Source organism: Chiroxiphia lanceolata, chromosome 11, assembly GCF_009829145.1.
Source record: "Chiroxiphia lanceolata isolate bChiLan1 chromosome 11, bChiLan1.pri, whole genome shotgun sequence".
NCBI lineage: Eukaryota > Metazoa > Chordata > Aves > Passeriformes > Pipridae > Chiroxiphia > Chiroxiphia lanceolata.
This window is the reverse complement of record NC_045647.1, coordinates 18777003-18921181: the sequence shown is the minus strand read 5'-3', so window position 1 is coordinate 18921181 and position 144179 is coordinate 18777003. Positions and strand designations below refer to the sequence as shown.

Genomic DNA, 144179 nt, shown 5'->3' with positions numbered 1-144179 from the left:
GCACTGCAAAATGAGAATACACTGCTCATTGTCATGGTAATATGCAACAAAATGCTAAATTATCTTCAAAAGACGACATATGAAAAGCAGCAAAGAAATGTAAGTAGTCCTGGATATGAATTTGATATTGTGAAGCCCAGTGTCCACACTCTTTCTATTTTTAAGAGAAAATTTACCTCCAAATTGCCTCTGGCTCCAAAGAAGTTGTCCTAGGTCCTCCTTCAGGAACATAGGCTCAGCTTTTACACATATATATATAAAAGGTCAATGTTTCAGGACATTATAGTCTTGGGAAAAATAAACAAAACCATTTTAAAAGGTATGTGGTGATTTTATTTCTGGTGCTTCTCCCTTGTTCAGTAAAACAAGAACTATTTCACTTTCAAGTATCAAGAACTATTTTGCCTTCAATCACCAGCTGTCTGCTCCATACTGCTCTGTTTAGTTCCTCCACTCCAAAGTAGTGGAATACATTCCCTTTTTAATAACCTGAGTGTCCCCACATCTCCTTGCAAATCCGTTACTTCACATTCAGCTGTAGAACTGCCAGTGGCTCTGTATCCAGATAATTAACCTCCAGGCAAGGAAAGGGCCTATGTTTACTATTTTTTTCCCCACACGGGCTGCTTTGAGCATAGTTTAACAGAACATACATTTAAAACCTGCTGTATATTAACTCCTGAACACCCTACAATCAATTTGGTGAATTCTGCTCGTCTTTTGAGGCGTGGCGTGTTCCGTTTGGAACACAGAGTGATATCCTTAATTTGCCGTGGCTAAAAAAGCTTTTGGAATGAGGATTAACGGGCACATTCAACAGACACCTGGGGATGATCGAGTGAGCTGCAAAAATCAGAGGAAGAATTTTCCCTGTGCCAGTCTCCTCAGCTTTTCAAAACATCTTACACTCGTGAACTCAGTGAGAGATTAAGCAGGGCCTTTATCTCCACTGACCAATAATTTCTTAGAGGTTATGTCCCTTTTCAGGTTATTGAGGGAACTGACCTCATTTAGCATCTGCTGGAATTTGCCCTGTAAAAGGGGAATTTCTGTTGGTGATACCTAGACCAGAACAATTCAAACTCAAAGAATTGCTCGACTTCTGCTGAAAGCTCAATGCAAGACTGACAGAAAGAGCAGCTCTATTTGTTAATTCACATCTGGCAGCCAGTTGCAAGTTCAGAGAAAATTTTCAGACACAAAGTTTTGTCAGGATGGAGAAAAGTCCTCCTCCTTTAAGACTCCAAGGGGAAGAAGCACATGTGCATACAAACAAAACAAGAAGCCTCCACAGAATCCTTTGTCCTCTAGACAGGCTGGAGTAAGAGACAGCCCCGGTTTTAAGAACTGTTGTTATAAGTGAATTGCATCACTTAGCAGCCCTTTTGCTGGGGGGGAAGGTCTCTTTCATTTTAGCTCAAAATAATATCTTTTGATTATGCGGAGAATATAAAGAATTTTTGCAATATTTGGATAATTCCCTCCTCCCCTACAACCTAGTATTTAATTTCTAGTCAGCTTGAGGGAAATTATACCAAAAAAGAGACCTATGTGAGTCAGATTTTTGGGTTGGATAAAAGTAAATTTTTATTTTGACCTCTGACCTTCACCGTAATTTCCATTCTAAGAACTTCAATCTTATGTTTGCAAAATTAGAACAGACTTGTGTATCTTGAAACAAGGATAAACCTTGAGTCAGAAAACCTTCACTTTTTTCATTACATTTAATATTTTAGCCAGAGTAGGCTGTCTGTACAATGAAGGGATGCAATTGTGTTTTATGCACTATAGGGTGTTTTTTCCCCCCTATTTGCAAGAGATTTTGCATGATGCTTTTAGCTAGAACAGCACTCAAAACAAGAAATACTCCTACTTTTGGAATTTACTTTGTTTCCCTTCTACACTGATGTGTGGAGGAATTACAAGTGACTGAGGGCACATCCAGAGGTGACAGAGATGACGACAAAGTGACACTGTTGAGGACAGGAGCAATGTGTAGACCCACACACTTTTATCTTTCTGCTTCACTGCATAAACTATTTTATAAAGTAAAACAACCTTTAAATAACAGACACAACATTGAGGAATAGAGTTGTAGGTCTTGATTTCCTTTATGATGTTTTGGAAGGTCTCCTAAACTACTTTCTTGAGTAAAATGTGCATCACAGATATTGATGCTTAATATTTATTTAGCACAGAAAATCTGTTCTTTTTACTGGTCTGGAAAACTTAGACTGGAATTCTGAGTTAGAGTCAGATAAGCACTTGTGCAGATGAGAAGCTGAATCAGTGACATCCACAGAGCATATGGTAAGAAAAACATTTGAAATCACTAACAGTGTTTACTTATCCACAGAAATTATTCCACCTTAATATCTGTGTAGGAATAACAACAAAGAAGAGACTTCATTCCAGCTCTGAATATGGGCATGTAAAATTATTGTGCTACTAGAGAATGGCATGTGGAGACATTAAACACTTTGGCATTGTTGATGTGGTGAAATGAACATAAGGTCCATTGTCCTTCCTCTCCAGCTTTAGCTCACACATCTGAAATTTTTCTCTGATATTTTTCTGCACTCTCCAAAATCCTTTAAAAGCAACAACATTGTTGGAATATGCCAGATAATAATAGAATCCCAACCAACAGTCAGTGAAGGGGCTGCGGGTGGGCAGGAATAGAAAAATCCCATTGTCTAATTATTAAATCTATTCACCAGCCTTGGGAAGATGTCAGAATACTTAAAAAAAATAACCATACCAACAGCAGTGCTGCAATTAGGGAGCTGCTGTAAGAATTGGAGAGTGAAGACAACAAAATGAGACTCACAGATGGTGAAAATGCCCATTTAGGCTCCCTAATGTTTTCTCCTACAGGGCTTCACACCTGCCTGGGTGGGAGCAGGAGCAGAGTGGACAGGAAGAGTCAGGAGAGAGGCCTCAGAAAGGGAATATTTCAGAGAACTTGGAGCTCAACCTATTTGAGGCAGAGCATTGCATTAGTTTTTGTGTGAGGGGAAACTGTTCCGTGGAAAATGATGAAATTTCTTTTGCGGTCCCATTGGGGGTGAGCTTTTCCCAGCAGAGAGATAAAAAATGATAAGATTCAGCAATAGCAATCAGGTTATCAGTGATCTTGTCTCCCAAGTCTTCCCAGGCTTCATGGTATACTGTGAGTTTTGCATTTTTGGGATAATTCTTAAAGCCCATCTGCTGGAGCTAAATGATTACATGGGAATCTCAGCTTCCATTAAAGACCTTAAATTAATTTCTAACCGTGTTAATCACAATTTAAAAGGTACGAAAGCATGATCTTTAAAAGCTGCACCCCCAACAAGCCAAACAGTATTTTTAAAATTATTAGCATCTAATTTCTGAGACGTAGATGTTGGGAATTAAGTTCAGGATTTTGAAATTCAAATACTGATGCTCTTTCGCTGACATTTTTTTTTTTCTATGCTTAAATTTTAATTTGAATTTTAGAATAAAAATGACTGTATTTATTTTCATTTTTTAAAGTTTTATGCCTACAAGTGCATTCAAGATACTTCAGAAAAATATGTTAAAGTATAAATCAAATTATAAGCATTCATGTATGGCAGATAACAGAGCACTTAGTCCTTAGACAGAGCTGCCATAAAAATAATACAGATGTGCTTGTGTGGGCATTTGTACTCCTGAAATATTTTTTGATACAGAAACTGAATTCAGATTCACCAGATTTTCAGAAAGGAAAAAAAAAAAAGAAGCCAGGAGAGAGTAGATAGTGACTCAAGAGAACGTTCCTTGAATATTACCCATCATTTTGAACAACATTTTCACAGTCTCCCAAAATTTTGTTTGCTATTCTTCAGAGCAAATATTTACAGAAATAAGAGAAAGATCTGCTGGGAACAGCACAAAATATTCTCAGCGTGATGCTGCAAAAGCAGTAGGAACTTCCTCAAAGCATTTTTGTATGTACCTCCAGCTAAGGACAGATTGTTTACACTGGAAACAGCATCATTTAGGATTTCAAAGAAAATTCGTCATCACAAGGCAATGCAGAAGAAATTCCCAGCTGAGCCTCCAACAAGCAGGCAAATGCCTGGATCCGTGGGCCTTTAGGAGAGGATCCTGTGCTGAATCAAAGCATAACCCAGAGATTTATTGTGGCAATCTGGGTTGTCAATTAGGGACATTTTGCAACACATACAAATAGAAGATACAGAATTTCCACATTCCTGACGACCATGGAAACGAGCCCCATGCAACAAAGAGCAGAAAATGAAGTACTCTGAGAGGACTCAAAGGCCACACAGCAGAGCAACAGTTTCTGGAGGTTTGCTGACCATGGGAAAGCTTTCAGGGCTGTTTTGTAGCTGAACTGTTGTATTTTGGGCCTGCAGTGTTTGGGATTTTGGCTGTGGCCTCTCAGCCTGCTCAAGGGTTCGGGAGAAATCCCCATTCCCATTTCTGCACTCGTGTAGGGCACATTTGGGGCTTTCATGAGGTACAGCCAAGCTGGTTGGTACCACAAGGGGAGAGCTCTTGAAGCATAACAAAGCTGACACAATGTCCAAGGTCTAAGCACAAAGCAGGACTCTTAAGTTTGAGGACACTTTTCTTTGGTGATACCATCAACATCATTCCCCTTTTAAAGCCAGAACACAAAGACATTGCAGTTTCCAATTTGGGGGGTTTTTTGCAGCCTGTTTCCCTTCCTACCTCACATACCATTTATTGCAGCTCAGAAATTCGTCCTTTGTCAGTTTTTCATGTGTGCCCTGAATAAGTTTGGTCCTCATGTTGTCTGAAGCATTTAGGCTGGAGGTATTGCCTGCTTGCTTTTCTGTGAGTCTCTGAGGGTGAGAGCTGCTCAAACTATCTAGCACAGAACATTTGGCAGAGCACATGGTCCACTGCTTTAAGGATGGTATTTTAGTGCAAAGGCTTCAGACAGCAGGCACAGTTCTGCAAACATTAAATATAAGCCCCTTGATATGACAACCAGAGTGAGCTCCTTTGCACTTCCCTCAGAGTGGCAAAGAATGTAAGGCCCATTATGACTACAATAATTTGTTGGCCTGAATTTGCTTCTTTGTGAAAATGATTCCTGTGAGGTGACACTTTCTAACTTCACTAGAAGTTGCAGCTGCTGCTATCATTATTCTGATTAGTCACCTTGAATTGCTTTGCAAAAGACAATTATCATTACAGTTTCTCCATCACGAGGAGGAAGTGGCTCCTCATGGCAGAACTGAATTAGAAAACAAACTAGAGCATGAAATAAGGGGAAGAGAAAATGGCTGTGCCAGATACTAGAGAGGAGCTGATCACACCTTCCTGGACTCAAATATTTTAAATAGAGGCTATCAGACAGAAAGGCATGAAATAGTAGGAAAATTATGCAAGTAACTACCAAGAGATGCTAATGCTAATCAAGTTAAATAATCCTGTAGCTGGTAAGAAGGATTTATTTCTCATCAAGCACCTTGGTTTTGAAGCCCCACCAAACCCTCCCACCCTGGGGTTTTTTTACCCTGTCATGTTCCTGTGGAGCTGCAGTACCACAAGCTGGTACTGTATCTGATCCCTGCATATTCTGCCCAGGTAGGAGTTTGAATATTGCCCCTATTTATTAGCTGATGTCTTTTCACTGCAGGAAAAAGGAGATGCCTGCCAAGAAGGGAAACACAACGTGATTGGTGTCTCTTGACAGGTACACAAGGCTCCACATGAAAATAACTCAACCATCACTCTACAGCAATTGTTTCCTCCCTGCTTTGTCCTCCTTGTGCTCCATATTCTCCACCAAAGCTGCAAGCCTGAACCTGCTTCTCTATTCCTTTCTTCTTCCCACTCCCACAGTTTGACTTGGAGAAAAAAAGGAAAGAGGTGTCTGGTTGGAGGAGGTTGGTGTGTGTGCTGGAATACAGAAAATGGGGAGTTCCTTTAGTGGGAAGTGAGACACAGAGAGAAGCTGAGCCATCCAAAATGTTGAGACTCTTAATTCTTGGTGGTAGAGACAACTTCCTTTGGCAAGACATCTTCCCTGGGCTGTTAAGTTCCCATAAGTGAAGACAAACAGTATCCCCAGATCTGTGTTTCATCTTTCACCTGGACTTTTCCTTGCTGGGAGAAGGCCCATGGCTTTGGTGTGTCTTTGGGTCACCACAGTGGCTGGTGAGAGCTGTGGCTGTCACATCAGGAACTACAGAGCATCTTTTTCCTGCAACAAGCTGTGCAAGACCACAACAGCCATGAAGCAGCAGTGCAGAAGTGGCACAAAGCCGTTTATTTCATCCCTTCTTTTCCATTTTCGTGGGAAAGAGCTGGAAATTTTGGCTGAAGTCAAAAGAGAACATGAGGACAGAGATTCTGTGGGTGACACTGTGGTTTGTAATTTTACTGGACACAATTTTATAACCCTTGCCTTCTTTTTCAGACATTGGCAGGGGTTTATTTCTGAGGTGGCAAGAGGTTGTAGGAGTGAGGGAGTCATAAGGATGTAACACTGGGTAACTTCCTGGGCACTTGAAAAGAAAGTCTTTGCTTTTACTTGGGTAAGAAGATATAACGCTCAGATGTGGCATTAATATATTAATAGAGAGGCAAAAATGAAAAATATCACCCCTTTTGGTGAAATTCAGTAGGCTGACAGGATTAACCAGTGTGGCTGGGGACAGAAACAACACCAGAAGTTTAGGAAATTTATTCTGTAGGCTAAAGACTTGTGACATATCCAGGTATCTCACATAAGGTAAAGTACTGGAAAAATGGAACATTGCATTTGTGCAGAAAGGGAGTAGGATATAAGAGGAGAAATTATAAAGAGTTAGAGGTGGGGTTGATTTAACAGTTACTTATTCCCTCATTAATTTAAAGTAAGAAGTATTCAAAATAAGGAGGTCTTAATGTGGAGGATGCCACCACACTGTGGCCATTCCACATGAGCTGTATAAGGACACCTGCTCAGTCAAAGAAAAAAACCCACAAAACAGAACAAAACAGAAAACTGCCCCAGCATGTCATGAAATGCTGTAATGACCAACATCAAACTGCTGCTTCACATCCAGGAGCAGAGTGAGAAACAGAACTCTAATCTCTGTGTTTTCTCAACACCTGCTCTTTGTCTGATCTTCCATCCCCAGAGGGACAAAAATAAGCATACTAACACCTCATGACTTGCCTATTGTTGTTGTAAGCATCTGATGAAGAATTTTTTCAAACACCATAAACCTGCTGGTGAAAAATTGCTCAAGTGTCTCCCGGACAAGTATTAGCACCAAGTGATGTACATCCAAATGTCAGATCCCTCCCAGAATTTTTCTTGAATTATTTCTATAATTCCTGCACAATTATCCTTCATCAGCTACTATTTCTGATTATTCCCATTCCAACTTCCCTCAGGGCACCTCCTTGGTCTGCTTTCAGCCTCTCCAACCCATGTTGACCAAGTTCCTTGGACAGACATCATCTTTCCTTTGATTAATGTTGATTTTTCTTCCACGTTGCTTGTGATTTCTCCAGCTACTTCCTTTCACTCCAGTCATCCAATTCCAATTCAAAGGAGCCAATTTAATTTCTATCTGACAGTTTAATTCCTGTCTTAGCTTCTAAATGACACCAAGCTGATGAAATTCTCCAGTTTGCAGCTAGCCTGCAGCTTTCTGATACCAAAAAAAAAAGAACCCGAACATCCTGGTCTTAAAACTTTCCATGTGGTGCCTCTGACTGTTTTTTGGGGGGAAACAGAGCCATTTTAATTATTTCTAGCTCAGTCATAGCTGTGTCAACCTGCCCTTCTTGTTGTCTTGCACAGGCAATGTTCCTGCATCTCAGTCTAATAGATGTGATTTTGTGTTGGGGTTCCAAGGCACAAAACACACCAGTGCCTCCACAGCAGGGAACTGTGACCACAGACAATCCAACATCTCAATTTTCTGCGGGTATTGTGAATAAAAAATGACATTACAAACCGCTTTCAGGTTGCAAAGTCAAGCACCAAACAAAGAGGAAGCGCTGGAATTAAACTTGCCTGAAAAACCCTAATTTGGCCCTTTTATGCACAAGTATTATGATATAGACTTTAATTACATGAACACAGACTATTTTTTCCACATCTAAATGCATAGATGAGCAAATTCTCAAGCAGTTGACTTGATTACAAGTATGCATAATATAAAAGTTCAATAGTCTATTGATATTTAGTCAGATTGCAGAAATTCCACATATTTATTGCAGCAGCTGACTATATTAGGATACTATGCCAAGAGCTGAACAAATGAAATCAGATTACTGCAAATGACAAGGAACAAATAGCCAGGAAAAAAAAAACAAAACAGTAGGGCCACAGGAAAAAACAGCGTGGTGAATACTAGGCAACTGAAGTAGGTTCAGCTGAAACAAAACAAGAATTCTAAAGCAGCCCACAAATAATGTTTAATCTTTCCTCTAGTCCCAGTAAAACAGACTAATCAGCACAGTGACCACTTCATATTGGATAACTCCAAAAACTAAACCATAAAAATGGGGTCAAAGTAGATGTTTGAAATACTCAGAAAATATTAGAGCCGACATCTTGGCCTGTAGGTCTTCTTCTGGCTGAAGAAAAAAAAAAATAGAAAAAGGTTAATTTGAAGGTTAGAACTAACCTTGTTCTGCTTTTTTTTTCCTCCCAGAGCCCAAAGCAGAGCTCATGGCCAACATGTCGCCTCTAATATCCTTTACTATCTCAACTGTGAGTTTTATATTAACCTTTTCTCTTAAATTCTGCAGTCAGGATGCTAATGTACTGTGGATTTTTTTGCAGTGTGAAGAAGCGTGGCTTGATCTTCTCTTAATCACTGGTCAACTAAACACAGAGGCTGGAAAGTGTTGATGGCAACGTTACCACTCTTTTGCACTTCACAGAGAATGAAACAGTGCAGAGCTGAGCTGGTATAAACCACCTCTGGACAGGAAAAGAGGTGAAGCAGGGAAAGGCTTTATTATTCATGCGTTTATTTTTATTTTAAATATCTGAGGGAAATACTTGGAGATACAGGAACGTTTTTGGAACAGTTACTCAGTGACAAGTGGATGAAGTTCTCTTTTGCTAGGTGCTGCATATACTGTGCTCAGAAATTATATGGAAGCCTAGTCCTCCCTCAGTTTGGGGAAAAGCTGAGACCAGACCTCAAGATCTGGCCCGGTAAATTCCATATATTGCATATATTGTATAGAGATAAGGTTGTATATAATATTGAATCTTCAATCCAATTTTAAACAAAACAGATTTTCCTTTAATATGTCCCTTTCCTCTTGCTTTTTTTTTTGGCATTGCCATTTCTCAGTTTATTCTCTCCAGCTTGGCCTATTCACCCTAGTTCCAGAAGCAACACCATTGCTGGGAGGAGTTTTAAAGCTCCAAGTTGCTCTGCCCACCAGGTTTACCCACATGAAAATCCAGGAAGGTTTCAGTAGAAGCCTGTTGTATTTTACTTAAGGTTTCTTCTGTACTGATATCTTCAGTCAGGTGAGGATTTGGAGGAGCCTTTTTTCTCATTTCACTCACAGAACTCTTCATATCCCACCTCACGCAAAACCTGACAGCCAGAGCAGAGCATTCCCACTTGAGAAGCACGTGTCACTAGTCCTTCCCTTTGACTAGAGTAGCCTTTTCCATGGCATTTTACAGTACATCCCACTGGCCTGCAGGTTTGTTTGAGCCAACACCACTCACCTCTCATGCTGTACTATTGGTAAAAATCCAAAACACAAGGCAGCATGCAAAAAACCAGCTTGTTGTCTCAGTATCTGCCTCCCTGACTCCTTTTGAAGAAACCATGAGGGATCCTCAGTCTTTATTTCAAATTACTGAGCTGGGACTTAAGGTAATTTTTCTTCTACATGAGAAATCCAGGGGGAATTTCATGTTGCAAATACTTCTCAGGGCTTACAGACGAGAGTGTACAAATATAGTCCACAGGAAAAGATGCTACAGGGCAAAGCTGTCAAGAGCAGTGTCACTCCCCTGTTAACAGCAGAGCCATGGACAGGGAATGCCAAGGGCATGGCTGGGCCTCCATGTGCTGCAAGGGGGTTTTATTTGGTGCAATTAAAGCTCTGAAAAAAGTGATGAAGGTCGGGTAACAAGCATTATATCTTCCTACCTAACAACATTCCTGTCTCGTAAAGAAATATTTCATGGCTGTCCTTGTGAAGCCTCACGGCTCTGCTCTGTTTTGAAATGTGGTGTGTTGGAAAGAACAGCATAAATCAATGCACCACCAACTGGATTCTTTCCTTATAGGTGACAAAGCAAGAGCAGAAATCATAAATTTAGCTGTGTAAGAGAAGAATCAGGTTCATGACATATACACGAGCTACATCTGCTCCATTAGCAGCCTGACATGTGGCTTCCTGTGGTTTAAAACACAATTTAATGGCCCCTGGAAGGATTCTTATTTACTTTTTTTCTGAAGGAAATGCAGTGAAGACTTTTTAAGGTTATAGAGGATGGGATGTTTGCAGGCTTTTGTAACAAACTTAGAGCTTCAATTCTGACATGTTCCTGGTAACTGAACCTTTCCTTCTGCAAAAGATGCCCAGAACTCAACGGGCAGATCTGCTGCATATGGGAGGAATCCTCTGCTCCCTTGCAAAGATCCTTGCAACCTGTGGCTTGGTGGCAGTCTCAGCAAAGACCCTTAGGACCAAGCTGGCTATGGACCTGTGTGTCACAGCCTCTTGGCAAAGCAACTCCAGAGACTCAGCAGCCCCAATTCCAAAGCATCAAGCACAGTGCAAAAAAGAAAGCCAGATGTTCATTATGGTTTCTTTCCAAAGTAAGACATGAAGTCAGAAAAAGCTAAAAGCTTCCAATTTGTTTCTTAGGCTGGTGATGTGCCTTGTGTGAGAGGGAATATCTGATGCTACAGATATTGTGACACAATGGTTCTCTGGTTCATGGGTTGCCAGGTAGGGAACAAAATGTTCATTATTCGAGCAACAGCAGAAACCAATGTGGAAGGTAATTCTCTGCAGAGGAAGAGAGAGCAGCCTGGGCCTGTTTGCTGAAGTAATGATTTCAGATTCATTGCAAAGACTTGGAGTTAAAAGCATGAAGAAGCAAGTATCTTAAGAATTCCCATGTTCTCTTACTTGTCATCTATCATTCGAATCTTCTGTCTTTTCTGTGGGTCCAAGGCCTCATCATGTGCACCCAAAGGCTGGCATACAATCTTTTCTCTATGTTGCAGCAGGAAATCTGTTTTTTTACTGTTCCAAGACAAGAGTTCATCCTAGCTGAGGATGACATTATTATGGGATTAACAGTTGCAATAAAATACAGCCCCAGCTCAAAGTCTCACTTAAGAGCACACCACAAATGAGATGTGACAAAAGAAAATATGAGACATTAAAAAGATGAAGGAAAAGCGTTATTAAACAACTCAGCTTCAACTTTACCCTCCCGTAGTTCCATTGAGAGCAGTGTGATGCTCCTGTGGAAGTGGAAGGTAAGCTGCAGTCACCACATTGTCTGCAGTACACACTTCATGAGACTGCTACAAGTTGCTGCAGTCCAGAGCTAAATCACAGTCCAACTGCCACCTAGAAATGGCTGTTTGGAATAATCTCCTTCATGAAGAACTCATCCAGCTACAAGCATACAGCACGTGCACTTTCTATTTGTGCATCAGGAGAGCATGGTGACTAATAATTTTCCTCCATAGAAATAACTTTTTGAAATATTTATTTTTGAAAGCAGCAAACTGGCCCTGTTTTCAGTACTCTTCAGATGAGGACACGTTGGCTGCACACCAACACTTCTGTAAAATGGCACTGTCTGAAGACAGAGAGAGTTGTGATTCTTTTCAAGCCTTGTATTTAGCTGCAGCACCTCTTAGATCACTCTCCTCACCCCTCTCCCACAAAACACCAATAAACCTGTTCATTAGTATTTTTTCTAAAGCACCAACTGTGATTTCTATGGGACCATATCTCAGCCCAAGGCCCTTAAAGAAAACGTCAGGGGTTGCCTAGCGACAGCACTAAGCCTGATAGGATCATCCTGCTACTGATTTTTGCATTGATATTTAGGTTCCCAAGTATGCTTTGTAATAATGAAAGACACTAATAGCCCCGTTTTCTTAATTAATGCTTTTAGTGGTTTGAAAGTCACTCCTTTCCAAAACATCTAACTATTTTGTCAGCTCTCTCTGGGAGCAACACATAGCATTGAGTTCATCAAAAGACCCCCATGCTTCAAAAAAACAGCATCTGGAGATCTTCCTGATCTTCTTAAATCTACACAAAATCACTGTTTGCAATGAAACTGTTGTTGGGTGTGACTTCTAAAGCCACAGAACCAGAAGAATTACATGCAACCTCTTCTGGTGCCTTTTGGAAAGTGTGTATCAACAACTACTACGTGTAATAGTTGTGTTCTACATTTACTAGTTAAACAAAAAACTCTTTTAGAAGGAATTATTGCAGTATCCAAAGTTAAACAAACGAGAAGTTGAACTAATTGAACAGCAAACAATGTGCTCATTTGGAGGCAGAAGGACTAAACATTTGACATTTCAGGTTGAGGAGACCCCTCCTAGGACACCTAAACTCACTGAGGATCTTTTTAATCGATACTGTTTCACAGTAACAACAGTTTTGCAATGAGTTTAAGGCATAGGAATTGTTTATTGGCTTACAAATGGCTTACCTTAAATCCAGACTGAAGGCAAGGGCAGAAATAATTTGTGTCTTTAAGAAAACAGCATATTACTCTTAGGTTAAGAAGTGGCAAATTGATATTCCACCCTGCCCCAGCCCTAATCCATTACCATCTCAAAGATATGGTATCTTTAAATGCACATAACTACTGAAAAGCCACCACAGAGGTGGGGACTCTACTCCTCTTTGTTTCTTCTGCATTGAACAGAAAAGTCATAGCTGTTGGTACAAAAGATATTTTTCTTCTATTAATATTAAAATGCCAAACATGGACAAAAATCCTGGCAGCTCTTAGCTCCCCTGGCCAGCATAATAAGAGTCAATGGGATCCAGAGCCAGGTAAGTCACAGACCTGTGAATAATCAGCAAGGTATGCAGTATATCATAGAACTGTGTCCTAATTTGTGCTGGAGCAAAGTTTTAGGACATCCACACTTCTGCATCTTCTGGTGATTGTTCAGGTAAGAGGCAGTTTCATGGCAGAGTCGGAAGCTTCATCTTTCAGAAGGTTGGAATCTGCTGAGGTGCATCTCCCACCACGTGGGTTTTTTAAGCCCCTGTAACTGTCAGCAGGTGCTTGGATACAGGGACAGATGAGGACTGAGAGATAGAGAAACAATGATAAGATGACTTTTACTTCAGCACAATGGGCCAAAAGTAAAAGTCCAGTTTTACATTCTTTGTGCTCCCCTGCCATGGGCAGTTCCTGACCCAAGACTAGGGACAGGGATAAAAAATTGCCAAGATTCTCCTCTACAAGTTGATGTCACGTTGTAGAATTTAAAGAGTATTCCATACCAAAAAGCCCCAAAGATTCAGCCCGGATTGATTTTGCAGTAACAGGGATGTAAATATTGTTTGATGAGAAGCAAAATGACATCATCAAATAATTCCACATGGGAATCAATTAGTTTCTGTGGAAAATGACTGGTCATCACCTTAAACCTGAGTTACAGACACTGAAGTCATCTGCACAGCTCTCCACACACAGATTTCAGCTTCCTCTCCTGGAATTCTGATAATCATGGCAGGTTTTCCTTTCTGGCAGGAACTGTGTTATGGGACCTTATACACCTACCTACCCTTAGGGAAGACAGGGAGTCCCCCAGGTTGTAACCTGCATCCCAAAGAAACCAACTGGCACTGTTCCCTCTATTTTCACAACAGAAGCAGCTCTCTTTAACAAATGAATTCCAAACAGAACAAGCTGTTTGACAATTATCACTTCGAACAAATATTTCCAGCCACACGCAAAACACCGTGGCAAAAAAAGCAAACTCTCAATAAACAGCAAAGAGATGATTGTTCTGAAATGACAGCTTTCAGGCTGTTTATCCCAAAGGATCCTCAGAGCTTCTGTAGTATGAAATAAATTTGCCACTGGTTAAAAATGCAAATTCTTTAAATACGTAAAACCCTAATGAAAAGGCCTGTAACATTTCCCTTTTCCTGATTCCCACTTTTCTCTTTTTGTACTCCTAGAAGAAGACGTTGATTATAATTACGGTGGAGACTAAAATGTATGCTTGATTTTGTGTTAAAAAAATTTGGAAAGTAAAATGGGCTCTTGGTGTACGTGTGTGATTGGGTGGATGTGCTCCCACACACGTATGTGTATCTGAATTGTGCCATGGCTTTTGAGGAACCCAAACTGCATTTAAAAAAATGCATAAGAGAACTAAAGCACCAAGTACGTTTCATATTCAAACGCACATAAAATCGGTAGAGAGCACACAGAAGAGAGATTCTGCTGGTGGAGATGAGAGGGAAAAGCTGCTTTAATATTCCATCCCCTCCTTGGTGCTTTCAAAATGCAGAGTGAGGCAAAACGCAGGGCCTGACTCTGCCTTTCTTGGGGAGCAACGAGGACAGTGGGATCAGTGCCCCAGCCTGTCGCTTTGTGCTCGTGGGGAGCGGGAGCTTGTGATCGTCAGTGCAGGGTCAGATGCTGTCAGGTCAGAGCACACTACACGGTGCTCAGCCTCACTGCCCTGGGGGCACAGGCTCAGCTCAGGGCTGAAGGGACAGAACTTGGACCTGCAGTGGGACCCAGTGTTTGCAGCGAAATGTTTGTCAAGTGGAACGATTTTGGACGCCTCCTTTCTTATAACCAGGATTTCCAACTGTCTTCGTTTAGCAAGATTACAGTTTAAAAATTAGAGAAACTTGGGGCGGAAGCGCGGAAAAGGAAAAAAAAAAAACCCAAACAGCTTTTTATTAACAAAATCTGAACGAACCACAAACGGTGCGATCAAAAACTTTCAGAAGAAACAAAACAAAGTCCCAATTCCCCGGGGGGGTGGAGTGGGGGAAGAAACCCGCGGCAACCCGGGACGGGGAAAGGAGGGGGGAAGGCAGGACCGTCCCGCAGCAGCCGATGGCATCACAGCCAGTAAAGGAGCAGTCCTTTCTCCCACAGGCAGTCCCCATAGCAGAATACCTCCCTCTGAGATGGGTCGGTCTCTCTCTCTCTCAGTTGTCCTCCACGAGGTGTCCCGTGGGGGAAAAAAAACCCCAACAACTTCCTCTAAGGAAAAGAAGAGGAGGCAGACAAAACTGGGCTCCCCGCTCTGTCCGGTCCACGGACCAAACCCAAAAAACCTGCTGAACAAAAAATTCCCCAGCTGTCCCTGCAGCCCCCACCCCCTCCCTGACTCCCCCCATCCCAGAAAAAATAGATCGGAGGCGGGGAGGGGGTGGAATGGAGACAGGATCCTAGGGAAAAGATTCCAACATCTCTTTTCAAACCTCTGACACCAATTTAGCATATTGCTTTTTGAAGTGAGGAAGTAATTCCGAAATCAGTAGAGAAACTAATGTTGGATCTGGGTGAAAAGAAGGCAGTTTGGACTCCTTATATATCAATCAGATTCACAGACTTTGCAGAGTTGGAAGGGACCCATCAGGATTGAGTCCAACCCCTGGCCCTGCCCAGGACACCCCAACAATCCCACTCTGTCCTTGAAAGCGTTGTCCAAACACTCCTGGAGCTCTGTCAGCCTTAGTTGTTGTGACCACTACCCTGTTCAATGCCCAACCACCCTCTGGGGGAAGAAACTTTTCCTAATATCCCACCTAAACCTCCTCTGACTCAGCTTCATGCTGTTTCCTCAAGTCCTGTCACAGGTCAAGAGGGTGAAGAGATCAGTGCCTGCCCCTCCCCTGTCCCTTGTGATGTTGTTGAAGACCCCATGCCATGGTTTGAAACTCCCAAAAAGCCAGAAAGTGAGGTCTCCCCTCAGTCTCCTCTCCTCCAGGCTGAACAGACCAAGTGCCCTCAGCCACTTGTCCTAAGTCCTTCCCCTCCAGACCCTTCACCATCCTCATGGCCCCCCTTTGGATACTCTCTAACAGCTCCATGCCCAAAAATGCACACAACACTCAAGGTGAGGCTGCCCCAGTGCAGAGCAGAGTAGGACAATCACTATCCCACCTGGAGCAGCAGGTGCTGGAATCAGGACACACAAACCACTAGGTCAGACAGACACAAGTCCAGCAGACACAGGTCTGCAGTGCATTTAGGCAAGAAGTCTGGTACTATCAGGATGTGTCAGCCTTGCTGACATATCAGACAACAAATATGTGATCCTTCCTGCTGTGTTAAATCAAATGTTATATATGAGAGATGTTGCTACATATCCTGAGGTTATACCTGCATCTACTCCAGCAGATTATGAAGATCTCTAGAGGTGCAACTACTAGAATTCCACTGCATTCATTGGTCCTTGAATCAGAGAGCAGATGACCTGAGCCCTGGTCCCATCATTCCTGCTCACTTGCAGTCCAGCTGTGTGAGTTGTAGTTCACATCTTGTTCTTCCTTGAGAAAACAAAAACATCCTTCTCACATACCAAGCTTTCCTTCTCACACTTACTCAGGTCATGTTCTCTTGGAGTGTATCTCAGCAGAGTAAATAAAACAGCTATTATTCTATTTCTCATTTTTGTGTTCAGCCCACAGGGACTGCAGTGGTGTTTGACAGGCCAGTGCTGTGGGCACACTGTGGGACAAGGGTGCCATGCAGTGGCCTGAAGGCTTTTGGGTGTCAAATTTTTCAAGATGATGATCTCCAAGCAGGGTCTGGGCTGTGTCCAGACTGCTGGAGCAGTTTCTGGAAAGAACTCTCCTACGGCCTGGGCCTGGGTCTCCTTTGGAATGGCAGCACTGGAGGAAAGCCAGCACATAATAGTGACAAGGACCAGGGCTCGTCTTTATTATTAAAACTCAATCCAGATTGCTAATTTGGTCATATGTGAGAATGGCAGATTAGAAGGAAATATTTCCTTTGAGAACCTTGTCTCAGGTTTGTCTCAAATATTTGTTGCAGGTACAGGCAATGGCCAGTTATCTCATTTACAGTGCAGAAGGTGCAGCCACACTGAACTCTCAGTGTCAATACACAGCCTGACTCTGTTCTTGTTCCTACCCTTTCCTGTAACTGTTCCCAATTCACCCAAGCAAAGGCTAACAGTGAGAGAAAATTAGTTATTATCCTTTTCATTTCATAATTAATGCTTTCTACTGCCCTCATCAGTAGGTGTCTTGTGGAATTTCCTGTACTTTGCTTTGGCCTGATCAGAGAGATACTAAATTAGATAAATTATTATAGGGCTCCAGCATGGACAACCCTCCAGTGCTACCTACAGCTGGCTTGAACTCACAACCAGTAGCTGAATGACTCCAGAATTATCCAGTACATTTTGGATGCATCTGTTCAGACTGGAATATTGTAAACAGGAGTGAGGCAGCTAAAGAAAGAGCCAGGATCTGGACATCCCTTTATTATGGAAGAGCTGAGGTTTTGTTCTGGAGTTAGCAACAAAGATCGTAGTCTACCTCTTTCTCTTTAGTGAAAAGAACACAAAAAGAACGTTGATTTGGTTTTTTTTAATAGTGAAATATCTTTCTGTCTTTCAATCTTTTTCTTAAAAATTACTATTTTTTGCAATCAAGCAAACAAACACCAGCATGACAAACAGTGGAAGAGAAGTGCACCATCACCTTCCTTTAGTTACAGCAGAGATAGAAGTACAGAAGGAACTCTTAACATTCAACTGGGCTTTAATTCAAATTCAAATTGTTCTTTATATCGAATTTAGACATTCTTCACTTTTTACAAGTTCTTCACACATGTGAACTTTGGCTTACTTGGTTGTCTAAATTTGGTTCTGAGCGTGCAGGCCACACTGACTCTGAGACTGTAATTCCAGCAACCAAACTAAAGCCTAAGTCAGGTACTGCCCAAGGACCCTCCTGGGGAAAAAAAACTGCCTCAAAATTCAAAATCACAGTCACATTTCACTGTTAGACATGACTGCATTAATGACAAAGGAGTTTGAAAAAAAGTATAAAATAATCTGAACTAAATTAGAACTTTCATTTTTATGTACCCCTTGTGTACTGGAGATGTTAGAAATTTATTTATTTATTTTTTAAAGCGATTTGTTTAGGTGAAGACTAAGAAAAGGTTCTTCAGAGGAGCAGATATTCCCATTCTCCTACTAATACTATTCCATGGATTGAAACTGGGGGAGGGAGGGGGGAATTACAATTGAAATATCTATTTCAAAGATGATGGCAATTCCAGGGATGTGATTTCCAAAGAGCTTGTTTCAGCATTGACTTCTTTGAGATTCAAAAGGGATTTAAGTGTTCCTCACGAATGGAAGTTTTTCCATGTTAGTTTTCTTATGGCAAAACATGACAGTGCAGCTTTCTGTTCTGTGAGAAAATAGATTTAATTCCTATAAATATAACATCTTTGATAGGTTGTCTCTTCTCTCCTTGGCTGTTTATTTTCAGAAACTTGTAGGAATTTAGTGTCCAAAGTCCTTTGTTCCTTTGTCTTATCTACTTGGACTTTACTGAGTGCAAAGATTACTAAGGGCATGATGAGAAAGTGAGTGTCAAACCCTCATAAGGTGCATTTCTTACAAACCTAAGCTGAAGATAAATAAGTTTTCAAGCATTCTTAGACAAACTCCTGGTTGGAGAACTTGGGAGGAAATGACTTTCCAGGCTTGCCTCTGAGCTCAGCTGGGAGCAGTGGACGGGGAGTTTCTCAGGCTCTTTCTCTTCTTCCCACATCTCATTGTTTCTGTGCTAAAATGACAGGACCAGAAATCTATTTTTATATTAGGTTGTTCTAGCTAAATACATCCATCACCTTCTGAAGATATCACGTGTGGGTGAACCTTCTCTTTTCATTCCAAACCAAGCTAAATTGTAAAAATACAATTTGCCATTGATCCAGAAAACAACTTTCTGACTCTATCTACAGAGGGATCTGGCCAAGCTGGATCAATGACGTGGGGCAAATTGTATGAAGTTCAAGAAGGTCAATTTGCAGGTCCTGCCCTTGTGTTACAACAAACTCCTGCAGTGCTCCAGGCTGGGGATGAGTAGCTGGAAAGTGCTTGGCAGAAAAGGGGGAGACCTTCTTGCTCTTTACAACTCCCTGACAGGAGGCAGGTGGGGGTCAGGCTCTTCTCTCAGGTAACAAGTGACAGGACAAGAAGAAACGGCCTCAAATTGCACCAGAGAAGGTTTAGATTAGATATTAGGAAAAATTTCTTCATGAGGAGGGAGTTCAGGCTTTGGAACTTCCAGGGAAGTGGCAGAATCACCACCTCTGGAAGTATCCAAAAGACAGGTGGATGTAGCAGTTGTTGGCATGGTTGAGTGGTGAACCTGGTGGTGCTGGGTTAAGGGTGGGACTCAGTGGTCTTTTCCAACCTTGATGGTTCCATTATTCCATCCATCGGCATGCCACTGTCAGCTGCACACAAGATACTTCCCAGGTTTTAATTTGCCTGACTTGCCCCTCCAGTTTCCAGTGTGGATTCACAGAAAAGAGACAGAGGGAATGTTGCACCTTGCTGCTACTGCTTGGAAATCTCTGCAGGGTGGATTTGTCCAAGTTATTTCTGTTGAAAACACCTAAAAACAACTTGCATGATGCCTCAAGAGTGTTATGGAATTATTGGGAGTTTTGCCTGATTAGAAGAAATAAGAAGTAAAATCTCTGAGAAAGGAGATCAGGATTTTACATAGTAATAAAGAACAGAAATTGAAGGGCTATGGATATATTCATGTGCTTAAAAATTAAGAACATACTCAGGTGTTTTGCTCAGCTGCAGATGCTTTTCCTGTAGAATAATGTTGGTTCTTATTTTCCCCGGTACAAAACTGGCCACAAAATGGCTTTATCTCACACTGTGTGTGTTACATCAGAACTCTGTTACTATCAAATAATTTATTCAGTGTTCTCACAAAAGACTTTGCCTTTCCTTTTAATACCCAAGAGCCATAAGCAATTTCTCAGTAGATGTCTAGAGAAAAAAAAAAAAGGTAATTATATGCTAGAGAATAGATTGCAGCATCCTTGGAGCAAGAAATGCTCACAGGTTGTGTACACTTCCATATCTGATGTTTGAATGGGCGTAGGAGGGGTTGGAATAGCACTCCAGGGACAGCTACTCCTACTATGCCATTAAAAAACCATTCAATTAAACCCCAGTCAGTCCTGGTTTTCGAAGGGCAGGGGGTAACAATAGGAGCATCCCTCCTGTCATAGGTGAATATGTAACTAATGCAAGTCTGAATGAATGACTGCTTAATTGGAAATTGTTTTTATGTTCATGGCATGCACAGAATGGCCTGAGTTGGAGGGGACCTAAAAATCATCTTGTTCCATCCCCTGTCATGGGCAGGGACACCTTCCACTATCCCAGGTTGCTCCAACCTGGCCTTGGACAGGCATTTCACACTCCCAGGGATGGGGCAGCCACAGCTTCTCTGGGCAACCTGTGCCAGGGCCTCCCCACCCTCCCAGGGAAGAATGACCAGCTCAGTCACTGCTGCAGGAAGATGCCACATTATAGTGGATGATGATAAGAGAAATGTGTTTTTTTATTAATATGGTCAAAAATGTTACAAATTGTAGTTGACTTAAGCTAATCAAGATCATAAACAACATTCAAAGACAATGACTTCTAGACTTACTCAGGGTTTTCTAAAGTGATCATTGTTTAACCAGGGGACAATGCTCATTTTTCTGAATAAATTTGAACAGCGTAACTACCCATCAACATGACAACTAAGAAGTCTCATATTTTGTATGACTCAAGGTCAGAGTTGAGGAGATAAGGTGCAAGCAAGCAATGAGTTCACCTTCCCATCCCTCATAATTGCCTGCTCTTCCTGGCATCTAAGACTTGCCTTCAGAGAACATACTCAACCAAACTCAAAACCTGTAATATTGATATGTATATATGTATATATATATAAGACATTTTACTTTCAGAGCAGTGGGTTTTGGCTTTCCTCACTATTAAACCATACAGAAAAGCTGTCCAGGCATCAAAAATAAGTATAAAACTTAAAACAAGATCCACTCCCCTGCCATGGGCTGGAACACCTTCCACTGGACCAGGTTACCCAGAGGTCCCTCCAGCCTGGCCCTGAACGCTTTCAGGGAAAGGCAGTGGAATTTCCCTCCCTGGAAGTGTTCAGGGCCGGGTTGGATGGGGCTTGGAGAAACCTGGTCTAGCGGAGGGGTGAAACAAGATGGTTTTAAGGTCCCTTCCAACCCAAACAACTTTGATTCTGTCATGACAACCTGTTGAATCATTGAAGATTGAGGCATCAATCTGCAGTGCAGGAGTCAGCAGTCCCCTTCAGCCAAACAATCACCCTGCTCCCAGTCCCTTGAGAGCTGAGCATCTGTTACCGAGCATCACGGCCAGTCTTCGCCAACGAAGATTTGGGAAAGGTCTCTACCCACGTTTGCTACAAGCACGCTGGTGATACAGGGCTTTGGGAATGTGGGTAAGGCCTTTGAGCCTGCACAATGGATTTTTTAGGTGAGATGCAGTATGCACTGAACCGAACCCACCCTTTAATCCTGAGGTTCATCTGCCGGGGCCGAGCGAGCTTGGATGGTGGCAGCGAGGTCCTCAGGACGTAGGTTTGTTTAGAGTGTCCTTCTCTCAGATGGGTGGCCTTACAGGGCTGAACCAGCTCCATCTGCCCGGGTTTAGAGTTGTCCTTCTCTTCTGTGTGTTCCGGGGCTCCCCCTCTCATCTGTTACTAAGCAACTGCGGAGGCAATTTGGGAGCAGGCACCACCCTCACCACTCTCTCCTTGCGAACCTGTCACAGACCCAGCTACTCCGTGCAAGTAATCCTTTCCACAAAGGCAGAAGGTTAATGTAAGAAGATTATACATTTCCAGAAATAAAACTACTTCAACACTTCTCTAATCTATAGATAGGGAAAGGTTAGTGTGTAATTTTCTCTGCAACCACTGGATACTTAATGCAACAACTGTCAAAAGCTGTTTCTAGGTCAGAGACACAGCTTGGGTAAAATATTTAAGTGAATTCATCTCTTGGTCAGCAGTAGACGCACTTGCTTTCACAACTCAGATGGACCCCTTGTCTGCATAAGGGGTTTTTCCTCTTTGAGAAGCTGCCAAAGACCTCAAAAGCCCAAAGTTATTTATATTCACACATATTATGTGAATCTCCATGTCAGAAAATGATGGATTTAATTCAAAAATTAGCTCAGTCTGCCTCAATCTTTAATGATACAACAGGTTGTCATGACAGAATCAAAGTTGTTTGGGTTGGAAGGGACCTTAAAACCATCTTCTTTCACCCCTCCACTAGACCAGGTTTCTCCAAGCCCCATCCAACCCAGCCTTGAACACTTCCAGGGATGGAAATTCCACTGCCTTTCCCTGAAAGCGTTCAGGGCCAGGCTGGAGGGACCTCTGGGTAACCTGGTCCAGTGGAAGGTGTTCCAGCCCATGGCAGGGGAGTGGATCTTGTTTTAATTTTTATATTTATTTTTTGATGCTTTGTTGCTACTTTCCTTCATCCTTGGGCTTACGTATTTTGAATTGCACCTTTTTCATCATTTCTAGCAATGATTTAGAGTTGCTATTGAAGATTATACCAACAAGTCCATTACTTTGACTGACTGGCTTGGTCCTCTTGCAAAAGGGGCAGGCCACGTGTGCTTTGTGCAATTTTTCTCATGGGAAGAGTCACTGTGCATTTTAAGTTATTCAGGAGGACCTTTCTGCTCATCGTGTCAGTTATAACTTTGGTTCTACACTTCCTTTTATTCTAGAAAAAATGTCTTTGTTTTGTTTGGCATTTTTAGATGGCATTTTTGAATCTTTCCCGAGATTCACATAAGCAGAACATTTAAACACAGAAGTTTAAACCCATTGAATATGTTACTGGATGATTTCTGAAATAAATTTAAAGCAAATTGCTTTATCATCAAAAAGCAACACGTTTCCTAGGAGTTCTAGGATTCCTCATACCAACAGCTTCTTCCTATGTGCTCAAGAGTTTGGAACATTGGGGCATTTTATTGCTGGCTTGATAGGCAGGACAATTCCCAACCTTTCTTTTCCAAGTAGAACAGCCAGATTTAAATACTCAATCTCTTCTTCCCCATATATCATCCTCTGCTTTGATAGGAAGATATTTATGTTCACTTTCCATGGAAGAAAAATATGTAATGAAATAAGCAGTGACAGTAAGGAATAGAAAAACCCCTCAAAGCATCTGCTAAACTATTTCATGAATATTAACAATAGATTAAGCAACACATCTTAATTCTCTTGAAGGCTAACCAAAGCAGACAAGTCTACTTTAACAATATGAATGTACAGCCTTGAGATATCAGTGATTTATAACAGTGCATCAGACCAGGAGAGCAGCCTCCTACACAGAAGAAAAAGTGCTGCATAGGGTATCATCTAGTGAAGAGTAGAACCAGGGAAACATCCAACAAACCAGGGACTTACATGGCTTGATTACTGTTCTGACTTTATTGCTATGAGGCTGCTCTAACTAAAACCTGAGGTAGGCAGGTAACTAAATCTTGTGCTCTTTTGGTCTGAAAGAAATAAGAATATTAAATTATTTCCTGTTTAAGGTGACCATATTTGACACTGACCCACAAAGACTCTTGCTACACAGCTCCCATCTTTTTTCCAGCCTTTATGGTCACTGTGTCTGGAATTTGGAGCTGCCTTCAACTGTGATTCCCAGCTGCAACTGGGAAGTATGGTCCTTGTGTTTCCTCCAAACAGACTGTGAGCCCAAGGGCTTTAAGTACTTCTGAGCCTTCCCAGCCCAGACAAAATGTTACTTTTGCAATCCTACTTTCACATGTAAGTTTGAAATTTATACTTTGTGTGTTTAGTGTGAGGGAAGAAGAGGTGTCTGTGGCCTACATTAAGTTGAGGTGCAGAAATTCATAAACCCCATTGCAGGGGGTGCTTGTGTGTTCTACATTTGCAATCTGGGGTCTGTCATCTGATTCTGTGTTCAGGATAATTATTACATCTCCTCCCAGCTCTCTCCAGCCAAGACTTCTGCAGGTAAGAGATCACAGTTTACTAAGAGAACTTTATGTTAAAATTTCGTATAAGATCCAACAAAATCCTAAATGTTCCTGTGATAAAAGTGGTGGTGGTTTCTACTGTGGTAACTCAAAATTTAACTGTAGGTTTTAGTGGAGACTAAAACTGGTTTTATCATCAGTAAAACTATGCCAGATTCAGAAAGAAGTGCAAATATAATAAAGAGTCAGCAAATATTCTTTAACAAAGGTTTGTTACTTCAGTCTTCAGAAATTAATCACTTTAATTTTGGAAAAGGAATCTTTCCAGCCAAAAAGCCAGTGGTACCAACTGTGATAAAATGAAAGGAAATGGAGGATTAGAAAATTTTCTTAGTTTTTTCTGCTGTCACCATGAAATCTTCTTGCTTAAATTCTTAAAGCTTGTCTAGCATGCAAATGTGTTGGGGGGATGCTAGTTCACCATCAGTATTGCTTTGAGTCTCCTGAACACATTATAAACAGTTAATGATTTCTAATTACAGTTTCTGTAGCAATTAAATTATTGGCTTCTTTTCAAGTAGTAAATTAGGATTTTTGCACCTCTTCTTCATTCTGACACACATTTGGCATATGAGTAGGTAGGTCAAATACTGCATTGTCTGTGTTTATATATAAAGAATGACTCCTGTAACAGAGCTTGGATGTATTAATGAAATGAAAGTCTTTGCTGATGCAAAGTGGTCAGTGTTAGTTGTATGTAAGGCCTGCCATAAACAGGCCATTTAATCCGAAGTCAACTGCAATTTAAAATCTCAGTGATCAAAAAAAAAAAAAAAACTTCAAATAGAGATCTTATCTGAGAAGGACTTTGACGAGCTATAAATGCTTCTTCCTATAATTAGGTTGTGAGATGAAGCCACAACCATATCACCTGACCCTCTAAGACTGTCAGAAAATAATTGACTGTTAGAACAGCTTAGCAAGGGAAGTAACACACACATCACCACTGGGGCCTTTACATCAGCTTCAAACCTCTCTAAAACATGAGAAGTTACTCAACTTAGAGCAGCAATCCCTGTATGAAATACATAGTGTGTGGTAGGCAGAGGGCAGATGTCTTTTTATGGGAAGCTACTGGAAGATTTCCTATAAGAAGGGAAGAAAACCCTCAGCTATTGCCAGGTCAGCACTCAGTCAGTTCAGAAAGCCTAAAGGAACAGCAGTAATTAAATTAATGTTACAGGGTGGTATGGGCTTCACACAGCAAGAGGAGTAAACTAAGGATCTAAATTTTACCACGATGACCAATCGAGTTTTTAGAGTTTTTCACTTAAAAAGTTATAGAAAAGGACAAAAGATGGCTGCAGTCTGCTTCCTTTTATCAAGAGGAGCAGCTCAAATTTGAAATGTTCAGTAGAATTCAAACAGTACTATGTGCTTTACCAAAACCAATATTCATGCTCTGCAATCTATGATTGCCAGCCTCTCACTGGTAAGAGCTATGTGAAACCTTGATATAAACCCACAAATAACTAGAGACTTTAATAATAAAGAAATTAAAAAAAAAAAAATCAGGCTAAATGCTTTCTCTCTGCACTGGTATCAGGAATTCAAGGACTCAGGAAAGTTCCAGTGAGTTGTTACTGTGCCCATGACTTAGGGGCTCACTGACCCCAGCACACTCCAGAGTGCATTCAGAAGCCCCTCTGAGTGAAGAGGTAATAATTGTTATCAAAGGGTGCTTACAAGAAAAATGGGGAGAGGCTTTTCAGTGGAGCCTGTTGCAATAGGACAAGGGTTAATAGCTTTAGACTTAGAGATGGTGGATTCAGACTAGACACAAGGAAGAACTTGGTTCTGATGAGGATGGTGAAACTCCAGCACTGGCTGCCCAGAGGTTATAGATGCTCCAGCCCTGGAAACAACCAAGGCCAGGTTGGATGGGGCTCTGAGCAACCTGGGGTAGCTGAAGATGTTCCTGCCCATGGCAGGGGGTTTGCACTGGGTGGCCTTTAGTGGTCCCTTCCAACCTAAACCCTTCTACGACCCCATGACTCACTGTGCACCATAAGTTCTTGGTCTGTGGATCTGACTGCACTTCTGACATCATGATGCAAATGAAATAATCAATTCTCTCAATCCAAATCATCCTAAATATGCACAAGAAATAGATAACCTTTTAACCCCATCAGACTGAGGGCAAAATCTGTAGCTTCACCCATATGCAGGAGAGATCTCACTTGCAAGCACTTCACAATCCATTGCAGATGCAAAATTAAACTTAGCCCAGAAACACTATCCCACCATTTTTGATTTAAGAACTCTGCTAGATTAGTCAGGAATATTTTCATGAAATCTCTTAAGGATATTTTCATGAAGTCACAAGAAACTTTTCATGGAAAGCCTTTCTAGACTACTCAGCCTGCAAATTTCTTTTTAGGAGTTTGGTTCATCCAGATTTCTGAGAGATACGAAACTACAGATATTTACAAAGGACAAGAGTATTGCTGGCAGAGCCAGCAAATAAATCTGAAAGCAAAAAGAAGCCTTGTTGGTAGGAAACTTGGTTCCTTTTAGCTTTGTTTGTAATCCCAGCTCAGGGGATGTTTATAGATATATATTGGAAATCTGTTTAGACAAAGCTGGGGTGGCTTTGAGCTTTTGTGTGACATGAACAGACCAGACCTGAGGAGACCAAAACTTTAGACAAGACAGCTCTTGAGTCAGCTCTTTGCATCAGTAAAGCTTCAACCAGAGCCATGTCCCACAAAGAACAACCCATATATACCCAGTAAGATTTTTGCATGTCAAGAATGCTAAAATAATGCAAGGAGCAGATCCCTTTCCTAAAAAGACTGCTAGGAAGGGCTTTCTTTGCTGCTTCAGGCAAGTAACATGGTAATGACATTCAAGACCAATAGTTTGAGCCAGCTGTGGTTTGTAACACTTGCAGTTAAAGGCACCAAAAATCAGCCAGTGTAATCAGGCTTCTAATCAGGAAAGTAACCAAAATAGCTTGCAACACACCACAACTACCTGTTTAAAATTAGGTTTTATTTTCTTTTTATTACTGTCTTAGTCAAACCCTGGTGATAAGCAGTAAAAGAAAGACAGAACCATAAAATGCCCTAGGGAGGAAGTCGCTGAAGCAAGGCCAGGTATTAATATATTTATAACTAAATGAGGCCAACATTACTTGGTAAATAAAACAGGACAACTCTGTGGTGTTGAGGTAAACAAGGATCCAGTGCAAAAAAAAAAAAAACAAAACAAAAAACAAAAGGCATCCACTGTGTCACTGCTGCCTCACAAGAGCTTATATCTACCCCAGCCCCAAACTGTCCAGCAGCATTGCTGGTATTTGACTCATTTCAGAAGAGTTTGGCAGCAGCCTTTCATCCTTCCCTGTTAAGCTGTTGAATCTCCCCACCTGGGGCTGAAGGTGATAAGACACAAAAGTCACAAACCATATTTCTGCTCTGGTTCATAGGACTGCAACACACAGGTGCTGCTCTGTTCTCCTTTCTTACCACAGTCAGCTACAAACCAAAATTTGAAACTGAGCTCCCAGTCCTTCTAAATGGGTGTAAAATGGTGTTTTTGCAGAGGCTGCCACACCAGTCCACACAGCTTCTTTAAGGGGCACCTCATGATCACAAGCTGGCAGAATCTTAGTAATGAGAAATGGCATTAAATCTCTGTGGGAATATTTTTGCAGTAACATGCATGTCTCACCTTTGATGGCAACCATTACCTGTGCTACAGGGAGATATGTGTTGGGGGATTTTCTCGGGAAAGAGAGGTCTGTGTGTCTTGCATTTTGTATAAATGAGGCTTTGGAAACCTGGAAATGTCCGAGGGCTCAATTTTTCTGCCTATTTAAATGAATGATAAAGAGACACATGGGGAAATTCAATGCCCCTTTCTGACACTTATTAAAAGGGTTGAGCTATTTAAGGATTATCAGAGAAACGTTCATTGATTTTACAGATGAGCTGGGTAATGGAATTCGGAGATTTTCATTTGTAGCCACTAAATCAACTGCAGGTCATGGATGAAACAAAAGAGTCATCCCATTGCATTGCAGGAGTGTATGTGAAGCAATCTTAGATCACTAATGCAAATCTCACCGTGACCTCATCTGGAATCACCTCTACAAAAAGAGCCCTGGACTGCAATGGTATCACAGTTCAAAAGGAACAACCACCCAGATAAGCCATACCAGGTAATAACTTGGTACATGCCAAAATCATCTATAGCAGGGAAAGATGTCTGACTCAGTCAAAAAATTATGTAATTAAAATTTTGTACAGCGCCCTGACAATCTGTTCTATTGTACAACAGGCAAAAATTACCCAGCTTGCTAGAGTACTTACATTTTTAACAGCACTTAATCAATTTCCTGGCTAACTTTATCAGATATTAGATATATTTGAGGAGAGATTTGTAAGTCTATTTTGGTTTAAGCAGTGCCTGCAGCCTCTGTGCAAACATGTGCCACTTTTTTCATAGTGGGACTAGAAGGATGGTGAAAGAGGGAGGGAGGACTAGCCCAGCCTGTGTCAAAGTGAACATGGTCAGTGTTTTATGCAGAATCAGTGGTAGAATCACAGCCACAGTGTTCAGCAGAGATGAAGATGTCACTGTGCCTCAAGTTGTACTTGGATAATTTAAAACATGCTATCCAAGTTATTCTTACAGTCTTTCATGAATGGAAATTCTCTGTTGGTGTACCTCTGTTCTTGTCTACCCTCGCTGGCATCTTGAAAGGATGCCAGAGCACACCCCCTCAATTTATAGCTTTTAATGATTTTTGACTCAAGTTCTCTGTGCAAGTTAATGCCATTAATTACTGTTTGTCCTCAGATGATTCCCTTCTCTACCAAGACATTTCATGTATGAAGCTCACAATGGCAGCATTCTTGGCTCCTGAGCTAAATTACCTTTTGGCAGGTTCCTGACCTACAGCTTCTCACCACTCTTTGAAAATACAAAGTTGAAGAGAGGGTTAGATTTTATTGACTTTTAATTGGACTTGAATATTCAATTTCCATCCTCTCCACAAACTCTCAAACATGATGAGATAGGAAAAGAGAGTTGACACCTGCCATCCTTCAATGCCCAAAACAACCCATGCAGCAAAGTAAGGTTCTAGAAAGCAAGCCTGAAACATTCAAGGTGATGGATTCAATGTCAATTTGTCATCCCTAATAATTTACTAAAACCACCAAAATGAAACCTGGGTGTTTTTTGCCTGATATAACAGTTGAGTTGTCCCCATGTTCTCCATGGGACAGCCAATGTGACCACCTCTGTATTATTTCACCCCCCTTTTGCTGAGGAACCTGCATATAACATTCTGTTCACTGGTTTACAATGGAAGTGTAAAGATTTGTACTGCTGAAGGACTTTGAGTTTTGCAAGAGTGACATCAAGTGGCACATGAAGTTTTCGTGCTTGTGGCAGAATGTAGCAGATAAATCTCTATTTGTGCACTATCAGCTGTAGAAACATTTCTTTTCATTATCAGGTCAGTAACTGGGACAGCAGAAGGAAAAGAATCAGCTGAGCTCTCCAGACTGGGGTGCTTGAAGTAGGATGCAGAAAATGATCTTTCACATATCTACATAAATGATCACCTAGTGCTGAGAAAAGTAGAACAATCCACTTGGTTGGGGAATTTGTGGGTGATTGAAATGTCTGAAAGCAGGGATCTGGTATCCACTCCTGAAAAATCCCAGCTCTTTGGCTTCAAAGACATCTTTAAGTCATCTCCTCACCAAACTCCAAACTGTACACATTTATGAAACAATCTCTTACTCTGCTGGGAACTGCAGAATTAAACCTAAAAAGACATTCTTCTGGCGGTTTTTTAATCCAGCTGTTCTGATGGAAATGGCATCAGAGCCTCAAAAACAGAGCCCTGTACACACCTTTGCTCAGTTCAGTAAATATTTCTTGTTTGAAACAAATTTTGCATCGATGTGGAGAATATGCTCCCACCCGAGTCCAGACCCTCAGTGTAAAGTGGTGATCCAAAAACAACATTAGAAGGACAGAAAGGGAGTGTGTGGCTCAGTATGAAAGCCTGGCAGAGGGGAACCCATGCTCAGATTTCACATATTGCCAGCTTTTTGGGTCTTTGTAACCAACCTTTCCCATTGAGAAGGTATTACATGAGATCACATCCTTCCCAGGATTATGGGGGTACCTCCTTTCTGCCCTGGTCTCCAAAGCCTCCCCAAAGCAGTTTATCCAGGCAGCTGCCAAAACCAAATCGAGTCCTGAACTCGGAGAGAGGGGCTGGTTTTAAGGTCACGATAGAAAATGAGCTGAAACAAATCCAATTGCACCTTGGCAGCAGCTGGAGCCTCAGTTCTGCCGTGGCAGGGGCTGAGACATCTGCTGAGCTGCTGGTGCTACCGAGGGCCAGGTCACTGAGGAGCCAATTCCTAATGCAATTTGCTTGGTGGGGAGGAAAGCAGTGCTGAGCCCGAGGCCAGAGGGGTGTGTGTCGGGCAGGGGGAAGTTTTGAGCATCAACTTTTCCACTGGAGTGGGGAGACAGAGCTTGTATCAAACAACTGGGGAGACAAAAGGCTGAAAAGTAACAGCAAAACAGGCCAATGTATCTGTCTCCCCCCTCCTCCTTCCCCACATATTGTTCTTATCACAACGCAGGGAAAAATACTGAGGGATAACAGAACTATCATAGAACTGTTTAGGTTGAAAAAGAGCCTTAAGATTGAGTCCAGCCATTAACCCAGCACTGTCCTAGTACAAGTGATAGCAGAATTTATGCTCAGTCTCTATCAATCCACAGTAGTTCTGTGTTGCATAAGGAAAAAAAAAAGATTTCTTCAACAGGTACAGGATACTGTCACACAGCTGGTGTTTTATACACTCCCCTGTCTCCTGTCCCTGCTCTGCAAGTTTAGTGGTGCTAAAGATTCAAACGTGCAACATAAACACAATTTAGAATCCAACACAAAATTTGCTTTAAAAGATCAAATGACTGAAGGAATTTTAAACATTTTTCAGAAGGAAAAGTTGCTCAGACAGACAAATCTGGTTTTGACATGTTCCCCAAAAATAGCCATGTCAGACTCAGAATCTACATCCACATAAAGAAGGTTAATGAACCAGGCAAATTGTACTGCACAGGAAACAAATGCCAAATATTGCTCTTAGCTTTTTCAGTGAGTCAGTGGCTGCTCTGGGAATGGGAGAACTAAAATAAATAGTACCACATATTTAGTGTAGTCGGAACATTCCCAAAAATGCCATGAAGCTGTCAGTCTGCATGTCAGAATGAATGTGCAGGCTTGTCAGGAGAAAGGGAGGGGGACTTTGGAGCTTTAAATACTCACCATGTTTTATAGTTTATCAGCAGTAGGGGAAGGAAGGCCACCTTAGGGTTGCAAATTAGTCTCTATTCAGAACTGCATTGGAATTAAATTTCATGTGAAGTTTGTAAGGAATACATATTCAATTATGCTTGAGAAAGAAAAATTCTAGTCAAAGGTGACAGGACCATTCAGATTATTTAAAGGTGCTCAGGGCTCCAATCCAAGGCTAGGCTTGGAGGCACTAACAATGTTTGAGGGAAGGGGGGATTGAGAAAACAGGAAAGTTTTATCTGACAGAAACTCAAAATTGCAGCTGCTTTGCAGAGTCACAAAATTCTTCGGGCAGATCCTGAGGATCCAGGCTCAGTTTTTAATCAGTTCTTTCAAAGAACTCCCATAAACTGGATCTGAAGGCCCAAAGGTCCTGTTGCACAACTGCTTTGATGAGAAACCTCCCACCACCAGTTACAGTCTCAGCTGAAGCCTCAGTGTGAATGGTTTCTTTCTTCCCTTTTTTTAAGCAACACGCTGGCCCATCTCAGGTGGCTTTTTCCCCTCTCAGACAGTTAGTCCCAGGTCTGTTCACAAAGAATACAGAGACAGGGAAAGTTTTGTTTTACATGCACTAAATGCACAATTAAATACATATCTGTACCTTGCTCCCATTTTCCTTTTCCTCCTTCTTATCACATCCACCTCATCACCTTAACAGCTGTACACACAACTGTCTGCAGGTACTAATTACACCTTCTCCTAATTTAATAGGAGGTTTACTTCAGTTAATAATTCTCTGATTCCCAGACATTCCATAAAGCAGCTCAGAGCTGCAGCTACAAATGAGGATTGGCTGACAACAGGGATGTTTTCGTTCTGTAGTGTGGATGTTCTGAGAAGTTCTTCAGAAACATTTTATAGAACTGAGACAGAATAAGAATAATGTTACGACTGAAGAAGTAGAATTTTGCCTTGAGTTTCAGTGTTCATGTAACCCAGACCTAAGCAACATATCCACATATCAATTTATGTGAGCGGCCTTGGAACGAAACTGTTTTTAGAGGGTGAACTGGTTTTTTGAGTTTGTTTTTTGTGTGTGTGGATTTTGTATCTTTTTAAATGAAAAATGATCCATCTCAGATCCACTGGTCCATAAGTTTTCCACAAGTCTTCCCAAAGCTCTGAAGGAAGAGTTATTGCATTCAGGAATACAACAACTTGAAGAAAACCCAAATTAAGTCTCCATGTGCTTTGGCTGATACAGCCTAAAATTCCCTTGTTTCAACTACTAACAAGAAAGTTGTGGCTCTACAACATCAGTGAAGTGTTGTAGACATCAACTACATGTTCTTCCTCAATGTGGCCTTGAGCAGATAAAGTTAACCAAAACGCAGATGAGAATTAGCTATGTTATGATCTGGGCCATCTCAGACACAGATAGGAGTATAAATGCTTGACAGTGATCACACTGGGAGTATTTCCTTATACATTTTCAAAAAGCCACATTACTGCCTTTTTTCTTCTAAGTCGATTTTTTGCCTGATATTTGTCTGTTCAATGCCAAATATGGCACCCTTATTTTCTTTGTTCTATTTCATACAGAAATTGCAATTTGATTCTGCTCCCAAGGCAATATCATGAAAGATTTTTTTTTCTTGAGAACACAACAAATACTGTTTAACAATTTGAATAGGGTAACAGTGCCTCTCAATCCCCAAGGAAAAGTCTTGTTGTGAAGATCTACCTTCTCTTCTCCACAGGATGTATTGCAGGTCAACAATTTTCCTTATAGCACATATTATCTCCCATTATTAAAAAAATCTATACCACTGCAGTCTCACTGGCAACTCATGGCAGCTTCAGCATGAACCTTTATAGATACTTAATAAAAAAAAAGTTTCAACGGAGAAGATCTCTCTGCGAAGAATAACTACATCCTTCACATCATAGTTCAGGCCCAAAGAAACCTCTCTTGACTCCCTGTCCCCTGGTTTGGTCACTGAGCTCTGGGGACAAACTGATTTTGTGTTGGGATGTGCTGCCACCTAATGATACAGAAAACCAAGGCTTTGGACGAGAAGCCTCAGAACTGCACAAAAAAAAGGTGCAGCTGCAGAAGGGACTTGCAAATCTCGTTGCCTGCAAAGGTGCATGTGATGAACCAGGAGAAGCTGATGATTGAAGAGCAGGTGTGCAGATGGGGTTTGTATCCAAACCCAGGAGTTCAGCAGGTTCAGATGGATTTTAACCAAAAGGTGGCCCCACTGCACCACAGGAATGCTGTGAGAAGGTGTCTTTCTGGAGCACCTGGCAGCCTGAGGCTGAGGTTGTCCCTCCCCTCAACTCTCCCACACAGAAAGAGAAAACCTTCCCCAGGGGACCCCCCTACCCCTGCACAGCACAGTGCAGACACTGGCAAAAGCATAAACTACTTCCTCCAATTTCAATTTGGAAATGGGAGTTTCAGCTGGGCAGAATCCAATTTTTAAGTCGGATTTCAGTCACCATGTCCTTCTTGATAGAAAGAAATAGAGTTTAAGCTAATTGCATGTAAATGCAGAAGGGTGGCTGCTGCAGGAAGCAGCATTCCAGTGTGCAGACAGCACTAGTTCACTGACTTGGAGGATTCCTCAGGCACTTCTATTAATCCATGAAGTTACCAGAGTAGCTTGTACTTATTTAGTAACCAATTCAGAGAAGCAGAACTGAATTTACTGTTCTCAATGCTGCATCTTCAGTCCAACTCATCTGCATATTCTTTCTCAAGAGATCTAACAGTACAGCTCCAAATAGCATTTGATATTTTCATACAAAACCCCCAAACTCTACAAAAATACAGGTAAATCAAACTCCTTCTGCTGAATATATAAAAGCCTGTGTTTACCCTACTTTTATACACCAACTCAAAGGATACCTAAGCCCATACAGGCAAGTGATAGGACCACACCAGACTAGATGTCACAGTTCCCAATAAGAACATACAAGGCTTTGTGAGCATCTGCTGAAAAAAAAAAATCCCTTAATTCCAAGAAATTTTAAACCACCTTACCGGAATAATCCAAGTAATTAGGATTTTTTAACTAGTAACAGCACTGTAATACATAGAGTAGGTTTGCAAATGAAACTGCACAGGTGGGACAGACAATACAGGAGTTTGTGCAGGCTGAGATTAGCGAGGGTGGGATTAATTGATGAAACCCCTGCTCATTCTGTTAGCCCAAACCCTGCAACAAATTTGCCAGTTCAGGTCATGGCACACAAAAGCCTCCAGCACAATCCAGAAACACATGATACACTCCAGAAGTTACAACACTGGAAAACCAGATGAGAGGGAATTCTGTCACCCACTCAACATTTCCCACGGCCTACCTGGTGTGTGCTCAAGAAAGGGAGACCACAATCACACCATCCATGATCCCAGCTTCCATAAACACACCCACAATATTTCTTCCCAAAGCGGCTCCTCCCTGCCTTCTCTTATATCACTTCCCTTTCCTTCCCCAATCATGGTCACCACATGCAGCCAATTACTTTTAATTAATCCAATTAGTTAATAGCCTCCAACACCAGCACTTTCCCATTTTACTCTGGAATAGAGGTTGCATTTGGAGTTGTGTTGAAGAGGAAGCTCATGGATATAGAGGGGGAAGGGGAAAAGTGGTACCTACAGGAGCAGTGGACCTGAAAGCTTGGTATGAGGAGGAGAAAGAGGAATTTGTGTCTAAAGAAACCAAAAAGTTTTCTGTGAAGTCTGAGTAAAAAGCTTGGCAAACAAGTAGAGACTTTTAAACAAAGCTTGGGCTGGTTTTCTGGAAATAATAGCTAAACATAAGCAATAAAAATTAAAAGCTAATATAAGTGGCACTTGTAATACATCAGCCTTTCATCCCTGCTGATGAGATATATAGAGAGAGCACATAGAGATCTGAGATCTGCTGTCCCTTGTTTGTCTTAATGGCCTGTTCTCATTCTGATTTCAGCTTGCTGGTCTGTAATTTTAATTTTGGCTTGTAATTTTAGCCTGCATTATCAACAGAGACAACAAAGCTGATTTCTCTGGAAAAGAGGAAAAACACTCAAACAAATAAAAACTCAGGGACTTGGTAAAGCTCACAATAACTCCTGGGCATATTCCCGTTGAGGTCCATATATTTGTTCTCCAAAATTAATTTTGGGGCAAGCTGAGGGTAGGGCTCTTTTGGAGACCTTCAGTGTCTGGGTGGTTGTTACACAGCCCTCAGAACAAGGCAATGCTCCACAGCAGCTGGCACAGCTCAACCCCTGCTGCTGACAAACCCAGTTGTGCTGGCTCACAGCTGGTTGAGTGCAAACACAAGCACAGCCCTGAACTACCCACAGAAACCTTTTTCCAAGGCTGGTGTCTTGGCTGTGCCCCTTTCCCTGCCTCTCCCTCGTGCGTGCGGGTGCCAGGGCTGCCTGACACGGGTGCTGAGCAGAGCACAGCACAGTCCCACGTCACTGGCTGCAGCCAAACTCGGCCTTGGCCCTGGAGGTGTCTGCCTGAATAGCTGCTGTTTGCCCTTTTGAGCATGTCATGCCTTAATTGCAGACGGTTGTGAGCCCTTTGGGAAGAGGAGAGGAATGAGTCATCTCTGTGTAGTGTGATAAATGGGTGTTTTCATTTAAATAAAAAGAGATCAGCCAGAGCTCTCTCAGTGTTACTCTTAAAATGTTTTACAATAACATCTAAGAAAAGCCGAAGTGCCTTTTCCATAGTGCTGAGAATGGAGAGGGGACTGATGGACTGGATTAACAGCCAGCTGATGGAAGTAGAAAGCACACCCTGATATTTCGTCAATAACCATTTATGGCAAGGAACTCTTGACTATCTTTATGCTTCTTGTTTAATTGAAATACCACAGTAGCCAGGACTCCCTCATTTTAAAAGCCAAGGAGCTCATCACACTGTGCAAGGACCCTCTCCATCAGCTCACAGTAATATTTTTGTGAGAAACAGGGGCCTGGCTGTGGTTTATCATGCAGTGTAACAGCACAAGAACCAGGAGTGGGCACAGTCAGAGAGGAATTAAAATCTTTGTCAAAACCCACAGCACATTTTCCTTACTATAGCAATGCTTGGCTAGTCAAGAGGAGAAACAGCCTGTAAGAAAACTTAATTTCCACTGTTGCAACTATAATATAGGGCGCCTCAGAGCAGAGTATCACAATTTCTCATCACTGTGTCATGTACTAAAGTAATATTTTTTTCCCCTGTACCCAGGCCACTGATATAAAAAAGAATCATGGACAAATTTGGGTTGGAAAGGACATTAAAGCTCATCTTACTCCAAGCCCCCTGCCATGGGCAGTGACACCTTCCACTAGCCCAGGTTGCTCCAAGCCCCATCCAACCTGGCCTTGGACACTTCCAGGGATGGGGCAGCCACAGATTCTCTGGGCAACCTGTGCCAGGGCCTCCCACCCTCACAGGGGAGAATTTTTTCTTACTATCCCATCTAATCCTGCCCTCTGGCAGTGGGAAGCCATTCCCCCCTGTCCTGTCCCTCTGTTCCTTGTCCCACGTCCCTCTCCAGCTCTCTTGGAGATCCATTAGGCACTGGAAGGGGCTCTAAGGTCCCCCTGGAGCCTTCTCTTCTCCAGGTGAACCCCCCCAGCTCTCCCAGCCTGGCTCCAGAGCAGAGGGGCTCCAGCCCTCTCATCACCTTCGTGGCCTCCTCTGGACTTGCTCCAACAGTTCCACATCCTTATGCTGGAGGTCCCAAAGCTGTACAGGGTGCTCCAGGGGTAGAGAAGAGTATAAAAGCATCATATCATAGCAGAGATCATCAGAGGGGCAGAGCATTGGCCTCTGAGCTAGGCCATGGTGGGGAGGTTATTTTAATCCAGTGTAATGTCTGGAGCAGCTGGAAGGCTCCCTCTCCCCGCAGTGTCTCCCTCCAGCTCTGGCATCTGTCTGGCCAGGCAGGGAGCTGCAGGCACTGAAACAGGAGGCTGAACATGAGCCAGAGTGTGCCCAGGTGGCCAAGAAGGCCAATGGATCCTGGCCTGGCTCAGGAACAGTGTGGCAGCAGGATCAGGGAAGTGATTCTTCCCCTGTGCTCAGCACTGGTGAGGCCACCCCTAGAGTTCTGTGTCCAGTTCTGGGCCCCTCAGCTCAGGAAGGACATTGAGGGGCTGGAGCAGGTCCAGAGGAGAGCAACGAGGCTGGGGAAGGGACTGGAGCACAAGTCCTATGAGGAGAGGCTGAGGGAGCTGGGGCTGTTGAGGCTGGAGAAGAGGAGGCTCAGGGGAGACCTCCTCACTCTCTGCAACTCCCTGACAGGAGGGGGGAGCCGGGGGGGGTTGGTCTCTTTTCCCACCCAACCATCAGCAAGACAAGAGGGCTCGGTCTTCAGCTGTGCCAGGGGAGATTTAGGTTGGAGATTAGGAAGAATTTCTTTCCAGAGAGGGTGATCAGACATTGGAATGGGCTGCCCAGGGAAGCGGTGGATTCTCCATCCCTGGAGGTGTTTAAGGTGAGACTGGATGTGGCATCAGTGCCATGGGCTGGGAACCACGGCGGGGTTGGATCAAGGGTTGGACTTGATGATCTCGGAGGTCCCTTCCAACCCAGCTGATTCTATGAGTCTATGAAAGCCAATCACAGCCTTGTCCTTTCATCTCAAGAAGTTCCTGTATCCACTCTCTGCGTGTCTTTAACTCTGCCAGTGACACAGAGGCCCCAGCAAAACCAGCCCCAGGTGGGGAGGGATAGGGTAGGGGGAGGAAAGCAGGAAAGTGGCAGCAGGTCTGTGCTTTTCCCTGGCAACAGGAATTTAAAATATTAAATTGCTGTTAAACAACAGCGACATGAAGTTGTGAGATCAGGGGACTTTGGTTTCTTTCAGCCACAGGTTTGCTGGGTGAGCAACTTAAAAAAGTTGCTAAATCCTTCCTTTTTTCTCAGTTCCCCATTTAGAATCAAGGGGTATTTTTCTGCCCTAAAAGGGTAGTTGTGATTATTTAATTTGTTAGGGGAGTGTCATACAAAGTACAGCAATATAAACTAAAATACACAGAATGAGTTTTGCCCATTTCCTTTAATTTTTGAAAACAAGAAAGTAGACGAAATCTTCTGCCCTTCAAAACCAAACAGACTCTTTCTTTGTGTAAAATGTTACATAAAACTTAGTGGTTGTTCATTTTTATTTTATTATTTTTAATAATACTGCAGATATTTCAGAAAAGGGCAGTACTGTTTCTACTGCATAAAAAAAAAACATAACAATATATCCGGGCTTTTTGCATTTCCCCCTCCCCCCCTCATGTTGTTTCAAAAAAAAAAAAAACCCAAACAAAACGCAAATCCTATTAGGAAATTTGCCCTCCCACATCCCTCCCCGCAAAAGAAAAATATTTTTTTCTTTTTTTTTTTTAAAAATCAGTAAAGTGTTAAAGAAGTCAGGTATTAAGCACACACATGTACAAGCACAGCACATCAGTAACACTGTGAAATGCTTTAGACCACACCGAGCCATCTGTATGTGTATAAAGCCAGGGGTGAAATGGTTCATAGCAGCAGAAGAGGAAGCAGGTTCCAGACAAAGTACATAGTTCCAGTGGAGATTTTGGGATGAGTACAGCACTTCAGAGAACACAGACAAGCTACAGTGCACGAGTCAGGTTTCTCTGTCCTGACTCAAAGAGCAACCTTGACTTGTGTGGGGGTTCCCTTTGTGTCCGTGGGTGGCCAGGGGAGCGGTGGGGCTGCACCTCTTGGCACATGGGGCTGGAAACGTTCCTGATGAGTCCTGATTGCTGAAGGGAATACCACAGACACCAAGGCCAAGCATAACCTAAGTTGCATCTATATTTGCACGTTCTTCAACAGTAAGAAAATATCTTCACATTTGCTCTGAGAGAGAACATGATCCACCCCAAGGCCCATAGGTGGCTTTGGGGCCGTTCTGCAACTCGGATGGGTGGAGAGAAAAACCAGGAAGGGACACTGAATCAAAAATATTTGTGACTCATTAGGGCTTCTAAAAACATAGATTTCTAGGTGTTGAAATGAGCATTTTCTCAATGCTACCATATGTAGCATTCATTTGTTTCATGGATCTCATCTGTGGTTTCAATTCTAGGAGCATTTCTTTTCCAGGATTATTTTCCCATGGGACTGTGATTTTCAGTGGTACCCTCTAGCTCTGGATGGCAAGCTGGACACTCCCTCTGAGGGAGGCCAGAAGGCACAAGATCGTAGGTCTGTGCCTGCCTAAAGGCAGGTTCCTTCCAAATGTCCTATCCTAAGCTTCTCACAATGGAGATGTGCAAAGGCAAGCAGGACTTACAGTACTTGAAGCAGAATTGTGGTAGAGAAGTTCTCTCTTGGACTCCCACCTTGCCACACGAAAACCCCCCTACAAATAAGATAAAGTAAAATTAAAGAGATCTATTAGATTTAATGATGTGACGTGAGACAGAGCAAGTTTATGAAAATTCTTTTTTAAGAGATATCAGCAAGGTCTCAAAGAAATGCTGATTTGCATGTACAGTTCTATCCATTCAATATTTAGCTTTATGACTTCTAGGGAAATGTTTCCTTGGGAGAAGGCCAGCAGCCACTTCTGTTTCTAACAACTCCAGGTATTAGTATCTGAGCTTTGGTGGTTTTGAGTTGCAGAAATGCAGCAGATTTTATGACATTTCTTCATGGTTGTCTTAGGCTGTTGCTTGCCTCTCCCCCCCAAATACTGTGCAGTGTAGGACAGTGTTCCTCCACAGGTTTCTCATAAAACCATTAAATAACAAAAACAGCACAAGAAAAATTGGCAAGAACAAATAATGATGTTTGGAATACTGTCAGAAAAAAAAGCCAACACAAAATAAGGTCTAGAGATTTTGACACTGGGGCATCTGCACACCTCATGGAACAACCACCCGGCATTACACATACAAAATCAGTTTTAAATCAGAGGGAGTCAATTCAGACAACTGATGGAATAAAAGGCCTGATATGACAAATCCAATAGTGCTCACTTTGTGACACAGAGGAGTCACAACATTCCTGTCTTAATTCCTTCATCGGCACCCTACATAAATGACCTCTTGGAAATCTTGTTAGAGGTAAGAGAACCACCACTCCAACCTTCCACCAGATAGACTCCTACTCTGAATTCAGTGCAAGCCTCAATACCATTCAGGGGAGAAGAATAAGTGCCTAATCTGAGGGGATCTAGAAAGTACCTTGAAGAGAAAACACAGAATATCCTGAGTTGGAAGGGAACAAGTCCAAATCCTGACCCTGCACAGGACACCCAAACTATCCCACCATGTGCCATGAGAAAACCTATGTAGTGCTACTCTTTGCCACTGCAGGATCCTTGATTTATATTGAGGGGAATGGGTAGACAAGTAGATTGAGAGACAGAGGCCACAGATATGCAGACCTCTAAACATGTTCTTTTTTTCCTCAGAACATCTCCAGGTCTATAAAGTAACCTTGACCTCCAACAAACACATTTCACTCCAGGGGATGGTAAGTGCCAGCCAAAAATGAAGTACTGGCCACACAGATATTAAACAAAATTAAAAAGTTTGGGGTGTTTCCTAAAGTAGTGCACATCCTCTTAGAGACCACTAGCCTACAAGAGCAGCAAAATTCAGAGCCCTTCAGAAATAAACTCTATCCAATCTCCAGAAAAACAGTGACTCAGAAGTGGGCCACACATTTTTGACCTGTTGAAGCCAATGGGAGGTGGAGGGAAGGCGACAGGAACAGCTGAGGTGCTGTCAGGGTCACAAAACTCACCCTAAAGAAGAGCCTTGTTATGGGCAGGACTCAGGATTAGCCTGGGCAGGGGCTGGATCACAGGGGACAAGGCCACTGCCCTCAGCTGGGAGCTGAGTCCTGCCCACACACAGACACAGAGATGCAACAGCAGCCACAAGTCAGCCCCATCCCCTCATCATTTCTTCTGAAACAAATAACAGGACAGTCTGGTTCCCTTTATATACATACACGAAAAGCTGAAATGGTCTGAAATGCTTACAGGTTAGAAGGCAGAGATCTATACAGCATTAACACCTGCCAGAAATCAAAGTAGAAAAGTTTTACAGCACATTATACAGGTCCCTCTAACTTCTAAAAAAGAACATTTACCGAAATCACCGTATTACAAGAAGTCATCACTAACAGACCATATAACACTATTTCTTTTTCTTTTACATCATCATTACTTATAATTTCAAAAAAATCACTTTTAAACAAGTATACAATTTTCACTTTAAAATTAACTGGTTAATAAAATTCTGTGCAAAACAAGCCAGCCTCTATAATTAAGTGAATTTATTTATTTATTTATACAAAAAAAATAAAACAACTGAAAAAAAAAAAAAGATAGTTCTTTTAGAAATGTGTCTCCTTTTCTGTGATGGTTGAAATGGTGCCATCTCCTTTCAGTTTGGCGTCGCAGTCATTTATTGCTGCAATGTAGGCTCCTCCTCCAAGCTTCCCCCGCATTTTCAGGTCTGAGCTGGGCGTAACCAACTTCCTGAATTTCTAGAAAATCGGAGAAAATGGAAATCAGTGCATTTTTCTCGGTCACAGACACTCATCTCATCGACAGATTGATCATAAAAGCCCTGTCTCTTGAATGTCTGCTGCTCTTTCCCTGTTCTAGTCACAGACTTGCACGTTGAACAATTCCGGACAAATCACTCCAGGCCAAAGGTTATAGAGAAGGAAGGCAAATCTAGAGTCAAACTGAGGTTTTCTGCTGATTTAGAGCAACATCCCCTTCCATGAAGAAACTCAACACGATGCCTGTTCAATGAGCAGGTTTCACTTCTCCTGTTGTAGTAGGACGGACACCGGAAAAAGTAACTAAACAAGAGACATCCAAGTGTCAAGCTAAGGAACAAAACAAAATATCCATATTCATCTAAGAACAAAGAAAAATATCCACGTTCATCCAAGAGCTTTCCCTTTTCTAGGAACAACGTCCACAAGCTCACAGCCTGGGGAGCAGAGATGCTGTAGGAAGTTGGCTTCCCGAGAAGCTTCCAACTGGGATTAAAAAATCCTCTTGTCATCCTTGTACATAGAAGATAATGACCTGCCTGCAGTGCTGTAGATTACACAGTTTAAAGACTGTTTATGTGAGGGTGATGCATAAAGGAAATATTTCATGTTTAGATTCATGAAAACTTCCTTTTTTGACATGCTAAGAAAACTGTATTATGGAAAACTGGGTTTTTTTTGTTTATATATCCACAGTAAAAATTTCCCAGGCAGTCTCCAAGCCATGTTTAATCAGCTAAATGGAGTCATTGCAATATGGATATAATTAGGCTTTTCTGCAATATGAGAAATCCCAAATGGCTGAATAAAATTTATGTTCTCTTTTCTTCCATTATTGCCATCTTCACTGTTTTTCTTTGGAGTTCTCACAGAAATGAAAAGCTTTTCAAGTTTAAAGGTAACACTTTTAATAATCTTAACCTCAGCCTAAACCTGGGCTGACCTGATACCAACAGTCAGTAAATTGCATTGAATGTTTCTGTTTGCCCATATTTCTCATTCAGGGAACTGTATTCAGGAAAACTGTCCAGAAAACACACGTGAGTGTTTGCTACCCAGCTCCTGGAGGAAAATCCTGGCATTAGTTACCAAAACCATGGAAAGAAGGCAGCTGAGCTGAGGGAATGGCTGGTACAAACCTTCCTGATGCATTTAGCTGACGTTACAGACATTTTAAGCTGCAAACTGAGCTGAAACAGAGCACCAAAAAGCTGTAGTTTTGGTTCATTGACCACAGGCTCAAGTCAGTGAAGGCAAAAAAAACCCAAACCCAACAGGATTTCAGAAGAAAATAGAGGAAGTTCAGATCCCTCTTTCCAGCAGTGACTGAGAGGGCTAACTCAGGCTGCCACTGTAACAGGGCTTTGCTGCTTGGATTAAATGATTCCTGGTCTCACCTACATGAGGATTCACACATTCTTTCCATTCTTTCTTCAGCATTGTTAATCTGAAAATATATCTCACCTCCATGAGAGTGCCTTCTGTCTTCCACAGCTTAATGCAGATCCACAAAGGGATACAGACCATGGAAGAGAGTGCCATCATCCACCCTATGCCATAGCCCCAGTCGGGGTATATATACACATTGTTGTATTTCAGAGGCTTGTATTTCACCAGGAAAAAGATGAAGATTCCCTGAAACAAGCAGAAACATGATTAGTGGTATTTGAGAAAACCCTGCCTGCATAACAAGATAGTAACTGAGTGTTCAGGCAAGGCCAGGCTCCCTGAGGAGGCAAAACTCTTCACTCAGAGAAAAAAACCCCACCAGCAATATCTCCTTTTATGTACAGCTTAAGCAACATATCTCAGTAGCTCCCCCAGGAACGAACAACGTTTCAAGTTTAAATCCTATTTACCTCTTGATGACAATAAGTCCTGCACTTTGATGGCAAAGAGTACCTGGGCAGGAAAGATTAGGCTTTGCCACCATGAACCAGCTGTGATTAAGTAACACAAGCTGTGTTCTCTCTAACCTGTCATGATGAAAAAGGAAAGCCCAAATTTTCAAAGTTGCCTTGCTCCACTGTGTGTCTCTGCAGTTCTGCAGGCCAACGCTTTCACCCTCCCAAAAGCTCCAAGAGATCCGTCTAAATTTGACAGGTGTCAAATCAAGCAGCTTGGACCATTTATATTTATGTAACATAAAAAAGCTACCATGCACTTTTCTCTAAAGTGGTTAAAGGAGACACTGGGATAAGGTTCATTTCAGAGCTGGTGACAATGAGTCTGAAATTGTCCTGAGTTTGCAAATGAACTGGCAGAGCCCAAGGGAACCTGGATCTCCAGGTGCTGTAGCACCTGTGGTTTTGCAGTTGCTTATCATTTGTGTATTGGAGAGCTGAAAGCTTTCAGGATCAAGTTTCTGGACAATTTGATCGTGCTGCTTTTGTGACTTTGCCCTGTTATGCAGCCACAGATCACCACAGCTGGCACCAGTACTGCCAACTTCTGCTATGGCAAGTTCCTTCCCCTTCTTCATGCACATGGGATGTGCTTTGGGCCTCTTCTACTTTTGCTAGAAGAAAAAATGTCCTGTCTCCTTTGAAAAATGTCTATTTACCCAGAGAGAGAGGAGAAAGGAGGCTGGAGGAGCAAAGGAACCAGCACAAATCTGGAGAAGCTCAAGCTATGTGCTAGTACTCAAGGTGTCCTAACCATCCAGGGGAAAACACCTCTGTTGTACTGGCAAATATTTGTTTGGGGCTCTGGGATTATTTCTTTCCCTATGAATGGGCATGCTAAGGTTTCTCACTATTCACAGAACATTTAACCATTTTTAGAGAACCTACAGAGTATTTTTTATTTGAAATATATGCTACAAATCAATAGGTACTTTTTCCTCAATCATTACCAGCAACAAAATTATAAAATCATGTACAAAACTCCCTCTTTATGTCTAAAACAAATCGTTTGGATATTCTGTACTTACTGCACAAATACCTGGAGTTAGGACCATCCAGCACCATTTAATCAATGACAGGGGTTTGTACCCAATCATATCTTCAATGTTCTCATAAAAGCGATTGCTGCCTGTACCCCCCCCCAAAAAAAAAACAAACAAGAGAAAAGCAGATGTAGAATGTAGACTAAGAGGTGGTACAGCCAGTATTTTCAAACAAGGAGGAGAAAACCACACACAGAGCTGTGAGGACTGAAGCTGCTGCCTTTCTCTGACACACCTCCCTGCCATCTGCTTCATGCTCCAGGCAGAGAGGCTGCTGCCCACACCTGTGTGTGACCAACATGAACAGCAGGAAGGAGGGGGTGAGATGTCAAACAGAAAGGGTTTCTTGTCAGGAACAGTCTGAGCATCCCCAGTCAAAGAGTATTATATACATATATTTATATGCTACAAGCTTGTATGTGAATCTCTGGATAGCTGGGCACATGTGTGATTTGCAGTTCATATGATGTTTTACCAAGTGAAATTGTCCCTCCTTTGTGTGCCAGCACTGCTTGAGGGTGTAACCATGAGCATTCTGAGCATTGTAGGCTTTTTCCCTGGACTTTGCTGGAGACAGAAGCAGCAGAGCTGAGGCCACCCACTGTGTCCCTTCTGTGTTAATGAGGATGGAGTCCACCTTCCCTGGGTTTATCTGTGAGGGCTGTAAATTGGAGGGGAACACACCCTGCAGAGACCATTCCTGAGAGAAAAAGGCTTATAGCCACCCCTACTCTCCAAGGCAGCAAAGGACTTCCACTGTGAAGGGGGAGGTCAGTCCTGACTAGGACCAAGGGGGGGAAAAAATAAACACCTATTCCACTCCCTTGTTTATTTAGAGTGGAAAAAAAAAGCCATTCCTGACTTTTGGCAGGGCATGGGAATGTGGAGCACCCCACTCCACAAGGGTACAAGGCTTCCACTTTGCTTTTACACAGATAGAAAACTTCTAGGAAAAGTGAAGATGGCAGGAATTTTCAGGCAACTCACCATACACCCAGCCTATGCAGACACATTCAAATATGGCAACAAAGAGAAGGCACATGCCACTGGCTGCATAGGAGTCAAACAGCTGAAAGACATACATCCCACCCTGGAAGACAAAAAGAGGAAAGGGAAAAAAATATTGTGTTGGCACCAGTGGGAATATTTCATAGCAAATATGCTTAGGTTCCACAGTCAATCTGTGGGTTCCCTGGCAACCTTCCTGCTCAAGTTGGTTACTTCTTGAACAAAAAATATTAATTTCTCAGTGATTTCTTATTGTGAAAGCTTTTGGGGTTTTTTGGGGTTTTTTTGGGGTTTTTTTGTTTGTTTTTTTTTTTGATTTGTGGGGTTTTTTTGTTTGTTTGTTTGTTTTGTTTTGTTTTGTTTGTTTTTTTTACTGTGCACTTGCTTTAGGGTAGTAAGTCTGGAGTGGAGAGAACTACATTTGTCTTGTTTCTAAATGCTCTCCCACCTCCCTGCTTTTAATTTCCTTTGTTACTGCGTGGAGCTGCAGACATCCACTGGTGCTGCACATGAAGATGCAGGGGCTTGGTTCTGTGTCTGACCTGACTATTAAAATTATATGAATTATATTGCACTACTTTCTGTGAGAGATACTTCATCTTTTATAGCATATAAATTCTATATTGAAATAATGAGGAGGAGATTCACAAAGAGCATTTCCACAGAAAGGAATTCTAAGACTTCCCTCCACGGAGAGCTGTGTAAAGGAAACAGGGGCTTGAGATCAGCCCTTCAGTTTGAATGTACTGCTATTTGGGGAGCTCGTGGGATCCACTGCATCTTGGGCAATTTTCTGCGAGTGAAGAAAACTGATTCTCTACTGCAAAGTGCTCATGGTGAAGCTCAGCAAACATCTGAGCAAACTGCAAACTTAGAGATCAACCACCTAAGACAGTACAATATAAGGATAACAACTCCACAAAACTCTTCCAATAATATTTCTGTCAGTTTGGAGAACTTGCATTTTCTTTATTCTTCATGTTTATATTTCTTTTAACCTGTATATCTCATTAATATGTCTTTCAGTGCTGTGCTCAACACTTGCATTGTGGGAGGGATTTATTTCAAGATTTCCCATTTTACATAGTAAAGACAATTTATCCTAATGAGAGTAAGAAGGATAACAGGTAAATATAAAGTACATAAGCATTTAAAGCTTCTCTTCAATTGCATTTGCTTCATGCAGAGCATCATACAGGGATATCTGATTAGTCTGGCAAGACCTGTCACTAAAATAACATTTCATTTTGTCCTAGTCTCCACTTTCTCCCCCATCTTTGTTTTCCTTTCCCTAAAAGTGCATCTAACCCAAATATATTTTGTTTAGTTCATTTATTCTCTTAGTTGTAAGGACTTGTGTACCGAGGACAGCAGACTAACGTGCTTAAAATCACCAAACATCTCTTTTGGGTGAAATGTGCTCATTTTCAGTAACAAAGCAGTCGGAAAAGCACATGGTCAGAGGCCTGTGGATCTCTGTGGAGGGAATTTCAGTGTCCCTGGATGAGCTGGGCGCTGCAATCAGTGCACAACAGAGGCACGTGGTGGCCCCGCATGGTCAGTGCAGTCAGGCTGCCTCGGGCACTGCATCCCGCAGCTCCTCAGGCACGGACGGAACTTGGATTGCCAGGAAACTAAACAGGAGCCAGAGTGTGCCCAGGTGGCCAAGAAGGCCAATGGATCCTGGCCTGGATCAGGAACAGTGTGGCGAACAGGTCCAGGGAAGTGATTCTTCCCCTGGACTCAGCGCTGGTGAGGCCACCCCTGGAGTGCTGTGTCCAGCTCTGGGCCCTCAGCTCAGGAAGGACATTGAGGGGTTGGAGCAGGTCCAGGGAAGAGCAGCGAGGCTGGGGAAGGGACTGGAGCACAAGTGCTAGGAGGAGAGGCTGAGGGAGCTGGGGGGGCTCAGCCTGGAGAGGAGGAGGCTCAGGGGAGACCTCCTCACTCTCTACAACTCCCTGACAGGAGGGGGGAGCCAGCTGGGGGTTGGTCTCTTTTCCCACCCAACCATCAGCAAGACAAGAGGGCTCGGTCTTCAGCTGTGCCAGGGGAGGTTTAGGTTGGAGATTAGAAAGAATTTCTTTGCAGAGAGGGTGCTCAGCCATTGGAATGGGCTGCCCAGGGAAGTGGTGGATTCTCCATCCCTGGAGGTGTTTAAAGTGAGACTGGATGTGGCATCAGTGCCATGGGCTGGGAACCACAGCGGGGTTGGATCAAGGGTTGGACTTGATGATCTCGGAGGTCCCTTCCAACCCAGCTGATTCTATGAGTCTATGATTCTATGGTCCTTTGCCCTGCTGGATACAGGAGGGCCTTAGTGGCCCAGCCAGGAGAAACATGGGCAAAGGAGAGTGTGGATCCCCTCTCCTTCCTGTCCTGGGAGGGGAAAGTGAGGGAGGTGGAGTCTGTTGATAAAAACAAGTGGTGACCTCCTAACAAGTGCCAGAGAATCTCTCCCCACCTGGCTTGCAAACACAGCGTTGGCAGACGCTGTGAATTGATGGGATCGACTGACACCCTTGGAATTCTCGGTTTAGAACATCCCAAAGCAAGCACCCTGGTCCATTTGGGAAAAAAAATTCCTTTTTCCCCCCCCCTACTCTTACCAAAACAATTTCAGCTCAGAGATGTGCTGCATTGATTGACCTGGCCTAGTGATAGAAAAACGGAAGATGTTTTTATTTTCTCTTTTCACTTTACTTCAACTCCATTATTGATCTTTTCATCCCAAATGTAGTTGTTTCTGCACAAAGTAAGTCAGCAGAAACCGTGGCCAGTGTATTTGGTTGGCTGGTGCAAAGCAGATGGAATTTCCTATGTATTTTTAATTAAAATATTTCCCAAGCTCAACTGGAAAACTGAGGAGACCTTTTACATTTCAGATGTTACACAGCAGCTGAGAACAGTCTCTCCAGGATTTTGTAGGGGTTTTTTTCTGACAGGGAAATTTGTCTGTCGTGATTACAAACAGAACCCCATTTCCTGCTCTCTGCAACAACGCACCTCTTACCTCAGTTAGCATTATTAGGCCAAGGAAATATGACACAATGGAGAGGCCAAGGATGAGCAGTTCTCTCCTGTAGCCCCTTCGAAACACCTTTGGGTACATGTCCACCACAGCTGTCACGATGCTTTCCACACACACGAACTGCAACAAAGGGCAGGAAAGCACAAATGAAATCTGTGTCTCCTCTGCTGCTGAGGTTTGGATTTGCTACCAAAGCCTTCAAATATCCTTCTCTGTTCTCATCATAGGGAGCAGATTATCCCTGAGGACGCTCAATAGGTAGAAGCTCAAACACGGAAGAGAAACTTTTCAGAATAAAAACTCCAAAGTTATGGATTTTCAGTCCACCATCGAATCCAAACAGTTGAATACACTAGTGTTACCTCAGAATGCAATTGCCCTGTAGCAGATGGCTTAAATAAAAATTAAATCTTCCAAATGTGGCTTAAATAGTGTCATAGATTTACTTACTCTAAAACAGCAAGTGAATCAGCCCCTTGCTGTCTGTGGTTAGAATTGTGCCAGAAGGTGGAAAGTACTGAACTGTTTGTTTGGGTTTTTTTTGAGGGAACTTTGGGTGCAGAATTATTGTTTAGTTGTTTTTGTGTTCTTTTGTTGTTCTGCCAATACACATATATCCTTTAATAAAGGGCTCTTATCTTTTCTATCTCCCTACTGGAGCCTCTTAATTTTGGATTTACAATTTCTTAGAGGGAGGAGCTTGGTCTTCCTCATAACTCATCCTCCTTAGCAAAACACTTCAGTCTCATTAAACTGAGACAAATAGGGATTAAATCATGTGCAAACCACTCGTGGGGTTGCAACGCCGTGTCACTCTAAGCATCCTGCAACTTTGCCACTCCAAGGAGTGACACAGAGTGCCATGCACCTTCCAGCACTGCTAAAGGAACAGATTTTTGGAGAAGTTCTCTCCATTCACCAGAAGAAAGAAGTTCCACAAAGCTGTTGAGTGCCCAATCACTTCTAATAAAGAGGGCAGGAACACTCTCACTGTCTTTAAACAGCAGCAGAAAGCAGGAGGCCTGAGCTTCTGAGCCAGGGCTTTGGAGCAAGCAAAGTAGGAACCAAAACTAATGCCCAAAAGTAGACAATATAAAGCCTGTTTCATTGGAACAGTCAAGAGCAGAATTCAGGAATTGCTCAATTAAAAAAAAAAAAAAAAAGACTTTTAAAAAGCTGTGAGATCAGGAAAAAGAGCAGTTACTAAAACATTAAGTTTAGTGATTGGAAATGTCAGGCAAAATAAGAACTGGTGAGCTTTATTCTGCAGTATATAATGATAAACTCTCTGAACCAAATCATACTAAGAGCTGAGCTGCATGCTGAAAATTCCAGCCACTTTACATTTTTCTTCAAGCAGCTTTTGCATTTTTTATGGTCACACGGGAAGGACAAATTCTATGCTGCCCCTTTGTTTCAGGATATGACTACACATTTCTTGCTATGGTATCTTGAAGTAAAAATAAACCATAGAAAATTACATTATCACTATCTGATATTCAGTTTCAAAATGCATTGCAAAATGCTTTAAAAACGGGGAAAGAAGACACACTGCTATTTTACTGAACTGTGAATTTAATTACCCCTGTTTAAATTCAAACTGATTTCCATGTTAATAATGAAAGCTGGAGAGAAGCTGAACCAGCCTTCATAGTTAATCATGAAGAAATCTCCAGCATCACATAACTGAGATTTAAAATAGGAACTTGAATTAAAGCTCTCAAGTGAAGAGTTAAGTTAGTGTTGGGTTTTAAATCAGGTTAGATGATGTTTACACCCCGGGTGCTGATACCCACATTCCAGGGAATCTGCAAGACCATTTAAATAGCATTTTTTTCATACCTGACTATCTAATCCAAGGAATATGAGCATCATGAAGAACAGAGCTGCCCACAGTGGAGAAAGAGGCATCATAGTAACAGCTTTAGGGTAAGCTATAAATGCAAGTCCTGGTCCTGAAAAAGAAAAGAAAGGAAGGTTTATTCTTGTGTGTGGGTCTGGCTGGGCTGGAGTTCAGTTCCTCCAGAGCAGCCTGTGCAGGGCTGAGGGCAGCACAGCTTTACTGACACCAACACTGTGGCTATTGCTGACCAGGCTTTCCACAGCACCACTTATTAAACTGTTGTGCCTGAATGCACCAGTTTTCCCCCATTTTCTCTCCCTGTTCCCTTCCCCATCCCACTGGGGAGGGTGAGGGAGTGAACAGCAATGTGGATGCTCAGCTGCTGCTGAGGGTCAACCCACCACAACTCAATTCTTATTTTATGGTAGATGAGAGGGGATAAATACAAGACTGAGAACCTTGACAAACTTTTTATCTCTCAGAGTCTGAACATTGGGTGATGAGTCAAATTAGTGAGGAAGACTCTGCCTGTATCCTGCACAGATGTTTGAACGTGAACTTCTGTTAAGACTTCACAGTGCTTTGTGTTCTCCTTTTTTGGGTGGATGTGCAGCAGTACCAACCTCCCCAGATAAATAGCCTGTGGTCCTGTGATTGCCTTACAGAACTTATTAACATATCCTGGAATCTGTATTTTTTCCTAACACAGGACTACATCTGACAACTTGTGCAGGAACACAGTCAGTGGGAGGAGCTGAATTTTGGGAGCCATGCCTGGTGCAAGGCAAATATCTACAGGCTGTTTCCTGTTCTGCTCTGTGCTTTTGAGTGCTGCTGGTGGTGTGTAACATCAATTCCTGGGCTGCACATTTCCAGAAATCTTCAAAATAGAACATTTTTATAACAGCACTGTGAACTTCTCAGATCTGCTAAGATATTATCTCACCTGGTTCATCTTCACCTGTTCTTATTTTTATGTACCTCTGCTCATTTTTCAGCTGCTTTCAATGAAGTCAGCCAGCCTTTAAAGCAGGGTACCAAGGCAGTATCACAGGCTGATAAAGGAGCACCTTGATGCTCCTGCTGCAATAACTTCACTCAAGTCCTCTTAACGCACTACTGCTTTTTCATTTAACACGATAGTCACAAACTCCTATAAATTCCAGAGTTACTGCTGTCTTTTAACCTTTTTTTTTCTGTACAGTTTCTAAAACACTATAAGCCAGTTGTCTTGAGCGCTTCAGTAAAAGAGAAATATTTTCCACGAGAGTATTAGTGAAGTTCTAATTGTTCTGCAGTTTGCCTGCTAATTTGGTCTAACTCCATGAGAGTCATTTCTTCTCCTCAACAGCTCAGCATTACATTGTTTTTCTTTTTGGGTAGCACCCTCTTCTTTTTCTTCTGCTGAATTTTAACTGATGTCTAAAGATGTTACACCCACAAATATGTTAAAGAGCACTTGACTTCCACTGGATGTCCAAGTCCAATAATGAATGTAGATGGTTGATTTCCCATAAAGCTGGACCTTTGACCTCTTCTGGACTCAAAACTAAAACTTTTATGCTTAATAAACAGAGTGTCTCAGTGCATGTTCCTCAGAGACAAGCTTACTGACATCAGCAGAGGGTGTTGGCAATCTAACTGCTGGAAATCTGTATTTGTATTGTATACATCAAGCAAGACCTCAGAGTACTTGCAAAGACTTATCCTAAAAGCTGTTTTCTCACTACCTTAATAGCCACAGCTTTTTTTCCTTATATATCCTTTCTAACTTTTTGTTTTCAGAAGGAAAAAAATATCTGTGGATTTCAGTCTGTCTCATTGGAAGAAAACAGAATGCAGATGAGGATGAGGATGTAACACTCAGAACTGAGCAATGTATCGCTGCTAAATAATCAGCTGGAGTGGGTTTGTTTAACAGTGGCTCTTTGACTTTATCAATTTGGTACTATAATATTTTTTCACATTAATATTTTTCACACATAAATATCTGACCAAAAGAATAGTTAAGAAGTCTTCTTACAGCAATTATTCTAATGAGTCATGTTATTCACAAGCCATGGCACAGACTAAGAACTTTGACTACAATCTCTGAGCATTTTTTGTTAACTCAGAAAACTGGTTTTGGAACTTACCTGACTCTGCAACTTCTGCAATGGGCACGCCTTGTTCATAAGCCATAAATCCAAGAACTGAAAAGATAGCAAAACCAGCAACAAAACTTGTGCCACTGTTCAAGCAGCAGAGCATGATGCAGTCTCTGAAAATATAAATAAAAAACACTGCTGTTGATCTCCAGAGCAGGGGTTTCCCTTCCAACACTGAGCCACAGGACTAACAGAACACCAGGCTGCAGGAATGAACAGTAGATTGCTCATTAAGAGTAAGCTCCCAGCTCATACTGTGATTGGGAGCACCCAGCCAGGAATAAACACGTCAGGAGGATACCATCATAAAACCCTGGCTGTGTTTTAACTGATGGAATGGCAAACCTGTTTGATCTTTTCCAACAGAATCTTTAGAAAATATGTAAAACTATTGCAAGAATGACGTTAAGAACTCCAGAGTAGTTGCAATAATATATTCCAGAGGACATGAATTCATTTATAAACTATATAAAAGTGGTATCATTTTCTTCCTGGGGGAAAAAAAAAAAAACCCCTATGGTCAGATCTTAGCTCCTTCTATTTCAGTTATATTGGCAATATATATCCATACAAAATACAACTCCAGTATGGTTTATAACCTTTTTTTAAGAAGCTGTGGGTATGAAAAGAATTGTAGATAGTCCAGTAAATCTTTGCATGCCTGAAAAAGTGCCCAACAAAGGCCAAGACTGTGTAGGGACCTCTCAGACAAACATATCCTACCTATCAAACTGTGACAATGACAAGGCCAAGGTGAAGAAGTATTTCTTTCCCCCGAATGGAAACGTCGCAGAAGTAAATCACTTTAAAAAAAGGGAAGATATTCCTGCAGGAAAGGGTGACTTTCCCCAGAGTTCAGTGAAATATCGTTGTTCATCCTGCCCTCAGATGCCTCTCCAGGCATGAGGGACGATGGGGCAAGAATGATTTATCATGACAGTCAGTCTGTTAAGACTATTTGCCATGAGAGAAAGCTGTGCACTTGAGAAAGCAATGATCCAACCCAGATGTCTGAAAGTAAGTTAGGATCCTAAACCACTGAAACACAAGACAAGCCTGTAGCTGTCTCAAGCCTATCCCTCAGTCTGGTTTATTCTCATCCTACCATGGCTCTGAAGCAAGTTTTTGCACAAGCTATCAGTTGGAAGAAAGGACTCTATAAAATTCACAGCTTCAATAATGGTTCACATCTTTGTCACAGATTTGTTGGGACTTTTTGAGAATCAGAGGCAATTCATACTTTAAATTCTTGGCATATACTCCTGCAAAACTCCTTTGCTTCTCTCTCTGTTTTGTGGCTGGTTTCGTATTTTTATCCTGTAACTTCATCTCATGAGTTTATGAAGTGAGGTGACCAGTTCCAGCTTCTTGTTCCTTCACTGACAAGCCCACACTGCCCCACATCTCTCCAAAGCTCTTCCTGATACCAGCTCAGACTCAGCTGAGCATCAGACACACACATTCCAGCTGGCAGGGGAACAGCCTGACATTCCTGTGCTGCAAAGTGAGAGATCAGCTCAACCATGGCCAAAGGGCCATGAGGGGCTTTGGCTCTCTCTCATCACTTTAGCTACAGTCAATTTGAGAAGGTTTTATGTTTTCATAACCATTTCATAGTAAAAAAAAAAAAAAATTATTTGTCACATCATCTACAAATTACTAAAATATGCCAGGAATGAAAAATTTGTGTATTAATACTCAGACATGGAACACTCCTGTAATGTTCACACATTTCTTGCTTGAACTTGCTCTAACCCTGTTTATTGTCAAGGGTAAATAGGTTCCTTAAAATACTTTCTGAAAATAATCAGAATTCTAACCTGTTATTTATTTGCTTTTCATATGAAATTGCATCCTGCAGTTATTCCCAGCCAGGTCAGTTATAGGCTTTGGATGTTTTAAAGCTAAGTAGCAACCAAACAGAATCTAAAAGGAAGGAACCAGGAGCACAGAGTCCTTTGTGCTTTACAGAGAAATAAAACAAAGCAAAAACACCACCTTCCTGACCTTCTCAGTGTATTTCAGCTCTGAGTTAAGCTCTGGAGGGATTCTCACTGCAACCTCTCTCACCTCAGAAACTGGTGAGTTCAGTGCTGAGAAATTAAAACTCAATGTGATGAAAACCTGTCGATAAGAGGGGTCAGAAAGACGAATTTTTTTAAACTTCTGGGGGGAAAAAGAGATACTGCTTCAGTGGGATGGAGCTGGCTGTTCACCAGCCATATGATGCTTCCACTTGGCACAGCCTGCTTTCTGCAGATAAGATTTATTTTAGATAATTCCCAGGCTTCAAATGCAGTCCAAACAACAAGATTTTTTTTTTTTTTTTTTTTTTTTTTGCTGCTGAATGATGGCACAGGACATTTGAGACTGCTGATTCCAAAGGCTGGAGGTGGAGACACATCACTCCTGTGCACTTTCAGAGCCCCTGTCTGTGTCTGCTGCTCACTCCTGAAGGAAGGGCCAAATGGTTGGAGCTGGACTATCCCACTGAACAAGAGGATCACAGCCATTCCTCCACTCACAGGGAAGTCCTAAAAACCACAGCACCTTGGCCCAAAATATCCAGGGGGTAGGTACAGATTTCTCCAAGAGAATGGGCAAAAGGCAACCTAAGGGGATTTTCATCACCTCCAGTACCTGTTCTTGTCGTGTAACAGACTACAGCTGAATCATTTTCATCCCCCAGTGAAGAAGTCACAGACCAAATGCAGGTTCTCTGGGAACCCACCAGTGTTTCCACTCCTATAATCTCCAATTTTAATTTCCATCCTTCTTTTGTCTTTGCAGGAATTCTACTAACCCCTCAACTCTTTGGTTTTTTTTCCCTGTAGACAGATGGGTGTAACCTGCAGTTTAGTCCTTTTTTGCTACTTTGAGAAGGAAACCTGAGAGGGGGAGCCTGGATTGTTGGTTGTGAAACAAACAAACTTTAAAACACTAATGCCCAAGAACCACTGGAATTTTTTATGAGCACCCTTGGTAGAAAGGCATCAGAGCCTGCATGAAGGCCAAACTGATTTCAAACGAAAGGAGAACTTCAAATTTTTATGAAAACGTCACATTCTTCCAAATTAAATTCTTGCCAATCACCTGAATAATTCAAGCCATGCATCACTTCTCCTCTCCCTGCCTGACAGGCAGGACACTGCTGAAAATTCCTGCTGCCTCCCTTAAGGAGCTCCTGTGAGCACACGGAGCCCTTTGAGTCGCTCCGGTCCCTTCCTCGCCTTTATGGATCCACTCAGGACAAATTCACATTCCTCTTTTCCTCCTAGACTTGAAGCTTTGATAAAGGACACGCTTTAAAGCTCTGTCCATGTGTTGGGAGTGTGTGAAATCCCTCGTTCACCTCCGGCTCCACGGTGGGAACGCGGCCGCTGATCCCTGACACGAAGCAGGAACAGAAACATTTCCCTCTTCTGTCTGCTGAGGTGGTCTGAAGTGAAACCAGCCCTTAAGAAGCTCTGAATGGATTAGTGTCATGGTTTGAGCCTCAAAACCGATTTTTCAAACCCCCACAAATCTGCTGAAACGTTGAGAGACATTTTCAGGCAGGCGGCAAACTCAGCACGGGGAAATTATATCAAAATTTATTACTAACAGAATAAAAACTATGGAAACTAAAGAGCATTCTGAGCTTGATAAAAATTAGAGGAAACATCAGTACACCTTTCTCTTATTTATGAGGGGAAAACACTACCTGGTGATGGCACTGCCACTAATTTCATCCTTTAGCAAGAGTTACTTTTAATATAAACTGCGGTAAATCCAGGGAGGATCTGTATTTATGTGTTACAATAAAAACTAATTTCCTATTCAAAGATGAGGATTGACTTGCTCACAATTCATTTACAATGGTAATGAATTAAATCAGGTTTGACTCTTTAATTCACAAGACCCTCGTGCAGCTTAGATTTCTTTTTTTGCACTAAAATACCTCCTGTCATTATTTTCCACAGCAACTTTCCCCTGGGAAAAAAATGTAGGAAAACAAAGGGCAAAAAAATCAATACTATGATCAGACAATGAACTGTAGGGATTGCAGGAGGAAAACCCATATCTTGATTTTGATTTTTTTTTAGTAGTAATTAGAATATAAATTTAATTCTGCTTTTCACAGCGTAGCTGTTTTGTATGTCTTGCCCTGCTCAACTCAGCTGTGCTCTGCACTTAACTGCTGTCCTACTCCTTCCCTCAGATTTCTTAAGAATCCTATGTCAGGACACATTAAAAATCTATTTCTCATTTGGGAAATATTTTGGGAGAGGAAGTTGTGAAGCTTGGATTCAGTAACAGGTGTTCCATTGCAGCATCTTGCTCAGGAGTTTAGAGGAGACCTGGAGCTGTGCTTTACAATCCTGGGCTGTAGGGGTCAGAGGGAAGGAAGGAAAATTACATCAGCTCTGCTCACACAGCAAAACTCCTGCTTTTTGTAATGAGCCACAGAAGAAAACCTAGGAGAAAGATCACTGAGGTAGTGACACAATAGTTTCTAGACGGCTGCAACTAGAAAGAAATAAAAATAAGATTAAATAAGAGAGAAAAGGAGTGGTGCTTTCGTTAAAGCATCACTTGTGTTAATTAGGGAAAAACATTCATTACCAGCTGCTCTGTAGGGGCATCGTTATTGTTTATCAGCTCTGAGGGTTGTAGGGGATTTACTCCACTTTCTGCAGCAAAACATTTGGAATTCGGCTGTCGAAGCCAAAGCAAAGAGTAACTTTGTCGCTGCTAAGTTACTTTGCATGTTAAGATGTTAAAATGCCTTTAACTGTGGCTGGATGGCTTTGCAGGCGTTCAGCTGGTGGATACATCCCTGTCTCTGTGGTTCCCAGGATTCCAATCCCCTTCCAACCCCCCCCCCCTGTGTCTGAACAGTCCTATAGGTCAGTGTTTCTCTGACAGAGGAGCAAACATGGAAAGAAGGAGGCATTTCCTAAACTCTCCAAGTAACACTCTAACTTAGAATTTAAATACTTACACTTCCAGGGCTTTAAGGGGTGGTGTGTCTGGGGTTCTTTTGCTTTTGGACTGTATTATTTCTTTTACAGAAAAGTGAAATTTTAATTCTCCGTCTGGAGACCATAATGGACTCAATACAAAGTGTCCTTTACTACCTGGTGGGAATTGTAGGAAAATTAATTCAATAATCACTGATGCCAGAAGAAAAAAGCATTGCTGGTATTCCTGCCCATGCCAGTGACACGAAATGAGGACTTTGTGAGAGTCATATCCTTTTGACATTGATTCAGGAAAGATTAAAACCTACTGAAGTCATCAGCAATTCCCCCACTGATTTCTACAGAGAAAAGCCATGAAATGCTGCCCATTCCCTCTGCTCTGGGCCTGCAGACTCTGGGGTAAAGTGACACTCAGAGTACAGACCCAACTTAGGTGAGTTTTAATAACAGTTTTTGAGGGGGATTTTTTTTTAAAGCAGATCAAATAACACACCCACGTGCAGTTATGCACATCTGGAATTCTGTATTTTCCCGTGCAGTTGTGTATCCCGATGTTCACCGAGGGGCTCGTGGCTGCATAAGGGTCAGATATGATCAAAAGGGATGAAAACACCAAATTCTGGGGAGGTTTTCCTCCAAGGCAGTTATAAGGAACATTATAGATCTCTGTTCTACAAAATGCTTATGAATATTCACGTAAAGAGCCAATGGAAAATGGAAGCAATTCTGAGTGAAGCTGGGTGTGTGGACACTTCCATCACTGAAAACAAATGCAGAACAAGAGCGTGGAAGGAATTACCTGTAGCAGTTGTTGTTGTAGTTGTTGTAGCTTCCCAGGGCTGTCAGGCACCCCAAGCAAATGGCATAAGAGAAAAATATCTGTGTGCCAGCATCCACCCACACCTGGGGACAGAAAACATGAAGTGCTTAAAAAGGTTGAGCAGAAATCACCTGTATGCATTTATTGGCTGTGAATTTGCAGAGGCAACTCTGCAGGTTAAGAGAGACTGGGAAACCTTTTACAGATCACAACCTTGAAAAAACAATTATTATTTAAGTGAAATTCCCCTCTCCTTCTCAGGGGTATAAAGCTCAGCTGGTCTTTACAGGTTCAACCTAATTGAAGAAGAAAGTGAGGCAGAATTTCTGGAGAAGAACCTCAACCACTATAAATTCTTTAATGGCTTTATTAGCATTATAATATGTTAGTTATTGCAACATAATAAAATCATCTCCATTTATCTCATTCCCATTTGATAAGTATTTACTCAAATTAAAAAATCTAGAGTGAATAAATATTCTAAAGACAAAATATTCTGTTTATAGATAACTTATTAATTAAGCTGGGTAAAGAGAAGGGGTAACTTATCCAGGGAAAGGAGGTTTTTAGCAATACTTAGTGGTTCCAATTAGGCATGAAACCATGGTTCTAGTCACTGTACAATTAACAAATAAAAGTTCTGAAGAGTTTAACAAGTCCGTAGCTTTATCATATCATCATGGTAACATTTATATCCTAAAGTGTTGCAGACACTTAATCCTAAATCAGAGGAAAGCAAAAGGAAGCCTTGGCTGACACAGACTCTTCTCCTCACAGCAATCTCAGAACATTAATAGGCAATTTTTTTTTACTTTAAAAGCAGTTTGTTGCATTTGACCAGCCTGGGTGTGTTCTCATTGGAGGTGAATGTACCCTTTGAACTCCTGGTTTGGCCATGAGAATGATGTGTAGAACCCACATCTACACTATTATTTCCAGTCCAATAAGTTCCTACTCCTGGTTATTCCTGGGATAAATGATCTCTGTAAGATTTTTTTGTTAAAGCAGACCAACCAAAGTGCTTTCCAGAGAAGTACCAAGACCCTGACTGATAACCAGAGGCAATGACTGTGCAGCAGGACAAGAGGGAATACAAGGCACACAGGTAATGACTTTGTGATTAATAACAGCAATCAGATACTCGTAAATATATGAAGGAGATGTGTTTGTTTTACATGTGATCAAGTGAGACCTTGGTCTCTGGAGCTGTTGAGTGTTTCTGTTTAGAAATAACATTAAGATCACATTTGATTTACATCAGTGGCTTAAATGGTTCCATTCCTGTCATACTGAATAAGACACAGCTGGGTTACATCCCAGAGTTTCACCACTCGGTAAGGAAAAACTGCACAGAGAAAGGCTTTTGACAGACAGGCTCTTTAACAAGATTGGAAGCTCCCAAAAAGCTGTGAGTAGCAGAGGTCAACTGAAAATGCACGGTCTTGTGAGGCACAGACAAAAGCTGGGGAACTGGATCAGCACGAGGATCGTTCCCTTTCCGTTCTTCCACACTGCGCTGGTGCAGGGCATTGTGAGGCACTCTGATGAGCAACAGCCTTTCCTGTTGGCATCCACCAGCCCCACACAAGTCTGATTATTCCTTGGACAGCAAGTCCTAGTGGAAAAGGGGGCAAAGGAGAACTGTGTTCTGAAGGGAGAAGCTGCAGAGCTGCCGGAGAAGAGGAGCAAGGAGCACGTCCCTCTGGAGGCCCTGTGCACCCAGACAGAAAACCAGATAAAATGCTGGCCAGAGGTAATAACTATTTCCTCCAAAGAAAACAAGTCTGCTCTAAACACCATGACATCTGAGAGTGATTCAGCCTAAAAAGTGGAAAATACTTTATGAGAAACTGTTCTGCAAGCAAATGTTCACATATTCTAAAGAAGTTCAATTAGATTGAAGAGCTATATCATTGCACTATATCACATTATACCACACAGTCATACTCTTGCAGTAGAAATTCCATCAGAACTTATGGCTGATGTTTAAACAGGAAGGAGAAAGTAATTTTATTTACTGTATGGAATAATAGAATCAGCACAGCTTCTTTTGGGTTGTATACTCGTAGGACCAGTAACATTTAATTTGTGATCACCATTAATACTTCAGTTTCAGGTTTCTGAAATGGCAAAAACTGATCAACAAAGTAGGAAATAGGGAAATAAATTTAGAAGCCACAGGAAGATCTTAAGTAGCTGGAAAAATACAAGAGCTGGAATAACTCTGGTGTATTTTTGCCACAAGCCCAGACATGCCAACACTTCAAAGCCATGTGGTTGATATTTCAGATCAGTTCTTCATATCTTTGCCCCAACAGCTGATGGGCATTTGACATTTAGCATCAGTCTGCAGTACTCAGCTGTGGCTGGAGAACCTGGCAAGGTACACAAATTGTGTATCAGTCTGGGTCACACCACTCTTAGTCATTCCCAAAGTGCTCCTCAGGGGAAGCTGTTCTCGTTAAAACTTGTGGTGGATACAGATGGGCTCTTGTAGACACCACTCCCAAATCCAGGTGCCATCCATCTCCTTTATGGCCACAAACCCATTATCGATATTTTTCCAGAGAATGCTGAATCTGCACTGTCTGGCTTAGCCTAGAAGTTGTTACATTTTCCAAATAAATGGAATGAACATAGCACAACTCTGCAGAACAATGACGTTCTGAGGGACAGAGACAAAGAGAACATTGCCAGCAAGCTGCAAATCCAGAGCAGCAGCTGGTGACAGGATGGGACAAAAGGAGAACACAGGTCTGAAAGGAGACATGGCAGGAGCAAATTCCAGAGAACATCCTGTTCCTGCTTTATGAACTTGGTAGCTTGAAAATCCTTTGCTTAGTGACAATTAAGTCAATTCAACAGTGTGCATTTATAAATTTGAGGACTTAAAGTGTTTTATAGTTTCTATCCCTACTTTAAAAGGTGGAACTAAGCCTTTTTTTTTTTTCATCTCATATAAAGGTTTTCAAGCCAAAAGAGGATTAAAATTAAACCACTAAACCTTTATTACACCCTAATATTTAAAAAATCCCAATGCCAAAGGACAGAATCTGTGCTCACATTTTTGCACCCCCACACAACAGCACAGTCACTCCTCCCATTCCTGGAATGGGAATCATTCCTGCTGGCTCAGGGCTGTTCACCAAGCCCAAGCTCTGTTCTCAAAGGGAGAAAGTGATATAACCAAGCCTCAGCTTTATGGTACTGCTGCTTTCTCCAGGTGGGAAGGAGGCCTGGCAGTGAGAGACTGTGAGCACCTCCACTTCCCATTTTCTGAGTGGGAAGGGAACAGCAGAGCTGTGTCCTGATCCCCACTCTGGGGCTTTCCCACACTTCATGAACAGCTTTCCTGACTCACACCATGAGCTCACACTCAGCAGTCTCAGCAGGATAACCCCTGTTGGTACAAACAATCCCACAGGACAGAACAAGCAGGAATATTTTTTACTAAAAAATCAAAGTTGGCAAAATTCAGCTGGCAAATGAAATCAGCCCAGGTAACCTTAATTTGGCCTTCTTGTGTGCAGGTCTAGGACACAGTCTTTGTTAACAGGAATATTCTTCTCTCTGCCCAGGGAGATGAAGTGAGCTGGTCAATCCTGATGCCTGGAGCATCCCGTGCCTCCTTTGTTGCCATGATTTTAGCTCATGTAATGAATGAAGGATAAAGAAGAAGGAGGGCAGATGTGCTGCAGTGAAGACAGCAGATCACTGCTCTAGAGAATTTAGTTCTTTTCATGGCCCAGCTTTAAAGTTTCTGTGTGCTGTTATGTACATAAATCACTTAAACCAACCTTTGAGAATGTTCATTAACTGGGTTCACCTCCTTTAACTGGTGTCCAAAGTGAAGTGCAAAGTTACTGAGCACTCACTGTTGCAGTTAAGGTGAATGGAAGCCATGTCTCGAACAACTTAAAAAAAAGGCAGTATAAAAAACCAGTTTCAGACTGAAAATCCCAACAAGAATGAGGTCCTCTCAGTTAGTCTCAATGTCAGTAAGATGAGGTCGTGCCATACACTGAAAGCAAAATAACTGAGGTTTATGAAGTGTGTGGACAGTGCAGAAATAAGTCACTTTGAAAGGCTGAGCCATTCTTTGTGATGATGCAGCTCTATATCAAGCATATTTACAGGGCCAAGCAACGAGTGAAAAGGATAAAAAAAAATATTGCATAACTGTCCTGAAATGAGCTTAGCTGGTGCTGTACCCAAATAAAGCAGAGACCTTAGGGAAAACCTATTGTGTGTTGACATCAATTAGTTCCATAATGCATGGAATAAAAATTAGTGTTGCTCACCTGAAGGAATATAATTAGAGTCCAGGGTTTTCTCTAACTTTGTACCTTCCCTTTGCTTTCTGTATTCTCTGTATGTGTTTTGTATACACTGTTATGCAGCTGTTATGAAATCCTCCTGTGACTGCAGGAAATATCTCCCAGCACAAACTGACTTTAACCTGTACTTCCATGAGCTTTTAGAGTCGTGTCAAATAGCAGAATAACTCAAAAGGTGTAAAACTGTTTTGTGTCTGAGGAACATGGGAAAATTAGGCAGCTATTTTATAGTCTGATCCTCCTAAAATATATTTAGGTCAGGGGGTTTTTTAAATATGTTGTCACCTGAGAAGCATCATTTTACACCTCGGCTAGGAAGCTACTCATGGAGTTTCTTTGTTCTGTCTCATTGAGCATGTCTGCTCATATAGGAAAAATGCCAGAAAATGCACGTTGAGGACATATTGAGTGGAAATGGGAGGGGTTAGTTAGAAATGGGATAGTCAGAAATTATGTTTGTGTGTTCAAATCCCCATCCAGGATCTCCCACCTCTGTGTCTGAGCCCTGGAGGCCAAAGGCCCCCTGTCAGCCTGCATTGCTCTGCCCCTGAGGATCCATCCTGGGGCTGGAGGCAAAAGCTCTTGGGGTAAACACCAGCTGGTGCTTTGATTTTTCAGTCTGCTGCTCAAAGAGCGGTAAAAAGAGAATATGCATTTTTAGAAATGCCCCAGTGCAGCACTAAATCCCCTCAGCCACGTCCTATCCTTGCTCCCTGTTATCCTGGTCTGACTGACAGATCAGGTCGGAGTGGTGGGTTACAGTTTCAGAGGTTCGTGTAGGTAAAGAAACACACCTCACCCTTTCTCCTTTTGCAGCCTTCTAAATTATATTTCACAGATTTCTTAATGGTACTAAATCATTGTGAGACTGTTCAGGTGACAGTTTAGGGTTTCAATGCAATGGCTGAGCTAAAAGAACTGCAACATCCAAGTTTCTCTGTACATAACAGGAACAACAATCAAGCACCCTGAAGGTTCTTCCATTAAACAAAATGTAGACATTGTTGATCTGTCTGTCCATGGCCTTTCCTACAACCCCTCAGGTGACAGATCTGATAGAAATGATGCACATCAGGGCTGTTCATGTTTGCACCCACACAGTTCAGTTTACTTCCTTCAGCATTCCTATAAAACCCAAGGGGATTCATTTCACACTGATGCCCAAGTACTGGCTGGAATATGCATCCCAGGGGAGCAGCATCATGAATATGTACCTTTTTTTCCTACATTTTTAACAGTGAGATTGAACACCCACTTGAGCTGAAAAGCTCAAAGCACCCTTAACTACAGGGTGGTTAATGACAATCCTATCATGAAGCCCCTTCTGAGAATATGGGAGACCTCACAAGCCAGCTCAGTGCTGCACTCATTCTTTAAAACATGATGTTCCAAGTGTTGACAGTCATTTATTTTCCATTTTGTTATCAGAGGAGAAGCAATCACTTCAGGTTTTCTTTTAATTTATTCATTACTTTTTGATGAATCTCAGCAGTTTGTATTTTAACGAGTGAATTGCCTTTGGTTTCAAAGAAGAATTTTAAAAATAAAGCCTTTGCTGTCAGGAGATAGTAAATGAAATTTCAAGGTAAGGGCATAGAATAGTTGCAGAATTTCATCACACTAATAATGCCTGAATAAATCAACCTGTTGCCAAATAGGTTTAGGTGTGACAGGACTGGAAGAAACTATAAAATGTGAACCTTGATATTGAAGTAGTACCTGCACTTAATGAGTAAGGGATGAGGCAATCAACAACACATTTAATTGTGATCACTGAAAGAAGCTTTTGGAGAATCAAACCATTTCAAAAGTAACCCTAACACAGGCTTCCTTCCTCTCCTCCTGCCACTGGAATGAGGTAAGAGCATTTCAGGGAGTGCTGCCTTTGGCCATGCCAACCACAGCTCCAAGCACTGCTGCACCAGGTCAGAATAGGGCTAAGAATTTCTGACATAAAACTGTAGGAAAACCTAGATACTGAGTAGGAAAAATAGATACTGAGCACAACATGATGAAAAAAAATGCTGTTTCTAATAGCTCTGGGAAAAACCCAAGTCCCAGTTTCACCCTGCCTTTCATCTCCTGTAGCCTGGGTGTTTCTTTTCTGTTGGTTCATCATTCAAGATGCTTTCAGCTCCCAGCTAAAATACCTGACTGGAAGGAGCTGGAATTGAAAACCAAGGGAACCTTTCTGCTGTTGCAGAAAACATCAGGTGCTCGTGCTGAGCCCACACACAGAGTTCAGAGAACACTCACATGGAGAGGCAGATCCCACCAAGATGTTTCAACCTTGTTGCAAGGTCCACCTGGAACCTTTCTTTCCTCTCCTGATTAAAAGGCCTTTGTTTTACGTTGAAACTCATAAAAATAGCTGTGATTGTACCTATGGAACTAACATGAAGAACTTGGTTACATGAAAAAAACACACAAGCCGTGTTCATATATAATGAACAGGAAGACTTACTTGATGTACAGTTCCTGAGGCTCCTGACTGTAACTCCTCCATGTAGCAAACAGGACTCCAGAGCCACAGGACTCTGCTGTTCAGAATAATATTCTGATTTTAAGAACAGAGAGAGTACACACTCTCCTGCCACAGGACAGTGCCACACAGCCTGAAGTTTCCCAGTGAGCTTTACCATTTTTTATTTACCAGGACTGTTTTTCCAAGCCTTAGATCTCATGCCTCTTTTATAAAGGACAATATTGTCACTGAGATGTACTCTTGACAACACCAGGATTATTCTGCTGATTGCAGAGTGCCTACCCAGCAACTGTAAGAATCATTCCTTAAATTACAGCTTATTCCATTCCTCTGCTATGAGTTGCATTCCTGTGTATATATGAATGTTACTTCCAAGAAAAATGCTAAAGTAGGCAGCAGTGGAGGGCTGAGAATTTTACCCCGATCTTATTCCAATTAAAGTCATTTTTTTCTGGCTTTCTCATTATGAAGAATATTCAACTACATCACAGCCTGTTCTGCTGGGCACGGTTTAGGACAGCTGCCAGCAGCAGGAGAACACACCAGGATGATAAACAGGCTGGGTATGTACACACTGGGAGGAAGGCAAAAGGTCTCTGTGTGGCTTTTGGGGGGTTTTTGGCCCTTGCTATGTTCCTCACGTGTTAACCAAGACAAGAAATGCAATATATTCATGTGACATCCCACCAGAAAGGCAGCCAGAGATCCGTTCTGGATATTTCCAATGCAGGATGCCTTGTCAAACGGATGGAGAAGAGGCCAAAGCACCATATCTGCCCCAGAGGCCACACTGGCATCACCTTCAGATTCTCTTGCACAAAGACAACTCACTGCCATCAACTGAAATCTCTGTTCAAAGGCATGAAAAAGAAAAGCAACGAGCTTGCATTTATTCTTTAGCCACTCTCTTGCAATCAGCTGAATTTTTTTCTTCAATAGCAGCTGACACAAAAATCAGCTGAATGTCTGAGCTGTGCAAGTGCCAAAATAAGGAACTCAGAGGGCAAAGTTCTGTTCTATTCTGAAAAACAACCCAAACACTCAGAAGATGCAGACATTCAAAGTGAATAAATCTATTCCTTGCATGCATTCTGCCCTTCTGACAATGTATCTTGTTACAATGAATCCTGCAGGCAAAATCAAGGAGGGAACAATAAAATTTACTATTTTCATTTTCCTGCATAATCAACAGAGTTATTGTACCTGCATAGTTTTTCATATTTGACTATAAAATAGTCCTGGCATATGTTTAGTTTAAAAAAAAAAAAACCAAATCTTTTAAACAGAGCTAATAGAAAAAGACATATTTGTTTAGAGAACAGACCAAAAGAATTATTTCACAAAATTAAACTAATTAATACCAGGGGTCACAATAAAAACCTTTTTGCTGAGTAGGAAAATACAACTTCTCACATGGAACTGAAATCTTGGAATAACCAGTGAGCAGAACAGACTATTTTGAGTTTCTATTTACAATTTTAAAGTAACTTTTCTGAGTAGAATGTTACTTTGACTGAAGTCACAGGTTAAAGGCTCTGAGAATTTTCATGGTGTCCTTCATGATGCCTCACCAAATACACCTTCAACAGTCGTTCTACATACTTTTGCTATAATTATTTTCCATTAAATGTACCCCTTTAAAAGTAAACTTCCAATATCTGTTTTGCTATCCACATTTATTGAACCTATGCTAGAAGTGTGAATGTAGAAAAATAAGGATATAAATCAGACTATCCACTAAAAATGTGCCTGTCCTCGGGCTACTTGAAGTGGCAACTGTTCTGACAGCCCTTCATGTAAAAGAGCATTTAGTGTGATGTACAAGTGAAGCTCAACTCCTCCAGGCTCATCCAGATGGCAAGAATAGGACTAAAATATCCCTCAGTTATCTCCATGCAGCCTCAGTCAGCTCCAAGGAATCGTGGCTCAGGGCAAAGCTGGGATGCCTGTCTTAGAAAAGTAAAGGAAAAAAACCTGCTGGATCCAAGCACACTGGCACCGACTATGTTACCTAAAATAAATAAGCTCTTTAGCCCCTGCCCCCTGTCCCCAAATGCCTTTTTTAGAAAAATAAATAAATAAAAGATTATCTCGTTGCTCTCTCAGCTCAGTGGGAAATGCCGTTAAATGGGGAACCAAACCAAAACAAAATATGAACTGTGTATTGTGGGGAAGCAGCAGCAAAAATGCTGAATTTTGGATGCGGGAGTGAGTTTGCTTCTGAAGTTTACTACCCAGTGCTTTTTAAACAACACAGCTTCTGAAAGCACAGCCTTCATTAGAGCAGGAAAACACAACTTAAACGACCAGGCAGAAAATGGCTGAATTAAGCTCTTTTTTCCCTCTCTTTAATGGTAGTGATTCTCAAAAGATTAAAAGTAGGTTAGGGGAATAATAAAACAGCTATGTTTCTAGTGTCTACCTGACAACAGCTTTTGTAGAAGTGAATAATTACATGAAAATCACTTCCTTTCCACCTCTCTTTGGGATTTCTGTGGGTTGCTAGGCAGTGTCTCTCCTACCTTCTGCTAATGTTACTTACAGGCGGGCTGAATACAGCATATTCATCCTGAGAATGGAAGCTGAGGGGGAGAAGGACCTAAATACTTGAAGTTTTGTTTATTCATCGCTGCATTTGGAGACCAACACTATAGCTCGGATTACTTTACACGTATTGAAATGCTAATTTTCCCGAGGCGGAGTTGTCAGCCAAGTACCACCCTGTTTAAATGGGACAGGACCTTCCCCGAGGCAGCAGCCACACCAGTAGCATGTTTCTGTGTCGGCAGCCAACGGGGAAAGTCAGGTGCTGGAGCAAAGCATGCTGAGGGTCTTTCAGGGACTTGGAGGAGAAACCCTTTTACACCCTCTCACTGCTCCTCGTGGCTAAAATAGCGTTTATTGTGAGAGCAGTTTTATTTCCCGAACTCCTCAACCCAAAACTTCCAGGATGTCTTAATTGCCTTTGTGTGGTTCCAAGATAAGCAGCCACAAGGTGCTGTTGGACTTCCCTGTCTGTGTGATCCTGGGTGTGTTCACACAGATTGAGGGGTATAAAATTCTTCCCTGTGAGGGTGGGGAGGCCCTGGCACGGGTTGCCCAGAGAAGCTGTGGTTGCCTCATCCCTGGAATTGTCCAAGGCCAGGTTGGACAGGGCTTGGAGCAACCTGGAATAAGTAGGTGTCCCTGCCCATGGCAGGGAGTTGGAACAAGATGAGCTTTAAGGTCCCTTCCAAACCAAACCATTCTGTGATTGTATGTACATCAAAAAAAAGAGAAATAAACATTATCCCAAAATCCCTTTCCACTGCAGGGTGCTGGCTGAGATAACTGGGGCTGGAATGCTCCCTTGACAGGGCAGGTGTGTGTGGTTGTGGGAAGGGCAGCGAATCCATTGCAAGGTTTTGGGGGTTTTAAAAAGTGTCTTTGATTTACAAACTTCAATTTCAGTCTTCTGGGCCTGCAGATCACTTTGATTATGGGTTTGTCAGTCGACATCTCCAAAGTTACCTCACTCAGCCTGATACAAAGGAGACAGGAATGAGACCAGAGGTGTTGGATTCACCTCCCAGTCAGCCTATTCTGATGGCAGGACTCAAATCCCTTGAAATATATTCCAGTTTTCCATTATTTTAGTTCTGAAGCATACACTAAGGAGATGTATGACAGTATAAGGTACACAGAATATTCAAGAGATATCACTCATATAAAAACGATTATGTGTCTATAACAAACAAAATTTTGGGGGGGAAAAATCATAGCTAGAAGACTTGTTTTGTGTCTGAGCAATAAGAAATGAAAATTATCTTCAGTAGCTTCTGTTTGGGAATCTGGTAAGCTGGGAACCTCTTTAAAAAGGTATTGATAAGAGGTAAAATGCCACTGAATAACAATATCTCTTGGGAGCAGCATTTGCTTTTTCACTGGCCCATTTCTTGTAAGTGCAATTCAAATGTGGGGAGTTCAGGGCAGCAGGATGGTCTCTCTTGTGTCTCTGTGATGAAGCTGCTTGTATTAACAGTTCTTGGGCATGGAAAACGATCCCACATTCTGGAAAGGTAAAATCACTGACTGCTGAGCATCTCCATGTTCCAGTTGTGCTGCAGAGCCCTGTTGCAGCGTGTCTTAAAAGCATCAGAAGTTTTGCCTTCTCCTGCATTTTCACTATGTAAAGCTTCAGGCATTTGGAAATAAAAGGTTTTTTTTCATTCTGTGCATGATATAAAAAAGCACAGAGAACAGTCACTGCCTTTCTGTTTTCAGTATCTCAGAGACACCAGAATTTACCAGATCTGTTGGGGAGCATGTTAATGTCATTTTCTATGAATGATAAATAAAGATGCTCAATTTTTTTAAATGAGTGCAGGAAGTGCAGGTAACTAATTTTTAAAATGAGGGTGTTGATTAGTGTTCCACTTCACTAAAACACTACCAACAAATGCTCTCAGAATGAGATATTTGGCAGCTCCCACATCATGCACTCAGGGGAGCATCAAAATATTTACACTCACTTGCATTGAGACATTGATGAGAGAGGTCACCCTGACTAATTTCTGCAGTGTTCTGAATCCAAACCAAGAGGGGTTTAAAGTCTTCTTTCTTCAGATATTCTATTTGAATTACATTTGCCAGAAAGCTGGGCTCTGAGGTGGTTTTGCTTTTAGGTTTTCAGGGGCAGGCAAGAGTTTTAGCAAATGCAGTAGGGTTCTATTTCCTCTCAGCAAGTTGTGCACTTCAAGATACCCAATTGCTGTTACAGAGCAGCTCGACTGTGATATCACAGTGACAAAACAAACCCTTCTCCAATACCTTTTTTTTTCCACTCCTCTTGTGTTTTTAAGTTTCTTATTCAGCATCCCTGAAGCTGGAGATACTGGAACACTGGAGATACTAAACACAGGATTCAGCCCTGATATTTGAAATATTTGCAAATGAATCATTGTTCGAAACTTCACTCAGAAATTAAGAGGAAATTATACTTAGGTTATATAATGTTAGGTGAAACGTTATTTAATCTAACTTCTTTAAAAATAATAATTCTCAACAATTCTTTTTAAGCAATCTTAAGAATAATTATCCTACAAACTGCACTTAAAAAAAAAAGAAGTATCTAAAAACCCCAGAGTTTGAGACAAAAGAAAATGCAGTTATAGAAGCATGAAGATAGTTTGATCTCAAATTTTTCTGACTGAAAACAACCTGAGCCTTGTACTAAACTGAGTTTCCCACAAGGGGATTTCCATTCATTTCTGCAAGTTAGATACTGCTCAGGTAACCACTGATGAATGTTAAAATTACACATAAACCCCGACTGAGGCAAAGTTTGACTGAGAAGTGAAATGCTGTGTATTGTATATGTGATATTACTTAAAAAGTTATTGCTGTAGGATGCTGATCCAAAGGAATCAGACATATTAATGAAGTAACTTAGTGCTGTGCATTATTCAAAATAATAACTGGAACACGTGCTAAATATTGCTCACAGTCCCTCTCCCCCACTCAGGAAATCTGTGCCTGATACGACACCAAAAGATACTCCCAGAGTGGATTTGTGCCTGTAGAACAAACAATTTGCACCATCAAAGAAGGTGACACACCAAAGGCATCGTTTTCCCAGAAAACTATCACTATATTGGGAGTTTTTTCAGGATTCTTGAGTCAGTCAAGGGTCTTTTGCCTTCCAATTAGTGATGATAAGCCAGCTCTGAGGCACAGCCTGTCTGCCACCCATCTCATGTGGGGGTTAAATTAAAATGCACTCTGTGGTTCTCCCGCAGCCAAAGGGGAGAGATTGGCCCCTCTTCAGAAGTTACTCAATGTTATATGGGATAAATCACCCTTTAGAGGAGCCTATTCTCTCTCTGTTGCTTTTATGGGGAATTAAAAGCTCTACATTAGGGTTCCTCAGCAAGTTACCCAGTATCAAATGGAATATCTGCTCTTCAGGAGTCCCCAGTGATTTTCAGTGACTCCTGTGGGATCTGAGGATCCCAGAGCACTTTGAGTCCTGAAGGTTCTCCTCAAGTCACATATTTCACCTCTGACATACTTAATGTCTACTTCATGATGTGAAAATTTCCCTGTTTAAGGCACACATATTTAGCACTATACAGTTAAAAAAAAAGTAGGAAAAGGAAAGGAAACTCAGAAGAGAAAAAATCTGCCGCCTCTCTACTGAATGCTTAAAAATGCTACAGTTCAATTGGAACAGGTAAAGCTTTTGCAGTGTTAGGGCACAAAACTTAAAGGAAATTTCCCCCTCAATTTCCAGGGCCCAAGATTTTACCTTGATAGTTTTGATAGAATTAGAATTCATAAAAATAAAAAATGCAACTAAAGGACCGGCTTATTGGCTTCATTTACTTGCAGAAATATTTATCAAGTTAAAGTTTGAAATATGTGAAGAGTTAATATATGCATATATATATTCTACTATTCTAAAGTAACATTTAGAAAATTATGGGCTTGAGGACACAATAGGCAGAGCAAAAATTAAAAAAATACTTATCATTATAAAGATTTTGAAGTTGAGCTGTGTTGGAATAATCAAATGGATGCTATAAATTCTAACCTAAAAAATAAAAAAAAGCCCTCAGGAACATATTTAAATTTTCTAAGCAGAAAATCAAAGTTTATCCCCCAAAAGTTTATCTATGCTCATTTTATCTTTGTCCACTTGAGAAATCCCTGACACAACAAAACATTTCCTTGACTGCAAAGCTCTTGCAGAAGGAACCCTAAAGGTGGCAGTTGGGTACTAGAATAATTATAGTAAATATGGTAAAATAGGTTTATACAGAATGTCTACCCTTATATACACTGTCCCAAAGACAGAGAAATTCCCTCTTCAGATCACTGCATGACCTTAGGCCACCCAAGGTATTAATTCTCTCTTTGCATATGCACACAAACATCTCATTAATTCCTGACAAAAAGAACTGTCTTCAGCTGGAGGGTTTGTCTCAAGGGATATGTGTAAGTGAATTGGTTCTATGCACCAATACTATATTCTTTTACTCAGTTTGCATCCTTCTGTGAGGCAGAACAACTCTATTCCTTAGGGGAGGGTGTGCAGACAGCACTGTCAATACAGGGCAAGAACAGACAGAGTGGAAACAGCTCTCTTAAAACGTGCTTTTCACTTTTACCTATTTTTTTCTCGTTTGTTTGATCTTGCATTTCCCACAGCAGCAGCAGCAGCATTAAAGGATGTTTGGGGCAATTGATGCACTAAACATTTCATTCACACTTTCTCAGATCCGATCACATTCCTGCCTTTCTCCGATGGTGTCGGGCAAGGTGGCATCGAGAGATGGAGTCATCTCTTTTAAGACTGTAGTTCTACTCACACAGTCTCTGTTTTTACTCAGAGGTGATTGTAAGAAAATGCTCTGTCTCTTCCTGGAGAGCAGAGTAAGCAGTACGAGAGCACAACTCCCAACCCACAGCATCACCTTTCTCCAGCTGCTGCCAAAACCAGAAAAGCTCCAAAGCAAATGAAGCTGGAATTGGAAATGTTGCCTTGCCCAGAGGTGAAGACCATATTTCCCCTTCTCAGCTACACTGGCACAGTGCCACAGGCAGGAACCTCAACACTGGAGTCTGGCCCAGCTGCTGGAATTGTGCCACTGGCAGCTGCATTTCAAAAATTGAGAATCCAATCAAGTTTCTATAGCGTTACCAGTGCAGAATTCATCTCTCTCTATTTCCACAGCCAGCTCCTTCTTGTCCTTCTATTCTTGGAATTGGAGACATGACAGAAGCTGCTGGTAGAACTTGGAAACTGCAAAAAAAAAAAAATTAACTCCCCCAAGAGAGATTGTTGTTCCTTGGCAACCCCGTGGTTGAAGGTGATGGAAGCCTATTTTGATTTACAGAAGTATTTGGGAAAAATCGGTCACCAAAGGCTCTTTAGAAAATTAAGCAATTGTGACTTAAGAGAGTCAGGGCTGGAAAAATCTCTAGGGGGCAATCTTCTGAAAGGCACTAGAAGACAAGCTAACTATGAGCCAATAGTGTGTCCCTGGGGCAAAGATGACCAACAGGATCCTGGGCTAAGCACAAGGAAAAGCCCATTTAGAGGGGTGGGTGATCCTTTTACTCTGCCAAGCACCCCCAAGTGCTGGGGCCCCAGTTCATGAGAGACACAGACTGGAATAAGTCCAGTGAAGGGCTACAAATATGACCAAGGGAGTGTTGCATCCACCATGAAATCAGAGGTTGGGAGAGCTGGGACTGTCCAAACTAGAGGAGAGAAGACTCAGGGGATCTTATTGATGTGTACAAATACCTGGTTGGAGGGAGAAAAGAAGAGGGAATCAGTGGTGCTGACAGTGGGACAAGAGGCAAAGGGCACAAACTGAAACACAGCAAATTCCATTTAAACTTCAGAAAAAACTTTGAGGGTGATCAAACAGAGTTTGCCCACAGAGAACTTGTGGAGTCACCACCCTTGGAGAACTCAAAACCTGACCAGACATAGACTTTGTGTGGTTGGACTGAATCTTAAAGGTCTTTTCCAACCTAAGTGATTCTCTGGTCCTGAACAACCTGTTCTAGCTGCACCTGCTTTGGGATGGAAGGTTGGAGGAGAAGATCTCCAAAGGTGCCCTCCAGCCTCAACTATCCTGTCATTTTGCATGGAACAGAGTGGGCTTCTTCAGCTGGGGTGGGATGTCAGTGCAGTTTAACAGGTCATGATTCAGAAGGCAAGTAAGAAAAGGGACACTTTGTTCACTGTTCCTTCCAGTGTAAGAACTTTCGAATCATCAGATGAAGCTTCTTGGAATCCAGTTCCAAACTAATGAAAGGAGGTAGCTCTTTCTGACACAATTAACAGACCTGTTGAACTTGATGCCAGGAGAGATTGGGGATACCAAAAATTCTTCATGGCCTCTAGAGGAGATCAGAAAACTTCATGGCAGGGAAATCCATGGGGGATTTCTCAACGTGAAAAGTCACACAGGCTTCAGGAAATCACCTGAGCTGAAAATATTTGGCTGTCCAAAGAACTCAAGAGACAGAGATCAGATATTCCCCCAGGAATCCTCTTGGGCTCACTACTGGAGACAGCACACTGGGCTATATGATCTTTTATGTAAAGCATAATCTTAAATACTTTCAAATAACTTTGTCTGATGGTCCCTGTTCTACAGAAGAAATTCTCATATTGAGTTGACTGCCCATTCCACTATTTTCTTACACTAACCTTATCTATTTTCTTGCACTTATTTTTATAATTCTCTTAATCTGTCACCTGATAAAGTCAGTACCCAAACTGACTATTCTGACTGTTATGTTTCTATGCCTATGGAACTTTTAGCACAACTTCCCCCACCAATCCATGCATAGGATAAGGAAAATGATGACTAATTGCCATCCAGAGATTAAAGATATAAATTACACGACGTGTCTGTAACAACCAGCCACTAATGTGTTATCTTCTATGCAAATGAACATGTTCTGTCAAGTTGGCATTTACTTCACCTTATTTTATAGTAGGGACACAGGAGCTTACACCTGCAGGGTGGGCACCCCAGGGCAGGGAACCTGCCACTGGAATCTGGACAGAAATTCTCCAGCAGAAACAAGCTGGAACCCCAAGTTATATGTGGACTCTTGTGTTTAACAGTTCCCAATTGACCCATCCATAATTAATGGAATTAATTTATACTTTCAGCCTCCCACATCCTCTAGCAGTGAGTTCCACCATTCAGTCATGGTGTGAAATAGCACTTTCTTTTGTGTTTTTCTAAACTCACTACATCTCCACTTTTATAGACTTTTGCCAAACCTAAGGCAGGGTTCCAGCAGGACCTCCTGAGTTCCTGGCTGACTGCTACCCAAACAGGGAATAGTGCCTTGGCTGCAGAACCGGGAGGGCTGAGCTCCATTTTCATGTTTGACAGGGTGTAAAAGCTTTTTTCCTTTTTTTCTTTGCCTTTTCACAAAAAAAAATACAGCCCACCAGTGACTGTTGGGTATATAGTGCCCTGCAGAGCTACCACTGCTATTTAATGAACAAATCAGTCTTCTTAAGGCCATCACAAATACAAAACAAATCTCTGAACAGCTACTCCAACTGCTAAGTTTTATACAATACTCCCCAAACCAGGGTCCAGCTTCCAGATAATATCTACATTTTATTTATTAAAAAAGCAAACAACTTGTTGCCTAAAGTGCAGAAAGAAAAATGAAAAAAATGTGTTTAAATTTACCAGGAATGTCTCCAGAAAATCCCTCAACTGAAACCAGTGTTTAATAAATCAATTAAAGACGCCAAGTGATGACTTCTGACCAGCCATTCTGTTACACAAAGAAATGCTTAATTGAAGGCAGCATTGATTTCACACTGCCCACATAATAGCCTAAATATTGCCCTTCACAAACATAAGAAGAATTGAATGCTTAGGCAGAATAAATACTAATAAAGACATAATTAAAAGTTAATTATCTTTTCTAAAGAGTAATCTCAAAACACAGATCTTGTGCAATATATTCCTTCAAATACTGGTACTGACAGTATAGGTCGAGAATCCAAAAGGACAGACAAGAAAGTATATAATTTTATTATAATTTAATCACATTTCAGTCACTCAGCCTTCAGCAAAGCCACAGATGTGGATAATCCCATCCTAACTCAGCAAAAATTGCCTCAGAGAACCCTGAATACCATATAGTTATCCTAGAGCATTAACCAATGTACTAAAAACATCTTAAATCCTCTTTTCATTTGAGAACTGTCATTTTCTGTTTAATATGACTGAAGACAGTAGAATGCAAAGGATTCAAATTCCTCTCAAGGCACTAAAGCACATTTTGCTCACTTTAGCTACTACATAAAAGACATTTATTTTGATGTAAATACAGCATAAAAGCATGAGTATGTTCAATCAGTGCAGAGATGACCCACTGTCCTCTTTTCATTGTTGCCAAACCCAGATGTTGGGGGAAAGAGTGGAACAAACCTCTACCCAACCAATAAATTCGAATTATAATCTGATCTGTTAAACTGAATCACAATTCAATTGACAGGAGTACAATGCAATGGGAATGTTCTCCAAAGGAGGCTTTATCTTTCTGTTGTCTGCACAGGAAGCTCTGGGACTCCCACCTCACTTGCCCCTGCCCCAAACCTTCTGGCTACAGGTCACAGGTAACTAACAGGTCAAGGATACCCAGAACTGTCTGCACATACAAATGGAAAGCCAAAAAATGTCTTCAAGCAACCCTAGAAGACAGATGGATACATCCCCTCTGTGTACAGCAACCCCCAAAATGAATTCAGACAAGGTTTCATATTCAAAAGGCTTCATATCACTTATCTTTCTCAGTCAAAAAATCCCAGCAATTCTAGGAGGCAAAAGTAAGAATCCATTGTTACCTCCGAGCTAAACCCCTAGAATATCAATAATATCAATTATATCAATAATTCTGGGCAGCACTGCCCAATAGTAAATTGTTTCAGAATACTGAGCATTACAGTGAGCTCTTCTGTGAGTGTATGCCATAAAACCATGTACATTTATTTACTGCAGCCTCAAAGACAAACAGAAACTCTACTTTGTTCTTGAATTTCACCAATGATGAAGGACAGAGCAAGCCATAGTGGTTAGTTTTGGTGTTTCTAGAATTGTAGAATGACTAATTTAAGCTTTAAATTCACCTTTCCTCATACCCTTAACCTGCCTGCAAGCCAGAAACCTCCAGTCATAAAGGTAATGGCCAGGTGGAAAGTCTTGTAGCATCTTCAACAGCCCACAGGCACAACCATGGAGGGTGTGCAAACAAGGCCACCAGGAAGGAATTTGGTGTGGCATCTCAGGGTAGGGGGACCAGCCACTGGCTTGTCCTGTGGAATGGGACAGAGGGAATTCTGGGGGTGGATGAGCGTGGCCATACCTCTGTGACTGTCAGGACAGCACTGCACTGACACAAAGATGATAACTTGGGATGTCCCAGCTGACTCTGTGTCTCGGAGTTAATTGCTGGTGAATGGGAGCTGGAATTTGCTTGGAACCAAACCAAGAGCCTGGCATCTGCCCAGGATTATGTGCCAAGAACCTCTGAGATTGCTCTAGCAAGCCTAGAGCAACAGTTTATCCAATCAATCTCAGACTTTAGGATTTAAATTTTTTTTAAAGGGGCATTTGGGATTTCTCCTTGTTCTTATTTACAAGTCAGTGAGATTCCCCCTGACAGTTTAAGGAAGCTCACACCAGGTAAGGAGCTACTAACAGCATTCAGCTCCAGAGTTAAAAATCAGAATGAGCTCCCTGGATAGTTTTTATAAATAAATACAAGGAGGGATGAAGAAAGGCAAAGTAAAACAAATTTAGTTTAGACCTACAGGAATAAGCTTGTCTTCTCTTCCCTGTAACAGATTTGTCTGGGGGGAGTTAGTTTGGGAAACAAACAATGTACTCCTGAGATCCTGGGCTTATTTGAAAGGCTTATCTGAGGTGTTCAGAGCTGATGTGCTGGCAAATGTTCTTCCTCATGCCCAGCCAGGAGCAGAGAAAGATGTAGAGGTGTTTCCAACCCAAAAACATCTTTGATGTCGTGTTTGTTCCTCAGAATCACTTCTTCCATGTTCCCCCTCCCCCTGAAGGCTGATATCTCTCATCTGCAGTGCTCAGCACAACGGGATGGCAAAAAGACAAAAAAGGTGCTGTGGTTTTGTTTATTTCTTGCCTTTTCCCACTTGCTGCCAACTCATTTAGTCTTGCATTCTTCACCTGTATATTTTAGCATTATCTCTTACTTCTATTTGCATGTCTACGACCATGTCACTGAAGTAAAAATTTAAGCCAGAGCATAAACCCCCAAACACCTAAAACTACTTCAAAACTGAACTACTTCAAAATCTGCAGGTAAGCAGTGTTATAAAAATACAAAGATACATTTATCAGTGATACACCAGTACTGGAACTCATCCTGGCCAGTCTCAAAATATGCATGGAAGTAAATTACCCCTGTGTTATCCAGCCTCTGCCTCATTCACTCAAGACGAGGAATCTATGTCTGCTCTGGCTGTGACACTGGTCATTCCAGCAAAAAGGGACTTATTGGACTGATGCAAATGCTGAGTGAACATTTCCCTCTCCTCTGATGGAAGAACAAGCCATGTTCAATACAATGACTCTGGAGCACCCGCTCTATTGTGAAGATCAAGATGCAGAACAGATCATTTTAATTTGTAATCCCTAATCCTGTGCCCCGTTTTCTGCCCTCCTTCATAAAACAGTCACTCTCTGAATGCTACTTCCCCACGTACACATTTTTCATTGCTGCAACTGCTGCAATCATTTCCCACCCGTGTTCTGCTCACTTTTGTGGATGGATAAACAAGTTCATTGAGACCTCCAGGCTGGGAAAGTACCAGCTTAGACTATCCTTTTTGTGAACATCCCTTAGAGTCACCATGTGGTTTTATTATTTTACACAGAGGGATTTAGAGTATTTTAAAAGCACGGGGTTTTTTTAGAGTGACAGGAGCTGTATACCCAACTGGCAAATTTTAGTAAACAAGCCACTCAACGTTCAGTGAAATTCTGCTGTGAGCCTGGTCCTTTTTAAAGAGAGCTGGGCAGTGGAAAACCTTGTGTTTTCCACTCTGTGTGCCACAGAGCTGGCAGAAACGTAAAGTAAAGCTGAGATCAAGACAAAAAAAGTGCTAGAATAAAAAATGCCATTTAGGAACTGTATTCAGGACCTCACTTCTTGACACTTAGGGAGCTACTGAAAATATGGATCAAATATTTAATTTCACAGGAGGATGAAGATTCAGTTTAATTTGCATTATTTGCAAATTTGTGGCAAACAGTAAAAGCATTTGGTCAAATACTGAAAGGTTATTTTGAGAACTCAAATGTTATGTCTCTGTTTTTTAAATGAAGCATTCCATTTTTAATTCCTAAACAAGATCTGGTTTCAAAATGTAGTAGTAGTAGTAAAAATAACTTAAAAAAAAAACCCAAACCACCTGTTAAAAATAAAAATATTTTTTAAAGATCTGGTCTGTGTGAAATGTTTTGTGGGTTTTTTTGTTGTTAAAATATCAGTATGCAAACACAGAACTTTGATTCAAGTGTTCCCTGAAAAGTTCAAGAGCTGACCACAAAGGAGTGAAAGATCAGTGAACCTTTATCACAAACTGCATCAACATCTCACGATTTCCTGCCAAGTTTGTAACACGTTTGCTCAGTGCATTTTTATTGCCTCTCTCTCTGCAATGGTTGGACACTTACTTCCCCTTCTCTTTACTTGCAGCCCTAAATTGAAGCAGCAGTGTTGGGCTGGCACTGGTGTGACAAAGCACATGTTATTGCCTCTGTTCTCCAGTGGCACAAAAAGCTACTCTTGCAGCCAGGATTTTGCTGCAAATGGTCACAGAATGCTCAGTTTATTGAGCCTCGGTGTTTAAAGGAGCTGTCTACAAACATCCATATGGGGAAATATGTCAGCAGATGGAAATTAAGGCTGTGAACACAGTTAAGGAAGATACCTCTAAAAATATTAATGACCTTTGCAGGAATTCCTGCATTACAACGTTTTCTGGAATTTAACATCAGCACATGAGAATTTATTTTAGAAGAAAGAATACAAACTGTATCCCCAAGTCATGCAGAATCTGACATTAAGAAAACACATTGATATCCCATTTTATAATTTATCTTTGGGGCAATTATCCTGACATAACTGTAGCGTATATAAACATTTTGTCAAGCATAAGGCAGGAACAAGTATTCAAAGCTTGGTAAAGCAGTTCATAGTCAACCCAACTTCAATGGCCTAAGGAAAAACCATACTAATACAATTAAGATCTTTATCTGTAAGGAAGGATTAGTCAACAATTCAGCACAGACAGGGTGGAGAGCATCAGAAAGTCACGGCTGCCAATACACACAACCTCCCCATCTTCCCAATTTGCTCTCCTGGATCTGGATCCTTGCTGGTGACAGTCCAGGATGGGAGAAGCAGCTCGTTTTCCCACATCCATTAGGGCAGTGTGCCAGCAAGTGTCACTGCTCGCCTCCCACCTCCTCTTCCCAGCTTCCCTCTCCTTGCTTTCTATCCCTTTTTTTCTCTCTTTCCCACACTTCCCCTGCAGTAAATCACATATGTGTGCAGAGTGTTATACAAACTAAGTGCTAGTGGGTACAAAAAGCCTGACAGGAAGAGGGAAGAGCAGGAAGAGCCTCGGGAAGGCACGTGTGGCTGTAAGATGCCCACACAGCAGTGCCCGCCCTGGAAGGAGGCACCTGAGCTGTTCCTTTCTGCCTCCTCAGCCTGGATTTCCATGAGTTCTGAGGAAAGAAGGTGTTAGCCCCACTCCATTTCCTCAGCTGCCCAAGGTAGGCACCTTTCCAGGCTCACAGCCAGTCCCTACAGTGGCACCTCTCCAAGGGCAGGTTATGGGCTGCACACAGTACACTTTTTTTGCCAGTGCTTGCCCAGCCTTTTTGTTGGACTGTTTTGAGAATTCAACTGTTATTCCAGTTCTAGGATGGAAATAAAAAGAGCCTCAAAAATATCAAGGGGATTAGAAAGCATTTTTTTTTTTTGGTACAGGTCTTCAAATAATAATCTTTAGGAATACTCAGTTTTTTAAACAGTAAATCACAGATTTTCTGCAAGCTGCACATCATTCCACTAGTGTAGTAATCTCCTCTTTTACTTTTTTCTCTCGTTCCTCTGGAATAACAGGATTAACAAGAATCCTATTAGCAATCCTTAAAATAACTAAATATTTCCAGTGCCTCTATTTCTATGGCATCATAAACCCACTTGTGACTGTCACAGAAGTAGCATGGAATATTTATTTGCTTCACTTACTGACTCACTGTGTGCAAGCTCCCCTCTTATTATTTCCTCATTTATATCCATAGATCACTTTGCATTTTTTGTACCAGTTTTTAATTTCGTCTGGATCAGGTATTTTTAACAACAGCTTTTCTCTTCCTAGAAGAATTAACTTCTAAAGGATGACAGGATGAAGTCACTGGTAGTATTCATAATTCTTTGAATGTTCCTGAGAATGTTATTTAATTTATGCACCAGCTGGCCCTTCAAGTTTCACTAGTACTTCTTTTCAGGTGCCATCATGAAAACAGTGAAAAATCTCCACCTGCTATGCCAATACACTGATTTAATGTGTGGATCCTGTCTCCCTCCAGTGGCACATCACACCAGCCATGAAGTCTAATATTAAGGTGCAATTAGAGCTTCCCTGAAACTCAGATGATGTCTCTCTGTTGCCAAGGTTGCTAAGGGGTTGCAAGGATAGCTGGAAGAGATTCCATGTGGCCCAAAAGTCCCTGAGAAATTACAAAATGACCCCATTCTTTCAACAAGTCCCTTCTCACTTCCAAAACCTGCTCTTGCCTGCTCAGCTTGCTGTTACTTGTGTAGCAATAGCAAAAAAACACAAGGAGGAGGGAGGCATGGGGAGGAGGAGGCAAACTATTTGTTCAAGGCTTGGAATAACTCCCCAGAGCAATAACTAGATTTCAGAAAGCACATTTGCTCCATAAAAATTAACAGTCACAATATTATGCTGATGAATAAACCAGCGTTGTCTGCTGAGGTGTGGAAAGATGTGTGGTGTTCACTCACACACCCCAACAGAACAGCAATGATATAGGAAATTTAGATCATGCCTTTCCCACAGCTTATTTAAATATACCCAAAACCTTTGCAGTGCCAAAACTCGTGTGGTGAGCAAATACTAAGGTGCTCCAGGCATCACAAAGAGTCATTTTCTGTCATGGGAAAAGCCCCCAGATGTTTTCATCCCATCCTTTGGAAATGCATGTTCCCAATCCCTATAATGCAGATTCCCTGCCAGGGAACACTGTGGATGTGCCTTTGAGCAGGGGAAATGTGATGTGCTCTCAGACTTGCCCTTCAGGCTTTCTTTGGGAAAAATGGGAACAGAATCCATCCCAGGAGTGATTTATGGCCTTGTTGAGCATCTCTGCAATTTCTTGGTCTTCCTGCTCTTTAAAACCACATAAACAATCTGTAATGCAAAAGCTGTAGTTCAAAGTAAATGAAATAGTTCCTCATTGTGGAGATTATAAACTGCATTGTAGGGTAAAATGTTTCTGAGCATTTTACTGGGCTACATCTGGCCTTCCCTTATAATTTCAAACCTCAGTAATTTGTAATGATGGTGTGAACAGCAGAGTTGGAGAAAGAATTCATGCTTTTTCCAGTTTAAATTTTAAAAGTTTGGGTAGAGATTTCCTACCTAACAGCAACACAAGAGCCTCACAATCAGCAGCAATACTTTTATCCTTTCACTGAAAGAATGGTTTGAAATTTAGTGTCCACATCAAATGGACAAAAGACTGTTCAAAGTGGGAGTTCTACTTATACAGATAATAAATTCAGCTGAGGATTTTCATACTTTCAGCCCTTGTAGGGCGTTTTGCTGGTTTTTAAATTTACTGCAACTCACATGTGTGTGTCACAATTGCCTGGTTCAGAAAGTCAATACTGACGAAACAAAGAACACAGAGAATGGGCAGAAACTGGTGGGAAAAACAAGAGTAAATTCCAAAACTTTTAGTAGAACTGCATGAGTGTGATGGGAACTGGACATTCTCCTCTCATTCCTATTTTATACCAACTAAATGTTGGGTTTTTTTTAAAAAACAGAAGTGCACAAAATCTTATTATAGTCAAATTGGTGAAGGTAGGACTAGAATCAGAGATATTAAAAGCATGGTAAGATTTGGGACCTGCCTCTGAAGCACTTCTCCAAGGACTATGCCTAAAAACTAGGCTGACTATCAACTGAATTTAACCCATGAAGCAGATTTCTAATTAGACTACACATTTTTCACTTAGGGAATCATGGAACCATTAAGGTTGGAAAAGACCTCTAAGATCATTACTTATCATGTTTCAAAACAATAAAAGCATCCCAAAATTCTCCAGCAATTAGACATCATTTCATTGCCAACATCTGAAAATTCCCAGGTTTCTGTTTTAAGGATCAGGATGCTTAGATGCAGTTCAGGTCAAAAATCCACTGCTCAGGAATCTGTGCAGTTCCCTTGATTTTCTGAGCATGAAATCACCCAAAAATAAACCCAAAATTTCTTCTACAATATTTTTTCTTTAGTTTTAAAGAAAGCAGAGAGACTTAACAGTTGTGTTTCAATGAAGCATTTGCTCCAATTTCAAAGGCAGGAAGGATTTTCCTCTGCCTTTGGAAAAGGCTTCCTTGGCCTCGAGGTGGCGATAGGATTGTGGGAGTCGCTCGATTCCAAGGCTGCAAGTCCCAAATCTGAATCACTCTGGGTCATTTCTTCTTGCTGAGGTAACTCAGCATTCCCAGACGCCAGAAATAAAAAGTTGAGGGAAGAGAAATTCTCCGGTGCTTTTCCAGTCTGGATTTTCAGATCAGGATTTAAGAAAATGTTACCTCTAGATCTGTATAGCATTCCCAAATGTCTCTCACTTGTGTATATTGTAATCAGCCGAATTGGAAAGCAATCTTTTTCAATTTAAGTAACTTTTTAAAAGTAGAATTTTATGTAGATGCTGAAACATCCTAGGATCATGTTAAGGAGTAAATAATTAGCAAAATAAACTCATGCTAATATAAAATTTGAGGAGTATGTAAGGAAAAATACAATCTTCAGGAAAAAAACCCATGCATTTATTCCAAATTATTTTCTACCAATAAAAAAAAAAGAAAAGTGTTTTCTCTAAATCAAATATCCAATACACTAACATGTTCCCTTCTCTACAAACACACAGACTATGAAAAGTTAGCCTAAGTGCCAGACAGAAAAATGCAGGAAGAAATCATGTTTTGAGCTGGAGGGCAATGTAGGGAGAAATACCTTTGTATTATAAATCTGTTAAGTGTAAGGCCTTTTAAGGTTAGGTTGATGCTCATTGCTGTGCATTTGTGTTTTGGTTCTTATTTTCGAGAAGGAAGGTCCAGTGAGCTACAATCCAGACAACCAAATTTCAAGTTTATGGAAGAAGTCCTTCTGGAAGCCATTTTCCAGTTGGGTGGGAATGCCCATGGAAACACCTGGAGTCCCTGCACAGCCACATGCACAGTCATGGCTACCTAAGAGTGAACTCTCATAGCTGAAGTATTGCAGTATTCTGCCATCAGAAATTTTATTGCAGTTTTAACACTTTCCCATTGTAAACAAAAGATCAGAGAAATATCAAATCTATTCTACCTGTCATGGCTCCTAATTTCCTGTATTTTATATGTAATTTGGCCTTGATCATCATGTTTAACGTTCACATGGGAGTGTATGAGAGAGAAAGGGCAACCTGTGATCTTTCCACATAGAAATGTTCAAGGTTTTGGTAAGTACCAACTTGTTCAGAGGAGTGTGCAAGTCTGTCTGTGTTGACATGCCCATCCCTACAGCTGCTCTCATGAGAATCTTCATTAAAACAATACATATTTTTAATTAAAAAAGAGAGTAACTCAGCCAGTATCTCAGCCAATAAACATGAAATCTCTATTTTCCTTCTCATTTTAAGAATTCACTGCTACAGAAGAGTTTAAAGTTACATGTGTATGTTTTTCCATATCATTGTCCAACCTCCTGATCCATCAAACTGGTATGTCTGCTAGAACTCGACACATTTAACCTCTTCCATGCACAAATGTTTGTAAAATCCTATCACAAAGAGCCAAATGCTTTCCCAAAAAAAGGAGCACTGGGCACCACACACAAGTACAACTACATATTAAGTGACTTAAATCTGTTGAGGGACAACCAGAACCATACTCTGAGTCAGACTTGCACACAAAAACCATAACAATCCTATTAACTTGATAAAGTCCTTCTTTTGTGTGAGTTATAACTCGGGAAAGATCCCATATTTAAGCTACAAACAGCACCTGTATCATCCAGATTAAGGGAGAGGGATGTATTTCAAGGCAATTTGAGCATGAAAGCTATTGAGACCTTAGTGTTGATGAAGCAAAGCATTTCTGGGGCTTAAATAGGGCTTCAGGCTGTTAATGCTTCCTCTGTTACAACAAAAAGTGATTGGGATGAGCTCTACAGACACACAGGACAAAAGCTGGCATTTTCAGACCGAGAGGATTCGGTCTGCTGAAGAGATAGAATATAAAAATGAAATGGAGAACACGGCACTGGAGAGCTGAGAGGGACTGAAAAGGCAGATGAATAGCTGCTCACAAAGCTCTAACAAACTGTGAAATGCAAATTACGCAAAGACAAAAGATTCAAGAACTTCAAACTAAAGTGAGCCTCGGAGAGAAACTTAATTTATTTAATCCACAGCAAACAGAGCTGGCACTGGGGTTCAAATACCACTCTCCTAATGCAGACAAAGTACCCCTGGAAGGGGACTGAAACAGGCCTCCAGCTGAAGAGGAAAACAGCCTCTGATACTACACATGCTTTAGGCTTTGATATTGTGGAGTAAATCCAAAAAAACCCCAAGAGTAAAGATGGAAAGAAGCACAAATCTCAAGGTTATTTCAATTGTCCTATACGTACTTCTTGGCAAAAGCTCAAGGACCAATTCAGAAAAGGTTTGTGGAATGGGGGGTTATTCAAATATTTTGAGTTTGAACATTAAGTTCTACATTTCCATAAAGTGGAAAATGTCTCTATATCTATCTTGTTAGCACTAAAAGCTGCAATAAACCTAACCAATGCTGTTTTACTGCTGGTTGTTAATAAAAAGAGTTGTGCTAAATTCTATTTTTATGACTGAAAAGCTAAACTTCCTTTATTTCTTGAAAACTGACCGGAGATCCCACCCACGATTCTGAAACCTTTCTTCAAATACTGAACTTCAAAATATTTCCATTTTGGTGGAATAGCCTTTTCCCAACACCAAAATAACTCTCTAAAACCAGTTCAGCCTGTGTTAGTGTTCACCGTCTCTGCTACGGTGTATTTTACTTCAGCTTCTTTCCTGCTAAAAGGTGCTTAAAATACCGTGGCTGAAGTACAGCAACGTGTCACTGAACTGGAGGAGGAATTTGGCTCATTAAAGCACCCACTGAGCATTCCCAAAAGGCATTTTAGGGAATTTAGCTGAGCTATAAGTGTAGGACAAGCAGACACACACACGTGTCTGAAGTGTTTTGTGCTTCCCAGACTGCTACACTAATACTGTGTGTTTTGCAAATTGTCATGGTAACGACATACTTCTTTACAAGTGGAAACAGGGTGGTAAATAGGCATATAAACCCCCCTTGTAGCTGACAATAAGGTCCCTTAAGCTTGCATGCCCTCCTTCAATGACAAACAGAAGGAAGGGTGGCAGTGGCACGTGAAAAATCCACACTCAGGGCAAAATCCTGTTAACAGGCCCCTTGTCCACCACTGCAAAAGGGAAGGAACCAACACTTAGGATGTAAGAACTGCCTCCTGTTCGTACAAGGAAGTGCATTTGTCCTACAAGGAAAGGCTGGAAAAACTGGGATTGTCCAGCCTGGAAAAGAGAAGGTTTAGGGGTGACGTAATTGTGGCCTTCCAGGACCTGAAGGGAGCTACAGGAAAGATTGAGGGAGAGAATTTAGAAGAGCATGTAGTGACAGGACAAAGGGGAATGGCTTCAAATTGAAGGAGAGTAGATTTAGATGAGGTATTAGACAAAAATTCTTCCCTGTGAGGGTGGTGAGGCCCTGGCACAGGTTGCCCAGAGAAGCTGTGAATGCCCCATCCCTGGAAAGTGTTGAAGGCCAGGTTGGACGATGCTTGGAGCAACCTGATGCAGTGGAAGGTGTCCCACCTACAGCAGGGTGGTGGAATGAGATGGTCTGTAGGGTCCCTTCCAATCCAGGCCCTTCCAGGATTCCACACCAGGCTGAGAGACTTTGCAGGTGGAACAATGAGCACGGTGTGGCACAAAAGAAGGGCACTCAGTGCCACTCCTGGTTAGGGCAGAGGGTAACTTCAGCTCTCAGAACCACACAGTGGGTCAAACACCAACAGCAGAAAACAAACCAATGCCACCCATGGTCTCAGATAAGTTTATGACAGGCAAATTTCTCGTCTCAGGCACAATGAGTTCAGACACTTGGGGTTCAGTTGAAAATAGACTGACTCCAGTCTGAATCAATGATCTGTTGCAAACACCTAACTGGGATTGTGTCAGAGAATCCTGTTGTTTTCCTCTGGTACAGTGCTAATTTCTCAGGTGCCCTGGGGCCACCTCTAAGCAAGCTGGACATTGGAAATCTGCTGCTCAAACACCACTTCCAAAGCCCTTCTCTCACTTCCCACCTGTGCTGGCACAGAATGATGAAAATGTTGTTGAAGCCAAAAGAGGCAACATGATTAATTTTTCAACTAAAATGTTCAATATTTTAAATGAATCTTTTACTTTCTGGGTTTTTTTTTCTTCTTCTGTAGAAATATTACTCACTTAAAGCAAACTTTACACAGATCAGCCATTTCAGAAACTTCAAGGAAAGGGTCCCCTCTATTGTCTTTTGCAACAAAATACACATTTGCAGTAAGCAGAGACAAAAAAAAAAAAAGAAATTATGCTGACACATTTTCACTAAGCAGATTAAAAAAAATCATTTTGACAAATATTCCCAAATTCCTTTCTATCTCCACCTCAGGATCTATTTAATATTGTAATAGCCATAGGAGCAACACTGTATAATGTCTTCTACATTGCCAAACCAGATAAATAAAATACTATCTGCAACATGTCAGGTTCTACAGAGATCTTGCAATGTTCCCTCTTCGATATCAGACAAATTATTTCTAGTAACTGTTTTATTTTACTTATCTGTCACTGGAAAAAAAACAACTTAATCCATTATTTCCATGTTCAGCTCTACTCTGGAAACAACAAAACATGCAGAGTTCCTGATTTGAGTAGTTCATTCCTCTTTGGTTGCATGTAGAGACATCTGCTTCAAAGACAGCAATCATCTCAATTAATAATTTCTCTACTAATCTTGACTGCAATTTAGATTTGGAATGAGCAAAGAACCATAAAATGGTTAAGTCTCAGTTAAATCTGTTCCTGTTCAAAACATGGCAACGCTCTTTCCCCTCAGCAGCAGAAGCACCAACTGCAACTGCACAGTTCTGGAAATTCTCATTTATCAACCAAGGTACTTTACAACTCAAAAAGTAAAACACACCTAAGCAGTGATGGATTTAAAGCCTTATCCACACTTCTGAACCTCCAACTACGAACCACTATCCAGCAATCATCTGTGTTCAAACTTCAAAATCAAGAAACCCTTGCAGTTTTTCCCAGTCAGAGAGGCAAATAAATCCATGGACCATGATCCTACCTGTGGGTCAGAAAGCCGAGAAATGTCAGGGTACAAGTAGAATTTTATCCCCTCGGAAGCACCTGGTAACGTTACTCCACGAATCAGGAGAATCATCAGCATGATGTAGGGGAATGTGGCTGTGACATATACAACCTAGTGAGAAGAAACAAACTTTAGAGAAATATTTTCTTCCAGCTGCAACAAAACTTCAGCTCCACATCCATTTGGCCATTAGATTAAAAAAAAAAAAAAACAAACAAAAAACCAACAAACCAAGTTCTTTTCTGGTGGAATTTGATGCTTTTGTTCGTGTAGGTGAGTTTTGTCCTCCAACATATTCCTTTCTGAATTCTTTAAGTCTTGTAGGAAAGATCAATACTTTTTTTTTTTACAGAGAGATTGGGAAGCTCTCTTTAAGTATATTATTTACCCTCCCTTGGTGACAAGTGACCAGATGCTCTGCTATTACTATCCCATGTACTATTCCAAACATAGGTACAGGGAAGTGGACTCATAAGAGCAGTTAATTAATTATATGTGTTATAGAACGATACATGGTAATCACTAAACTGTCATCTCATAAGACTGCTTTGTCTGAGTGCCTGTGCTTGAGGAATAAACATCTCAGCAAGCCTAAAGGACCAGTGCTATGTATCTCTCCTTGGGATCTGTTAATGGAAACCTCATCATACAAAGCACCTTCAGGCAAAATTTCTGAGGTGCTCAAGCCCAGCAATTTCTGTTTTCACATATATGGCCCTTGTTGTTTTTTTTTTCAGAAATCAGTTTATTCTCTACGTGAGGAATGACTGAGTTTTTCTGGAAAGCTGCAAGAAGTCATGTTTTCCCAAGGAAAAATGGAGCAGACTTAGTCCCATTTTCCAGTCAAAAACCTGAGAGCAGTACGTGGCTACTCAAACTCAGGGATGGATTCAATGATAAATCCCATGTCACTGTAAATATTTCTTTAAATAATAACTACCTTAAAATTAAATCCCCACAATTCTTTATAGCAGAGTAGGTGTAACTATTGTAATGTGAGATGATACTCTTATACATCTGCCTTCCACAAGCCAAAATTACTTAACATGCTGCAAGAACGGGAAAAATCATTTGGTGAAAAATACAACCTCTATGGCCCTGAAAAATATGCATTTTGAATTCAAAAGTCTCATGCCTGTGTGAATGAAAGCCATACATGAGAGAATGGACCTATGAAAGAGTTCTTAAACACATTTTCATAACTAATGAATGAGCTGAAATCTGATTTTCAGACCATGCTGAGTATTTAACCCCAAACATGAAATGATCTTGTGGGCAGGTACACTCAGAAATGGAGGAACTTAAAATCAAAAGAGATATTTAGACACTTCACTCTCACTGACTTTAAGCATCTACTTATCTTTCAGGTGCCTTATCCCATTTGAAAACACAAACCGTCCTTTTCCCAGGAAATGGAGCCCACCATTATAATCCTATATATATATTATATATATAATATAGGTAATAATTATATCCTATATATATAATCTCAGGCATCTGAACTGATGAATTCCTAAATCAATACAATGGCAGATGGAAAACTTTATCCCACTGCCTACATTATTGACTATTAGTGGAAAGGCAAACTGATCCACCTGGCTGAGTTCAAATAGAACTTGTCTGTACACATTTAAGTTTCAAATAAAAACGGGTCATCAGGTAATGAGAACTAAAAAAGAAATACCCAGAATGGACACGGTCCTGCTCTGAGTCTTATATTGGGTGGAAAGGACGGCGTAGCCACTAATGGTTCTCATGTTTCTGTATTTAGTCCTTTGCCAGCTGGGTTTTTTTCTACTTGTTTTAAATCAATAGTTGCTTTTAATAGAGGGTAGTCAACAGGCACATATATTTGATGACATCAAAGGTATTGCACCTGAATACGTGTAAAAACATTTCCTTGTGTGGTGCTTCATTCACCACCCTGGTGTGCAGCACATCTCCTGCTGCCTTGTCCATCCCACCACTGCCTCCAAAACGTTTCACCAGAGCCAACAGATTGCAATCTTGCAGGGGCACATTTCTGCCCAGGTTCCTTAGGGCGTATTTCTTCACTCAGCTCGACCAAGGAAGAGCCCAAACCACTCACCTCTGTACCCAGGAGAGGTCACGTGAAGGGACTTTTGTGATCCCAGTCTGTAATCCAGGTTTGCAGAGTCAAACACCTCTGTTTGCTTTTCCAAATGCCTTCCCCAGCCCATCCACACCAATTAACATTGCAAGCGCTACAACCACAACCTCCACTATATTTTTTTTGTCCTCAGGGTAGTTCTGCCTCAGCTTTAGGGCAATGAAGACTCTCCCTTCCTTTGTGGTTGCCATGCAGAAAGGGGATATAAATACAGCTCAATTGGCTCAGTGTTTCTGGCCATAAACACCAATGCAGATATCCAGAACAACAATGAAAGAGATACCAAGGAAGTACATGTGGGAGAGATACACCCTTCCCCAGCCAGCTGACAACTTACTGGTGTTGATGTTCACACAATTAATGAGGCTGCAAAAGTGCAGCTTGTCTTGCACTGTCACAGGTAAGTGCCCTGAGTTCAGAGGGAAGAGAAGGCACCACTTGCAGGCCGTGTTGGAGTCTCCCAGTAATTCCATTGCATCGCTTCTCATTTTCTCATGCATTCCAAGAGCTCATGAGGTGAGGGAGGATGGGGTGTTTTCAAAAGCAGTGCCATTATTAGTATCATCATCACATCTGTAGGCATTAAAAGTTTCCTGAATTGTTCTCTTTTCTTTCAACACATCGAAGCTCTCTGAATATCAATGTGAACACAACTGTTTCTAATTACACTGCATCCTGTTTTAATTGACTTTAATTGCTTGCTATGTTAATTTGCATCCCAATACTCAAACTGCTTTTTTTAAACCCTTGTCAGAGCAATGCCAACGTTGAAGCAGTTGGAAAGAAAATAAAAATTTCTGGCGTTGTGGTTTTTGCACCGAGTTCTCCTTTGCAATGTAGTTGAAAGACAAGTTTACAAAGATATTTAGACATACAAATATGTGAAAAGGCACCTACAGGGACACCTGACCACTCTTAACTCTACTAAGGTGCTTAACTGAAAGTACAGTAAGATCAAAGATCCTGAGAAGAGATATTTCATTCGTGAGTTTTAAGTACCAAAGTATAGGAAGCAAGTTGAGTACTGGAAGTTTAAATAGCAAAACTTTAGGAGACTTAGATGTCTGTCTCACTCAACATTAATTGTATAGATATTTGGGTACCTTTGCAATGATTTCACGAGTGAAGCACCATAAGGATCACGAGAACTGCAGGAGGTGCCAGTTTCAATCTTTCCATACCTAAGTATCTTTAAAGCACAGATGTGTGCACAGGTTCACCTGACTCCTGGGGCTGCTGAACTTCTTGCCCCAGATGAAAAGGTGCTTTCCTGAGTACTCCAGCCAGGGGTTTGAGTGAAGGTGAGAAAATGCAGAAGAAATACATGATGAGAGGAAGGAGGAAGCCCTGTGAGCAATGAATTGAGCCACAAGCCCACAGAAATCTGAAAACCCCAACACAGATTTCTCTGGCTAAAGCTGCTCCAGAGCACAGCAGCCTGAGGTTCACACACTCCCTCACAGCAACTTCAAAGCAGGGGAGTTATGGGAAGAGGAAAAGTAGTGAACTTTAGTCTTTTGCTTGGTTCATGCTGGGAACACACCTGAACTGGAATTCCATGACCAGAACATAACTTTGAGGCTGGGAAGTTGAGGGAATTCTGTCCTACAAGCTGCAATGTTCAAGTCCCTTTGCACTATAACGAACTGACCACGCTTTATAAATGGAATAATAGTTCACTTGATGCTTCAGAAAAATCCTAGCTTGCTAATCCCCTACCCCTAAAATCCTCTATTGCTCCATCAGGCTATAAACACAGGTAGCATCAAAGCAGGAATTGACAGTGATTTGCCTTAACTCAAGTAATGTTAAATAATGACTATGTTAAATATGTACATGAACATATATGGAAAATACAACCTGACCCCATGCCCCCTTTATCCTTATTTTTCACTGAGTGTTTTCAGCCTGCTGTCATTTAGCCCATGGATTTAGTGGCACTGTGATCATGGAGAACCAGACTGAAAGCACCAACATCTGGTGGCTATGTAGACACACTTTGATATCACCAATTTGGGCACGATTTCCATCAAAATTTTAAAAGTAGTCCTACATGCCACAGTCAACCCAGACATCTTGGCTCCACTAATATTTGCCACTTTCACAAATTCTAACGTCCTAGATGTTTAAGAGCAGATGAGAACGCTATAAAACATTTTGGTTTTCAAATGCCATGGTATCCTGTGAAATGTTCCATCCAGCACTGTTTGACAAAGGGGCTTTTGCTGGTCTGACTCTACATACAAATGCCAACTGAAAAGAGATATTTTCCACATTAATTGGATCTACAAGAAAAATTGTGGAAAGTAGTATAAAGGAATGATTCACAAGGCTTTAAAAAAAGCATGTCAAAAGGGAGAAAAACATTCTAGATCAACCTGTGTTTTAAAGTTAAAACTTCATATGCAGAAAAAGAAACTAAAGCAAAAACCCAACAGACACCAGGTGAGTGGATTTGTATGATTGGGAGGGGGTAGGGGGATAGAATCAGCAAAATGGCTGCTTTTTCTGTTTTCTCTTGGTGTTTTATAGGCTTATTCAGCATCATCTTCTGTTTGTCGTCTTTGTTTATCCACAGAGGGAATCTTGCTCCAGAATAATCTACTAAACCATCCTTTAACCAGATTGCCTATAAACTGCAGAGTTTCTTCTAAATTACTACTGACTCATGTGTGAATGCAGACAGCTTCACTCAGAGCAGAAATAAATTCAAAAACCAACAGCTCAGAAAATTTAATGAGATCTGAGAGCTGAGAATAAGCATCAAAGTAAGCAAAAATCACTGGGAATGTGAGATGAGCCAGAAAATAAGGGCCAGGAGAGGACACTTAGTGAAGGGGTACAATAACCTTGTTAAATGCACAGTGATCACAGGAAGCAAAAAATTCTACATGAAATAATAAGAGCAGAAAGGAATAAACACTACTAATACCACACCACGCTGAGGTCATTGGCTGGGACACATCAAAATTGGTACCTGTGAAAGCTCTGCAAGGCCTTATTTTTATCCACATGGTGGTGAAGGCAATAAACAGGTGACTAAAAGCCTGAGTCACACTAAAACACTTTCTTTTACAATGAAATGAAAGCTTCGCTCCCAAATTCATTGAGTCAATAAAAACAAACATCTACATTCTATTTCATTTTGATTTGACATCCTTTTTACTGAATGCGTGGGAGATATCTCTAGAATGAAAAATGCTTTAACAAGTAGAAGTCATTATTTAGAAGCTTTAATACCACATTAAAAACAAGCGAAGAAAAAATTTTCTATACTTTTTTTTCAGTCAGGATTATTCTTTACGTTGGGTCTGACTTTAAACACTTTTCAGCACTTCCCAAATTCCATTTCGAATATTCTGCTTTCAAAGAAACACCTGCCTTCCTGCAATCAAAAGTCCCAAAAGGAGGGGAAGAAAAAAGATGGTGAAGTGCTCTAAAATAGCCTCTACCTGACCAATCCAGGAATATTGGTAAAAAATTGGAAATCAGTGAGAAAGCACCAAAGGCAGACAGCATCCAGGCACTGCAGCAGCTCACATTCCCAGCTCATTGCAGAGAACAATTCCCTCAGATGATGAGCTTTTTCTCCCCATAAGTATTCCTTAAGCAGCGTCAAGTTTTCTAAATATTTGTTACTTGAAACTATTTCCCAGCTAATTGCCACAGCTGGTTGCCCAGGACCATTAAAATCAAGATCTGTCTTTGTTCTGCTAAAATTGCTCTTCTAGCTTGTGGGTTCTTTTAATAAGGTCTACAGGCCCCCTATTTAATCAAAAAATATACTGTCTAGACCAAATGCAAAGGCAGACTTTGGCATATTTGGGTAAAAATTCTCTAATGAACAGATCCTGCCCCAAAACATTCATTTGTTGACTACAAGAACAGATTTTCCCTCCATGCAGACATATTCAGAAAAGCCAAATTATGGAGACCAGAAGACCCAAAATGCCTATATAACATGTAGAAGCAGATAAAATTATCACATCATTGAAATTAATTATGTGAGCACCTGCATTTAAGCACTAAATAATGGTAAATGCAGATACCCAGATTCTTTCCTGATACATGCACAGCTTAACAATGACCTAATCACTGACAAATAATGTGCCAACAGCTTCTAAAAACTTGGGAGTGATCATAACAGTGGGCTGGATCCTGAAAGAATGTCTTTAAATCACAGTTCCTTTCAAGAATCCACTACAGTCTGAACAGGCCTTGGTCAAATTCATAGTAAAATTTGATTCAAGGCATCAAGGAAATTATAGAATATGCTGATCTGGAAGGGACCCACAAGGATCATTGAACTCCAACTGTTGGCCCTGCACAGGACACCCCAAAAATCCCTGAGGGCATTGTTTAAACATTCCTGGAGCTCTGGTAGCCTTGGGGCTGTGCCCACTGCCCTGGGGAGCCTGGGCAGTGCCAACCACCCTCTGGGGGAAGAACCTTTTGCTGAGATCCAACCTGAGCCTGCCCTGACACAGCTCCAGCTGTTCCCTTGGGTCCTAAGAAAAAGTTTCACTTTATTAGAGTAAAGCTCATAGGAAACTATTTATGTGCCTACCCTAAGTTTACAAACTAGTGCAGAGGTTTTCAGTAGTTTTTGGTGACTCTGCTCTGATATGTAGATAAAGATTCACCGGTGAATCCACACTAACTTTGCCAGCCTAAAAACAGGGACACAGCCTGAACTCAGAAAGTGCCAGACTTTTTGGACATACTGTTTAATAAATGCCATTCCATTTTTGCTGTTATTAAATGCTAAAGTAGGAAATCAGGAAGACTTAACTTCCTAGTGGGAAGACTACTACCTACAGTAAATACAACTCAGAGGACTCAGAGGAGCTCAGTGCAACAACCTCCATCCTCCAAGTGCTTCCTCAGTCTCCAAAATTTATCAACATTAATCCTACGCTTACCAACTGCCTGAGTGTCCTCCGAGGAGTTGCACTGATGAATAAAATGAAGGCTGCAACACTTCTCAACACCAGCATGCCAAAGAGTGTGCTCTCCATTAGTTAGGAAGTGTGTTTATTACACTGTTAATACCCTGTTAACGCACTGCTAATGCAAAAATTCCAACAGTTGTAAACACAGCGTGCCCAAAATAATTCTGTGAAGCAAGTGGAGGTTTGCAGTGTCATTTTTAAATGCAGAAAGTTGCAGAGAACCTTTAGCAAAATGAGCACTAGAATTTGGCAAGCAGACACAGCTCTAGCAGTGTAAATACAAAAGCAGCAAGCTGTGGATACAATTATTGTCCCTGGGACTAGAGAGTGGGGTGTATTTTGGTTAAGAGGGGTGTATGTTTTGGTTTTGACAGTTTTTCTACCCTGAAGAGGCTTGAATTGAAGTTGATTATTGAAGTTCATTATTGAAGTTTGTTATTTTATCTCCACCATAAATGGGCCAGCCTAGAACTAGAATGGCAAATGAAATAATGGCACCCTATAACTGTAATGTTTTGGGGGTTTTTTTAACAATCAAGTGCACAAAGAGGAAGAGGTGCCCTCTGGTTGTGGGCAGGGAGAGGAGGAAGGGAACCTCAGCATGTTGGCTAAAGCTCATCACTGCAAGCCAAGTGTTTATGTCGAGCTCACATCAAGTGGGGAATTTGCAGAGCCACAAATACCTCGAAATTAAAGACTGCTATTTAATCAAGTAAAAATGAACTTTAAAAAAAATCAGTCAGGAAGAATTTTAAATATAAATTAGGGCTAATTAATCAACTGAGGTGGTTTTTTTTTTTCTGTTTTATAAAGGTCTTTAAACTGTTCAAGCTTTTATAAATCAAAGCTGTTCCTCTGCAGAACCTTGCAGGGTTTTCAGACCTCTGAACACCATCTAGTTTGCTTTTATACACAACAGATACTGATATTAATTACACATATGTACAGAAGCCTTCATTTTGCTTAAAAAATGTTTAATATGGGATGACTAGTTCTTCATATAGGACAACCCCACTTCTATGAAAATAATTTCCAGTGGGTCAGAACTATCCCACACGAGCACCTGTATTTCCAGTTGTGTTACTGATTTTACACAGGCAAAAATGGGAGACAAATAAGGCACTACATGAATTTAAATTCTTAGTTACTCTAAAAAGACCTTGCAGTTGTCACTGCAGGCACCACTGATTAGGTTCTGACATATTCTAAAAGCATTTGACCTCTAAAGGAGATGAGATGCAAGGGTCAGAACAGGACAGGAGATGATTTTTCCTGTCACTCCAAAACGTGTAAGATCTTAAATGTGCAATGGAATTAACTCAGAGTTTTTGGCCAACTCATTCTTCCTACCCAAAGAACAGTAAAGAAAAAAACATAGAGCTTTAAAAAAAAAATTGTTTCTTGTTCTGCTTGATTTTCCTCACTTGTCTTTAAAGAAAACCTCAAACAAACAGAAACAACAACAAAACACATACCCCCAGATGAACACCACCACTGATGAAAAAAGGATGCAGTCTGGGAAGTGGATAAAATTCTACAACCAAAAAAAGAGTATAGGTGAGGTTTCCCAGCTAGAACTCCTCCTTCAGGTAGCCAAAAAAGGTAAAAGGTGTCAGCCAGCAAAAATCAATATATTGACCAGAGTCTACTATTGCCACGCAGCCCTTGACTGGCAAGGAGATGAGGAGGGACTATGGGCAGCACACGAGAAGTCAGCAAATAAATGCATGATGTTATAAATAACTGCAAATGTTAAACACCTGAAACATCAATACAGTAGGAATGTACTGAAATGTATTTTGAAAACTGAATGTATTTTGAGATGTGGTCAATCAATCCTCCAAACACTCGAGCAGGTATGTTAGTGGCCACCTCTAAATGATTTATTCTGCAGTTTTCTGAGCACACACAGAATTATTTAATCTTGTGCAGTAAATGATGGGGGGAAAAAAGTGATTTGTAAACTGGCAGGCAAAGAAGGTGTCCCTGTAGCACACCACAGCTTTTCTTTCTTTTGATGATTTTTGTAATCGTGAAACTGGAGAAGGCTGAGGTCAGACCTCAGCACAGCCTGCAGGGGCAGGGGAGGGGCAGGGACTGAGCTCTGCTCTGGGGGGACCAGGGACAGCACCCAGGGAATGGCTGGAGCTGTGTCAGGGCAGGCTCAGGTTGGATCTCAGCAAAAGGTTCTTCCCCCAGAGGCTGGTTGGGCACTGCCCAGGCTCCCCAGGGCAGTGGGCACAGCCCCAAGGCTGCCAGAGCTCCAGGAGGGTTTGGATAACGCTCTCAGGGACAGGGTGGGATAGTTGGGGTGTCTGTGCAGGGCCAGCATTTGAACTCAGTGATCCTTTTGGGTCCCTTAAAGCTTGGGATATTCTGTGATTCTATGAGCTGTCTTGTGTATTACCTAGATGACCCTGAAAAATCCCTTATAACCAAAACCATTCCATGATTCTACTGGGAACTACAAGACATTTACAGGATAATAAAGAGCTCATCGTTTATTATTCAAAAAGGTGGGGTTTTGTCTACCCAGAGGATATTCTCCACTGAGGAATATGAGCTCTTGTCACCATGGTGACAGCTGAGAAATGTATTCACCAGAAAGCATTTGCAATACTACTTCTGCAGTATGTAGAATAAAATAGTATAATAAATAGCTTTATCACCTAAACTAACGAGTCTCCTTATCATCCAGACCCTCTTTCTCCACATTTCCATTCCCTACAGCTACCACAAATGTTAGGATGCAGTTAGTCACACCTTGAGGAAAGGTTTGTTGCACTAGAACTTCCCTACTAACCAACCTCTAAATCACCTAGGGGCTGACTTGTAGGACACTGGTTTGACAGTGTGATGCAATTTCATTGTGGTTTTGAGCAGATTTTCAGTCTGAGAAGAAAAGGAAAAATGAGAGGAGTCACATTATAAAAAGATTAGGCTGCAAGACAGTGTGACTGAAGAGTATGCTACTGCCACAGATTTATTTTTCTCTTTTAGGCAAATGCTTTGATCTCTCTGCTCTGCCTTCAGCCCAGCAGAGATCCCTGACTGCCTGCTCTGTGGCTGTAAAGGCAAGGGCTCAGGGGAATTGAGGCATCTCCCTGTTTTCATCCAAGACCTGCTACACCAAGGTTCTGACCCCAGTAAGGCACTCCAGGAATAAGGGGCATACAAACCAAACCACAAAAATCCTCACTGACCCGAACCACAGTGAGTTGTCTCAAACAGCAACGAACACATTTGATACCCACAGGAAAGAACTCAGAGAATTTTTTATTACAGTTAATTAAGATCAGTGTCCTACTGCAACACAACTATCTACTCGTTGCCTTGTGGACACAGAAAGTGTCTACTTTATGTGAGCTTATACAGGGTGTTTTGAGTTCTTTTTTTTCTTTGTTTTAACCACAGAAGTGTTTCAACTGCCCAGCAGCAGAAGTGAATAGCAGGTGCAAGGCAGCCAACTCACTCCTGGGGATGTGTTTTAGTTACCAGCACAGCACCAGCAGCTGCCTGGAGCTGCCTTTGTTGCTCGTGTGGCAATTTATTTCATTAAGCTCTCCATGTTTAAGAGGGAGTTTGGATTCACTCCACGTGAGCTGACACTGGGGTGGGATACAGAATTAAAGTTTGTAAATCTCCCAAGGACAGCCTTGTAAACAAAACTTGTGCTACAAAGACATCCTCATGTTGTAGGTAAAGCCAAAAATCTGGCCTGTGCTGACTGCAGAAACTAAAGAGACCACCTTCCTACTGGCAGAAATTCGATATAATATAACCTTGGCATCCAGTGCCATGGGGATGGACACCTAAAACTGCTTTGCAAACTGCAAATAATGACCCAGTCCTGAAGCTACATACATTTGCAGCAGCTGAAGACAAACTACCTGTGTGAGAGTAGGGGATTATATCTATTCCACTTCAGCTGAAAAAACATGAAGTTGAAGCATCATTAAGAGAGTCAGAGCTGTAAATGGACATCAAGACTTGTATTTCTGTATTGCAGTTGAGGGACCAAGGAGATTTCTTCAGCAAAAGTATATGAGGTCAAGGGCAAGTAATATTCCAAACACATTAAATTAAGATTCAACAAAAGCAATATCCTCTGGGCACACAGAAAGAAACCAGGACAGGGGCAAACACAGCTTCATAAAAGCACAGCAGTTGGAAATCCTAGCTGGGAGCAGTGTTATGCACCTGAAGGAATGCTGAGCCCTGACACATGTGCATCACCAGTGATCCCAGTAAACAGAACAACTCCTGCTTTGGCTCCTGTTCTGCTGTATGGAATTGTTCACTGATTACTGGGCTGGGGGGAAGAGAATTGATAAGGAAGGGCAAGTTCTGTGGAAGGAGAAAACAACCATTGAGAGGTTGTATAGGTACAAATGACTGCAACTATCATATTTCTAAAAATCTCTTTGTCGGGTCAGTGTATTTAGTTTTTCATAATGGGCTAAGAATGCCTGGTAACCTCGATGGACAAAATAACCTGCATATGTTACTTTTAGCCAACCAATGCATTTTTCCTGTAGAGATACCTCGATGCTAATCTGTGCCTTTTGGCTTCCCCTGTAATTTTGCAGCAAATCTCACTGCACTACCACTGCAAATATCACAGCTGGCCTTCCACACTCTGCCCCCTTCCACCTCTCCCCCTCGTTTTTATACATTAAGTTGACAGACCAGGTGATTCCTCTGTCCAAAAACTCTCCCATCTGCATGTGCCCTGAACTGTCCTTCAGTGCACTGAGACACACTTTTGACTTGCTTCAGCTGTGGGCCAGGGCTTAGATCCAGTCTAAACATTCAGACAAAAGTGGATCTCTGCTGCTAAGGTGCAACTGGGAAGAAATGAGACCATGAAAGCAGGATTTTGATTTAAGCTTAATATTTGATACTTTCCCCGGCTGTCAAACACAAATTTGGTAAAACCACAGAGAGGCACAAACATTTTTTTTGCTTGTTTAACAAATCCGAGATGTCCTTAAATGCTCAGAGCACAGGAGGGTGGAAAAAAATAGTTTTCAAACCTCACACAGAGGAGGAGGAGGAGAGCAGGAATCTGCATGCATCTCATGAATGTTCTACTTTCCCCCTTTGAATACAGAGATCAGTCTTGGACAGAGTGTTAAAGCCTCTCCGTGAAGGGCTATTCTTTGCTGTTACTTCAGGCTGAAACAAAAGACACTTCAGGAGATACAATCGTTGCTGCCTAGTTCCTTTTCCTGGGCTCCTACAATGGGCCCTAGTTATTTTTTTTTTTCCTTCCACACATCTTTCTCTTATTTTTTTTGCTTCTGTCCTTTTACTCCTTCTTTCTGCCTCATTGAATCCATTAAGACCTTTATATAGCCCGCTATTGAGAAATAAATTTTCTTTGGGACTAGTGACTGAGTCTTAACTGCTGGCAAGCAGAGCTTAACTCCTGAGGGGAGGGCAGAGAAAATGATGGGTAAAAGGTATGAAAACTCCATCTCTGAATTTGGGGTCTTTGAGCACAGTGGATACCTTGCAGGTCATTAGCTCAAGGAAAAGGAACAACCTAATCCTAACAGTTTTCCCACTTCTTTCATGCATTAGTCTTGATACACTGAATTCCCTTTGTGCTCATATTTTCAAGCAGATCAATATACTCTCTTCAGTTTTGTTTCTTGGTTTAGGTCCACATGCCAGTCCTTTTTTTTTGCACAATTGTACATTAGAAGGCACTCTGACATCGAGAGGGAGGCACTGCTACGAAAGAGATGTAAAATTGGGTCCTCTCAATTAATACAAAATTATCCACAGTCAGAAATATAAACACTATTCAGGTCTAGCACGATAGATTATTTTAAAGGCACTAAAGCTGGATTCAAACTGAGTGCACTGCAGGTTGCCCCAGAACCGGAACAAAAAGCTAAAGTTTGCAAAGAAAGGAGGAAACCTTCAAATCTTGAACTTCTGAGAACCGTATAAATCATTCACAGAATAAAAAGAAATGTAAGCTGAGTGTGTGTGGAGGGGGGTGTGAAGATAATTTACTATTAGTGTGTCTGGATAACGAAGTTGTTTGGGGGATGGAGAGTGAAAAGTCCATAAACCATCCTACACTCTCCTGCAGTGAAAATGCAGGTGGAGGAGGGAGCAGGACCATACAAACAAATTAAGGGGGAAACGTGGTGTTCAGTAGTGAGAGATGACCCTACACTCAGCCAGCCAGAGCCTGAGAGCTTCTATTTTGCATTTTAAAATTGTTCACATAAATTCTGGGGATTTTCCTCAACAGAAAAATGCAAAATAAAACGTAACCAATAGTTAAATACAGTTGCAGCTTTATTTTTTTTTTCCCTGGTAATACCTAATGCACCTTCCAACAGCTCAGGTGTCTATTTTATATTGAATTATTCAGGCCTATCAGAATGACAACCTGGGACAGGCAGCCTTCAGAATCACTATAGAATTAAAAACCCCAGGGCTCTCCACCTTTAGTTAAACCTTGCTAAGATGTGGGTGTGAAATAAGTATGTATTAGTACATTTTGATGGCTATCTCATTTATCCATTATAAATGGTACAGTTTGCAGTGACTGTTCCTGCCCACCACATTGATAGATTAACAATAATGTCAAAACTCCCTACTAAGCCCTTTTTCTATCATTATTATTAGGTTTATGTCAAGATGCCCCAGCCAAACAGGCTGTGCCTTACTTTTTTCTGTTATCTCTAGGTTTTTAGTACGTATAATTAATATAGACTTCCAGAAAATGTCTTGACACTCAAGTGGCCCTTCACTGCCTTCAGCTCAGCAAATCAGACTGATCAGTGGAAATAATTAAGTGAGGAACAGTGCAGCACTTCAAAAAAGAACAACAGCCTTGCAGCTACAAAATTCATTTCACGGTGCCATAGGATCATCAGGGTTGGGAAGGACCTCCAAGATCCAGTCCAACCACTAACCAGCACTGCTGTGTTCACCCCTGAACCATGTCCCCAAGTGCCACATCCTTTGGAACACCTCCAGGCAGGGATGGTGATTCCACCACCTCCCTGCCCAGCCTGTTCCAGTGCTCGATCACCCTTTTGGGGAAGATGTTTTCCCTGATATTTAATATAAACCTCCCCTGGCACAACTTGAGGCTCTTTCCTCTCGTCCTGGCCCTTGTTCCCTGGGAGTAGAGCCCAACACCCCCCTGGCTCGCCCCTTCTGTCAGGGAGTTGGAGAGGACAGAAGGTCCCCCCTGAGCCTCCTTTTCTCCAGGTTGTGATAAATAAATAATTGTGATTCATGAAACAAATGGGTGATTACATCAAAATAAAACAAACGGATTGTAAAACTTAATTACACCCCCATAAAGAAATAAAACAGACCCTTACAAGGTCAAGAGGCCTAAAACCTCCTTACTATCCTAAGAATAAAATATAGTAGAACTTTAAATCTTTAGGATGCATGAATTATGACTGGTTGTAGAGATAACCCTTTTAGCTTTAGCTGTAAGAAAACCCATATATTAAATACTTAGCAAAAACCTGTAGAATGTATATGTATATGATATAATTAATATGCATGAAGTAGCTAAGATAAATACTAAATGTACCCTGTAGTAGGGGTGTGCAGATTTGGGAAATTGGTCCCCATTTCTGTCACCCAGCTGGCTGCTTGCTTTTACCATATAATAAATACCATATAATAAACTCTTATTCAAAAACTTATAGAAACTCGAGACTTTGTTTATCACAAAGGTGAACAACCCTTTCACCTTTGAAAGGGTTGAACAACCCTAGCTCCCTCACAAAGTACATCTTAAAACCCTCATATTGATCAGAGCTTTAAATGCACCTCAGTAGCCTCTACAAGACTCTTGTCTAAGTTTTGCGTGTAGAGCTTAAACAAAATACTCAAACCAGGAAAAAATCTGGAAGTCCATATGGAATCTAACCAAGTTTGCAAACATCACATTTAGAATGAGACAGGGTATCATCAGAACCATGGGGAGAACAGTGAAGGTTAAGGCACCAGGCACACACAAAGGAAAAATAAAAAAATCAATAGCATAAGAGTTAAATAAGAAATTATGCCACCACTTGCACATATTCAAGCCAATATCCTGCTTATTTGTGGTAGGTAAAGCAGCACTGCTGCTCCTTTGAGAAAAGAAAGTTCTCTGCTTTCCTCAGGTGCTTGTAATTTTTCCACTGGTGTCGTAGTAGAAAGTGAAATACTTCAATGAATAATGGAAGTGACAAGTAAAATATCAGAGCACCTCATCCTTTTCTCTTTACATACAAAAACTACATCACCAAGAAAGCTCCTGAGGTCATTTCTAATAGTTTCCAGTGATGGGCTGCAAACTGCACAGTATCCTTTTCAGAGATGCAAGGGATAACACAGGGCTCTCCACTGAGAAATTAGGAGAAAAGCCATAAATGTTTCATGAGGAGATACTGTGCAATCATTAATCTATTATTTTAGCTTTTTGACTTGCAGGGCTATTTAATCAAGAATCTTAGACAACTCATGTTTATGCAGAGAGAGAGGAGCTGTGCCAGTGCTTTTTGTCATGGAGCACTTGAAGGGAGGAGAGCACAGAGAAACCTTCCAGCAGTGCCCTCTGGTCGAGAGAGGAGCTGCAGAGTGAAAAGGGGTAGGGAGTGACAGACAGAACCATATTAATGTCAGAAGCTTCATGAGACAGCGTGCAAAACGTTTCCAAGGTTGCTCATGAGCTAAAAAAAAATCGTGATTTGTTTTAGAGCAACACCCCCAGCTTTTAGCTCCGGGTCTGCAACATTCCTGATCTCCCCTTTCAGCAGCACCCTCGGGATTTCTCAGCCTCTTCCCCCCCTCTCCCCCGTGGGAGTTGGAAAGCACATCAAGTGGAGAAACAACATAAAATCAACACTTTCTAATAGCAGGATGAGTTCTCAAACAGAAAATTACTCTTTCGAGCAGCATGACTTTTTTTTTTTTCCCCTTTTTAATAATAACACATGTGATGACTTTGTTGTGAGTCAGTCAGTAGAAAAAATCCACCCCATTTTTATTTTCAGTTCCTTAAATTTAACTGTCAATTATTGGAATGTCATTTGCTGCAAAATGAAGCTTCTATAGGTGGTGAAGAAAGGGCTCCAAATTGTTTTAAAACATTTCAATACACATATCACATGTGTGATGACATGCTTGAATTCTGGAGGTTTTTTTCACTTTCTTGAAGACTTCATCACATTGAAAAACAAATCTTGTTTGGGGGCCTATGGAAGGATTTCAGCACTATTTCTAGTCAGGACTGAAAAAATTATTCACTTGTATTATGGCTTTGGTGTTTTCCTTTCTTTTATTTGTATTTTTTTTCATAAATCTGATTTTCTTACTACTTCATGCAGCTTTCCAGTGAGTAAGCTGATCCTAATCCTAAAAAGTTTTTGAGTGAGTCTCAAACAGAGGGATGTTTTCTTTGTTTCTTCTGAACTTCAGGGAACTGAACACCAAGAATGAGAAAGGATCAAAAGATTCAGAAGTCAGAATAGAATAATATTCAGTGATTACTGAAGTCTGTCTTTGTGGGACGTAGATCAGTTCCAGAAAAATTTGAGGGATGGATCCCTATGAGATTTTTCCCTCTTTAAGATGATCCTGGTAATGTGGGAAGGATTTCTCATCACATATTGACCAGCAACCAATGGGCAAGTACAAAACAGTGTGGAAGAACTATTTAGGATTAGCTCTGGTACAGGATTATCTTTATGATACTAATTGGAACCCATTCAAAAAGACCCCAAAATTATATGAGTGTTAATCTTAGTGGTCATACAAGCAGTGTGATGTTCTAATGCTAAATAAAATCCTGACAGTACAAACAATGTTCTTTTAACACTTCCAGTCAGAATATGCTGACTTTGTGTTGAGGCATAAAATGACAAAACCTGACCTGCAGTTTTACAACAGACATTAAGATGTCTGTGGGTGGGGTAAAATGTTCTAATACCCACAACTTGAAAATTATAGCAAGACTGTAGGTTACTTTTTAACACATTTGATTCAACCCTTCCTGATCTGCAGAGCTGCTCCTTTATACAGCACTGAGCTGAAGCACATCATGCTTTGAGAATGTAAAGACATGAGCAATTTTGTTCAGTTATCCCATGTCTGTGTGACACACTAAATACTGATCAGATGTCATTCCCACTCAGGAATAGGACAGTGATGCTGTCTAGGAAAAAAACCTGGATTTTTTTTTTCTTGAGTTTATTAATTTAGCTTGTTAATATAGAAGTATTTTCAAGTCAGTTTGTGGGCATCGATAGTTAGAGACACTCAAACCCATGCTCTGTGGAAACCCAGATGATACAAAAGCAGGGGTTGATTTGGGGGTTGAATAACAGAAATATAATGAGGTATTAAAAAAAGAGGGTAATTCAGTAAAAAAATTAAATATTGGAATGAACTCACATGTAGGCGAGAAGTGATTAATGACTCAGACCATGAGGGAAATTAAGCATTGGAAGAGGTTGCCCCAAGACATGAGAAATCTCTGAACGTGGAGGATTTTAAGGTGCAGCCAGTCAAGCACTAAGATGACTGTTCCAAGTTCAGTGTTGAACTTTCTCTGCCCAAGAAGCTGGACAAGGCACATTCCAAGATCCCTCCCAACCTGCATAATTTAGTGATTCTATAAATGCAAGTCCCTGACAGGGTTTTCAAACTAGGAATATCAGCAGAAGACAGGGGTGTGTTGATGCATCCAAAAAGTAACCGAGATTCTTGGGTGGGAAAGGAATGGACTGGTGAATAAGACAGACTTAAAATGCCTTTCTGAGTCCAGCTGACTCCTCAGGTCCAAAGGAATTAGGCAAAAGTTGCTGTAAGTGAGGTGTGACTATGAGCTCAGTGGAATGATCACTGCCTGAAAAAACTCTCATACTCTTGTGAAAAAAAAAAAGAAAAAAAGAAAAAAAAGGAAAATATTAAAATTACTTCCTTCAGTAAGCAATTTACAAAAAATACATTACCAGCTTCTGGTATTCCTCTCTCAAAGTTTAAAGCACAAGGATATTTAGTTAAATTAAAAAAATGGATAGTCAAGATCCATAAAGGAACTGGTCCCCTTATACCTGAGGATTTTACTGATGTTATATGTTAACAAGGCTCAGCAACTATGTAGGGATGTACATTACAGGAGTACTCAGAATTGTCCTAGCTAGCAATCAAAAATATTCTAGAAAAATAAGATACTAAACCAAGCCCCAATAATCACAGACTGGAACAATAATTTAAACCTTTAGCAAATTAACTTCCTTCAGTCTTCTGCACAGTTCTTACCTCATCTTTGGAAGCATTTGATTCCATCTACTGAAAACACTTCTCCACAAGATGGATGTCAGAAAGTGATAATCTTGGCAAGTTGCAACACACACATCACATTATGATAACTTTACATTGTCACGTTTTTCCCCTTTGAATTTGACTTTCTCATTCAAAGACCCTGCATTTCGCATCTCTGCAAGGTTTTCACAGTGAAAGCCAGCATACAGATAACCAAGACTGAATAATTAAGGGCAAAAACCTCTGAAAAGGCACAGATATGTTTCACCTGAAAGCTGCCAGAATCACCTGAAATGATTCTGATATTCCACATCTGTTGGAATGTAAAAGCTGAAGTGCTTTGTGAGAAAGTAATGAATTTCAAGGACAGTAATGGCAAAGTTTGGAACACCTTGTTAAGAGTGCCATAAGCACTTCAGTTGGAGTTAAACTTTATGTTACATTTAACATATTAAATATCTTAAAATATAAAATATTGATAGTCTGAGGAGATGAGTTTTGTGATAGTGCTGGTGGGAAAAGGATGGGTTTATTTTATGAAAGCTTTTAAGGCTTGGGGTTTTTTTTTCCACCATGTGTTAGGATGCAGAGTGAAAAAAGGAAAAAGAGTAAATCCACTTCTCGGATATTTCAGAGAGCACAACGGTGTGAAGATGAATCTCTCTCTCACCTTCTCCATTACCCTTCTGTTTCCCTTGTCCTCTTTCTCTCCATTCTGTCCCACAGACACCTTCCTTTGAAAATGTTTCCAAAGGTGATAAAACTTGGAGTATGCTCTGAATAAATTTGTTGTTTCATTGAAATTATTCAATCCAGTTAAAGTATATCACTAATTTAACAGGCTGGTCTAAACCTACTTTTATTATTATGATAAAAAACCCAGGAGTCGATTTTAAATGTTTCCTGGAAATGAGCATGTAATGAATTCAATTTAAAGGGAAGGGCTACGATTGGATGAGCTTAAATATGAATTTTAGAAATGCCAATATATCAGAAATGGAAACTGCAGCCCAGAAACCTGCTCCATTATTTATATTTTGGAACATTTATGTCCTTTTCAGCATCCACAACACCCGATTGCTGTCTCTGTATAGCTGGTCTGGGAGGGCAGTGGCATGGCACAGATTTCCAGTAACTTTGGCTGTAATAAGTGGCAAAAACATTAAAATTCTTAAATACATCTAAACAGTAAACTTAAGTCCAGGGGATAAAAAAGAAAAGCATCGCTGGAAACAAATTGCAACATCACACATTCATCCAGTAAAAAGCTTCCTTTACTAATTACAGGAACGGAACTGGAAAAAGAAATGATCAATATTGGCTGGGAAAGCCCCTCACTGCATATTTCGTGAGCAGCCATGGCCCCTCTGCACAGGCAGACTGGTGAACATCACAGTGTATCCTAAGGGATGTGGGAATCCACCAATCTGATTCCTCAGGATCTTGGAAACAGAACTGCTGCTCATGTCAAACTGCTTTAAAGACTGCAAATATCTGATGGGTATACCTCTTACAGAGCCCTGATCTAAATTTTTTAAGCTTGAGGCCTCTGAAGCTGAACACTGGATATTAATTCCGTTTTCTTTGCATTTCTGATGCAAGACTATGTTTTTTTCTGCTTACTTGAAAAGCTTCAAGTGGGCAAGACACATCTCTTTCTCAGGCTGTTTCTCCTGATCTCGTCAGAAAGATGGTTATCAAAATCATACTGAGATGGAATCAAATACAATTTATTCCACCTACCACTGAGCTGAGGTTTTAGCTAAGCTATCAGAAAAAGAAAAGAAAAAAAGGGAAAAAGAAAAGGTCAAACAGGTTAATTACTTCCAAGACCCGAGATCTATTTCTGAGGAAATGGTACAAACCGAAGGAATCTCAAGACTTAACGATAAAATTCTGGAAGTAAACCGCAGAAATGTAAAATATATCTCCTTTTAAAATCCCCACAGCCTCTTCCTACCAGCAGAGGAGCTCTCCCCGTGCTCCTGGTTGGAGCCCAGAGCAGCCTTGCCCGGCCTCGCGTGCGTGCATGCGTGTGCAGCCACACGACACGTTTTCCTCTGCACCCCTGGGTCACATTATGCTATGGTAGAATAGACCTCCCATCTTCAGACATTCTTTCTGATGGAAAAAAAAAAATAAAAAATATCGGGTTTACTCAGTTTTACTTCTTCCCTGCCAGGCTGCAGCTCCTCAGACAAGTCCCAAGCATTTCTGTCCCTCCCCGGAGCCCACACATCGAAGACGTGCGGACATTTATCTTGTCATTCACTTATATCACTTTTGCTTCTCTATATTCCTCTCTTTAGGATCTTTCCCCCTCCCTCCTCTAAACTATTCATGCTCATACATATCCCTAGACAGTCTTTCTCAGCATTTTTTTTCCTGCAGTGACTTGATAAAAGTGGGCTGGAGAAATCTGTGTGTGCAAAACGCGGCACCAGATTGACTGACACAGTTGGCAAACACAGACAGAATCCAGCAATTGGTTTCAGCCAAAATTCTGATGGTATGAAAGATGTGTGTGTGGTTGACAAAGCTGAAAAGCTTCTCTCTGACGTTTTCTAAATTTAAAAAACCACTACATTTCAAAGAGTTTCAAATTTACAAACGTAGGCCACTGAAACCAAAACGAAAAAGAAAGTCCAACCACACCTTCCAAACTAACACACAACTGAAAATTGAATGTACAGAGTGTTGCAATCCACCAAGCTTTATCCTTCTATCCTTTGGTTCCCACATGAGAACCCAGTGCTTTTTTTAGATCCTCCCTCTAGAACCGTGTCTCTTTTCGTGTATGTAGTTGATTATTCATAGATTCCACTCAGAGCTCTGTCTGATACTACTCCAGGGGCAACCTCTCCATCATCCCATGACTGGCTGAGGCTGGGAACCAGTGTCTCTCTGTTGGGTGTCCAGCACTGAATGGCATTCACTCAAAAAGTACTAAATACTCTTCTTTTTTTCCCATAACGTGTCCATCTTTATCTGCCTTTGAGTGCTTTCATTATTTCTGCTTTTGCTGTTCCGTTTGCATTTCTAAATTCCCTCTGTGTTGAAACTCTCGGTGACTCCTTTGTGTGACTGAGAGTTTGAGCTCCTGTCAGTGCGAAGCAAAATTCAAATTTTATGTACATTGTGCACAGAAACCAACCCGGCCCAGTGCTGATTTCAGGCTTCAAGGACTGGCCAGTAGTGCCACCTGCTAAATTAAAACCAAAGCCAAACCAACCAGCCTCACCTGCCAGAATTAGGGAAAAGGCAAACCATGAAAGCAAGAGAAACAAAACAATCTAAAATACATGACTGATTCTTGGCTACAATTAGTTTTACAGTTTATACACCCCCAAGTCTGGTTGCTCACAGCACGTGGAATTCCCCCGTTCAGATGTCAATAATTATGAAGGACGACACAGGTTTGGAGAACAAGAATCATATATAATTTTCAGGGGTTTATACCTCACCTTTCCAGTAGACTTTGTCCCTTTCCAAATGCAAAAGTAGCAGATAGTCCAAGCAGCGAGGAGGCACAGGGCGAGTTCCCAGCGCAGATTCCCGATGTGCTCAATTCCATCAGAAATTGCCAACACCCTTCGTCTTTCAAGGGCAAAAAAAAACAAAAACAAAAACAAAAAAAGGAAGGAAAAGATGATTATCTCGAAGAAAACCAGCACTGGGATAAAATGAGATTAATTTGAAACAATACAAAAGGTTTTAAGACAGCTTTTTTATAAAGTCAAAGAAAGAAATTTGTTTGAAATAATTGCCACCATATGCGAGCCAAAAATAAAACACTTTGTCAATAAATGGAGTTTTTTTCAATTTTACTGGTTTTCGAGAAAAAAAAATTTAACCTTTATTCTTGCTTTTTAACATCTACCTTCATCAATTTTCTTTTGTAATTGAAACTATAATACTGAAATATTTCTTTTCAAAACTGTCAAAGATCACAATGTTTTCCAGCCATTTTATTTAGGAAATGCTAACTCTTAAAATGCTAATATTCCAAAAGCAAGCCCTTATTTTTTGAAAAGTGGTTAGCAGAAATATGTACTGCATTTATTATTTGAAAAACTAGCCAGTCAATTCTAAAAAAACTAAATCTTTGTGTTTTATGAACACTCCTCACAGGTCATTTGTGTGGAGATAAAGTATTTACTAACTTAGGGAATAAGGTAAAGAGGGAGAGTGTAGAGGCTGTTGGGGGGGGTTGGGTGTGTTAAAGAATATTATGGGAACTGAAAAATCAACTGAATTAAATTCTAATTTGCAGAAATCTGGACTAGCATTTTATTTGAGAGAGTGATTTTCTTATATAAGAATGATGCTCTTCTCTGGGGTATGAACAATCTTTTTTTTTTACTTGAAATAAACACTCAGAATAAACAAAATGTCAATTATTTACCAGCCTGTAAATAAAACATGAGTAGTCCTGGTTGTATGGATGAAAAGGTTATAAGCAAGAGCAAAAATTTACCCCTATAACACTCAATATTTGATGAATTCACCTGAGATCTTTCAATTTTCAAGCCCAAAAGAAATGCTAGAGATAATTAAAATATTTTTTTGAGGAATCTCGACTTTCCAGAACAATTAAAAATAAGATTTAACTGGTATGTGACATTGATATGGATTTAAATTCCATACACTTGGAGATTTGGAAACACCCCCCAAACATTTTTAAACACCTTAAAGCAACAGATGCACACACAGACACATTCCCATAAAAGTTTTCAACACTCAACTTCACAGAAATTATCCTGAGCAAGGTTTTCTGTGAAATCCATATTACAAGGTCTCTGTACAACCTCAGGGACTTTAGACTTGCACTAATCTCCCTCCCATGATGTGGGTGAAAACAAATTAACTGAATTTCACTGGTACTCTGATAGAGTTTGAAACCCTACAATAATCACTGTGTTATAAATATAAGTAGTGTGTATACAGGAATAATTTCATTGCAGTAAAATACATTTAGGATAAAAGGTGAGTGTTAAGTTTAAAAAGGTCCAGCCTATAGTTATCCATATGGAAGAGTTCTTCCTTTGGTATTTGACTCAGTTATTGTCCCAGGCATATAAAATATAAAATAAAATGTTAATATAGAATATTAATATAAAATATTTTATATCAGGGATATAAAATATGATCACAATATTGCTAAAATAAAGGTTGGGGCTTCCTGGGGAGGAATCTAGTGGGGTTCTCTTTGCTTTCACCAGCAGCAGGTTGAGGGTGAAGAGAAGTTCCTCCACCTGCCTCTAGTGATGGAGCAGAAGGATGGAGAGACACCAACAGCCGGTGACATGGTGGGGAAATGAAAAGATTTAAGTACCCCCAAGGTCTTTCAGGAGGCTCTGCAGATGCTGCAGAACCTGTGCAGGCTTTCACACACTCCAAGAGCTGCAGCTGCTGCTCCTGATGCAGCCCCAGGGTGCGGACAAATATTCATAACATATGTCCTAAAAGTTTCCTGCTTGGCTGAGGGAGGACAGAATTTAACAGATTAAAGAAAAAAAAAACAAAACACCACAAATAAAACCCCCAAACCCTAAAGCCCAAGGTTTGTCTCCTTATTTTCCAATGAACAGGTTTGTCTCCTTATTTTCCAATGAACACTGAGGAAGATCTTCCCAGTCAAAAAAAAAAAAAAAAGAGGAAAAAAGGAAAGGGCAGGGGGTTGACTCAAATTTTTTCCACTAGAAAGTGTTATTATCTGCTTAAATGTAAAATTATTGTCACCTCATCCATATTTCCTCCTCATCCAATAAATAGCTTTATTCTTCAAAGCTTCTGCCACCATCTAATTGGGAAGAGAAGTGTTCTAGCATAGAACACCCTCAGCCAGCCAAGACCTGCAAAGAACCTGAAGCACTGTCATCAAAATGCAGGCAAAAATGAAGAGAAGTAGCTTTTAATGAAGGATGGATTTTAATCAAGAAGAGGAAGCATATTTTGTATTTGCTAGAATTGAAAATAACATTATAGAGTCATAATTATACAGAAAGGCTGATGAAAGAGATACTTGAACATTCAAGATCTTCTAAGATGTTCGACAGATGATATCATGTGGAATTTTACTTAGGATTAAGTCCACCCTCTTTACAAATTCCCATTCAAAAAGCAAAAGAAGTCCTGGAATTCTAAGCTGTCCTGGAATTCTAAGCTCACCTGGAATAGGGTGTTACTTGCAAGAGAACCAAGACAAAAAGTGGCATAATATGATAAGAAAAAGTGGCATAATATGATAAGAAAAGTCTTACAGTAGATAACTCTCATATCTGTCCCTATTCTTTTATTATTCAACTTAATAAAAGATATTAATATACTGACTATAGTTGCAGGTTGGAAAGATATTGACACAAATTCAGCTTGCAGTTTACAAACAGATTAAGCAAGAGAAACTCATAAAACAGACAAAGAATTCCTAAAGAATTTTAATTCTTGCTTTGCTTAAAAAGTTTCTAATTCTCATTTTGAAGTCACATACTACCTTATAAATAATATAATGAAAAAGAAAACCAAAACAAAATTGTGAAATGGAAACCTTTGTCATTTAGCTTTATTATCACTGTAAAAGAACAACAAACAAACTTCCTCATGTTTTAATCAAACCAGGTTTTTTATGGCTTTTTGGGTTCTGTTTACATATGTTTGCACCTAAACATGAGTAGAGTTTATATTCCAGAATAAGGAGGTGTGAACACATGTCAGATTGCTGTAAGTAAAAGAAATCAGTGCTAAGGAGGAATCTGGAGGATTATTGATCTAATGGTTGTAGAGCCAAGTTAACACAGCTCTGCCTGGGCTAAACAGTACCAGGAGTTACTTGCTTGAAGCACAAATTCCATGGATATTGCTGTGCTGCTACCAGTTCAAACAGCCTGGATCCTCTGCAGAAGACTCTGTCACACCATGTAGGGGTGAACTTCATGACAGAACCTGTGACAGGACAACCCCCCAGCAGCAGAACTTGCAGAATGAGTTTAAACTTGCACCATTTTCCATGTCAGCAGCCAGTCCTTTCAATTCTTACCCTGTCCTTCCCTGACTGCACAATGACTTCCTCATAAACAAATGTCATTACTCTCTCTCTCATGAATAAAGTGTTTCACCCACCAAAAGGCATCTTTGCCTTTAAGAACAAAATTTTCACTGAAGGCTTGAGACAAAGATCATAGAATCACAGAATCATAGAATCAGTTGGGTTGGAAAAGACCTCTGAGATCACCAAGTCCAACCTTTGATCCACTACCACCTCGGTTCCCAGCCCATGGCACTGATGCAACATCCAGTCTCCTCTTAAAAACCTCCAGGAACAGAGAATGCACCACTTCCCTGGGCAGCACATTCCAATGGCTGAGCACCCTCTCTGCAAAGATTTTCTTCCTGATATCCAACCTAAACCTCCCCTGGTACAGCTGAAGACCGAGCCCCTTATCTTACTGATGGTTACTTGGGAGAAGAGACCAACCCCCACTGGCTCCCCCCTCCTGTCAGGGAGTTGCAGAGAGTGAGGAGGTCTCCCCTGAGCCTCCTCTTCTCCAGGCTCAACACCCCCAGCTCCCTCAGCCTCTCCTCATAGGAATTGTGCTCCAGTCCCTTCCCCAGCCTTGTTGCTCTTCTCTGCCCCAGTTTCTCGGAGCTCCCTGTCAACGCTCAGGGTTTTCTGAATGCTCTGGGAGAAGTCCCAAATATCAGAGACACCTCCTTTACCCATTCAGAAATCTTGGCCTGTTACTTTTGTAAAGAGTGTCATAGAAAGTAAAGAGCAAATTGATAGCCTCAACACAATTATCCCTGCTGCTCCTGTTTAAAAAAAGACACGTGGTGCCAATCTGCTGGAACTGTTAGCACCATAATGAGCATTTAATTACGCTGAAGCGCTGTAAATTGGTTTGCATTTTCTTTGTTGGAGCAGAACAAAGGGTTAGTGTTTCCCTTGCTACAGCAACAAGTCCAGAACTTATAGGCCAGGAGTGATTTCCTCAGCAGGTACCACCCAGCTCTCCCAAACTCTCCTGCTGAAACCTTCTGGAATAGCAGCAGTGGATGCTGGTTTTGATAAGAGGAGGCAATCAGAATATGAAATTCTTCTCACAAAGCCTCAGTTAAGTCTGACAGTAGATATCCGCCCCTATTCTTTTATTATTCAACTGAAATAAAACAAAAAGGAGGAGCATTTTAAAAATACACGACTCTGCCCTGCATCCAAGAAGTGAGGTTGGGGTAGTCAGGGGTCAGATCGCAGCTTTTTGCTCCTCAGCAGTTCTGCTTTAATCCAAAAGCTGCCATGACATTACATAAATCACACAGACAACAAAAAATAAAAGGTAGTGGAGCTTCCTCTAGGTCTTCCTCCTCTTCTCCAGCCCTGCAAGCCCCCTACACTACTTTGTTCTCCTCAACTCTGAATGCACAGAATGAACAAGAGCAGTAAAACCAGCACTGAATGCTCTCCTCTCTGTTTTCAAATGGCAAGCATTTGAAGAACTGAAGTCTACAGTGAGTTCTGTAGTTCAGCTGGTTTGCATCATACTTTGGTGAAAAGAAATAACTCTGTCCTTATACATACAGAGACTTACTAAAGCTGAATATCTTTAAGTAAAATACTCATAATTAAATGAGAAGTATCTTAACAGCTATTCATTGAAATGTCTTGAAACTTTAATCACTAGAATTCATTACTGCCACTTTTTTAAAGAAATAAAAAAAAAAATCAACAATATTCCTTGATAGATAAAAGCCACTAAAACTGCCAGTACAACAAACTGAAGGCAGCTGTAGGTAACCATTTGAATTACTACAGAACATAAAATCACTGGTTAGTACAAGCCATTTTAAGCAGAGAAAGATTTGTCTTGCACTGAAGACAAAAATCATTAATTACTTTGGAATCTCCTTGAAAATAGAAACTGATGAAATTTTGAAAATATTTATTGTAGGTACTGAGTTTGTTTTGTTGTTGTTGTTGTTGTGGTATGAGGGGGGTGTTGTTTAGTTGTTTAAAAATACGCAGCAGTTCAGTTCCTTGAACCATCCAACAGCTTGGGAAAGGAGCCAAGCACTGGTGGCATTTGAACATCTCGAGCAGAATATTGCAGCAAACAAAACTCCACTGCTGTGAGGGTGGGTCTGGAAAGCAAAGGTTCACTCAAACCAGAGCAAGGGCTTCAATTCAGTCATAGCAAAGCATTAATTCTACACAGGATATTTTGCTTGCAAGTAGAATATTAAATCCCAACCAGAGTGGCTTTGCAATGTGTCTCACACCCAAAGACACTCTGCTTGAAGGTTTCACTGCCTCTAGTCACACACAGTTAAATTGATGAAATGTTATTGGAGAAAGATTTTTCTCTTCTTCCTACACATAACACAAAAGAAAAGTGATAAAAGTTACAGGAGCCTAATGAAAAAAAGATAGCTTTAAGTGGAATAATAGGACAGATCTCTGAAGGGTGGCTGCCAGAAATGCTGAGGTTTGCTCATAAGGTTCTTTAAGTTAGACTGAACAAAATCACAACACTATTACTGCAGTGTGGATTTATTCTGCTGACAGTACCACATATTGTAAGCCTTAAGTTTAACTTGAATCTAAATGTAAGTATGGATTAAAAAAAAATAAAAATGGCCAGTCAGGAAGATATAACAGAGACATAAAGCAAATTTCAGCATACTTTGGGTAAACATAAAATAACACACCTAACAAGAAACTAGACAACATCAAAGGACCTTTAACCACCTACATCCCAGGAATATACTGTTGCTAAGGGTTACCTCTGTTTTGTCAATTAATATCACTGCACGTGTACACCTAACAAAATTTAAAAAGATAAAATCCCATGAGGAAATTATTTCAATGAGTATTATATACTTACTGAAAATGGTTTTAATTTGTTCGAGAATGTACTAAAACCCCTTTCAATTTAGTAGCTCAATACATCTGAGAGGAAGAAGGGCCTCTCTGTTTTTGGAATTGCTGAAGAGGGGCATGTTAGGAGATAACTGCTACTCCTGAATACTCCCGGCTGAAAAGCAACCTTTCCATCCAAATTTGAAAACAAACATTCTGAGAGCTCGGGGCACTGTATTATTGGCTGAGAGAACACTGCATTTTCCTGAGAAAGAGTGCCTTTATTCAAGTGTTCCACTGTGAGGAGCTGTACCGGGCTCTTGAACAGAAAGAGGATTATTAGCTGCCAACACCTTGTTGAAAGGAATTTACTGGGGTACTTATTGCATTATTGCATGGTTTGGAAAGCTGAAGAACAGATTCAATCTGTTTGAAGAAGGTCCCTTCATGTTCCCTCTCTGATTTGGAGCAGTGTCCAGGACACTTTTCTTTAAAATACCCAAACAAACACCACCCAAAGAGCCTCTTGAGGTCACTTCTCCATCTGCATCTGCCCAGCCAGGAACACAGGTGGCAATGTTTCCTTTTACTCTGAGCCAGACTCTGTCCTCAGAGTATTCTGTGGGGGATGAAAGGACCACAAAATTATGCCACTAACTGGTGCTACTGTAGAATGGCCTTTCTTAGTTTATGTTTTGGTGTGTTCCTTCCATCCCTGCTGTGTTTTCCGACCTAGTCCATATTTACCTTGTGAAGCTTGTTGCTGAGCTCCTTGTATAAAAAACATAATATACTTGAGTATCAGTGCTGCACAGATTTCTACTTTTACTAGAAAAGTATTCACATCTTTAAGACATTCTCCATTCCTGCATGAAAGTGAGTTTAAGTTTTCTTCTAAAGACACGTTTTCTAAACTGTCCTGTTTCCTTCTCTCATTGCACTTCATGCAGTCAACAACGTTCTATAGTTTCTACGAAAACTTATTTGAGTGTTTCATACCCAAATGTACCCAAGGATCCTGTGCCAATATAGTTTCTGACGTGCAGAAACTCGAGCAGATATTACTGAACCCTGAAAATGGTGGAATTCAGATTCCATGTTCCAGAACCCTCTGTGGGTGCTTGAAGGGCTAGGCCAGATAGCTACCAGCATCCAAGGCTCTGATAAACATCTGCATGAAGACAACAACCACACTGGGAACTGTTACAGTGTCAGATGCTTATTCAACTGGTTAGCAGCCATAAAATCAGCTTCACTCATAACACCAGAATCATTGCAGTACTCACAGACACACTGGAAGGCTCAAATGTTTGCCAGAGACACACAGGAAAGTAAAAAGTGACATTCTTTTTGTCACAGAGGTCAGAGGCAGCTGCTTACCTAATGTTTGTGACACATTATATTGATCAGCCAGCCAGACAACTGTAGGAAAGCTTAGAAACAGCTGTTTGGAGTTGTTTCACCACCAGCAGCATTTGCTCTTTCTTGTCTGAGTCACTGCAGCTTTTCCATCATCTCATAGAGAATCTTGACAATTTAATGTTGAGACTCACTTGACTCTTCCCTTCTCTGCTTGGGTCTGTACTCCCTCAACTCTCCTCATCTCAAGAAGCTTTAAGGGATCTCTCAGGTAGCAAAATCACTCCTTTCATTCTATTAAACCACTACACTGCTGACCAGCACAGAAACTTTCCCATACTGAAATGCCTTTAGGAAGTTGTAACATTTCCCTGTGACTGTCTAATCTGTGCTAATTGTTGTCCAATCTGTGCTAATTGTTGTCCAGTCTGGGAGAGGCTGATCCATGCATCCAGACTGCATAATGAACAGGTGAAAAAGAAACAGCTTAGAAGGAGCACACACTTTTAAAAGAACTCAACAGAGCACACAAGATGCTAAAGATCTGAGACAGTGTCCTCCACTTGTTTACTCATATGATAAACTTTAACAAAATTTATGGTGAATGTTAAATATAAAACTCTATGAAACAAAAAGCTAGTGATTTACTTTCTAAGCTTCTCGGAATTTATTACTAAAAATATACATATTGCATATAGGACAAAGTGAAAAGAAAAATCACCCTTCAATAAAATGAACCTAAAAAGAGTCTTGCTAGTTCTCTAGTCAATTTATTATTGTATTTCTTACTTGTACTGTTTTCCAGGATTTCTCTTCTCTGGTGCAATTCGTTATCTTTTGACACACAAAACTTAAAGAATGGCACAATATTGTCTTAGACAACGGGTAAAGAACATTCTATGTAACAGCAATATCAAAGCTGGGAATAATTTTTCATACATAAATCAAACAGCCTCTTCTATAGATTACAGGACTGCATATTGAAAGATAGCTGTCAATTTTCTGAGCTTCACTGCCTGAGCAAAAATTAACAGTGTGAAGAAAATTTTTGTTAGAAGAATCATCCCCTAACGAGGGACTTGGACAAAAATGTGTGGGACACCTCTCCCTCTTATAGGAGGAGAAGGTATATTTGAGCAGGGATCACCTTTTTAACTGCAAGCCCCGGAGTATAATAGAATCCTAGAATGATTTGGGGTGGAAGGGATCTTAAACATCTATCTGCCGTGGGCAGGGACAGTTTTCACTAGACCAAGTTCAGAGCTCCATCCATCCTGGCCTTGAACTTTTCCAGGGATGGGGCATCCACAGCTTCTCTGGGCAACCTGTGCCAGGGCCTCACCACTTTCCCAGGGAAGAATTGCTTCCTAATATCCAATCTAACCCTACTCTCTGTCAGTTTGAAGTCATTCCTCCTTGTCCTGTCACTCCAGGCCCTTGTAAACAGTCTCTCTCTCTCTTTCCTGTGGGCTCCCCCCAGGTTCTGGTAGGCTGCAATTAGGTCATAATCCAAATTCCCTCAGCCCTTCCTCCCAGCAGAGCTGCTCCATCCCTCTGACCAGCTTGGTGCCTCCTCTGAACTCACTTCAACAGGTCCATGTCTCATTGTGCTGGGGACCCCAGAGCTGGGTACTACTCCTGTAGTGCACATAACATCACCTCAACAAACATCACCTCCACAAACATCACCTCAACAAACATCACCTCAACAAACATCACCTCAACAAACATCACCTCAACAAACATCACCTCAACAAACATCACCTCAACAAACATCACCTCAACAAACATCACCTCAACACTGCATCACCTAAACAAACATCAAAACACAGCAAGACGGGACTCAGGCTGTGTATTAGATTGGTTCTGATCTTATCTGCTGCCAAAAAATACAATCTGGAATTAGTAGGAATGAAGTGGAAAAGCTTTCAGAAGAACCCACTGCACCACTAGCCAGTGCATGAACCCTGCTTTGGCTTCCTCACCAGAGGAGCTCAGATGATGACATGGGCAAGAATGACATACTGACAGTGTTAATACCATTTAGAGGACATATATCTCTGATAAAAGAATAATTTCTCTTCAAGGCATTTTCTTTCAGGCTTTCTTGTTTCCCCTAATACTTAGGAATACTTAGTCCAGTACTTAGGAAACTAAAAGTGAGCTGGTTGTGTCAGGTTTTTTACCTGTGCAGCGGTGTGGTAATCCCTGAAATACCTCCAGAACAAGCACGGATACAACTATTAAGTTAAACAAACACAAACTCCCGGTGAATCTGTAGCAGATTTAGTCACTACAAGCATGTGAAATGAACAGTGTGGGTGCCAAACTCTCACTGCAGGTCAACATGGGCTGATACTTCGACTTTTCTGAAAGTTATATATCCAGAAGTGGCAAGGGATACAGACCCTGTGCACTGTAAAAACATCTCTTTTTAAGGTTTCATGTAAACTCTGAAATAGAGAATATACCATCCACTTTCTAAAAGTGCTACAAATTATCCTGGATAGCTGCTTGTACTCTCCAGCCATCAGTTTTCAATGATTAGAAAGTATTTCAGCTTTTAGAAGATAATCTATAGGTTATACATTAAAGAATCTCCAAAAAATTTCTCTCAAAGTATAAGATTTAATTTCAGGAAATCCACTTAGTTCCACACTTGGCTTTTTTTCCCCTCAAAGCAGCAGACAGACAACTCCCAGTGGTCACATTAGCAAGGATCCTTCAGCTAGAGCTGTAGAGCTCTAAAATATTTACCTCTTACAGTATATTTAGTGTGACCTACACATAACACAATGAATTATTTCTAGTTGAGCCGTATTCGCTGCTATTCAGCCTGCTTCCTTCTTCTTAACTGTCTGAGAGGGCTGAATGTTGTTCCATTTATTACCCATTTCTGTGCATATTAAATGAAAAAGTAAGATTAAACTTTCCACTGCGGATTTTTGTCTAAAACTTGTTATTGTAAATAACAACCCATATTTCTTGTGTCAACCCTTGTCTCATTAAAGTCAGCACTTAAATTATCTGAATATAACGTGGCATTACTTAGCAGCTGCTGTGTAGATACGTATATTACCTTTTCCATTTTTATATGTGTGCATGTTTTTGTATATCTGTATGAGACACAGAGTGATGGATAAACACAGAACACCCCACTTCTGTAGCCATTCCTGACCTATTTTCCTTCAACCTCTTTCACTGAAGTCATGGCAACTTCTTCTTAACCAAGCCTGAGTGTTTAATCCTGTCAAATAACTTCTTTGTGCTGTTCCACTCACCTCTGCTCTAGAGTTTCTTGGTGCTCTCTCAATATATCCAATGAATCCTTCAGTCTTTTTGCAACTTTCCCTCTACTCATCTCTGAAGGAGTCATCCAGTGACAAAAATCTCTCTTTTTATTCACCTTGAGTGGCATAAATGAGCTCAGCACACAGCACCAGCTGCCAGCTGAGAGCACCCAGAAGAAATGGGTGCCTCTCAAAATTTGTGTTGAGCCTTTTAGACAGTCTGTAGAGCTGTATTTTCTCATGCACCATTGATTAAACCTTCATAATGAGAACTACAGACAGAAAATATTGCAAACATGAGCTTGTAAAACAGTCTTTCATAGTGAGCTGCTGGCTATAAACTCATGTAAAAAGTAATGGTAAGCTCTTATCTCTTCCACACAGAACAGGCCAAAATAAAACCACTGCCTGACTGGCAAAAAAATAAAAAAAAAATTGAAAAAATTACTCTGTAAACGTATTTCTCACAATCACTGGCCCTGTACTAAACCCTAGTTACAAAAAAAAACCCCTAAGACATGAAAAGAAGCAGGGGAAAAAGGCAATAAAGAAAAACTTCCAGGTCAAAAGAGAAAAAAAAGAAAGCTGCAAACAGACAGGAGCTATTTTGGGAGGTCCCAAATCCTTTGTTCACATTTATAGCTCCTGAGTCTTCATAAAATACCAGTTGCAAATTACAGTATGATTCTTAATTAAATTCAGGTAAATTCTAACGGTTCAGTTTTTCATTTACGAACTAAAACCAGTAGTTAGAGTTCAAATAATTAAACAATAGTTGTTGCAGGGACTTTGGAAAGGCATAAATTATTTCCCTTTCCACACAGAGGACAACTGTGTTTCAAGGCCTGCACTGATGGATATTCTGTAGCTTTTGTAAGAATTCCATGGCAGTATTTAGTGAGTCTTCCTCAGGAAGTCCTCCTGACACAGCAAAACAATTTTGCTGCTATATAAGAATGTAATGGAAAATAGTGAAAAAAATAACAAAAAAAAAGGGTTCTTCTTTTTTTGTTTTGTTGTTTGGGTTTTTTCCAGCCTGTGTTCACTCTGATTTTTTTGCACACAAGAAAATCTCTCCTTTAATTTGATTTCAAACCCCAAGCAACCACTCTTTCTGTTAATGCCCTGAATCTACAAAGCTGTACTTAGAAAACACTTTTAAAACGTGTCTAAACTTTTTTTTTCCTCTTGCAATGACACTTTTTCAAGAGCCAAAAATAGATAGAGGCTTTCTCAACTGCATGGAACTCTGTGCTTGACACAGTCCCCATGCTGAGATAGCCAAGAAGATGAATGTGACTGCTCTTTAATGTTGTTTTCAGTTACTTGAGTGGCTGTAAAATCTCTTGCAGCAAAGTCCTTCAGCTTCTCAATTTCAAGATGGGCAGAAGAAAAATCTAATGGGGAGAAAAATCTATATGGGGAGAAGAAAAATCTAATGGGGAGAAGAAAAATCTAATGGGGAGAAGAAAAATCTAATGGGGAGAAGAAAAATCTAATGGGGAGAAGAAAAATCTAATGGGGAGAAGAAAAATCTAATGGGGAGGAGAAAAATCTAATGGGGAGGAGAAAAATCTAATGGGGAGGAGAAAAATCTAATGGGGAGGAGAAAAATCTAATGGGGAGGAGAAAAATCTAATGGGGAGGAGAAAAATCTAATGGGGAGGAGAAAAATCTAATGGGGAGGAGAAAAATCTAATGGGGAGGAGAAAAATCTAATGGGGAGAAAAATCTAATGGGGAGAAGAAAAATCTAATGGGGAGAAGAAAAATCTAATGGGGAGAAAATCTAATGGGGAGAAAAATCCAATGGGGAGAAGAAAAATCTAATGGGGAGAAGAAAAATCTAATGGGGAGAAAATCTAATGGAGAGAAAAATCTAATGGGAAGAAAAATCTAATGGGGAGAAAAATCTAATGGGGAGAAAATAAATCTAATGGGGAGAAAAATCTAATGGGGAGAAAAATCTAATGGGGAGAAGAAAAATCTAATGGGGAGAAAAATCTAATGGGGAGAAGAAAAATCTAATGGGGAGAAAAATCTAATGGGGAGAAGCAAAATATAATGGGGAGAAAAATCTAATGGGGAGAAAAATCTAATGGATGCATTCTTGGACAGCTGAAAATAACAGGCTATTATTTACAAGGCCACAGGCACATTTAAAGGATTCCACAGGTATTGAAAAATATGTCTTGGAAGAGTTACATGCAATTTGTTTGCACATCTAGTCTTGCAAATCCAATTCCCACGGGGAACTGGGGAAGGAAACAGTTCCTGGAATGTAACTTTTCAGCTTGTCCTGTGCAAGACCTCTCTTCTTTAGGGGAGTTACAGGAGGGACTAATTGGTTTCAGGCAGCAAATGCCACCAACTGTATCGTGCTTTTAGTTTTCTGGATTTAAAGTTTGCTTAGACACTTGTAGGAGGCTGCAGGTAACTCACAGAGGAGGGGATGAGCTCGCTTTTTTAATTGCACAAACCCAAACATAACTGAAAGGAGGCCTTTCAGTAGAGGTTTTTTCTGATGTAAATAACAAAAAAAAAAGGTGATTAAAAAAAAAACCCAACTCAGAAAAACAAAGTAAACATAGAAAAAAAAAAGCAGATGGAAAAAAAAAAACCAAAAACAAACACAACAAACCAACAACTTATGAGAAACCAATTAAACCCCCAGCAAAGCCAGAAGAAACATGCCTGGTTATTTTGGCATGTGCTGCTATTGGCCAAACCTGTCATGGCACAACCAAGTTTTTGCTAATTTAGACCTTTGACTTTTTTCATTTTACCCCTGCAAGCAAATTGTGCTTTTTTCATGGAGTTCTTTCCTTATAATAGAAAAAAGTGCATATACAGATATATACATATCTTTAGACACACTTTCCTATGTTAATAACAGTAATAAAAATGTCCATAATGTTCCCAATTCTTAAAAAAAATAAATAAATTACCATTCTTCAGCAAAACTGAATGTCTAAGCCAGCAGCTTCTAAAGGTCAGTTTTTTAAGCACCTCACTCATCTCCCTGTGTATGTTTTCCAACTATGAGTAGATAATAATTTCATTGCTAGAACTTTTACAAGTCTGTAACTAAGTGATATTTTAAATAGCTCATGTATGATCTTTGCTACTTTCTATTTTTGGCCACAGTGCAGGCCAAAATTTTGCCATATTTTAATGTAAGAACCAACTAAATGCTACAAATTCCCAAAATGCACTTTAAGCAGTAGATAGTGAAATATTTCAGATATCACTCACAAAAAATTAACGGTATCATTCTAAATATCTAGGCAAATAACAGATTAAATTTGTTCATGGTACCTTCACAATCAAAGAAAGGTTTATTACTGCCTTAAGTACGTACAACTACTGAAAAGGAGTTGGTAACATTTTAGAATTACTTTTCCAAAACACGAAGTTGTCTCCTAACACCACGTTTTTATTATTTAAAACTTTCCATTACAAAATCCTACATTCAGATACAAGTGTATTTATTCAGACTTGTTCCAGACTGTTTAAACAAAGGGGGTTTTTTTATGATGATTAGCTTCAAAAAAGTTAATGGCAATTCTTGACTGCATAAGAAAATAATATTTATTGTGATAAGCTCACAGCCTTGTAGTTGAACTAAAAAGAAATGCACACATTGCCAACAGACTTCATCAAGAGATGGATGAAACCTTCCTGGATTCCTCCATAAAAATACTACAGAGCTGCATGTTTACTAACTTTGCATAATTTACAGAACATTGGGAAGAAGAAAACACTTGGAGGAGTGGGAATTAGGGAGACTGGATAAACTGGAGTGAGTCTGTCTGGACAAGGAGCCCAGGCCCTCACAGCAGCACACAGGCATGGGGAGAGGAGGAGGAGCAACGAGCAGATGGAAGAGCAGCCAAGGAATTTAGGGAGCAGAGGCAAACTGTTTAGGGAGCTAAGGCTGGAGACCAAGTGTAATTTTGGGAAGCAGTCAGCTGGCTGGATCAAGTGATCAGGACTGGGTGGCTGGAGGTGGGAAACAGAACTATACTTGACTTAGAGATAAGTCAGAAGACCATGAATTGCCCAAGAAAAGAGATTAAACTGAACTGCCCAAAGAAGGGGCAGCAGTGGGAGGCATATTTGGGAATGGCAGGATTGGATGTAATCGTAAGGAATGATGCTAAACTGGATAGTTGTGGTGGAAATGCCATGCAGGCATTAGCATGGATCAGGGATTAACACATCAACTGAGGAATTAAAATCAGCACTGAGATCTCTCACCCCTGGCCCAGCAGCAAGCTGGTGTTCAGGTCCCTCTGAAGAGACCTTTCCAAGAACTAAGGTTAGAAACGTGCAGAACAAAGAGTTGATTTCCATAAACTCAGAGAAGAGACCAGGACAGGAAACAGGCAAAAAGCTCAGCCCTCCTGCTGGAAACCCACCTTCCCTGCCCTCCTTTAGCCTAAAGGCTACAAGGAGAACTCCAGAGCTATTAAACTTCCTGCTGCTCTGCAGGAGGCTCAGTCAGAGTTATCCCTCCCTCCTGTTAGTGCTGGGTATGAACAGCTATTTCTTTGCCACAAAGCCTGAACTGGATGGTCTAACTATTAACTATTAACATACTGAGTATCAGAATAGTCTCCCCTCAATTATTCTCAGGTAACCTTTTCAATCTGAACCATCTCAATAAATACTGTGACAGTGAGAGAACGATCCTGTCCAATTCTAGTTGTGGCAACACCCTGAGAAGCCAGACATTAAATCCCAGTCCACACTCCATGATTATTTAACTATTATACAAGGCTGAGTGAGCTCAAGAGAAGACACCGAAGTTCCCAACCTGTACAGAACACGTTCAAGGAAGTGAAACATATATTCAATTTTTTGCCAACAAAATACAGAAAGGAGAGCTTTCTAAATAGTCACTAGAGAAAAGACAACAAAAATTGCTGCTTCTTTTTTTTTTAAACACTTAAATATTTATGCAAGTGTACAAAAAAACCGTTTTGTTTGGAATGAAATAGCAATTATTGTTTCAACCATGGTGTCTTCAATTAAGTAACTTTATATTAATATTTGGCAAAAGCTGATTTTTGTACATTTTCTTGTTCCTTTGTTGGAATAAAAATTGTGCAACCTTAATGCTAAAAAATTGTCTTGCCCACCCCCATGCTTAGCACTGTTACTCTCTCTGTAGCTCAGATCCCATTCTGTAAAATGGGAATAATTTGAACTTATTGAAATTTTGTGAGGATGAATGAACACGTAAATAATCAAGAAAACCATGATGGTACAACCACAGGCACCACGAGCACCCAAAGAAGCCTTGATTAAATTAATAACTTTGTTCATTTTCTTATGCTCTATCTTCTCCTTATTATTAGGTTCCTGCTCTGCTGACAAAAAGAACAAATATTGAATACCTGCACAGTGTTTGCTCCCTATCCATCCTCTAACAAGATCAAAGCAGATATGTTGACAAAATATTAGGCAGTCCTTCATCTCAAGATGATCATGTTCATAAAAGGTGTAGATTTAATAGAAATGATGTTGTGCAGTTTTATTTCCTAATACACAAATACTTGACTTCGCAATATCTAAGGTAATTTTTTTTCTCCACAGTAAAATTGCTATGTACAATATTCAATACAAAAAATCAAAAAAACATGGAAGTTCATCTTTCTGCTTCAGGGTTCATCCCTCGATGTAGAAGAAATCCACTTTGCATTTTGTCACCTATCCCATTCACTCCTTTCAACTGAGCTCAGGAAAAGTCAGTGATCTCGAGGCAAAACCAGATGAAGAGCTCACATGACTCCAAACAAAAAAGCAATTTTCACATGGCCTCTTATGAACTGAGCAGAAACAAGCAAGTCTGGCACGACTCAGTGTTCTACAAGACCTGCACAAAGGGCCTGGTTCTGAGGGGTGCTGGAGGTCTCTGGGTACTGAGCACTGCAGGATCAGGCTCAACTTGCTAATGACTTCTCCTAGTGTGGTGGGGATTAACCACAATGTGACTCCTGCACTCATTTGCAGCCTGAATGAAACAGGAAAAACCTCTTTTTGACTTCGCAAGGAATGGGTTTGTGCCTTTTCCTTTTTGCTGAGAACAGCCCCTTTTCTTTTCCCTAGACAAAACCAATGTTTTTTTTCTCAGTAGGCTTTACTTGGAAAGGCTAAGGATGTGTCACCCTCTCCAGAGAGTGACAGGCCAACAACTAGACCTTCTTTAACAGAGGACTAAGTTGTTGTTATACAGCCAATAAAAAACTATTGAGGTGGAATCAACCAAGGGTCCTCTTTCTGTCCAGCTCCTTTCCCAGGCACTGGAAACCTCAAATTCCTGACCATGGTGACAGACTGGAGTAGCTGCCAAAAGAGCACACAGACATGGTTGATGCCCCCCACACCTGCCAGGCAATTTCTTTTCCTAGGAAAGCAGAAAAAACCATGGAGCAGAGCATCCTCTCCTTTCTATTCTGTTTCCCAGGCTATAAATACATCCTCACCTAATGCCACAGCTCTCTTTCATTGGGCTGCTTTAACATATCAGGAATTATCAACACTGAAGCTGCTACTGTTAACTGTTTAATGTTTGGACACTAAAAATTCCACGTGCTGTGCCTAGAAACTATGATTATCACTTTTTCTTAGAAAATCCTTAAACAGTGGATGAGGGAAAAGCCATAAATGGGAGTCACAGGCCATTCTCTGAATGCTGGCACCAGTAAGAAGTGAAAAGTGAAGTTTCAGACTCTTGCCTGTCCTTTGGAACACAGCAATGGAGAGTTTGAAGAATAAGAAGTGAATTTTTATCAATTTAGCTGCTTACCTTAAAAAGCTGTACATGCAGATGGAACGTGAGACTTCTCAAGGCTACTGCTTTTGAATTATGGTAAGAAATCCTTAAATCTCCTAATTTTTCCCAGTTGTCAACACTGATACCAGTGGTCAGTGGCAAGTCTGCTCACATTTAAAACATTAACAGCGAGAGCCTTTTTTAAGTAGGAAAACAAGAAAAGAGTGTCCAAACTCCCAAACTCTGCCTGCTGCTCCTCCAGCAGGATCAGACCCTTTTCACTGGAGAGCTACAGACGAGGAGTTATCAACTACAGGCTCCTAAAAATATTTTAAGTTTTGAACTTGCTGCGTGTGCAATGAGATTCTTCTGAGCATAGCAAAAGGCATCCAGAACCTACTGCAGTATTTGTCTCTATAGTCTTTTGCTGTTTTTTTTAAACAAAGAACAATCCATCCAGGACAATAATTAAGTCTGTGGGTGACCCAGCTATCAAAGCAGGTGGAGAATGCTGAAGTATCAGAGGCAGCATCCTCTGTACAGACCTGAGGAAGGGGAAACTCTTGGTCTGCAGGCCAGAAAAGCTTCATGGTGCTGCAAAACATCCTCTCAGTCATCGCTGCACTTGGGTGAGATGATGCTCAGCTTGAGGAATAGATTTAGGAGCAACCAAAGCTACAGAAGCAAAAAAAGCTACAAATATTTCAGCAGAAAAGCTGAAGGCTTTGTTTGCAATCCCCAGCCCAGCTGAGGACTTGGATTTGCTTCCAGTCACGAATAAATAGGGGCTGAGTCTTATAGACTAGATAATAAAAAAGACACAGTAGCACTAGTTTAAAGAGAGAAGACTCCTTTTCAAAGCCAGAAATGAAGACATTCTTTTGGGCCTGGTGTATTCATTTTTGCACAGATAAAACCGAATCCATCTTGTTCCCCTGCACTTATATGATGTAAATTCCGTGTGATACACAGCAACCTGTGCATCCCTCAGCATTGGGAACTCTCAGACTGACACCATCCAGCTTCAAAGCAACACACAGCACTGCTAAAACATGCACTGGGTAATTACTGAGGCTCCCCCAAGCATTTTTCTTGTTAGGTTGGGTTTAATTAAAAAAAACCTCTGAAGATATGGTAACTACTGTAGGAGACTGTGGTAACTATCAAAGGAAAGCTGTAACATCAGCCTGGCAGTTTACAAATGCAGTATTGAGTCCTACATGTAAATGAGCTCCCGATTCAGTAAGTAAATAGGATCACTATTCACAATAATTACCACTCTAATCCACAGATTAACTCAAGATTGGATGGTAACAGATAAAAACAAAAACAAAAAACAAACAAACAAACAAAGAATAAACAAAAAAAAAACCACAGGAAAACACCATTAAAAAAAACAAAAAACAAACAAACAAAAAAAAACCCAACAACAACAACAACAAAAAAAACCCACAAAAAAACCCCCAAAATAAACAAACCCAAAAAGCCACAATTTTTTTTCCCCAAAAGCTGACCCCTCACACAATAATTTGGCTGTATATGGCCACAGCTTAGAGAAATCTCAATTGCAGCCTTGGCATGGCAGAGAGCAAAGTGTAAAGGTTCTGAATTCTACGGTTGTTCAGAAGAAATCCAAAGCCTTCCCTCTTCCCCTCACGGGCACCACCTTAATTACTGCTAAGGAACCCGGTGGTTTATGCAAATGAACTCAGTTCTGGGATTGGGGATTGAGGATTCTCACACACTGTCAACAGGAGCTCTGAAAATAGCAAAGAGCAGATGCTCAGTGCAGTCCACACGAGCACCTTTCCTCTTGCTATTTGTTTCAACAGGTCTTTCAATAAATTTACTGCTCCAAAAATCAGAATTTATGAAGTAGTAAAGCAACGTGACAGGAACAAGACCTCTGGCTAAGTGAAATAATATTGCTGGTAACACTTATCTACAGATGAGAAGATGATTTTCTGGGCAAATTAACTAGTCTAGTTTACTTTATATTAATCCATACATAAAAACCTCCACTGTGGAGGTTTATTATTTATATCTGATATTTAAGACACATAATTAATTTCAATCTTCTCTTAATTCTGATTAGCTATTTTAATGCAACATGAGTCCTGACACTTATTAAAGCTCATTCTCAAACTAGTGTGTCATATCTATTTTAAATTTTGAAGCCATTCAACGTCATACCTACTTCAATTTTAACAAGGCAAGTAATTTTCTCAGCAAGAAAGGACTACATTTATTTTCTAAGGGTGAAAACTGGGTAACTTCAGTTTTGCTTGGAGAAAGTAGATAAGTTTAATACCTTAAGCTATTTTAGCCAGCAGGCTGTTAGTATTACGAAAAGTTTGTCCATAGCACAATAAAGAAAGAAGTTCCAAATAAATGACAAATTATTTTGTTTACCTTGTCTTTTTTTTTTTATTTTTTATTTTAAAAGTGTAGGAGTATATATACACAAGACTGTAAAACAAGTTTGAGAGAAGACTGAATCTGATTATCCCTTCTAGTTTCATAAACCATTCCTAACTTCTCCAAAATCAGGCAGGCATATATGCCCCAAATTTTAAGGATTTCAACTCCACTGTAATTTGCATTCAAGTTTAGCTGTAGACTCATGTTTGGCTTCATTTTTAGAGGACTCTAAGAAGGGACATGCTTAAAATGTATTTGTATGTGCATCAAAATAAACTGACATAGGAATTTAGGCAATCCAAAGGTGAACACTGACAAAACCCCACAAAACCCTAGAAACATGAGGAGACAAAACTTAGTCTGTGCCCTCTATATAATTTAATTAAATGTTGCTTCCTCCTCTGGAAAACTGGAGTTACCATTCAGTGGCTGAATTGTGAATATTTTTGAATGAGCAAAAAAATACAGCAGGTAAATTATGTTAGTACTGGAGAAAATACTTTCCTCATTTACTCTAATTATATGAAACATTAATTCAAGTTATCCTAAAGAGCCATAAGATATTTTTGGTACAATGATGAAGTCATAGCAATAAAAGATGTCCCCTGAGAAACTCTTATTTATTCTGAAACATTATCTAGGAAGTGGGTAGAGTTGATATACTTTGATTTAATAGTTCAAGTGTGTTCAGATTATTGAAAGTTTTAACAGAAAATGAAGTTACAATTTTACCCAGAGAGTTTATGCCTCTTTCATATTGTTCAGGTTTAATTTAGTTTTGGGATTTTTTTATTTTATTTTTAAATAAAACAGTATTATTTACTATAGCAACACTTACTGCCCATGAAGGCTAAATTAACTGATGTAGCAAGACAAAAAGGTTCAGAGAGAGACAATAGCACATGCCCACATTCAAGGTAATTGTGTCAATGTACAGTTCCCCCCTTCAAGGGCACTCTTAATTCTTGGTTCTTTCAAAGTGTAGCTGTTGCTGTCCTGAACATAAAACAGAGCTCTAAACATACAGCCTTAGATTAAGGCTCTGTCTTAACAACAAAATTAATAGGTCCTCAAGAAATTCTAGTTACCCAGAATTGTGTGACACACGTTAAATTGTGAGATCATTGAGTATTAAAAGTAACATTCCATTTCTGTGACTGTCTGAACACACACTGTGCCCTGCAAGAAACAAATATGCTACTGAACTGCATTGATTAAATATTTATAGTGAGAAAAAAAAAAAAACCCCACCACAAAAGCAGACCATGCTTTGCAAAGATATACTTTTCTTCTAACAGTCTAACTAAAAATCAGAATCCAGGAGACACGAGATAGTTAAACTCTCCCATTATTCCAGCTGAATAACTAACACTTACATAGTGCTTTAAAATATAATGAGATGCAGAAGAGAAAGTATTAGACAGCTGAAACAAGGATGAAGATGCAACTCTCAAACTCTTAAGAAACATTCGGAAAAAAAAAAAAATTACAAAAATATTTTAAATCCTCCTCTTTTTTTTCACCTCTGCCTCCTCATTAGTATGGGTTTGAGGCTCTTTCCTCCAGCAGCAGGAGCCAAGCTCCCGAGCAAGTGGCACACTTTGTTCTGTGTTCTTTCAGGATATGGAATTCCTTTCCTTGTAGAAAAAAAAGAGTTAAAAAAAAAAACCCCTCCTCTAAAAAAAAAAAAGAGTTAAAACCCCTCATCCTGACTCTCTTTGGCTGTATAAGAAAATTTCCAAAGGAACTCACATCACTTAAGTGCCATAATAGGGTTACAAGGTATCTAATCCAGTGTAAACAACTGAGTTATTGGAAGATAACGGATAGACTGATCAAACATTAAATTCATGTGCACTTACTCCCAGAATTCCATCACTGGAGAAGTGGCATTTTGTAAAGAGACTTGACTGCAGTTGCTCATGTTAAGTTTTTGAAATTCCACACAGTTTTCTATAAAAGAACAAAAAAAAAAAATGTTTGTTATATTGACGTGCAAGTACATCTTTTCTTGTTCGTGCACCTTGTGAAGCCACCATTCTACATTTGCTGCACGTGTAACACTGTGCTTTGATCACCAGACCACAGGCCTATCCCAGAAAAATATCCATGACCACTCTCCTGTACCACTTCCCAAAGGCACATTTCAAGGGCAAGGGCCAATAAAACCCCTCAGGCAGAAAGATGTGTTGAGGAACTGAGGCAACGGATTGGGAATTACAGCATATTCCAAATTCAATGGCTTATGGCAACAAATGGCTTATGGAGCGTGGCCAGCAACAAGCTTCCACTGTGCCCTAATATGGCAAGTGAATAATTCCTCTGGCTTTTTATTATTATCATCTCTAGCACAGAGAAGGGAGGCCAAAGCAGCTCAGCATTGCTGAGTTGACGTGTCGTGTTTGAACAGCCAACAGCATTGGCCAAGCTCCTCTGCTGGGTTGCCAGAACTGATACCAAAGCCTTCCACATCCATTGGGCCCAAGACTAGTACCCTAACACTAACTGCAAGATTTTAGGCAGTTTCAGGTGTGCTCAAAAGCCATGATAATGGCCATTTAACAGAAAAACATGAAAGCCAATTGGTATGTGGGTTGAAATAGGAGGGCGATATAAGGAATAAATACACAAACTTCAGGAATAATGGAAATAAGGGCATTGGTAGGCAATCCTCCCCATAGGTGTTTGTGATCTACAAATGCAATAAGCAGAGAATTACACATAAAAATATCAATGAAAGGAGACAGATGTAGAGCCCTGTACTGCAAACCCTCACAAACACACAGCTCATCGTTCATGCAGGAGGCTACTTTGCATGCTGTAAGAATTATGTATGCAACTAAATTTCCAGAAGGAGCTTGATGAGCATTTTCCCTCAACATCTGGCATTTAAAAGAGCAAATCCAAAGATCCACATCTAATATTTTTCTCTCCATTCAAATGCCTCCTGATTTCATTAGAGTGAAAGAGCAAGATTGCAACCTGTCATCAGGTCCGTCACTGCAGCAGAATTCACTCCCTGAATTTAGGGAGAATAGGTATGATTGCAAATGAGAGTCTTGGGATTTAGCCAGAATATCTTACAGAATAAAAAAATCCAAAATCTTCTTCTTCTGCAATATATTCTACAGAAACAAATGTTTATACAATGACCTAAACCAAAAGGTATGAGTAAGTGTTCATTCCAGGTTTCCTTTGTCATGGGATGTGATTGGCCCATTTGCAGTGACTTTTCTACAAGAATAGTTTTGTTCATGGCATTTTAATGTATTGATCAATTATTTGGAAGGTTTTTGTATAGGGATAATCTCCACTTAGGTCATACCTGTATTCCATTCATGCCCACAGGTAGCCCAGGGAAGTTCTGTAGTAAAGCAGTTAAACAAATAGAAGATAGCCCATGCTAAAATAATGATGTAATATACATTTAGGTGTGCCTCTATCACTTGGGTAGCATAGCCAATGCCTAGAGAAAAAAAAAAATAAGTAAGTGAGACATGAGAGAAAACTCCTGCTTTTCAGGTAATTTAAAAACAAATGTTTAGTTTTTTAAATATATCTTAACTTCGATTTTGATACAATTTATTTCATTTTACTTCAAGGTCAACGCACTCTTTTGCAGTAGAACACAGAAGTGTTTGTTACCTTCAAAGAGAGGGCAAACTTTCCTCCAGCATGTAATGCCTCCTTCACTAGTGAACTGTCCCAAGGCCGTCTCCAGGAAAAATACTGGTATTCCACAGCAAATGAAAAAAACCACATATGGGATGAGGAAAGCGCCTACAAGGGAATATTGAGTGGGTGTTGGTTATAACGAATGCAGCTCCTTGACAACTGAGTGAGAATTCTCCTAGTAAAGGAAGGATCATTTAGCTCTCTCTCAGGCATCAAGCTGACAGTGCAGGAAGCGTTTGCTCCTGGCCCCAAATATCCAAAGTTGACCTGTAAGCCAATGTCTTGGACTAAAAAAGGCCAGATCAAAGTTCCTCAGCATAGACTAAAGTCTGCTCGTGTGTCTCTCAAACACTGAAAAGATTACAGTCTTGCTCAGCCACAAAGTTCTGCACTGATCATCAACCACATCAGTCTACACTATCTTCGCTTCCTTGCTTTTCCCAGGAAAGAAGGAATGAAGAAATTAAATCCAAGAAGTCATTTGTATATTATTTACATAAGCTTGATGATAAAGATTATGGAAAAGGAACAGACTGTAGAACTACTTATAAGAGCAGGAAAGCAGGATTTTGCCTGATCAGCTAGAAACATTAATGTGAAATTCTAGGGAAATAACAAAGCATCAACAATTCTGTCAGATGCCCCCAGCAAACTCCAGTATAGCTTATGAACCACATCAAAACTCAAACACAACCAGTAACAACTGCTGTGCTTTAGTCACCTTGATTAGAAAGTTAAGACAACTAAAACCAGTTGCTTTTACTAGCTGTTTGTTTCTTCAGAGCCAGCACGGCACCAGAGATCTCTTCACTAGGAGTCTCTTCCCTCAGCTGGGAAATTTTCCTGTAGCTGAATCTCATCTGCCTCTCAAGCAATCCATGAGGAGTCCTTATAGCTAAGGACTGGAGTCCTTACAGCTAAAACATGACTTCTCTGCAGAATTTACTGTGCATATTGTTTTGAACAAGATCTGTATAGGCCAGGTGAACTGCTGGCCAGTATCACAGCCAGCTCACAATCACAGTGAGTTTAACATGGCAACTTGTTGAAATCCAAAGTATTTGCTTTGACTGTTTTTCCAACACTGTTCTACTGCAGGTATGCATCATGAAAATCAGGTTTCCCAGCTTGTAAAAAGATCTTATTCCAAGAAATATCGAAATCCAATAAAAAGAAAATAATTTTCCTAAAATCTCCAGATAAATTTCTACAAGAATAACCTAAAATTATAGAAGCTTATGCTTACACAGCCTGTTAGGACTCAGAGGAAGTGCCAGAGGGAGGTCAGAGCTCCCAAGTTCCATACTAGAGCTCCTAGGTTTGTTCTGTATCTAGCAAGTTATTTCATGACTAGCTCATGTATTTTACCATTGTCTTCACTTACCACACACTAAGCAGTTTGGTGCATCAGATGTAAACACTGAAAACAAACTCTGGTCTAATTCCACCAGGGCACTCCAGAGAATTACAAAGCCACAGGTCACAGACCAAGCCTTCATTGAATAAAACTGGTCAATGGCAAATTCCCCGAGGTGCCAGGACATGACCAATTAGATCACACACACTAATTCTATTCTTGAGGAATAGAGCAGTGATTCAATATGATATTTGAGTGCATACTTTATCATCAAATAACCCAAAACCATGATTAGAATTCTTCCTCCCTAATGTTAGAGCCTTTAAAAATGACAGCATCACTTTTGGACAAGGTAGCACATAACCTACAAATGGACATGGAAAGGTGGCTGTGTGGACAAGAAAATGACACACCAAAAATACATTTCTATTTTTTCCTCTTCCAAAAGTTCTCTGGGAACACTTTGACAATCAACGAGAAACTGTCCTGTATATCATAGCCAGCATATTAATATTTATGTACTAACAGCAGTATTTGGTAACATCATTCTGGAAAGAGGTGAACTCCTGCTATCTTAGTTTTGCCCAAGTACAGCTATGTAGAGAAGGCACTGCAAACAAACATATCTTCCACAGCATTATTAGTCTTAGAGAAACAGCAGACAAGATGGGCCAAAACCATGCCTGAATTCGGACAAGGAGGAACAGGGAAAATACATTTAATGCAGCATTGTTAGCGAGGAAACCCCTCATGGGACAGATCTTTGCATCTCAGCCACTGACATTCAATTTTCCTCCCAGCCCGTGTGGTTACACTCACACTGCCTTAAGTGGGGAGAATGTTGAACCCAGTCCACAGAATTCTAAACTGAGTTTTTAATTTACTTTTCTTTCTTCATTGCTTCATAAGTCACAGATGATGTGCTTATTCTCAACTATCATATATCTTACACAGTTTGTACTTAACTATGACCAATACATGCCACGTGGTCTTACTTCTGTACAAGTTAAGTCTGCTCTTTTCTCTCTCAAATAACATTCATATTTTAAATTTATTAGGGTTTGCTCTCTTCTTTGAGCAACCATCAGTTTTGACATCTTCCCCTACCTTACTGTAGGAACTGGGGAAGCACTGAGGAAGAAAACAAGTACACCGAGTAACAAAAATTTCTACATGATGAAGAATTTCGTGGCCTTATCAGAAAAAACATGCATCTTCTCCAAAGTATTCTGCTTGAAAAATAAACTGTTACATTCTTTCCTGTGTCAGACAAACTTATTGAAGTATGCTTGGGTCTGTATTCCCATGTAGAAGAAAACACAGACAGTGTTACTCTAAGGGAACACTGGCTTCTTCTATATTAAATACCTCATGAAAAAAAATACAGCAATTTACTAACGTAAAAGCAACTCGTAAAAGTAACCCACACAGTGTTTCTAGAAAAGGAAAGAGAAATATGATTTTTTTTCTTAGTTGTCAGATGTTTTACACTTCCCTCTCTGCACATATGCTGAAACCTTGAGCTCGTATCTCTTCCTAGCGTAATAAATCACTGCAAAGCGTCCTTAACTGTTTATTTCCCACGTTTAGGGGGAGCAGTAAATCAACATATGATGCCATCTTACCTCCTCCATTCTTGTAGCAAAGATATGGGAATCTCCATACGTTTCCCAACCCAATGATCTCCCCTGCCACAGAAAGCACAAATTCAACTTTATTGTTCCAGTGACCTCTTTCATGAACTTTCTTATCGTTGCTGTGGACGAGGTTGGTGCTTGAGGCTTCCGGGTCCAAAGCATCTTCTGGCTTGCCATTAATTATAGGAATAGTCTTTTCAGCTGTCATGTCTTTTCAGCCTTGGGGAGAACAAAAGGAAAATACACAGATGTTCTGAGACACTTGCTAGTACTAATCTTCAGTGACTAAAGTCTCTCAGCATGTCATTGGCACCCATGTAAATTGGCAGGTGCAAGTGAAGGAAGCTGGAAAAGTTGTAAAGCAGGCAAAAAAGGAAAAGATGGGGGGGGGGAAAGAAGCTTATATAGAAGAGAAGGAGTTGATTTCCAAGTTGAGACAGACAACTTAGGAGAGGATAGTGAAGCCTTTCAAAAATCCCTCCCCAAGCAAGGATCCCAGCTTGACCAACCTACCAGAGGACAGAGATGATCCGCACCTTGCGGGCACCCAACTGAGAGCAGAAGCAGACGGGGATGTGGAGGAGGGGGCCTGGACGGTTCTGGCCTGTCTGGAGGAGCAGGGGAGCTCCGGGACTACTCACCCAGGGCTCTGCCCGTGCCTGCGCGGCGGGGACAGGGGCCGGCGGTGGCTCAGCGCTGCGCTCCGCGCCGATCGCCCGAGCTACCGCGCTCCGCTCCGCAGCACGGAGACACGGGGCGGCACGGGCGGCAGGGAAGGCGGGGATGAGGCGGACGGCGTTAGGATACCGAGGGAAGCTCGCCCTGCCCGGCCCGGCGGGGGTAGGATGCTCCCCACTCTCGCTGCAGCCGGGATTTGCAAATGCTCAGCCCTTCCCCGGAGCGACGGTATAACACCCGCCTCCCCCCTCCGCCCACCTCAGGCTGTCCCGCCAGCTCCCCCCTCCTCCTCTTCCTCCTCCTCCTCCGCCGCCAGCATCACCAGCCGAGCATCCCCAGCCTCCGCTCGCCCGCCCCGCGGGGGCCAGCCGGGGCCGAGCTCCCGGCACTTCCCAGCCCTGCGGGTGGTTCCCGGTCCTGAGGGCGGTTCCCGGCGCTTCTCCTCTCTCCCCCGAGCCGGGGCTGTCCCGCATGCGGCGGGGGGGGTGCGGTGTGGCCGTGCGGGAGCGCCCGCCCCGCACCTGCGGCACCGCAGGGCCCGCCCGGCCCGGCCCCCGCCGCAGCCGCGGGTGGGATGGGGGGTCTAGCGCAGGCCCGGCGGGGGAAAAAAAGGAACCCGCCACCACGGATGACACCAATTTCAGCTGGAAAGGGCTGGGGAGGGGGAAGGAGGAGGGGGAGGGGTTGAGGGACAGACGGGATAAAAAAGAAACCGAAGGGGAACATTCGGAAAGTGTGGAAACAATGTGGGCGCTTTCCAGTTACACTAGGAGGAAAATGCAGAAGAGCAGCCCGTGTGGGCACTTCTAACCAGGGTTTGGCTTAAAATTCAAGCGAAATAAGTCTAAAAGAGAAGCAAGAATAGGAGGATACTTCCTCCTATGCATACAAATTGTTTTGTTTCAGGTTAAATAAAACGTCTCAAAGAAAGAGGTTTTTTACCTGTTAAACCCCGCACGCCCTTTTATTTTTGTAGTTCTCTCATTTCCAGCCCAGGTTTCTCAACCCAAACTAAATACCTCTTCTGTTCTTCGTCTCTGCAGCTTCTCCTTGGCAAATGGCAGGACCAGAGGCAGGTTCCAGGTTCAAATCTTCCCTTGGATCCACACTAAGTTGCAGGTACAATCACCAAGGCTTTGCTCTGCAACTCCAGGAGATGCACTTCGGAACACAGTCTCCTAAATCTGGGATTCCATTTAGGCATGCTGGAGAATGCTGTCCCAGAGACAGCCTGCTCTTCCATGTGAATTCTCTCCCTCTTCCCCTACATCCCCATGGACTTTTCACCCTGCTAGGAAATCCGTTTACCAGCGCTTAATGGAAGACCATGGAAAGATTCTCATGGATAGATTTTATATTAACTTGAGCTGACTTTGGAACCTAGAGCTGGATCATACCCTGCTTGTACGTGTAGCCTCAGAGTGTTTATCACTGAAGCTCCCACTGTGGTTTAAGTTTTTAGAATTTTGCTTGTAAGCTATACATGTCACAGGCGTGGGCGCTGGGGCCTCACCCTACATTCTCTGTCAGCTCTCACATAAACTCTTGCACCTAACAGGTGCAGGATGAGGCTTTTCCATTTCTTCTTCATACCAACATATATAGCACCAGTCAAACCTGTATGGTGAAATGAAAGACTGCCAGAGTTGATAAAACTGCAGAATTCTGATTTTGTTTTTAAAGCATTCTTCCCAGAGATATCATTAACAGGGCTTGATTCTGGGTGGGGCTTTTTGTGGCTTGTCTTTGTTTTTAATGCAGCTGGTATTCAATAATTGAGGATGGAATAGATCAACTTTTTCCAACTGGCTTTGCACAAATCAAACTCAGCTTTGAGGGGTTTTTTTTTGTTGTTTTATTTTCTCTCCCCCTTCTTCCTTTAGTTTTCAGCAGGGATCAAAACAGACACTGCTTTTCTGTATTCCAGCCAGGCTTAGCAGGCTCAACAGGAGACACTTAAACATCAAAGCTAAAACTGAATTCTCATTTCATTCCTGTGAGTAATTCTAAAAATGGAGGCAAGCTAAGGGACAGTAAATATTTGACTGATGATCCAATACAGGGGAGAGACCAGTCTTCTTCAAATAGACTAATGATACCAAATTGAAGGGTCCTGCTGCAAAGGACAGTCTATAGGCAGATGAAAAAGGTGTTTAATGATTTGTTCAGTATTTGAGAAGTTTAATTCCTGTTGTCAAGTGTTTTATCAACTGCTGTATTCTTGCACTGTTTCCCATTCAATCTCCCACCAACTGAAGTGTTCATGGAAGTAATTGTTAGCTGCTGATCTTTGTGAACACTTCGATGAAATGCAGCACCTTATTTGCAACAGAAAACTTCACACATTTTAGAATGGTTTGATAGCCCTGGGATTTTTTTTAATTATTATTCTGGTGGAGTCTTCTCTATAGCAATGAAAAAAATTCTCTGGATTACAGGCTATGTCTCAGTTCACTCCCTAACTGATGTGTGTCATGCTCCTCATCATGAATTCATGCCTGCTTTTCCAGCATGTTGGGAGACCTGCATGTGACCTGCAATCAGAGCTCAGCTCAGGGATGGGATGACAGCAACCTTGGAACTGTAAGGCAGGAGACCAATAACCACCAGTATCAGAAAGTTGTTACTAGTAAAAACAATAACTACTCCTAAAACATCAGTACACTACCTAAAACATAGAAGGACCTGCAGTCTCACACATCAAGTATTCCAGTTATGTCCAAGCAGATTCCTTCTGCCTTGTCTGCTCCTCATAATGGAGCATCAGTTCTGCAGGAGGCTTTAGGAGTGTTGCCCCCAGCCCACTCACCACAAGTTTCCTGGCCATTCCTTTCAGGCCCCACAAAGCAAATGCTGTGCCTTAACAAAGCAATTCAAGTTCTGCTTTATTCAGGTTTGTCTCCACACGCCCAAGGAAAACTTTACAACTCTGTGCAGAAAGCACGGGGGTGGGAGTGGAAATCAGATGTTTCTACTTGGTGCTGTGAAATACCAAATGTTTTAAGGCTACATTTATTTAGATTGTAAATTGAAATTAATAGAGATAGGGGAATTCATGTCTAGAGTAACATGAGAAAACAAACTCCAAGAAAAGCCATGTTCCCACAGGATTCTGACAGGATGCTAAAACACGTGGCTCAGATGTACATAGATATTCCCAGAGGAATAATCACTCTATCCAAGCCTCTTGGGTTACTTCCAGAGCTCATATTAATTTGTTCTGTTCTAGGATTTCTACCTGGTCCATACTTTGAAGACACAAACACACAGCATGGAAATACCAACACAGGTAATAGAGAGATCAATGCAATGTTCACACAAGTGATTAATGGCAGCAAAAGTATGTGATACAGCTTTGGAAATTAAAAACCTTGGCCTTGGCTCCATTTCTTCTCCTTATTGTAACTCTTCTGTGTTGTTTCTGCAATTCAGAACCCTGTGACAGTATAATTGAGGGAAGGAGGGAACAACAATCCTCTCCAGAATTAAAAAACTTCAGTTTAGATTTGATGTAAGCAAAATCTGCACAAGCCTTTATACAATGACTTCACAAAGTTGGACTCTTCATGGGTAAATAGCTACACAAAAGCAAAGAAATACAATAAGGATTTCATTAGTGATAACAATCTGACACAATATTTTAGATCAAAAGCCTCAAATCACAAAGCAATTTGTGAACACATAAGATGCCTTTAGCTATTCTGTTACAGAATGGACTACAGTCACAAAGCAATTGGCTGTCTGATTTGTGCCTAATCAGTTTTCTGCAAGGAGAAAAAAGATTTATTTGTTGTAGATAACTTTAAGTAAAGCAACAACTGATTGTTGGGCTTCTATTTAGAAAGCCTTAACCATTATCCTTGTAGATATCTCTCTACTTAATTTATTGCCTGTGCCACACAATGGTTGAAATCCTGAATTTAGAATTGAAGGGAGCAGCAAAAATCACTTTTTCATCTATTGATGTTGCCCTTTGGGGGCCTTTTCTTGTCCCTTGCTGTCAGTCTGAGATCCATATTTTCTTTGCTACGTGTATTTTATCTTTCAGTATCTTGAGCTTCCTAAACATGAGTTTTGCAGAGAGCCAGCACTTGGACAGAACCCCCAGTAGTGAGGTTTATGCACAGCTTCCAAGAGTAAGCAGTCACCTCTGCAACTGAATCAAGACCTTGGAAGCATCTATAAATGACAGCACTAAACCAGAACACACCTGTGGAATGATGCTTTAATGTTACTTACAAACGACACCAAATAAAAAAATACCAATTAGACATCTCAGAAGAACTAGATACACACCACCACAAAACTGTCTTCCCCCTAACAGCTATAGTCAATCATCTTTCCAGATCAGAAACTGAATTTGCAGTCTTCATGCAGATATAAGTGTCATCAGCACATCTAACTCATAACTATTGAGAGGTGTTACAACCTGGAAAAGGAGTGAACTCTGAGAAGAGTCTGTGCTCAGATCCTCTGGACGTATTTTCAACTATATTTGTACTAATATACTACTTTGTACTAATAAAGGTACTCAGTGAATAACGTCAGAATATAATTTGGATTATAGATGCTCTCTGCAGGCACCTAAAGTCCTTTATCTCATCCCAGACATTCTTTCTTGCTGCATAAGAAAGTGGGCATTACTTTGTACACTGTACACTCCAGGTTTATCTGGGAAGGCTGCTGGGATTCACAAAGTTTAAAAAATTTAACTTTAAATCCACACCTCGTGTGGGAAAGGGTGACCCTGACAGGAAGAAGCATCTCCCACAAGCCCTAAGTAGTGCTCCAGTGCACTTCTGTACAAACAGCCCACCTGGCCAAACTGGATTAATCCTGGAATTTCACACAACCTGGCTTGGGTTTCAGGCTTTAGGCTGAGCCTGTAGCACAGTAATTAAAAAAAAAAAATATATATTTTCCAGCTTGTAGATGAAACTAATCATCAATAGCTAAAGTAAATAAACATGGAAGTGTAAATATTTTGCAGTTAATTTCTCCTGTCCTGATTCAACAGCTCAGTATGATCACCTATAGACAGTGTTTAATCTTCAAGGTCCAGTGCAGGTCCCTCCCAAACATGGTGACCTGTGCAATACTCATGTTCAGTGAGGGGTGGCAGCAACGCTGCACAGTCTGGCAAATGTCATTTTAAAATACCTTAGAAGGAACAACAACAAGTTACCCTAAGAAATGCAATCTTAAGATGTGAATGAGGGAGTGGTTTGGTTCAGGTTTAGACCTGAAACAGGAGAAAAGCTCCAAAAGACAGGTCAGCCTATAAGGAAGATGATTTACCTTTCCCACTCCGAGGTAAAATAATAAGAAATACATATTACCCCAAAAAAATTTCAACTCAATCACATTTTTTATTTTTGGTATGTCCTTGAATAAAGTGTAACATCAATGTATTGCTTCGAAATTAAAAAAAAAAGAGGTCCCATATTTCCAGAATATTTCCTTTATTGAAGTCTCTGCCTGAAGCTGAATGTCAGTAAAGTAATTGTCTGAATAATATTGATCAGCTCTCATCATACATGCCCTATCACATTCAGTATTTCGCTATATTTTAGCACTGTCAGCATTTAAGCACTGGAACAGGAGTTTAAGTAGTGTATGTTAAGTTCCCTGAAGCAGCCCTAGGATATTCCTACAGACACTGTGCTACTGCAACTGCTCTGCCACATAAATTACATATGACAACTTGGACTAACTCAGCAAACAATCCTTTCCTGAGCCGTCTGCTGGCACATTGCTAATTAAAAATTAATTGCCTTCAACAAGGTTCCTGCAGAGCAGATGATGTGATACTGAAGATGTTTCAGCCAAGTTGCATTTCTGTGCAGTGTTGAAAAGTATACAAAGATATTTTTTTTTTACTGCTTTGTTTCTTGCCATT

At 40.9% G+C, this 144179-nt stretch overlaps 1 protein-coding gene and 1 long non-coding RNA gene across 5 annotated transcripts; one reads left to right on the top strand and one right to left on the bottom strand.

Annotated features, from left to right (window-relative positions):
- Nucleotides 1-38446: 38446 nt before the first annotated feature.
- LOC116792342 (sodium- and chloride-dependent GABA transporter 3) lies at nt 38447-138624 on the bottom strand. 4 transcript variants are annotated; one of them, XM_032699230.1, is made up of 15 exons: nt 138539-138624; nt 137591-137821; nt 134579-134713; nt 134259-134399; nt 132796-132886; nt 110695-110827; nt 88820-88954; nt 58684-58787; nt 52909-53033; nt 50773-50885; nt 48913-49050; nt 45882-45984; nt 44880-44980; nt 43412-43582; nt 38447-41926 (listed from the first exon to the last, which is right to left on the bottom strand). In XM_032699230.1, the coding sequence occupies exons 2-15, from the start codon at nt 137808-137810 to the stop codon at nt 41774-41776; spliced, it is 1863 nt and encodes a 620-aa protein (XP_032555121.1). In that variant the 5' UTR covers nt 137811-137821; nt 138539-138624; the 3' UTR covers nt 38447-41773. The 4 variants fall into 4 exon arrangements, with proteins under 4 accessions (XP_032555121.1, XP_032555119.1, XP_032555120.1 ...); XM_032699228.1 differs by lacking the exon at nt 138539-138624 and adding an exon at nt 138244-138499; XM_032699229.1 differs by lacking the exon at nt 138539-138624 and adding an exon at nt 138116-138237.
- Nucleotides 138291-141648, top strand: LOC116792343. Its single transcript, XR_004359083.1, has 3 exons — nt 138291-138508; nt 139324-139399; nt 141510-141648. It is a non-coding gene; the product is annotated as an uncharacterized LOC116792343 (long non-coding RNA).
- Nucleotides 141649-144179: the final 2531 nt, after the last annotated feature.

Excerpts from the sequence above, each read along its gene's own strand:
- LOC116792342 (XM_032699230.1), bottom strand. The coding sequence starts at position 137,810 with ATGACAGCTGAAAAGACTATTCCTATAATTAATGGCAAGCCAGAAGAT. Across the intron at positions 50,886-52,908 it reads TGCAGAAGTTGCAGAGTCAG|GACCAGGACTTGCATTTATA; the intron begins GTAAGTTCCAAA and ends TTTCTTTTTCAG. Across the intron at positions 43,583-44,879 it reads TAACTCCAGGTATTTGTGCA|GGAATCTTCATCTTTTTCCT; the intron begins GTAAGTACAGAA and ends TGCTTGTTTCAG.